The sequence below is a fragment of the Lissotriton helveticus genome, chromosome 1_2 (assembly GCF_964261635.1).
Source record: "Lissotriton helveticus chromosome 1_2, aLisHel1.1, whole genome shotgun sequence".
Classification (NCBI taxonomy): Eukaryota; Metazoa; Chordata; class Amphibia; order Caudata; family Salamandridae; genus Lissotriton; species Lissotriton helveticus.
Window position 1 is genome coordinate 405922577 of NC_136058.1, and position 144179 is coordinate 406066755.

Genomic DNA, 144179 nt, shown 5'->3' on the forward strand with positions numbered 1-144179 from the left:
AGGATCAGTAATGAAGGTCAAAGAGCTACAGCTGTGTGACAGACATACCGAGTACTTCACCCCCGAAGAGTGCAGGATCAATAATGAAGGCCACAGAGCTGCAGCTGTGTGATCGCCAGGCCGAGCACACTTCAGAAGAGTGCAGGATCAATAATGAAGGCCACAGAGCTGCAGCTGTGTGATCGCCAGGCCGAGCACACTTCAGAGGAGTGCAGGATCAATAATGAAGGTCTCAGAGCTGCAGCTGTGTGACAGCCAGGCCAAGCACAAGGGTTCACTTCAGAAGAGTGCAGGATCAATAATGAAGGCCACAGAGCTGCAGCTGTGTGATCGCCAGGCCGAGCACACTTCAGGAGAGTGCAGGATCAATAATGAAGGTCACAGAGCTGCAGCTGTGAGATAGCCAGGCCGAGCACACTTCAGAAGAGTGCAGGATCAATAATGAAGGCCACAGAGCTGCAGCTGTGTGATCGCCAGGCCGAGCACACTTCAGAGGAGTGCAGGATCAATAATGAAGGTCTCAGAGCTGCAGCTGTGTGACAGCCAGGCCAAGCACAAGGGTTCACTTCAGAAGAGTGCAGGATCAATAATGAAGGCCACAGAGCTGCAGCTGTGTGATCGCCAGGCCGAGCACACTTCAGAAGAGTGCAGGATCAATAATGAAGGTCGCAGAGCTGCAGCTGTGTGATTGCCTGGCCGAGCACAAGGCTTCACTTAAGAAGAGTGCAGGATCAATAATGAAGGTCACAGAGCTGCAGCTGTGTGATAGCCAGGCTGAGTACTTCACTTCAGAAGAGTGCAAGATCAATAATGAAGGTCGCAGAGCTGCAGCTGTGTGACAGCCAGGCCGAGCACACTTAAGAAGAGAGCAGGATCAATAATGAAGGTCACAGAGCTCCAGCTGTGTGATAGCCAGGCCGAGCACACTTCAGAAGAGTGCAGGATCAATAATGAAGGTCGCAGAGCTGCAGCTGTGTGACAGCCAGGCCGAGCACACTTAAGAAGAGTGCAGGATCAATAATGAAGGTCACAGAGCTCCAGCTGTGTGATAGCCAGGCCGAGCACACTTCAGAAGAGTGCAGGATCAATAATGAAGGTCACAGAGCTGCAGCTGTGTGATAGCCAGGCCGAGAACACTTCAGAAGAGTGCAGGATCAATAATGAAGGTCGCAGAGCTGCAGCTGTGTGATAGCCAGGCCGAGCACACTTCAGAAGAGTGCAGGATCAATAATGAAGGTCACAGAGCTGCAGCTGTGTGATAGCCAGGCCGAGAACACTTCAGAAGAGTGCAGGATCAATAATGAAGGTCGCAGAGCTGCTGCTGTGTGATAGCCAGGCCGAGCACACTTCAGAAGAGTGCAGGATCAATAATGAAGGTCACAGAGCTGCAGCTGTGAAACAGCCAGGCCGAGCACAAGGTTCCACTTCAGAAGAGAGCAGGATCAATAATGAAGGTCACAGAGCTGCTGCAGCTGTGTGATAGCCAGGCAGACTTCTGTTCACCATAGATGAATTATTAACGAAGTCTTCGACCCACATGCTGTGTGATTGCCGGGCTGAGCACAGGGCTTCTCTGCAGAAGAGTGACGGATCATTAACAAAAGTCACAGAGCCTCCCAATGTCTGATAGCAAGGCCGAGCACAAAGTGAACAAAATCACCATTGTACATTCGTGGGAAACAGTTGTAGATGGCAGATGGCTGATGGAGCTGCATTTTGAAATTATTGTTCTAAAAGGAAATTAAAAGAAGCATTGGCATAGCCAATAGATCTCGCCCTTGGGACCTTATAAGTGTTTAGCCATGCAACAGTTGATGTTGTTGCACCAAGGATATTGTGCTGCATACCTAAATACTTATAAGGTCCCAAAGGTGATACCTATTGGCTATGCGATTGGATGCAATTAATTGATTACTGAAACTCACGGATTAATAAGTATTATAAACATCCATTTTACATAAATGCACATCCTGGACAGAAATGCGACAGCGAACATGATATGTCAGTGCTGTGCTTGCCAGAGGCTGGAGTTTGGGTGTGCTGGGGTCCATGCACAGCTTCGTGGTACGGACACATTGCACCTGACATTATCTGTTTACTTGTGTTCACAATAGTTGTACTTCAGAGAGCCAGCCTGCCTTCAGGCTTCTGTCATGCCTACATAGTCAAATGTTTCATTCACGGCCAAACTCCCCTCATAAAGCACAGCACACTTCAACAAGTGCGTTTTTAGAAGAGGAAATCACAAAATCCCACGTGTATAATGAGTTCGGGAAAATCTAAAATGTTGCTAGCAATTGTTCCCCCTTGACAAAAAATAAAGAAAAAGAATGCTAAAATCCATCACCCACATTAAAGATAATCGCAAGGCTGCATTGCTGGTAGTGATATTTTAAACACACTATGGCCAGCCAGCGTCTTTCCGGTTCCTACTTATAGAAAGTAGATTTATTTCAAGAAAAAACTTCCAAGCTGTGTTTATCGGAAGCATTGCTAAGTGGTTCTATTCGTTTAGAGTATTTTCAAGCTGTGAACAGGCCCCAGACGTGAAGAGAGAGTGAGAAAGTGTGAACCGGAGGAGGCACAAGAGATGGCGGTGGAGAGAGAGGGAAGGGATTGCAATAGAGGAGAAGGGAAGTGGAAGACAGGATGAGAGGGAGAGTGTGGATGAGTGACATTTGGGCACACACCTAGCGCCTCGAAGCCAGCAGCAGCGCAGTGCTTGGTGATGGCTGCACTCCCACAAGTGCTCAGCTGATACAGTGTGCTGTACGTGTGCTGCCTCTAGGCACTATATCTAGTGAGTGTTGCAGCTTCCATTGCAAACTGTGGTAATAAGGCTTTGTGCAGCGCCGAGAGAGCAGCTGTTATTACTGCAAGGCGCTGCCCAAACCTCAGTGGGGTCTGTGAGAGGGTGCCACGAAGACTGCCTTCCATGCACTGCACGACTGTAACCGATGCCAGCATAGTGAGCTCTGCTGCAGCCTTTGTGCACGTGAACACACATGACCTCCACTGACCCTCTTCACAGGTCGCCCGCTGTTCTTTAACTCCAAAGACAGCGTAGATACATTCTCACACACAGCAAGAGTTAGAAAGAGCGCACCGACTCAGCCCTCGCAGCGCTACAGGCTGGCAGCCTGATTCCGAGTTTGCTGGAGGCGGGTCATGTGCCAAGCAGCAGTGACTGGGCCTTTGGGCGCTATACATAGAGCAGACAGGACGTCCGCTGCCGTTTGGCAGACGCCCAGGTCCCTGCTTTCTGCAGTCTCCGCCTAGAAGACAGACCAGCGCTTTCTAAAGTTTATACCAGAGAGGAAATTGGAACAGCCCGACGCTCAGTGTTCTGCTGTATCCAGAGAGACATTAAAAAAATGGAGAAGAGAACAATGAAGGAGCAGGGAGAGATTTACACAAGGAGAACTAGGAAGAGGAAGAATAAATGGTAGATGGAAAAAGCAATAGCCGCGTGGCCGTGAAAGTGACACGGCCGTGCGGCGTGAAAGGGAAATGAAGAGCTGACAAGGAGGGAGAGGGAGGGGGTTGGCAGCAGCGCGGCGTAAAAGTGAAAGGGAAATGAAGAGCTGACAAAGAGGGAGTGTGAAGGGGAGGGGTTAGGCGGCCGAGCGAAAGTGAAAGGGAAATGAAGAGCTGATGAGGAGGGGAGTAGGGGAGGGGAATCACGCAGGCGCTGTAAGGCTTAATGAGCCATTACAGAAAGCCACATGGCAGCTGTGCACGCCGCAAGCTGGTGGCTGGCAAAAGTAGCACTTTTAAAAGCCAGCTTCTAAATATCTCGCTGACAGCGCATGTGCACTGGCTCTGCGAGACCTAAAAAGAGATTTATTGCACCATACTATTATATAGTTGGAATTAATCATGACACTATAGAATGTACATAATAATTACTAGATTTTACATGGTAACAAAATTGTATGTTTTTGGATATGTAATAAAACAAAAAATAATTTGGATTTATAGTATTTGACTGCTGATTTTAAAGAATGAGATTGCTCCCCTACACTATCAAGATACTTTGTGCTGTCTGCAGGGAGTCTGCAGAAGACACACAAATGATGGAGGGAATGCAGAACAAATCAAACATTCATCCACAGTCAGGAGATCTGATTCAAATCCATTGTTCCTTTGCTCATCATGCCATCCCAGTTTAGATCCAGCCATATGCAAATCTGTCTTGATCCTGCTCCTCATTGGGAACAGTCCAGCCCGAACTGCCAAACCAGGTCCTCCCTGGACCAGAAACGAGCATCCTGAGAACGATTTCAGCGTATCCCCACTCATCAGCCAGGTCATGTTCAATTCAGTGGTACAGTGAGCCCGGGACTCATGTCTGACCATACCAGGAGCACTTAGGGCAAGAAAGCTACAAACACACGAATGATGGACGGAATGAGGAACAAATCAAACATTCACCCCCAGTCAAGAGATCTGGGTTCAATCCATCCTTCTTTAGCTCACCATGCTATCCAAGATTAGACCCAGCCATATGCATAGTAGTCTTGACCCTGCTCCTCATGGGAACAGTCCATGTTGAACCGCCAAGCAAGGTCGGTCCTCCCTGGACTAGAAATAAACATTCTAGGACCAGTTTTGGGGTAATATCCGCCATGTTATGTTATGTTATGTTAAACTAATTTATTAGGCGCACAAATGCTCCAGCGAAGGAGCGTCCTGGCGCCCGCCAGGTAGCAACACAACACAACAAGGCAAGGAAGAAAGAACATGGGGGCTAAGGAAACAGAAAAGTTTTTATATCTCGCCGGAAAGAGAGCAAATCCCCGAGTGCACGAATCTCAAAGGGAAGGGAATTCCATAACGCGGCGGCACGCACTCGAAAGGAACGGCCGCCGGCCCGGCAACGCTTAAACCGGGGGACAACAGCAAGTTCCAGGTCGGAGGATCTAAGGGCACGGCCTGGGATATAACGGGACAGGAGGTTGACAAGAATCAAGGCAGGTGATCCCTTAATAATCTTGTAAGCAACACAAAGGACCTTAAACTGGATCCTACGAGCGATCGGAAGCCAGTGCAACGTGCGCAGGGTGTTGGTTGTAGAGCAGAATCTAGGCAAGCCCACGACCGCTCTTGCTGCTGCGTTCTGTACACTCTGCAGGCGTGTGAGTTCCGCTTGATTTAAGCCCAATAGTAGGGCGTTGGCATAATCAAGACGTGACATCACGGTGGCCTGGATGACGAGTTGCCTGGTGTTCGCATCGAAAAATTTTAGTACGGGTCGTAGACCCCGCAAGATGCCAAAACAACAGGCCGCCGTGCGCTTAGTGTGGCATTCAAAAGAGAGAGATGGATCGAGCCACACCCCAAGATTTTTTAGCTGAGCGACCGGGATAGGTGTAGGGCCCAGGTCCAATGGCCACCACCTGTCGCCCCAGAGTTCCGTCTGCTTGCCAAAGATCATAACCTCCGTCTTACCTGCGTTCAGCTGGAGACAGTTGGAAGTCATCCAGCTGGCGACCGCCCGAAGTCCCTCCTGGAATCTGGGGGCATCCACATCCGCATCCCCGCTGATTGTAACCGCTAGCTGGGTGTTATCGGCATAGGACACCATAGTCATGCCCCAATGCCTGACAACCTCAGCCAGCGGTCTCACATATAGGTTGAATAATGTGGGACTCAGCGAGGAGCCCTGGGGGACCCCCAGTTCCAGAGGATGGAATTTGGACTGGTAGGGCGGAACGGCCACGCAGAAGGAACGGTTGGCAAGAAAAGATCGGAACCACTGGAGCGCAAGACCGGTGACACCCGCTTCCTCCAAGCGCTGCAGAAGGATCGGGTGGGCTAATAGCACCAGCGCCGCCGTTTGACCCGCGTCAAGCACGGAGCGCAAATGCTCCACCATATAAAGTAGAGCCGTCTCCGTGCTATGCCCTGCCCGAAAACCATTCTGCGTCCTGTCCAAGATGTTAGCTTGTAGAAGGTGATCAGAGAGGACAGAGTTGACATGCGCCTCCGCAACTTTGGCAGGCCAAGGGAGAAGGGAAATAGGGCGGTAATCAACCAGGCTACATTGAAACAGTGGCACAGTGAGCCCGGGACCCAAATCTGGGCATACCCGGCGCACCTAGAGCGAGAAACCGTGGAGTGGTGTGGCTCACTGGTTAGAGGTGGCAGACCCGGAAGTAGAGGACGGCCCGGGACCAGGGTTAAATTCCCGACGTGGCAGGGTCGTGGACCAGGGTCAGCGGACTCGATAATTCCCGCTTCGGTGCCTACTCTAACCAGGGATCACACTCGGCAACTCTGGGCATTAGCTTGCCTCATCTCCACAACGGCCCCCCACATACACCGAGAATGCCTGGTTTCACCTTGGAGATACCCAGCAGGGATCATCTCACAGGGAAAGCCAGGATGGGTTCCCCAGTGGTCTACAGCGCTGGGACGCCCCATTGCTGGGGTAGCCATGCGCTTTACAAGACAACATAACATAACATAACATAACAAAGCAAAAGACACACAATTGCTGGATGGAATGAGGAAAAAATCAAATATTGACCCCCAGTCAAGAGATATGGGTTTAATCCGTTGTTCTTTTGCTCACCATGCCACCCCAATTTAGAGCCAGCCATATGCAAATCAGTCTTGACCCTGCTCCTCATTGGAAGCAATCCAGCCCTAGCTGCCAAGGAAGGTTCTCACTGGACTAGAAACAAGCATCCTAAGATCAGTTTCGAGGTATCACTCCTCATCAGCCAGGCTAGCTTGAATACTGTGGCACAGTGAGCCTAAGACCAATATCTCTGCATACTCGGCATAATTAGGGCGAGTCTGGCACAGATGGTAGTTGAAGAAGGGGGTCCAACTTGACAGTGTGTCCCTGGACTGACAAGGTTTCTTTGGTTGGGATGGTACTAGCTCTCCTGTGTTGCTGGAAAGAGAAGTGCTACTGGTAATTCAGAGATCTGTACTACACTACTTTTAATTCAGTCATTGTTACCCAACCAATGCATTACTTTTTAGGAACGCTAAAAATATGCCTTTCGACTGGCACTCCCTTTGTTAATAATCCATATAAATACTACAAATTGTTCAGTACTTGAATGTATTTTGCTACAAGAGGGATGTAAACATACATTTGTCATATTCAAAAAATAACTTTTTTTTAAGTTTATCATTTAGTGCAGCTTTATATACTGGGTGTTCGATCGTGATACAGCTATACCAACGGTATCTGTGATGGTTGTGGAATGAAGGAGCCGAGTACAAAGAGTTTCTCTGAAAGCTATGAGCACCTTGGAAGGGTGAACAGTTATAAAGCTACGGTTATTTAAGGATTGGGTTTCATATCTACAATGTTGGTCTACCCATGTCCCAGACTAACCGGGCATTTTAAACTTTTTTCATGGTAGGTAAGGCTGTTTTTTTAAGCCCTTGTGAGAACATACAGTGCTAAAAGTCTAGCAAAAGCATTCTATGGCGCCCTCCACTGGTGTTTCTGAGTCAGACCTGATTGAGCTTCTGTTGTATAGAAAGTTCTGGGGGTTGCTCTAGGGGATAATAATTCCATAGTAGTATGGGAGCTTAACTTTAAATGTTTACTGACTAGAAAGGAACTGAAAGCCCTCCTGCACTGGGCCAAGATATGGGTATGTAAGTAGTTCATACTGAAGTATGTATTTGTTATTGACGAGATCTGCTGAATTTTCAAGGAGAAAGTTCACGGAATCATTTTGATGATCTTGTTGTCACTGAATGTATGATTAGAACATGGATCACTGTCATCACACTGTTTATTCGGGTCAAATATGTGTATGGAATTGTGTTAAAATGTCCTCATTTCCTGTGCATTTTCACACCAATACTTCTGAAGTCAGGGGACCATATCTATAAATGAATGCAGTTGAATACAATTACTAGAATGAGGCTGAGCCATTTGGTAATTTTAGAGAGCCAAAACATTTGCCACCAATAATTGTGAAATTAAAATGATTATATTTGTTTTTTTTAATGGGCAAACCGTTTTCTGCCCCTGGTTCTCTTTTAAACAGATGCCAGCCGATATGCCTATAAAGCTGGTTTGATTTACAGCCGAGCACACGAGGCCAATGTCTGGAAGCCTAGGACGAGGTCACTTTCAGAACTTGGAATTGAAACATTTAGCTGGTGTTAAATGCTAGAAAGAGCATAGCTCTCCCATGGAGCCAGAGGTCCGTCCACCATGGCACGTTTGGTATGGAAGGCTTTGTGAACCAATGACATTCAAGTAAAGAAATACGACTTCCTATCGACTTGGCTGCTTGTCCTGTATGACATGGTGGGTGTTCATAGAGAACTGGCTTCTCAAGCTAGGCGGAGGGCACTGGGGATGTTACAACTAATTTAAGAGATAGTTTGGTTGATAAACAAGACATCTGTCCCTAGTCTTCATTGCAGTAAACAGAATTAAGAGGTCGTCAATTTCTGAAACACCTAGTAGCTGACATCGAGGCGACAGATACAATTATAACAGAGCAGAAATTTGCCAACAGTTATGTGTTTAGATCATTTTCACTGTATTAGGGCCCTTAAATTGAAAACAACATTTTTTAAGAAAGCTAGTGTGAGTGTAACTTCCCTCAGATGATCTGGACGTTCTGTAGTCATTAGCCAAAAGTATGAAACAACGTGAAACTAGAGAGTTTTAGGTCAAAAAGTGACTGAATTAGCCTAAGAATTCCCATAGATTGGAGGATGCTGCTGGTAACATATCTCCGCAGGTTTCATTTAGCTATCAGTGGATTTATTTATTTTAGTTAGTCTGTTTGTGTATCTTTAAATGTTTAATCAAACGTATAATCATTTTCAGACCTGGATGTGTGTAATCCTTTTGACACACCAGTTCCTTGTTCCCTACCACTGTTTATAAATTGATTAGTTGATGTTAAAATACATTTTAGTCTTTGATGTTTTCTTCTGCACTATTGTTGTATCAATTTCATGGAATATTCATTAATTCCTAAATAAATATGGTTTGATTCATTCACTATAGATCAACAATAAGGAGAGAAAGGGTATTCGCCAGTGAAGGCAGGAGAGGGACTCCCTGTCCCCTTTGATATATCAGTAAACAACAATAAGGGAGTTTACACCTTGAGGATACACCCAGCCTCAATGGAGGTGAGTTTGTGTGTTAACCACAATCCAGGAAAAGGACGTCCTTTGTCCTTTAGAAGACCCCTCACTCACCAACCTAGTTGGTGACATGCTTCATCATCGGGGTCCCACCCGGATAGCCGAATGCCATCCAGGTGTGCTGCGACACCTGATTACAGTGGAGCTGGATTTTATTTCTTTTATATGTGCAAAGGAGAGAACTAGGTGTAATTAAAAGTATCCGGTACTGCCCACTTACGTGATTTATTCTGGGGTGTAACGGATATTAATAAAACAAGGAAGGCACCTGTTGCCCAATTAGGAGAGCTGTCGGCGAAAAAAACTATACAGGGTGTGGGTTAAAAAAGGTCTACATGTTTCTACCTATGTGTAAATTTAACAGGTATTCATCAGGACCATGGGGTACCTTCGGGAAGGTGTACGCACGCTAAGGCGCACCCTATCCTCGTAGGTAGCAGGAGGAGAAACTAAAAATGAATCTCCAAAAAGCTGTTTTCTTCTTTTGTTTGTAGAAAAAAGCCTGTGGAAAAAATGAGGGAGAAGGGTTGTGGATAACGGACATACATATATATTACATACATAAGACACAATCAGTGAATCGTGATGTAAATCTTCATTCATCAAAGTCTTGATGTGAGGGGCGTGTGAGATAAGTCCCAATATCGCGGCAACCTGCGAAATTACATACCACGTGGTAGCACACCCAATGTATCATTGATACTGAAATCACTTGGTGTCAGTGCTAGCCTTGAAAAGGGGCACTTAACACGTAATGGCGAAGTCCTGGGTGTTTATGTCTCAATTGCTGAGAAAAAGCGTCGTCGTCGTGGAAGTGAAAACGACTTCGCGTGATTTAAAACTGCATTCAGTGAGAACGTAAGTAGTGAGTGAGTTAAAAAACCAAGTCTGGATGTGCTACATCAACCACACATTAACAAGAGAGCGAAGGTGCCTGGTATTGGGAGCATGCACAAAATTAGTGAGATTAAATGGAAGCTGAACATCTTACTAGGAGCGTTACTATTCAATGCTCCATGAGCCACCCCGGGACTGGCAGTTTCCTCGTTACGATCTGGCAGAAAGTAACATACAGGGTTTTAGCGATATGCCGATATGAAAACCAAAAGGCTATAGGCGTCCCCTCAGAGGAACAATCTTAGTTGTAAGAGGATGAGAGGGCGCCGTTTGCACTGAAACCGTCACCACGAGTGCTCCGTGTGTAACTGGGCAGAAACGCCGACGTGGTAATTGAGTGTACGGTTTCCGGGTTGGGCGTGGTTGGCTCTAGCATGTCATCGGTAAACTAGCCAATGGGGTGGCGGGCGTGTGGGGGTGTGGATTACTGCATGTCACTGTTAACGTCGCCAATCAGAGCGGGGGCGTTAGAGGGTCGGATCATGTTTACTTCGTTACCTCGTAATATTTTCTCTTTCATTCGAGTACAAATCAGAATATTGTAGGTGGCTTAGTGGGTGTTATCATCATCTTAAGAAAACAAGTAAGGACGTGTTAACAAGATATTACACAGGGATATTTTTAGAAGGATGGTCTTGCGCAGTTGCATTGCAAAAAGCAGTCTAAAGGGTCATACAGCGTACGAAGATCAAAGGTTTACAAATGACTGCCACAGTTTAATAGCGAAAGGCTAGTTATGCACTTAGTTCCAAGGGATATTATCATTCAGGCCGGTCTTATGTGTGGCCAGCCTATAGACCCAAGGCTGTTCCTTTTCAAAGAGGTTGGACTCTTTCTCAACTTGTTCAATGATGGTCCATTTAATGTCATTCGGGCCATGTTTCAAAGACAAGAAATGTTCTGTAAGTTTTGTCATTGTTTTTTGGCAGCGGATCGTGCTCCGGTGCTCGCATATGCGTTGCTTGATCTTCCTACTGGTCATGCCCACATACCGTAAGTTACAGGGACAAGTAATTAGGTACACCACATGTAAGCTATTACAATTGGTATGTGATCTGATTGTCCAGATCTTACCTTCTTCCAAAATTAATGTCTTCGTGTTCTCTGTAGGAGGACAGACACTGCAATTCCCACATTTGTAGTGTCCCATAACCTTGGGTAGGCCAGATGCGTTAAGTACTGTTGGTTCTTCTTCAGTTTTTATCTTTGGCCTGGTATTGACTAAACTGTCGCGTATACTCCTTGCTCTTTTGTAGGCAAATAAGGGTCTATCCCATTTCAAATTGCCTGTGTTGATTATCTTCCAATGTTTATTAATGGATTTCGACATTAGGTTTGACGCGGTGCAGAAAGTGGTCACACAGGTCAGTGGTATGACAGCTTGTTCTCTGGTATTATCCTCTAGTAGTGCCTCTCGTGGCTGATTCCTGGCACGTTTTTGGCATTTGTTCAGGATATTGTCTGGATAACCCCTTGCTTGGAGTTTGGTGGTTAAGTCTCCTGCTTGTTTGCGGTAGTCACTGAGTTTACTGCAGTTCCTCCTGATTCTTAAATATTGTCCGTAGGGAAGGTTTTCTTTCAGGGGTCTAGGGTGGAAACTCTCGAATCTCAGGAGATTGTTCTTAGCAGTAGGTTTAAAATGGGTTCTGGTTTCCAAGTGTCCTCCCTCTTTAGTGATCGTTAAATCAAGAAAAGTCAGAGTCGTGGGGTCTTTTGTGTATGTGAATTTCCCGGGGTGGCTCATGGAGCATTGAATAGTAACGCTCCTAGTAAGATGTTCAGCTTCCATTTAATCTCACTAATTTTGTGCATGCTCCCAATACCAGGCACCTTCGCTCTCTTGTTAATGTGTGGTTGATGTAGCAAGTCCAGACTTGGTTTTTTAACTCAATCACTACTTGCGTTCTCACTGAATGCAGTTTTAAATCACGCGAAGTCGTTTTCACTTCCACGACGACGACGCTTTTTCTCAGCAATTGAGACATAAACACCCAGGACTTCGCCATTACGTGTTAAGTTCCCCTTTTCAAGGCTAGCACTGACACCAAGTGATTTCAGTATCAATGATACATTGGGTGTGCTACCACGTGGTATGTAATTTCGCAGGTTGCCGCGATATTGGGACTTATCTCACACGCCCCTCACATCAAGACTTTGATGAATGAAGATTTACATCACGATTCACTGATTGTGTCTTATGTATGTAATATATATGTATGTCCGTTATCCACAACCCTTCTCCCTCATTTTTTCCACAGGCTTTTTTCTACAAACAAAAGAAGAAAACAGCTTTTTGGAGATTCATTTTTAGTTTCTCCTCCTGCTACCTACGAGGATAGGGTGCGCCTTAGCATGCGTACACCTTCCCGAAGGTACCCCATGGTCCTGATGAATACCTGTTAAATTTACACATAGGTAGAAACATGTAGACCTTTTTTAACCCACACCCTGTATAGTTTTTTTCGCCGACAGCTCTCCTAATTGGGCAACAGGTGCCTTCCTTGTTTTATTAATATCCGTTACACCCCAGAATAAATCACGTAAGTGGGCAGTACCGGATACTTTTAATTACACCTAGTTCTCTCCTTTGCACATATAAAAGAAATAAAATCCAGCTCCACTGTAATCAGGTGTCGCAGCACACCTGGATGGCATTCGGCTATCCGGGTGGGACCCCGATGATGAAGCATGTCACCAACTAGGTTGGTGAGTGAGGGGTCTTCTAAAGGACAAAGGACGTCCTTTTCCTGGATTGTGGTTAACACACAAACTCGCCTCCATTGAGGCTGGGTGTATCCTCAAGGTGTAAACTCCCTTATTGTTGTTTATTGATTCATTCACTTACATTCTGTCAGCTCTTCTGTGATTTTTTTATTTAGGAACATTGAATGCTAGAAATGTATGTCTAGGGTGGAGGTGTTCAAACTGGCGGTGTGCCCCTTAGCGGGGCCTCAGGTGATCCCAGATGGGGCGCCAGGCTCTGGCCAAAAAAACATTATACTGATAACAGTGCTTTATTTTAGCTGAAAATAATGAGCGGCAGTAAGCTGCTCTCCAATGGGCCATCACTAACATGTTTTGTCGTTTATATCCTAACTGGGAGTATGTGTCAAAAGGGACGGGACAGCAAATGTTCTTCAAAACACTCACCAACACTTCAAATAAAGTCACTGTGGGTACTGTGAGAAGTTAGCCTGGCATATGATGTTCACTAGTTCTAGTGGGCACCTTGCACCAGTCTAATCGACCCTTATTGATGGTGGTTGTAAAGTCAACCCTATAGAAAGCAATCCTAGTGGTAGCAAGGACCAGCAGTCATTAGGCTAAGACTTCTGTAGGCGAGTTAAGCTAGTTGTTTTACCATTTATAATCTCTTGAGTACCAAATTAAAGTTCACCACACAAAGTATATATCAAATATATATGTATTTATTCTAAACACAATCCCTCTGCACTCTTTATGAGGTCAGAGGTCAAAGCACATTACAAGAATCTTAATTAGCATATGATAAGTTGCACAAATACAGTTATGCCCTAGGGGCCTCCCAAACCATATACTAAAATAGTGGTATAAGAACCATGTGAGAGTTAGAAAGCAGGCCTGGGACCTGTGTAATCGCTGGGGCTACACTAAACAACCAAATGTTAGGAAGTAGGAGGCCCACGGGAGAAGCGTGCAGTGTCCAAACACAACCGCGGGTTACCACTGTCATCCTGGTGTTCCATCATTTCCCATATTAAGTAATTACACTATTGCTAAAACCTTTCTTGGCTTGCATAGCTTTGCCAAATTTTTTATATCCCTTATTAATCAAACCAGGTTTAAGGACCTTCATCCAATCACCAACTTTGAAATCGTGCACTCTAGTTTTCCATTTGTTGTCATACCATTTTTTTGTTTTATGTTGTTTCACCTCTACCCTCTTAGCAGTATCATGTACCCATTCCTTCTCGTGCACAATTTTCTTGCATTTTTCCCTGAACCACCATGGACATACGCTGGATGCAGGATCTCTCCCTTTAAGTAATTTGAAGGGACTAACTTCGGTGGTGGAGTGTGGGGTGATCCGATATATCCACAACCATTCCCTTAACGCACTCAACTAATTGCTACCTTGTTTGAGTGAATCAGAAACAAACAATTTTAGAACTCTATTGAAGCGCTCAACTTGTCCATTCTCACGTGGTTCATAAGTAAACTTATGCTTAATACTACAATTCTTGAGAAAAACACCAATCTCAGCTGATGTAAGTTGCACACCATTGTCAGAAATTAATGTAGAGGGACATACTTCACCTGCAAAAACTTCTTTGAAAAAAACAAATAACAGCACTAGTGGTAGCCTTAGGGACAAACTTCTCTTCAGGCGATTTAGAGTGATAGTCAATAATGACTAAAGCAAAACGAGAATTCTCAGGCAACATATTAAAGGGTCCAGATATGTCAAAAGCAACTTTTTGCCAAGGCTCCTCAGGCCATTTAACAATTTGTAGGGGAGGAATGTGTACCCTTAACATCTTTTCACTAGAAACACACTCATTACATTTTATGACTACCCGGTCAATGAACCTAGCCATACCCGGCCACCAAATATGAATTCTGATTAGTTATTTCATAGCAGAAATACCTGGATGTGTCTTGTGGGATATCCTTAGAATGACCTCTTGTACTCCTCTTGAAGGAACACATTTCCCAGATTTGAGGATTAAATTGCCTTCAATTTCTAACTGCTCTGAAACATTGTAAAAAGGTAAAAATTCTGACCTCACGTTAGTTTTCTTTGGCCATCCTGCCAAAACAAATTTTTTGAGGTCACTCCACCTGTCATCATTCACTTTCCACCCAGAACTGCTCCGTGATTTCTTTGTACTTTGAAGGGACAACGTCATTAATGCTTAAATCAAAATCAACTTCCTTAACTGAATTAACATCATCATGACTACAAGGTAAGCGTGAAAAAAAGTCAGCAGTGACATTTTTCTTCCCTGGAACATAATTTGTTTTAAAATGATACTCTCGAACCTAACCTTGAAGTTCTAGCTGTGGATTTCCACTCTTTTCCTGTGGATAGTATATTAACTAACGGTTTGTGGTCCGTCCTGAGGATGAACTTGCTACCCCAAACATAAATCCTGTAACGTTCCACAACCCATACACAGGCAAGAAGCTCTCTCTAAATCACCACACACTTGCTTTCTGTTTCATTGAGAGTCCTGGAAGCAAATGCAACATTCCACTCATCCATACCTTCCCTTTGTGATAAAACACTTCCAAGGCCATATAAACTGGCATCAACTGTTATAATACATTCTTTCTTCATGTGAAAGGGTTTCAAGGTGGGTGCATTGACAACATCTTTTTTTTATGCTCTCAAACGCCTTTTGCTGTTCTTCTTCTCAATCATACCCAGCATTATGCCTTATTAATTTTCTTAGAGGTTCTATTTTAGTGGCAACATTTTCTAAAAATTTGCTATAGTACTCACACATGCCAGCAAATAATAACAGCTGTTCCTTGTTGTTGGGGGTAGGGGCATTGATTATGGCATCAACATTTGATTTTTTAGGTACTACACAGACAATGTGTGTCCTAAGTATTCAATAGAGCGTCTGAATAATTTACACTTGTGAGCTTTAAAAGTGAGGCCATGGCCATCTAATCTTCTGCATACTTCGTTCCAATGCATTTCATGTTCTTCTTGATTTTCTGAAAATATTGATATGTCATCCTGGAAGCATTTAACATAAAAATTAATGTCTCTAAAAATCTGAAACATCGCTCTCTGAAATACTGACACACCTGAAGTCAGGCCGAAAGGCATCCTAGTATACTGAAAAAACCCTTGTGGAGTAATAAAGGCTGTGTATTTTTTAGATTCTTCTGTGAGCTCTATCTGGTGGTAAGCAGATCTCAAATCTAACGTTGAAAATACTTTAGTACCTTCCAACATAGAAACTACTTCATTGATATTAGGTAGTGGGTGACAATCTATTACAATGTTCAATCAATCAGGGGCTTATAAAGTTCGCTACTCACCCGTGAGGGTCTCAAGGTGCTGGGGGGAGGGGGGAGCAGCTACAGATCAGTCGAAGAGCCAGGTCTTGAGGTCCTTCCTGAACTTGTGCAGGGTCGGGGAGCATCTGATGTTCACAGAGAGATCATTCCAGGTCTTGGCCGTGATGTAGGAGAAGGCTCTCCCGCCGGTTCTATTTCTGTGGATGCGGGAGACCTCTGTCAGGGCAAGGTCGGCGGAGCAGGGGTTCCTCTTGGGTACGTGGAAGGAAACTCGCTTGTTGAGGTATTTGAGCCCGATGTTGTTGAGGGATTTGTAGGCATGGGTGAGGAGTTTGAAGGTGATCCGCTTCTCCACGGGGAGCCAGTGGAGGTCTCGTAGGTGCTGGGTCAGGTGTTCGTGACGCGGAGTCCTGAGGATGAGTCTTGCTGCGGAATTGTTGAAATGAAATGCCCTTAAGTCCACACACACTCTAAGTTTTTGATCAGGTTTCCATACTAAAACCCACTCAGAAGACTCGATGCTTTCAATAATGACCTCATCTGAAAAATCTTTTAACATATCTCTTAGTTCATCGCTTATGTTTATAGCTACCACCCTTAACTTTTGTTTAACAGGGCATGCGTTTTCTTTCAAGACAATTTTATATGTAAAATCCTCAATTTACCCAATTTGTCACAAAATACATTGTTATATTTATTAATGAGTTTTGTTTCCTTATCAAAACAATGATCAGTAAGATTAATATCTGCAATCCTCTCCATTAGTTCTTCACTCAAGGACACAGGTTCTTTGGACCGTGGGTTAAGAATTATTCCTAATTTTCACTGATCTTCACCAACCTAGTACATTCACTCCTCTCACAGAAATACATAACTTAATCTGCACACATCTTCCTTTGAAACATAACTGTACTTGAAAAAACCTATATCAATTCTTGACCCATCAAAGCTTTCAGCACATATATCTGATTGCTGTAAATGATCATAATTACACACGTTGAGTAATGTTTCCTTAAAATATTGCGTAGTTATAATTGTCCAAGGTGACCCAGAATCGGCCATCAGTTCTAAATCAGTACCCATAACTTGGAAGATTCATTTAGGAGATCTTTAGTCTTTATCAGGTTCTCTGTTTAAGATGGAAATAACAAATCCCTTGTTGGATTGTGGTATTTCTTGGACACAAGTAACTTTGTTTCCTTCAGAAGTACTAGAAGTGTTAATCCGCAACAGGTTGGGATGACGCTTATTGGTCCTGCATACACTTCCAAAATGTCCCACTCTACCACAATATCTATATTCTTTGTTAATTGCAGGGCATCCTGGAAAAGACGCTATGTGGAATTTGCTTCCACACCTGTAACATGAGTGGTGGTTATTGAAAGTGTCATTCCTCCTGTATGCATGACTGTTATTAAATTTTTGAATAAACTTCCCTTTCAAGGTATCGTTTTTGGATTCATTCTTGACTTTGACAACACACATTTCTTCCTCATTTGCAGTTTTACTGGACTTTTGTTTGACTACCTCCATCCATTTTTCTGACAGTTCATAGCTTTCGCTGTAGCAATTGCTTCTGCTAACTTAGGGGCTCCCATGACCCATATTTTTTCTTGCATCTTCTTGTTTTTTACATGTACGATAATTTGATCACGTATCATTTCATCAGGAATGCGACCAAAATTGCAATGTAAACTCAAAGGGCCCGATTCACAGAATGAACTTAAGACTCAATCCTAAACTGACTACTATTTTGGTATTCACAGAATGAACTTACTACTTTTCGTATTCACAGAAGTTAGGATTTTGTCTTAAGTTTGTCTTAAGACAGACTTAAGACAGACTTAAGACAAAATCCTAACTTCTGTGAATACCAAAAGTAGTAAGTGCATTCTGTGAATACCAAAATAGTAGTAAGTTTAGGATTGAGTCTTAAGTTAGTTCTGTGAATCGGGCCCAAAGATCTTAGAGCAGTTAAAAAATCATTGAATGATTCTTCCTCCTTCTGCGCCCTAGTGTAGAATTTAAATCTATTTAAGCAATATTAGCATCGGGCTTGAATCTCCTTTCAATCCTGGTTAATGCCTCAACATATACATTCATGTTGTCTCCTCCTTCACCTGTATCACTTTGTGTAAACATTTGAGGAAGTGTTCTAAAAAGGTCCTGTCCCTCTGAACCTAAACAATGTAGAAATCTACTTTTTTTTCTTTCAGCACCAAGCGTCCACCATCCATTGCTTTCATATAAGTAATGAATTCTTCTTTCCATTTTGACCATGGCATGAGTGGGTCACCTTTGTTTTGTAAGAACTGGCAGGAGGTTCAAACTGCATTATGTTGTATAATTTATGTGACATAAGTCAAAGGAAATGGCAGGAAAAATGTATATAGTTAAATAAAACGATATATCAATGTAAGTGTGCCCATAGAAAGTCTGCTGGTATGAAATGTCTACTTTTGTAGTAATTTGCGATAAAAATAATATGGAAAATGCAAATAACTCACTCTCAGTAAAGGTGAACGATAAAGTTCTTCACAAGTGATGATCTCCGATGACACGATGTGCAGAAAGTGCACCTCAGCATGTTTAATGAGTACTAAATGCTTTAGTTGAAACGCGGTGAAGCGTTGTCTAGGCAACCACAAAATGGCTGACACATACATTGCACGCACAGGCAGCATGACGACAAGGGAACGCTCGCCTGGATGCGTGTTCTTACGGAGGAGCAGAGGAGAATGTAGAATCTCCTGAGCTCGAATGGCCATAACGACGTCTTGTGAAAGGTAGGGATCTGTTGACTTAGTTATTCTTTTTTAAACACTTACTGCGCCCGGGATATCAGAATGTAGAAATATCGATGAAACACTGATCCACACAAAATTTCCAAATGAGCAAATCTCCAAATGCGCCGTATGCATAGTGTACAAGAGAGTTTCACCAGTTATCAAAGCCGATGTATAAGAATAATTCCAGTGTAATCCATAAAAATAATTCCCAAAAATTGGCGGATTCGAGAGACACTCTGTTCCTGTGCTGCAGTGTAGACTGCAGTGAATCTGTGATCCCATCCTCATTGCCATTGTTAAGATGCAAAAACATCCAAATAGTAGAACAGGTGATTTATTGGCAGCACGGCTAATACATCTTCCCAGGTTGATCTCCAGAGGAAACTGAAGCCAACAGTGTGGAACACAGATGACAACACTCCGTTTGTAATGTGGAAACCCACATAAAGATATACAGAACTCATGCTATGAAAACATACAGCATGAAAAAGAGAACAATCAATACATCAAAGCTTTATTACAACAATTAAGTCTTAAAGCACATGCATATAATAGCTAAAACAATACATATATATTATACATGCTGGGGTACAATGCATGAACACAGAATGTAACATGGTACTATCCACAAAGTCTACTCAGTCCTGTGCATGTGCTTTCTGGTGTCTCTGAACTTAATCCTGTATTGTTCAGTGGTTAAGCCAAACCCATCAATGAAAGCACTCGTCAAGACTGAGTAATTATCAGCATCCTCTTCTCTAACAGTGAGGAGCTTATCTCTACCTTTGTCAGCAAAGGAGAGCCACAAGATTGTTGCCCACTGCTCCTGAGGGACCCCTGTACTTTACAGGCCCTCTCTAGTGCAGTTATCCATTTGTGGATGTCATCCCCACTCTGGTATGGAGGAACTATCTTGTTCAGGTTCCTATGATCATGAGTCTACTCTCTAGTTCTAGACACTGTTGCTGACACCATGGGACTCTAGTCACAGTTTCTTCCTTGCTCTCTGAACTTCCAGGGGCTCGCTGTCAAGGGTAAACTGCTCTTGTCTGAGCCTAAGCCGAGATTTCTCAAGCTCAAGACGCTGTTACTCCCTATCCAAAGAGTTCCCCCTCTTATTAGAAATGGAGGTCCCTGTTGAATGTCCCGAGGCATTAGATTCTGTAGAGAAGGATCTAGACCACCTTGGTGTACTCTGTACCTTCTCAGGAGGATCCAAGGGCCATTCTTTCAAGCCCCCTGTATTCTCCTCTGGGAGGTCTGACTTGTCCATGTGGGAGTCATCAGGCTCCACCTGGTTAGGGTTAGATTCTAGGGCAAAGAGGGACTCCCCTCTTGTCCTATCCTCATGCCCTGCCCCACCCACTCTTTCCTGTTCATCTGACCCACTAGTTTTTCTGAGGTCATCCAACAGTAACACCTCTAAGAGGCGTTGAGCGTTGGCTCCTTTTCCTGTCTTCAACTTTCTAGAGGCAAACAGAGCTTTCATTTTCTTGAAACGAAAATTCACTGTATCTAGTAATCAGAGAGCCGCTGGTGTCTCCTTTGGAGGACATACAGGGGCCGATTAGGATGGCGGTTTTTCTGCATCCTCCGGGCCGGCGGAAGTGTCCGCCGGCCTGGAGGATGCGGAAAAACCGCGGCGGAGACTCCAAAGACCCACCGCCAAATTAGGATGGCTGGTGGGTCTGGAATTCCGTCCGCCGCTTTTCCGCCGCGGTCGGCTTCCGACCGCGGCGGAAAAGCTATAACATGGCAGGCGGTGTCTATGAGACACCGTCCGCCATATTATGATGTTTGTGTAAATATGCTTTTCCACGGCGGCTTTGCCGCCATGGAAAAGCATACGGACCTTCACTTCGGGGGCCCGTTGCGGGCCCCCTGGGTGAAGGGGTGGTGGTGGGTGCACATGGGGGGTACCTATGGTACCTCCCTGCATTTGCGTGCACAATGCAGCAGGCACCGCGCGGTGCCTGCCGCTTTGTGCACGCAAATGCTGTGCATGCATTTTTTTACATTGGGGCGGGTGCAGCTTGAAGCTGCACCCGCCGCAATGTTAGAGATAGAGGATGTGACCGCCACCCTGGCGGTCACATCCTAATCAGATCGGAGGGAACGCCGCAGCCCATGCGGACGTTCCCTCCTCCTCAGGGGTCGCAGACGGACTCAAGTCCGTCCGCGATCCTAATCGACCCCACAGTGTGGTGAGGTGTTGCACCTACCTAACCTAGTGGGAACTAAACTCTCTGAGGTTGGAGAATGGGTGTGCCCTTGACTTACCTAACCCTAACCCAGTAGAATGTACTTATTGAAATCTTTTATTATATGTGCCTAGTATTAGTGATGGTTTTACAATTAATCAACACAAGTATTTATCTGGTAAAACAATGCAGGAGACTTGGAAGATGAATGCCCTCAGATGTTAGGTGTTGCAGGATGGATGACAATGACCTTGACTCTGCAGCTGTGAGGACCAGGCAATGCTGAGGAAGACCAGGAGATATGCACAAGCTTTCCAACGAAGGATGTCTAGTGCTGAGGGGTCAGTGTCCAGCGGGAGCTACAACAAGCCTTGGCAACGGCAAGCAACGCAGGAATCAAAGAAGGAGCAACATCGGGACCAGCATGGTCCAGGGGACTCACCAAAGGCAGGAGAGTCTGGGCAGGCCCCAAGCAATCAGGGAGGGGCCCAGAAGAAATGAGTGTGACCCTCAAGTGGACTGACAGGCTGGAGGCACTGGAGTTGTGAGAGGACCTCAAGCAGCTCACCAAAAGATGCAGGCCATGAGGCACACAATGCGGTGTGGCTGAAGATTCTGGTCACTGGAGGTGCTTGAGGTTGGAACCATTTCGAGCTCAAAGATCTTCTTGGAAAGAAGCCAACATGCCTTCCAAACTGCATGTTGGACGCGGTGCACAGGGGTTCAGTTATTGCAACCCCCACGAGGGATACTGGTCTCGAACTTAGTGAGAGGGCAGGGCAAGCCTCGGAAGCTGTGGAAAACCATGACCTGTGTTGCAGAGCACACAGCATCCGAAAAAGCTCAGGAACTGCAGAAAGGTCGACTTAGTTGCGGTGCCTGCAAATGCAGGAGAGAGACTCCTTCACTCCAATGGACATTTCTTCAAGTGTCTTTGATGCGTCACCATCCTTGGAAGGTTCCTGTATGATGCACAGGCACAGAGAATGCAGCAGACTGAAAGTCAGGTCCATACGAAGTCCAGCGAAGTTCAGAGGGCCCAGACGGTAGAAGTAGAAGTGGTGTCTGATCTGAATCTTATCCCATGACGAATCTAGGGACCTACACCCAGGAAGCCCTTAAGGACCCCAGGGACTGGGTTGGGAAGATTATGGGGACCCTCCCAGTGGAGGGTCTGGACAGGGGGAGGTTAATCCCATGTCCTTTATCCAGTTTCGTGCCAGAGCGGGAGCCAATGGCTCCCAGGACTGGTTTGATCTGGACTATGTATGGGGACTCCAAATGTGCACCTGATGCAGACTAAATGGCGCTGGTAAGCACACACACCCAATCCCAATCCACTAAATCCTGCCTGAGAGGTGGTCACATGTCTCTGTGACAGGATGCCTTTTGTTCTGCCTTCCCCTGCGCAAGCTTGGCTCAGCAGCAGGAGGGCAGAATCGTGTCCCTGGAAGGCAGCAACCATTTTGTGTTGTCCGTGTCTAGAAGGCTGGTACTGGGAACACTGGGAGCCTAACGGAGGGCTCTTCCAGTGCTTGGAATTATACCTCCCACGCTGTTTATGGTGTGGGAGGTATTATTCCAACTTGTTTGATACCAAACATGATAGGATTCGTTGCAGCCGCTTTTGAGATGGTCATTGCGTAATTATGTGGTGCCCCTCTAACAGTATATGGCTGCTTCCTGACAACCCAGGAGAATGGACTCCGTAGGCTGCCAGGGTGTCCTGCTCATGCTCCAAAAAAGGAGATTGGGCGCTGCCGGAAAACTATTGCTTAATAACACTACAGGACACCGATGCAAAACTATTTGCAGCCCATCTGCTAACAATCTTATCCGGCTGGGTAAAAAGGAATAGCATTCTTCCGCTAAACCAAACTGGCTTTATTAAAGGACTTGGTACATCTTCCAATATCCTGGCACTATCCATGTTAATGGAAAAAGCACTTGCAAACAAAGAATCACTATTCTTATGTTTTGTTGATTTTAAATCAGCTTTTGATTGTATCGAGAGAGATCTGTTATGGAAAAAGTTGCATGTACAAGGGATTCCCCCCCCCCCTTTAATATAGCTGATTAGTCTCCTGGATACAAAAACTTGAGCCAGAGTTCGTATTGGGAACGGCAGATCATTAACTGAGGAAATACCAACGCTAGGGGAGTGAAGCAAGGCTGTGTATTGGCACCTTTATTATTTAATCTGTTTTTAACTGATCTAACTGGAGCCTTGAACAAGATAAATGCACACCCACCCAAGCTTGCAGATAAACACATATCAAATCTGCTATATGCAGACCATGTCATCCTTTTAAGTAGAACTAAGGTGGGTTTGCAAAGGTTGATGACATGCATACAGGAGTACGCAATAGAAAACAAAATGGTAATAAATGAATCAAAATCCAAAGTTATGGTTGTTTCAAAAAACGTGAGAAGGAAGTACAACACAAAATGGTTTTTAGGAAAGGAAAAACTGGAACAAATTAAGACCTATAGATATCTGGGAGTGGTCTTTGATGATAATGGTAACTTTAAACCCCAGAAATTGGATATCGCAAGGAAAGCGAACTCCCTAACAGGTGCATTTGGGATTATAAAAAAATCCACCAGTAATTTATCCTACCAACCTCTACTTAAAGTTATATCTGAAACATTACTACCTTCCCTAACCTACGGAAGTGAGGCGTTAAACGGAAAAGATGCACTAACAATAAACAAAGAAATCTCAAACACTTTCCGATCCCTTTTTTTGTCTACCTAAAAATGCTTCACAATCCGAAATTAGACTGGAATTCGGCTTGAATAACCAACTAAATGCTTGAATGGGTAATGTAATTAAAGTATGGAACAGAGTAAAAAATGACAAGGAGAATCTAATTTCACAGCTTTTATGGAAAGAAATAGAGGGCAATATCAAATCATCGGTTTGGAAATATCTTGAGAAGGCTTTGGATGAATTTGGGCTCAAGGGGATTTGGACGACTACTATTCCTCATGAATCTTTTTACAAAATTGTGAATAAAACAACTGATCTTTTATCATTGATAAATGACAAAGAGTCCCTGGTTAACAGGAAGCACACTTGGTCCATAATATATGCAAGAATACTTGAATGCAGCTTGGACTTGGAAATATAAATATATATTCATGAAAGCACGTTTCGGAATACTACCCGGAGAATCTCATGCACTACCATGGAAAAAACTCAAAAATAACATATCATGTTGGTTGTGTAACACAGGAGAAGAAAACATTATACACCTACTGTGCCTCTGTCCGGAATTAAAAAACGAAAGACTAACGCTGTTAAAAAGTTTATTCAATGAAAGATCAACAAGGACTTGTAGACAAGCACTGATCCAGTGTCTTTGCCCAGACGACATACCGATTAACTCTGCCTTCTGAAAATTCTTAGCATTTGCATGGAAAAAACTTGAACTTTTATAATATTAACTGTCATACCATTCATATTTCCCTCTTCTATACTTTTAAACATATGAATTTACAAATTTAAAACAGTTTTATAATTCATGTGTACTATTTTAAAAAGTTTTATGCTTCATTTTTAAAATTATTTTCTTTTTATTGTATTATCATAATTGAAATGTTTATACTGTGCAATCATTCTTTGTAAAGATTTTAAATAATCAATCACTAAACATCATCATTACTGAGTTAAACATGCAGGAGCACCCTGTCACTTAGAACCTAGCACACTGTCTTCAGGATTGCAAAGGCCTGCTATTGGGGTGACTTATAGGTTTTAAGTGCAGTGACCCTAGATATAGGACTTTTATTTCTTTAGTAAGTGATGCAAGCACCAGCTTACACAGGCTGCAATGGCAGGCCTGTAACTCCATTTTGAATGGTCTCTCATGGGTGGCACAATAAATGCTTCAGCCCATGGGAGACCTCTGGGGTACCTTATCCCTGGGTACATGGGTACCATATACTAGGGACTTACAAGGGTACCCCAGTATCCAATCTAAGTACTGAACACAACAGTTTAGGGAGAAAGCAGAGAGACTGGGGTCCCGATTAGTAGGATCCCAGTCAGACTAGTTAAAACCAGCTTAGCATCAAGGAAAAAGTGGCGGTAACCATAGAAGCAGATCCTACTTTCCTCCGCCCAGCATAAGAATGTAGTGTGCTCCCATCCGAAGTATTATTTCACTGTGCAGAGAGCACTGCCTCAAACAACAGCAGATGCTGATTTGGCGGGATCTGTCACCTCCGAGCAGACCACAGCCTCCCGAGCAATGGTCTGAGTGGCAGTTAACGTAAGACATGCTCTCCTCCAAGTAAATGTGCATCTGTCACGTCGTGTTCTGTCGTGAAAATATCCAAATGGAAATGTTTCATTAAAAAAGCTGTGTTTTTCCCCACAGTTGTAAGACCCTACATCTTCAGAAACTTCTGCTGTGAAAAGATAAAAGTTTCTTCTTTGCCACTACATTTGTTTTTTTTCTAAAAGATACTCTGGATAAGAAACATGCAACAGAAAACATCCTTCCCGATTGTAAGAGATCAGGCATCCCACTGACTACTATGAAAGAGAAAATGGAAAATAATCATAGATTTGAAGTGCTGTCAACTTAACCCCCTACAAAAGGCTTCATTCCCCAGCCCCATAATCGTAGCTTCCACGGGTCACATACAAGACCCAGTTTCTTTATTTTTTTACAATTGTATCTTTAACAAAAGGCAGCCAGTGCTATAAGTGTTGAGAACAGCAATAAGGGTGGGTACACTTTACTGAAAAGCTTGTGTTGAGCATGAATGTTTGTTGTTTTGCAGCTGTTTTGTAAGGTTGTGTGTGGTTGTAAGTAACACCGTGTGGGAGACGTGGCAGTGCTCTGTCTGTGACATTATTAGGCAGGGGTTGTGTCCAACCTAAAGAGTGCAGGGCAACAATTTCATCTTTTTTTCTAAATCTATTGCATTACATGCAGATATCTGGGATAAAGTGTCACTCAAACTGCACCCACTTATTGAAATGTCACAAATGCACACACTGAAATGATGAAAATGTCACTCATCTGCAAACTGAAAACTTGGCAGCTTTGAATTAAATGAAACTATTTGAAACAAACCCGTTCCCTTCCGCCTACCAACAGTACAAACGCATGCCAGGGTCGTTAATATTCATGCGTCTTTTCGTATATTCGGACATTAGCACGTTACCCATCAATATATAAACAATTGTTTGATTTCTGTGATGCCTTACACCTAAGAATAGTGCTGGCGGCAACAACCCAGTCAAATACATACATGGAAGGGCAATATGGGTCAACAAAAGAAACAAAAAAGTCGCTAACCTATACACAAGAAAATATGTGGATCATATGTTGAAAAACAGGCTATAAAGTACCATAGACAACAAATTTAAAAATGCAGTGGATATCAATTAAAAACAAAAGATAGAAAGATATATAAAAACAATATTCAAACTTATATGTCAGCATCAACATTTTATAAAACTTAGACAATACAATTGCATATAGATTTTAAAACATCTCATTTTTGAAGTACATTATTATTAATTCTTATTGCTACAATTTATACATCACAAGAAAACTACAAAAAGGTTGACGCGGCGTTTCAGTGAGATGTAACTCCTTCACCTTCTTCAGGACAGAGTTTTCTAAATAGAATTTCAATGTATCGAGGGTTTTATGTTACTTGATAGGAACGGAAGGAGGACTCTCATCTGTTTGGTTTAGAAAAATCAATAACCTTCATATTGGTAAATAATTCGTAGGAGCCACCGATGAAAAAGACGTGAATCGTATTAAAATTGAGACCACTTACAAACTGGTCAGTACTTAGCATAACCAGTGCGCTGTGATTTTGGCTGTGTTCATTTTCTTTCCACCCTCTGAGGCGGAAGCCGGAGGTTCTCTCGCCTTGTCTTTTACCTACATTGCTAGCAGACTTACGCTTGATGGAAAAAAGCATTTTAGAATTGTTATAACAGTGACTTTTGTAATTACTTTGCACTTGATTTTAAAAAGCGTTTGAACTAGGATTCGACTCCTCCTACCTCCCTCTACCGCCTGGGCCACTCTCAGCTGAGTGTTGACGCTGAGAGTTGGTCCCGGGGAGGCGAGGGTGTTACAGCGGCCATATTGGGTGTGGGTCCGCCCTGACGCGCTCTAGCTGCCTACAAAAGGGGGCTTGTTGCTCGCGCGCTGAATTTTCTTTTCACCCTCTGAGGCGGAACCCGGAGGTTCTCTCGCCTTGTCTTTTACCTACATTGCTAGCAGACTTACGCTTGATGGAAAAAAGCATTTTAGAATTGTTATAACAGTGACTTTTGTAATTACTTGCGCTTGATTTTAAAAAGCGTTTGAACTAGGATTCGACTCCTCCTACCTCCCTCTACCGCCTGGGCCACTCTCAGCTGAGTGTTGACGCTGAGAGTTGGTCCCGGGGAGGCAAGGGTGTTACAGCGGCCATATTGGGTGTGGGTCCGCCCTGACGCGCTCTAGCTGCCTACAAAAAGGGACGGGCTTCTCCGCGTAGCGGACGCGGATGCGCCGGATGCCCGCCGGAGTCACGCCAGAGTCCAGCCCGTCTGCGCCCGTCCGCGCTGAGGACGGGCTGCAGGCCGGGATGGATTCAGCTGATACTCCTTCCCCTTCTGACGAGATAACCAGGCTATACTCCAGGTCGGAAATCCTCGCTCTAAGACCTGCATCCCAGCCTTGTCTTCACCGCTATTCTCCTGAAGGGATCTTGCACTCTTATAGATGTTGGGCTTGTACGGTCTCCTTTAAATTCTCATCTAATGGTGTTGTAAGATCACATCTCCCGCCTAAACAGCCTGTTGCGCCCCGGAGATCTGGCTTCTTAATTAACGCTCGTTCGCTTATTAGGCATAACGTCGCCTTCCACGATTTCGTGGATGACCGACAGCCGGATTGGGTGTTCATTACGGAGACCTGGGCCTCAGATACCTCAGGACATGATCTGACCATGGCCATTCCTGATGGCTACTCTCTTTATAGTAGTAAACAAAACAAGAGTATTCTATGGTGATGATAGAGACCATCAAAAAGGAGCAGGGAAACGACTTCACTTAAGGCGTTTTTTTTTTTTTTGGAAAGAAAGCCCTCACTCACCACCTAGTGATGACATGCTTCATCATCGGGCCCCACAGAGAGGACCTAGCATCCCCTCTGTGTGCTGCGACGCCAGATCTACTGCGGAGCGGGTTGGTGGGTAAGGACAGTGCTGTGCAAAGAATATTAAGTGGGTGTTGTGAAGTTTAAAAAGGTCTGTAGTGTATCAAAATTAATTTATTAGGATCACTAAGGACTTAGAGATAAAATGATGTGTAGGAAATACGTCCACAGTTAATTCAGTGGTAGTTTCCTAAGTCAGTCGACATGTTTCAGCCACGAAACGGTGTAAATTTACCTGGCATTCTTCAGGACTTGGTGTAACTAAACCCTGGCGGTATGGACTCGCTAAGGTCCACCCTAACCTAGGGACGTGAAAGTGAAAATTTAATGTGAAAAAGTGCAAAAATTAGAAAGAAAAACTGTCTTTCTAATAACTCCTGGTTTAGGAGGCTTCCAATTTTCGGTTTCTGCACCTGTTAGGAAATAAAGTGACGAGGACAAACAAAAAGACAAAACAAACAATCAGTTGTATTGATGATTGCCTAATAGCGGTCCAGTGTGCTCCAGTTGGTGGTATCAGAGACATCCTGTGGTTAGATAACAGTATAGTTAACACCACCTTGGTCCCCAGCGAAAAGAGCGTTATAAGTAACTAGTGCTAAGTGCTATATGTGCTATGTACAACGCGTGCTATTTACAAGGGGTTGTGAGTTAAAAAACGCTATCAACCTAAAATGTCGGCGCGATAAGCAATCGTGCTGATAGTTAAAATAAGGGTAATTTCTCGCTTTAATAGTGTGTAAGTTTCACACCATGGGTCACAGGAGGGGGGTGGAGGCGTAATTGGCACACCCTGCAGTCGTTAGAAATGAAATAAAATAAGATCAGGCAATTGTGCGACTCAGATCGGTACTTAGCTCAAAGGAATGCGGAACATTTTCGGCTTGATGTACTCACGCCCTCGACGCTCGGCACCCGTGGTATACCTATAGCGACCCTCTGCTGGACCCCGAAGACGTCCGCTCGAGGAGGCGAGGCAGTTAAGTAAACACCACGGTATCCTGCTTCCGGGTGGGAGCGGTCGGTCTGCGTCAACGCGTGAGGGAGGACCAATCGATGCACACTGGCGTCATGTGTATTCCGCCAATAGGCATCGATGGCGTCGTTGGCAATGGCAACACGCGAGTAAGGCTGTGTTGTGTAGAAATTGCGGAAGTCCGCAACTGTTTTGCGTACAGCCATGGCAGTAATTACAATTTTGGTGGTAATGTAGTGATAATGGAGTCTGACATCGGTACATTGAATGGGAATACATAAGACGATGTCAGACACACTACAGGGTTTTCAAATGCTCGAGGTGTGTCGGCCATTGCTAGATTGCCTAAGATGGTGTGAAGGGATGGAATGTTAGCAATTACAATCCAGACATGATCTATAATGCTGAGCCATCGTTCAGGATTAATTCAAGACAGAGTTCCATGGGATATCATCATTCAACCCCTGGAGATGGGTCCCCAATCTATAGACCCATCTTTGTTCTTTCTCGAATAGTCGGCGGTTGATGTTATTGCCACTGTCAATGTGCTCTATTATTGTCCAGTGTAAATCATTGGTAGTATGATTCTTTTCCAGGAAATGTCTACTCATTTTTGTGGTGGACTTTTTACATCTAATATTTGAGCGATGTTCACATATTCTCTGTTTCACCTTCCTTCCCGTCATGCCCACGTATCGCAAATCACAGGGACACGTGATGAGATAGACCACATTGGTTGTATTACAATTCGTGTGTTCTCGTTGAGTCCAGGTTCTGCCTGGTTCAAGTTCCAAAGTATTTGTGTGTGTGGTCAGGTGGCAGACACTACAATTGGAGCATGGGTAATGCCCCACCACTTTCGGGAGTAGGCAGGATAGACCCTTGCGCAGAGGAGGAGGCATCGCCATTCTTCTTAAATCCTCCTTTCCTTGTTCGATCAAATCATTATCGACGCCTCCAGATCGCTTTGAATCGTTATACTTCTGTATTACTCTCTCTCCATCGGTCTCCTTTACTGGGATTTTGGTATATAGGCCCCCCCGTCCTAGGGCCAGTTTCCCTTCAGAATTATTGACAATCCTGGAACCCTATTTCGGAAAAGCGGCCTTCACCATTTTGGGTGATTTTAATTTTCATCTGGATGAGGTCAATTCTAAGGACACAATATCATTGGTCGAATCGCTAGGAGCATGTGACTTCGCCCAGCTTGTGAACAGTCCCACCCACAAGGCTGGGCATATACTTGACGGGGTATTTTCTAATGACACCAGGCTCCCTACTGGCCCCCCGCTACTGTTGGTCTGGACAGATCACTGGGCCGTGCCATTGGAACTCTCCGTGCCTGCCTTTTGCTCTACTAACTTGGTAACCTCGCCATTCACCCTTAGGAGAAACTTTAGGAATATCTCGGATAAGGCTCTTGTCCCTCTTGTTTCCACCCCGGAATCTTTATCTTCAAAAGACGCAGCCGAGGCAGCTCAAGTTTTGACGGACTCCATTTCTAATGCAGTGGAACAACTTGCCCCCTCATCTCTGCGCTATGTAGCTCGCCGAAAGCCTACGGCACCTTGGTTTTCCGATCAGTTGAGACTCCTGAGACAGGGATGTAGGAGCAGTGAAAGAAACTGGAGGAAATCTTGGGACTCTAATGATCGAGAGGCTCACAAGTCTGCACTGCGGGAATACAAACGGAGAGTGGTTATTGAGAAGCAGGAGTACTTCTCCAATCTCACCAGCTCTCTCTCCTCTTCTAGGGAGCTCTTTAAAATCGCTGATACCTTATGCTCCCTGCAACTCCCAGACCCCGTAGTTAGCTCACAAGAACTTTGCAATAATATTTCTGACTTCTTTCATAATAAAATTCTTGACATACATGTCTCTTTGGAAGCCCATTCCCATGCTCTGGATCAAAGCATCCCGCCTGTCATATCTAGTTTCGATTCTTTAGGTAAAGATCCTTCCCGTTTACTCTTGGAATTTCCAGCTTTATCCCTGGAAGGACTGAACCTGTTACTTGACAGGATCAAATCTGCTTCCCCCCTGGATCCTCTACCCCTGAAAAAACTGAAAGAGTGTAGAAAGAGCCTTCTTCCTCCTATGCTTGAGGTTATGAATAAGGCCATTGCCCAGGGTTCTTTTCCTCCTGTATGGAAGAAGGCGATTGTGAAACCTCTTCTTAAGAAGCCGTCCCTCGATCCGGCCCTTTTGAAAAATTTTAGGCCGATCTCCCTTCTTCCTGCTCCCGCTAAGATGCTCGAGGCGCATCTGAATCTTCATTTGTCCTCCTTTCTTGATTTATCTGAATACCTTGATAACACGCAACATGGTTTCAGAAAACACCACAGCACTGAGTCTGCTCTTACTTGTGTGGTCGATAACATCCGACGCAAAGTGGACTCTGGCCATACTACGGTTTTGGTTTTGTTGGACCTCACGGCCGCGTTCGACACCCTGTCCCCTGCCATTCTTACATCTCGGCTTAGGGAAGCTGGTGTTATGGGACCGGCCTTGAGCCTCCTCAATTCCTTTCTGTTGGAAAGGGAGCAGAGAGTGATGCTTGGGAACCACCTCTCCCCTGCTAAGTCATTGCAGTGTGGGGTGCCACAAGGGTCGGCCTTAAGTCCGACCCTGTTTAACATCTATGTGGCTCCCCTGGCAAGACTAGTTAGATCGCAGGGGATGGAGGTGGTGTCCTTCTCAGATGACACCCAGATTATGGTGTCACTGGCTCACTCCTCTGTCGGGACATCTGCCGCCAGTTTCAGGGTATGCATGCAGTATGTGGCAGACTGGATGACTATAAACTCCCTCAAACTGAACGGCGAAAAGACGGAGGTGTTGATTTTTGGGAAGGACCAAGATGTTTGGTCGAGTGAGTGGTGGCCACCTTCTCTTGGCATCTGCCCCACTCCCTCCCAATCTGCCAGAAATCTTGGTGTAATATTTGACACCTCGCTTTCTCTGTCCCTACAAGTCAACAGGACCGTGGCCACTTGCTGGGGTGTGATCAGGATACTTAACAGAATCCGCGGGTATCTTTTCCCTCAGGTGCGCAAACAGGTTGCAGTCGCCCTGGTGGGTTCGAGGTTAGATTATTGTAACTCTCTTTATATGGAAGCCAACAAAAGCCTTATACACCGACTGCAGATTGTGCAGAATGCTGCAGCGCGCTTTGTTCTGGCTCTTCCGAAAACCTCTTCCGCCACTGTGGCCAGGAAAGACCTTCACTGGCTTCCTGTCCAGCACAGAATCTCTTTTAAAATTCTGTGTCTGGCCTACAGAGCACTGACAGAAGGTCCCTCAAGTGCTTTGGGCTCTCTTCTCACGCGTTATGTCCCTACAAGAGGCCTTCGCTCTGCGGGACTCTGTCAACTTGTTGTGCCCCGTTTCAAACTTGCTAGATTGGGAGCCAGAGCTTTCTCCGTGGTTGCCCCTCAGCTTTGGAATTCCATCCCAATTGAAATAAAAACTCTTCCTTCAATAGAGTCATTTAAAAAGGCTCTTAAAACTTGCTTCTTTAAGAAGGCCTACTAATGAGATAAGGCTGCAGAGGGGGGGTCTTAGCTTCCATATTTGATTTAGGCGCCTTGACGCCCATTGGGTTAAGTTTGCGCAATATAAGAACTGTTTCATTCATTCATTCATTCATTTAAAAATGGTTGTTTTCAATAATTGAGGATGCTGGTTAGGTTGCTTGGCAATAATAAGACATTGAGGGTAAAATCCGATGTGAGATCTACAGCCTCCCTGCTCCATATGAACGTCTCCCGGGTCAGCCAAAATCACGGCACGCTATTATACAGAAGTCACAACTCCTCACTTTGCCTACCAGGCCTGAAGTCTGTTTCTGTCTGTTTACACAGAAAATCTCTACAGTGATTGCATTCATCAATTGCTGTTCTATAAAGTAAACATTTCCCATTTCCCAGAATGCATATCCAATCAATTTCTTTAATTGGAACGATTCATCATCATATGCGTGCATATTTTGTATGTAGTTGACTAAAAAAGAAAACAAATAAAATAGATTTAGAATATTTTTCCTTGTTTCTGTTCTGCTGTGAGACATAGGGTGCATTTATGCATTACGGTATCCGCAGCCTCGAATTTCACTACATATTTTTGACTGTCTTTAGTGCAGGGCATATTTCATGGAATGCTAAGAGCTTGGCCCTTGTACATGCCAAAAGCTGAAAGTTGCGTAACATCGTTCCTGGTAATTACAACATTAATACTGTTTATTTTGTGTGTGAAATAAGTAACCCTGGATTTTTTTTTGCATCTCAATCTAAAAAATAAATTAGGAGAAACATGCCTGTCTCCGAGTCCCCATATGCGGCAGACTGTAACAAGGCAAAATGGACGTGTTAGTAATTTAAATATAGCCTACATTTGAATTGATGAAAGATAAAGCTAGATTAATTTTAGCCAGTGCTTTAAACGGGGGGAAATAGTGCCGGTGCTCATTTAAATGTGGTGAGTGGGTGGGTCTTGGGGGCGGGGCTTAGGTGAAGACATGCCAATACTTCCTGACTTCTATACTACTTGCAGCACCCACCAAAACACATGAGAAATGTCTAACAATAAACAAACAAGGTTTGTTTACTCATTACACAACTAAAGCCAAACGAGGTGATATTTTAACATTTTCTTGTTTTGTAATATTTGCAACATCAATTCTGTTAATTGCTGTTGCGTGGCACAATGCTATATATTCTCGAGCGACACAGAAAAAAACTAGCAGACGTGCACACACAAGCATACCCTACAGTTCCTTTAATATATTTTCCAAGAGTGTCTCTCTTCGCTCCCCCTTTCTCTCATATTTCTGTCACACAAAAATAGTCACAGGCAAGCAGACAAACATAAGCAGACGCTTACACAAAAGAGTCAGGTGGAATTAAAGCCATTTGAGCCTTGTTACATCCCATGGCTTTCTTAATAGCACTGTCACCGGTCTGCCTCGATTTGTGTTTGCAACACAGCATGATGGCGAACACCTGGACGGTATGCGAATGAGCCCAAGCTGAATAGTTCAGCGGGGGCTCGACTCAGGTCTACAGAAGTGCCTTGGCTGTCAGCGAGGCCGCCAGCACCAGCGTTTCATGAGTACCAGTACTCTCCTCGGCAGTAGAGACGGGCCGGTAGTCAGAGTGATAAAACTAAGAAGTGCCGGTACTCAGTACCTGTGAGCACCGGCCCATTTAAAGCAGTGATTTTAGCTTGAATGAATTGGGAGTGTCCCATGTAAATTGAAAGTGTTCGATTCTCTATAGGGTGTGCTCCTGCAGAATCCACGATAATACATGGGATACCTACACACCATGCACATACGTTGTACTCTTAAGCAGCTTCATCTTGGGACTTGCTGAGCGACGTATTTGATCCCTTCTTTACTCTCAGCAGATGCAGAAAATGATGCTCTTGTCTAGTTCAAGAATAACAACAGGAGTGCGGCCCCCTGGGGCTGTTCAGCTGTAGAATTTAAAATATCCTGTCTGCAGTGAGGCAAAGATCCCTGTCCTCAGAACACACGCGGGTGAATCTGTTTTGATTTCAGATTCCACTGGGACGGACCCTAGCGGGCATGAATGAATGAATGAATGAACACGTGAAAAGCGCATGGGTACCAAAGGCCTCACACCGCTAGAGAGCGCATGGGGGTCTGTCTGCCAGTGCTGGGAGCTGCTCAGGCGTGGGGCTGCAGGATTACTTTCATGAAACCATCCTGCCTGCAAGCAGAAACTCCTTGCCACACTTCAGCCTGACCCATGACCTTCTCAATGCTGGTGGTCACCAGTGCAGCACATGGACTTTACTGTACCACTCTGACTGGGGCGAGCACGGCAAGTTACCAGAAAGCTACCGCCTGTTAGTGGTCAATCTGATCCCGCAAGGCAACAGCTGGGTGGACGCCCTCTAGTAAAACAACAACAGGGAAGGCGCGGGCTCCCTGATCCAAGGGGGTGCTGGCTGCAGGACCTGGAATTGTTTATGACACAGACGCATTCAAGCTCAGCTAGAATCATTGATTCGCCTGCAGGCACCATCATTCCTTTGTGAGGCCCTGCAGAGTAAACAGTCACTTGCAAGCGAGGCAGCAGGCTGTTGACCCAGCGCAGGCCAGGATGAGCAGGCAATACTGTGCAGATGAGCGAATAGAGAGCGCCTCGTGCCGGGGTCAAGAGCACGATACAGGCAGACTGATGCATGTTAGTGCAGTGGGGCAGTCACCAGCGTGAACATGCGTGAGTCTAACGCCGGATGCGTGACCTTGGCAGGGCTGCCCCTGCGCTCAGTCCAAACACTCCCGATTACCCAAGGTCCCAAGCGGCCACTTCACAATATTGTGGGCCTGGAGGCTCGAGGAAGAAGAGACGAGCAGACTCAGATGCATCTGGACCCGCTTCCAGCCTCTGTCATTCCCACAGCTGTGCTGACCACATCACAACAGCTGCATCTTCCACGGGGCGCGAGACGCTCCTGTAAAGCGCTCGAGCACCGCTGGGTGACGCTCGCGCTGGGTACATATACAATAAATACAAATACAAAGATGGCATAGACGGGCACGGTACAACTGTGCAATAGTGTCCCCGGCTCCACGCATGCGCACAGGTGATTCATGTGTCTCTGAGGTCTGAGCATGCGCAGAACAACAGGAAGCACGAGGTCTCTAAGAACGGGCGGAACGGCAGAGAGAAGCATGCGCAGGCCTGCGAGACAAGAGCATGCGCAGAAGTGCCAGGCCTTTGAGTTGTGGGCATGCGCAGTACAACGCTTCCAGGTCTGTGAGATAACGGCATGCGCAGAAGAATCTGCCCTGCCTCAGAGATGTGGGCATGCGTACGAACCGTGATTGTATAGTATTCCATGTAAGGCACATGCGCAGTGCAATCATGCATGATTAGTATAACATTGTGGAGTTTGATAGTATACCTGCGCTGGACATGCGCAATCCCTTCCGCGCAGTGCGCATGCGCAGTACGTCCATCAGTGATTAGTATTCCCGCTTTGATCCTGTGCCAAGAAGTCTTGAGGCATTAGTGTACCAAGCTGAGCGCATGCGCAGTATATTACTACCTGACCCCGCTCATGCCCGTCGGGAGGTTAATGTCGCCCGGAGCCCCCGCGGTCTCCTCCGCGCTCGGGATCAACTCGGACTCGGAGCTTTCCCCGCCGGAGATCATGAGAGACCGAGGAGGTGAGTCTGAGGGAGACCAGAGCCTCTCACTGACCCCGACTGACGTCACTAATGACCCCCAAGACCTGCTGACGTCACTACTGACCTCACCAGCCCTGCTGACGTCACTACTGACCCCCTCCCTGCTGACGTCACTACTGACCCCCCACCAGCCCTGCTGACGTCACTACTGACCCCCACCAGTCCTGCTGACGTCACTATTGACCCCACCAGCCCTGCTGACGTCACTACTGACCCCCACCAACCCTGCTGACGTCACTACTGACCCCCTCCCTGCTGACGTCACTACCGACCCCCCGTCCCCCTGCTGACCCCATTACTGACTGACCCCCACCAGCCCTGCTGACGTCACTACTGACCCCCACCAGCCCTGCTGACGTCATTACTGATCCCCACCAGCCCTGCTGACCCCATTACTGACCCCCCACCAGCCCTGCTGACGTCACTACTGACCCCCACCAGCCCTGCTGACGTCACTACTGACCCCCACCAGCCCTGCTGATGTCACTACTGACCCCTACCAGCCCTGCTGACGTCACTACTGACCCCCACCAGCCCTGCTGACGTCACTACTGACCCCCACCAACCCTGCTGACGTCACTACTGACCCCCTCCCTGCTGACGTCACTACCGACCCCCCGTCCCCCTGCTGACCCCATTACTGACTGACCCCCACCAGCCCTGCTGACGTCACTACTGACCCCCACCAGCCCTGCTGACGTCACTACTGACCCCCACCAGCCCTGCTGACGTCATTACTGACCCCCACCAGCCCTGCTGATGTCACTACTGACCCCCACCAGCCCTGCTGCCCCCATTACTGACCCCCCACCAGCCCTGCTGACGTCACTACTGACCCCCACCAGCCCTACTGACGTCACTACTGACCCCCACCAGCCCTGCTAACGTCACTACTGACCCCCACCAGCCCCACTAACGTCACTACTGACCCAGCCCTGCTTACCCCATTACTGACCCCCAACAGCCCTGCTGACCCCACTACTGACCCTCACCATCCCTGCTGACCCCACTACTGACCCCCACCAGCCCTGCTGACCCCATTACTGACCCCCCACCAGCCCTGCTGACGTCACTACTGACCCCCACCAGCCCTGGTGACGTCACTACAGACCCCCACCAGCCCTGCTGACATCACTACTGACCCCCTCCCTGCTGACGTCACTACTGACCCCCCAGTCCACCTGCTGACCCCATTACTGACCCCCACCAGCCCTGCTGACGTCACTACTGACCCCCACCAGCCCTGCTGACGTCACTACTAACCCCCACCAGCCATGCTGACGTCACTACTGACCCCCACCAGCCCTACTGACGTCACTACTGACCCTCACCAGCACTGCTTACCCCATTACTGACCCCCATCAGCCCTGCTGACCCCACTACTGACCCTCACCATCCCTGCTGACCCCCACCAGCCCTGCTGACGTCACTACTGACCCCCACCAGCCCGACTGACATCACTACTGACCCCCACCAGCCCTGCTGACCCCACTACTGACCCCCACCAGCCCTGCTGACGTCACTACTGACCCCCACCAGCCCTGCTAACGTCACTACTGACCCCCACCAGCCCTGCTTACCCCACTACTGACCCCCATCAGCCCTGCTGACCCCACTACTGACCCTCACCATCCCTGCTGACCCCACTACTGACCCTCACCATCCCTGCTGACCCCACTACTGACCCCCACCAGCCCTACTGACCCCATTACTGACCCCCCACCAGCCCTGCTGACGTCACTACTGACCCCCACCAGCCCTGCTGACGTCACTACTGACGCCCACCAGCCCGACTGACGTCACTACTGACCCCCCACCAGCCCTGCTGACGTCACTACTAACCCCCACCAGCCCTGCTGACCCCACTACTGACCCTCACCATCCCTGCTGACCCCACTACTGACCCCCACCAGCCCTGCTGACCCCATTACTGACCCCCACCAGCCCTGCTGACGTCACTACTGACCCCCACAAGCCCTGCTGACGTCACTACTGACCCCCACCAGCCCTGCTTACCCCACTACTGACCCCCATCAGCCCTGCTGACCCCACTACTGACCCTCACCATCCCTGCTGACCCCACTACTGACCCCCACCAGCCCTGCTGACCCCATTACTGACCCCCCACCAGCCCTGCTGACGTCACTACTGACCCCCACCAGCCCTGCTGACGTCACTACTGACCCCCACCAGCCCGAATGACGTCACTACTGACCCCCACCAGCCCTGCTTACCCCACTACTGACCCCCATCATCCCTGCTGACCCCACTACTGACCCTCACCATCCCTGCTGACCCCACTACTGACCCCCACCAGCCCTGCTGACCCCATTACTGACCCCCCACCAGCCCTGCTGACGTCACTACTGACCCCCACCAGCCCTGCTGACGTCACTACTGACCCCCACCAGCCCTGCTGACGTCACTACTGACCCCCACCAGCCCTGCTGACGTCACTACTGACCCACCAGCCCTGCTGACGTCACTACTGACCCCCACCAACCCTGCTGACGTCACTACTGACCCCCACCAGCCCTGCTGACGTCACTACTAACCCCCACCAGTCCCCCTGCTGACCCCATTACTGACTGACCCCCACCAGCCCTGCTGACGTCACTACTGACCCCCACCAGCCCTGCTGACGTCACTACTAACCCCCACCAGCCCTGCTGACGTCACTACTGACCCCCACCAGCCCTCCTGACGTCACTACTGACCCCCACCAGCCCTGCTGACGTCACTACTGACCCCCAGTCCCCCTGCTGACCCCATTACTGACCCCCACCAGCCCTGCTGACGTCACTACTGACCCCCACCAGCCCTGCTGACATCACTACTGATCCCCACGAGCCCTGCTGATATAAATACTGACCCCCAACCCTGCTGACGTCACTACTGACCCCCACCAGCCCTGCTGAACCCTCTACTGACCCCGACCAGCCCTGCTGACCCCATCACTGACCCCCGACCAGCCCTGCTGCCCCCATTACTGACCCCCGACCAGCCCTGCTGACGTCACTACTGACCCCCGACCAGCCCTGCTGACCCCACTACTGACCCCCACCAGCCCTGCTGACCCCATTACTGACCCCCCACCAGCCCTGCTGACCCCATTACTGACCCCCCACCAGCCCTGCTGACGTCACTACTGACCCCCACCAGCCCTGCTGACGTCACTACTGACCCCCACCAGCCCGACTGACGTCACTACTGACCCCCACCAGCCCTGCTGACCCCACTACTGACCCCCACCAGCCCTGCTGACGTCACTACTGACCCCCACCAGCCCTGCTAACGTCACTACTGACCCCCACCAGCCCTGCTTACCCCACTACTGACCCCCATCAGGCCTGCTGACCCCACTACTGACCCTCACCATCCCTGCTGACCCCCTACTGACCCACACCAGCCCTGCTGACCCCATTACTGACCCCCCACCAGCCCTGCTGACGTCACTACTGACCCCCACCAGCCCTGCTGACGTCACTACTGACCCCCACCAGCCCGACTGACGTCACTACTGACCCCCCACCAGCCCTGCTTACCCCACTACTGACCCCCATCAGCCCTGCTGACCCCACTACTGACCCTCACCATCCCTGCTGACCCCACTACTGACCCCCACTAGCCCTGCTGACCCCATTACTGACCCCCCACCAGCCCTGCTGACGTCACTACTGACCCCCACCAGCCCTGCTGACGTCACTACTGACACCCACCAGCCCGACTGACGTCACTACTGACCCCCACCAGCCCTGCTGACCCCACTACTGACCCCCACCATCCCTGCTGACGTCACTACTGACCCCCACCAGCCCTGCTAACGTCACTACTGACCCCCACCAGCCCTGCTTACCCCACTACTGACCCCCATCAGCCCTGCTGACCCCACTACTGACCCTCACCATCCCTGCTGACCCCACTACTGACCCCCACCAGCCCTGCTGACGTCACTACTGACCCCCACCAGCCCTGCTGACGTCACTACTGACCCCCACCAGCCCGACTGACGTCACTACTGACCCCCACCAGCCCTGCTTACCCCACTACTGACCCCCATCATCCCTGCTGACCCCACTACTGACCCTCACCATCCCTGCTGACCCCACTACTGACCCCCACCAGCCCTGCCGACCCCATTACTGACCTCCCACCAGCCCTGCTGACGTCACTACTGACCCCCACCAGCCCTGCTGACGTCACTACTGACCCCCACCAGCCCTGCTGACGTCACTACTGACCCCCACCAGCCCTGCTGACGTCACTACTGACCCACCAGCCCTGCTGACGTCACTACTGACCCCCACCAACCCTGCTGACGTCACTACTGACCCCCTCCCTGCTGACGTCACTACTGACCCCCCAGTCCTCCTGCTGACCCCATTACTGACTGACCCCCACCAGCCCTGCTGACGTCACTACTGACCCCCACCAGCCCTGCTGACGTCACTACTAACCCCCACCAGCCCTGCTGACGTCACTACTGACCCCCACCAGCCCTCCTGACGTCACTACTGACCCCCACCAGCCCTGGTGACGTCACTACAGACCCCCACCAGCCCTGCTGACATCACTACTGACCCCCTCCCTGCTGACGTCACTACTGACCCCCCAGTCCACCTGCTGACCCCATTACTGACCCCCACCAGCCCTGCTGACGTCACTACTGACCCCCACCAGCCCTGCTGACGTCACTACTGACCCCCACCAGCCCTGCTGACGTCACTACTAACCCCCACCAGCCCTGCTGACGTCACTACTGACCCCCACCAGCCCTCCTGACGTCACTACTGACCCCCACCAGCCCTGGTGACGTCACTACAGACCCCCACCAGCCCTGCTGACATCACTACTGACCCCCTCCCTGCTGACGTCACTACTGACCCCCCAGTCCACCTGCTGACCCCATTACTGACCCCCACCAGCCCTGCTGACGTCACTACTGACCCCCACCAGCCCTACTGACGTCACTACTGACCCTCACCAGCCCTGCTTACCCCATTACTGACCCCCATCAGCCCTGCTGACCCCACTACTGACCCTCACCATCCCTGCTGACCCCACTACTGACCCCCACCAGCACTGCTGACCCCATTACTGACCCCCACCAGCCCTGCTGACCCCATTACTGACCCCCCACCAGCCCTGCTGACCCCATTACTGACCCCCCACCAGCCCTGCTGACGTCACTACTGACCCCCACCAGCCCTGCTGACGTCACTACTGACCCCCACCAGCCCTGCTGACCCCACTACTGACCCCCACCAGCCCTGCTGACGTCACTACTGACCCCCACCAGCCCTGCTAACGTCACTACTGACCCCCACCAGCCCTGCTTACCCCACTACTGACCCCCATCAGCCCTGCTGACCCCACTACTGACCCTCACCATCCCTGCTGACCCCACTACTGACCCTCACCATCCCTGCTGACCCCACTACTGACCCCCACCAGCCCTACTGACCCCCCACCAGCCCTGCTGACGTCACTACTGACCCCCACCAGCCCTGCTGACGTCACTACTGACGCCCACCAGCCCGACTGACGTCACTACTGACCCCCCACCAGCCCTGCTTACCCCACTACTGACCCCCATCAGCCCTACTGACCCTCACCATCCCTGCTGACCCCACTACTGACCCCCACCAGCCCTGCTGACCCCATTACTGACCCCCACCAGCCCTGCTGACGTCACTACTGACCCCCACCAGCCCCACTAACGTCACTACTGACCCCCACCAGCCCTGCTTACCCCATTACTTACCCCCATCAGCCCTGCTGACCCCACTACTGACCCTCACCAGCCCTGCTGACCCCACTACTGACCCCCACCAGCCCTGCTGAGCCCATTACTGACCCCCCACCAGCCCTGCTGACGTCACTACTGACCCCCACCAGCCCTGCTGACGTCACTACTGACCCCCACCAGCCCGACTGTAGTCACTACTGACCCCCACCAGCCCTGCTGACCCCACTACTGACCCCCACCAGCCCTGCTGACGTCACTACTGACCCCCACCAGCCCTGCTAACGTCACTACTGACCCCCACCAGCCCTGCTTACCCCACTACTGACCCCCATCAGCCCTGCTGACCCCACTACTGACCCCCACCATCCCTGCTGACCCCACTACTGACCCCCACCAGCCCTGCTGACCCCATTACTGACCCCCCACCAGCCCTGCTGACGTCACTACTGACCCCCACCAGCCCTGCTGACGTCACTACTGACCCCCACCAGCCCGACTGACGTCACTACTGACCCCCACCAGCCCTGCTTACCCCACTACTGACCCCCATCATCCCTGCTGACCCCACTACTGACCCTCACCATCCCTGCTGACCCCACTACTGACCCCCACCAGCCCTGCTGACCCCATTACTGACCCCCCACCAGCCCTGCTGACGTCACTACTGACCCCACCAGCCCTGCTGACCCATTACTGACCCCGTACCAGCCCTGTTGACCCCATTACTGACCCCCGACCAGTCCTGCTGACCCCATTACTGACCCCCACCAGCCCTGCTGACGTCACTACTGACCCCCTCCCTGCTGACGTCACTACTGACCCCCAGCCCTGCTGACCCCACTACTGACCCCCCAGCCCTTCTGACCCCACTACTGACCCCCACCAGCCCTGCTGCCCCCATTACTGACCCCGACCAGCCCGGCTGACCCCATTACTGACCCCCGACCAGCCCTGCCGACCCCATTACTGACCCGACCAGCACTGCTGACCCCATTACTGACCCCCCACCAGCCCTGCTGCCCCATTACTGACCACCCACCAGCCCTGCTGCCCCCATTTCTGACCCCCCACCAGCCCTGCTGATCCCATTACTGACCCCAACCCACCCTGCTGACCCCATTACTGACCCCCACCAACCCTGCTGCCCCCATTACTAACCAGCCCTGCTGCCCCATTACTGACCCCCCACCAGCCCTGCTGACGTCACTAGTGACCCCACCAGCCCTGCTGACCCATTACTGACCCCCCACCAGCCCGACTTACCCCATTACTGACCCCCCACCAGCCCTGCCTCCCCATTACTGACCCCCCACCAGCCCTGCTGCCCCCATTCCTGACCCCCACCAGCCCTGCTGCCCCCATTACTGACCCCGACCAGCCATGCTGCCCCCGTCACTGACCCCCGACCAGCCCTGCTGCCCCATTACTGACCCCTACCAGCCCTGCTGCCCCCATTACTGACCCCCCACCAGCCCTGCTGCCCCCATTACTGACCCAGACCAGCCCTCCTGCTTAAATGTACAATGATTTCTGTGAAGACTATCAAAGAGGGTACCCCGATGCTGTTCATAACATCATCAATCCTTATCGCTATGTTGGGCCTCAATGTGATTGGTTGTTGTAGATGGAATTCCAAAACTGATGGCTTCTCTGTCATTCTATATGCCAATCTGTTGAAGTAGTGAAAAGCATAATATGTGTATGTGTAAAGTGCACAGTGTTAGACCTGGCATCTTTTGGTGTGTTTCCCCTGTTTTTTTGCATTGACCGCCTGTTTTTTTCTCTGTTTTTGCTGGTTTGGTATCTCTTTGCACTTTCTCACTGCTGTCCAGTGTTAAAGTGCAAGTGCTCCTATTGTAAATTGTGTTATGGATTGGTGTTTCCATGATTGTCATATTTGATTTACTAGTAAGTCCGTAGTACAGTACACTGTGTGTGCCCAGGGCCTGTAAATCAAATGATGAGGGTGGGCCTGCAGCACTGATTGTGCCACCCACACCAGCAGCCTTTTAAAGGTGCCGCTGACGTGCCACTGCTGTGTATGCGCTCAGTTGTGACTGCCAGATTGACTTGGCTAGGGCACCCACTTGCCAAGCCCTAACCTTCCCTTTTATTGCATGTAAGGCACCCCTAAGGTAGGCCCAAGGTACCCCTCTGGGCAGGATACAGTGTATTTGAAAAGTAGTTCATGTCCTGGTGTGTGTGACATGTCCTGATGGTGAACTACAGGGTCATTCGTTTTGAGGTCTCGCTGGCGTCGCAGCGCGAAGCGGTCGTCGCAGCGCGAAGCGCTGTCGCCAGCGATACTTATTGTCGCTGTGTAAGTAACAAAGTGGGACAGTTGAGGTGCACAAGCTTAATAAACCCATTGCAGACTATGGCTGTGACCGCGCGCTTTATGAGACACGTGCTGTGAACACACGCGCTTAAGGAGACACATGCTGTAAACGCGCGCGTCTCTTCTCGCGCTCTCCCACACTTTCACTTTCACAGCTCGTGTCTCCTGCAGCACGCGGTCACATCCTTTGTCTGCAATGGCTTTAGTAAGCTCGTCAGCAATGCGTCCCCGGACTCAGATAACACCCCCTAACACTGCCCAAACTACTCAGCGGCAGAACTTGTTCTATATTGTGAGTATGAGGAAGTATACAGGTGTGATACACACGCTATACCAGCTCGGTTTACGTAAGCTAAGGAAAGCTTGCAATGCTGTTGCTTGTTTTTAAAATACATTTGAAACATTGCCATGGCTAAGACAATGCACAGCATCAAGGTAAGATTGCCGAATTAAATGGGACTCAAATTATTGTCATCGGAAGGATGAGAAGTCGAGATTGCCATCTCAGACATAATCTTGTGTCTTGCAAGTCGCGACAGATTGCAATAGGGAGTGCTTAACTCGCACGGCCTTAAGCAGATGTACTTCCACAACAAAGACCCATCAAGCGTTGCGGGGGAGCAAGAACACACTGTAAAATAATTAAACAAAACGGGCCCACTGTTTTCAATACAGAACGTGACGCAAGCACATGAATCTTGGTAGATGCTAAGTTTGCTCTTATGCTTCACCACTTGTCTCTTCGGAAGTGACGATGTTTGGAAACAGACTCACTCTTTGTAATCTCGAGGATGCTTCCTTGTTCAATCAATCTTCGATGAAATAATTACTAGCTTTATGTTGGGAGCATTTAAGAACACACAAATTCAGCCCCTACAATACTGTTCATCTCCTGAGGTTTGTGTTGACCAGTATCACACGTAGCGCTTGTAAACAAAAGGTTACCCCTTCCCGTTGAGTCCAGTTTGCACCAGACATGGAATATTGACTCAAAAGGGAACTGCGTCACAAGGTCACACCTGCTCCTGGTAAAGTGGTATAACAAAGCTAAATCTTCTACACGTACCCCGTCTGAATGGGTCTGTTATGTTTGACATGCAGTGTGAAATCTCAGCTTGAGACTGATTTTGGAGAAGTCAGCACTAATGTTCATTAGACAGCGTCGTTGTTTAATTTGTACATCATTTTTTTTCAAGTGCTGAGGCAAAAAGTTTTTTTTCTTTTTTTAAGAGGCCGCCCTCGGTGCTGCCAAATGCCCAGTACGCCGAATACTGGGCCTGCCTAGTCCCGATTCGACGTCATGCCTCTTTCTTCCACCGCCTACACTTCCTTCATGTTTGTTTCACCTTGCATGTTCTTTTTCTTCCCTTTCTTGTCCCTTTGTCTCTCATTTGCTGCCTTTTCTATCTTTCTCTGGGAAACAGTCTAATGGTAAAATAGATATTACGCGCCCCGAAACTGAGAACCGGTGCCCAACACTTGCAACCACCGGCACCATTAAACCCTGACGCAGCATCCTTTGAGTACTGCACCATAAACAGCCATCCAGGCAATTCCTCGGCGTTTACATAAACCTGCGTTAGTCGGTACTGTGCATTTCACCGTTTTTTGCAATCAGACCGGATAGGACGGGCTCAATTGCACTCGAAATAAAAATGAAAGCCCATTGTTGGACCCGGCCTCGTGGCGTGGTCCTACCCCTCCCGCATGGCGGGCCCCGGGCGACATCGGCCCTCCATCGACCTGCTGTCGACCCCTCTGACACGAACCTTCACGAAACCTCGACGAGAGCAGCCCCCCTGGCAACCTACGGCTCTCCCCCTCCCTGGGACCCCGGCGGACCCTGCTCGCCAACCCTGCCAGTCCGGCGACCATGCCAGGCCACCATTTCCGGCCCGACTCCATCTTGGGCCCATCACGTCCCGAGCACGTGGCCGCAGCCGCCCTGGCCCCGGCCCCAGCAAAGCCCCGACATCGAGGCACCAAGATCCTCCCAGGTGGTAAAGTGGCCACTTGGCAGATCCCGGAGGAGGGGAGTTTCGATGGCCCTCCAGCCGTCCCCGGACGCCTGGTATCGATCGCCCTCCAGCCTCCCTGGGCGCTGGCTCCACCCCCCTGCTGGGTGTCTGGACACCTTCATCCCGGCCCCTCTGAACCCCAGGCGCGAGGGTCCGGACATCAAAGGCCTCCAGTCCTATATCTGGGCCAGCCCTGGATTAGGACTCTAGTTGTATCTTGGAGTCGAAGCCCTGCTGACCTCGTCGCGGCTGATCATGATCCGAACTCTTGCCCTGGAACCTTCGAGGCCCTGCTGACGCTGTCGCGGCCTGACCAAGCTGAACCACCTTCGAGGCCCTGCTGACGCTGTCGCGGCCTGACCGAGCTGAACAACCTTCGAGGCCCTGCTGACGCTGTCGCAGCCCGACCGAGCTGAACCACCTTCGAGGCCCTGCTGAAGCTGTCGCGGCCTGACCAAGCTGAACCACCTTCGAGGCCCTGCTGACGCTGTCGCGGCCTGACCGAGCTGAACCACCTTCGAGGCCCTGCTGATGCTGTCGCGGCCTGATCAACGCTGAACTATCCCGAGGCCCTGCTGACGCTGTCGCGGCCTGACCACCTGAACTATCCACGCACCAATTGGTACCAAGACTGTCCCGCTACCCCCTTTTTCCCAAAACCAAGACTTTACGGATCCCTCGATCCCTGTGTTATGCTACAACGAGAACGTGCCTTCATTTCTTATATAAAGATTCTTGAGAATATCCCTTCGTGTGGTGTCCGTCTGTGGTAGTGAGATTGCTCCGCTGATACGATTGTAGGAGAGGAGCCTCGCCAAGGAGGCCTCCCTACGGCGCTCGGCCTATTCCATACAAAGAGGTGGGTCTCGGGTTGGGCAGTCAGACACCTTCTGTCTCCCCTGGGATCGCCTTTCCAACATCCATCATCTCCAAGCACCGAGGCGACCTGCAGCAGACAAATGATTGTTCCAGCGCTATAATTAAGGCCCTGGGGAGATCAAGTTTGAGGCTCAAGACTAATGCCTCGATAAAGAACAGCAATAATCTTGCAATCAGGCACAGTGTTACTCATGCCCAAAACTGGACAGTGATGTCCAACTGTGAGGAGGGAACAGAACTCAGCACACCTCGCACTCTTCCTGTCTATACTCTGTAGCCAAATCATGTTACCTAAATTACCTTCTTTGCCTCTTTTTCTACCTAGCGCATATTGCATAAATATTTTTTTTCATAGTGGTGTATGTTCTTATTATAGTTATTTGGCAATTAGATAGCGTATAATTTGTCATTAGTGTGGTATTACAGCATTGTTCACTTTCTGGGCTGAGGTTCGTATCGCAGACCGGAGTATAACAGTCTGAATACGTTCCTGGAGATGTGCTGTCACTGTCAGCAGGGTAAGCGGCTCAGTTAGTCTAAGTTCCTCATAATCAGTGGCCAGGTAATGCTGACTGGGCCGGTAACAAGTGTTACCAGCCCTGTCAGAATTACAAGGTCCACTGCGCAGTGGAGCACTCTGGAGGGAAATGAAATGTACCTGATATTTCCAAATTTGCTGCTTATTGAACATTTCCAAGGAGACCTTCCGGGTCCACCTCGTTTATGTTAGCAGCGTCTATAGGAAGTTAGGTGTTTATATATACAACTATATGTCGCCTTTCTATTGTTTCTAAGCACTATAAATGACTTGGTTGGCTTAACTCATAATGGTATAGGAGCCGGATTTCTTTGGGATACACAAACCATTTAAAAGTATCTTTAAGACGTAGAGACTGATACGGTCTGTGTCGTACCAGAAATAAAAAAGCATTTGCAATGCAACAGGTCTCGCATTACTAAATGTTTCAGTCATTGGCGTTGCATTATTATCAGCAATGCTAATAGCTCAAACTTTTACTAATGCGAGACCTATTGCATTGCAAATGCTTGTTCACTTTTGAAAGGTTATCTGTCCCATAGGATAGAATGGGGAATACTCTGTAAGATTTTACGAGTATATCTTCCCATTGGGACAAAATAGAGAAAGGGAGTTTAGTATGCCTGCACTCAGATGAGTGAAGATTAGTAAAGATGAGTTTTATGATCCTGTGTGCCTCTGCTGAGTTTTTGGATTGACTATCTGGCTTTGGAGTGACAGGGGCTGGGGGTGTGCATTCTCTTCAGACAGCCACTGGGGGGGGGGGGGTCGAGGTGTGTCCTGCCTTCATTGGATGAGTCAGGGCTGGGCTGAATAGACCTGGGCTGTATTTAGTGTAGTGGGAGGAATTTCCCGGCACCTGAATGGGCCTGGTCTGCCTTGGACAATGCTGTCTCCACCTCCTGCCAGGAAGCCGGGCCAGGGAGAACAGAACTGGTATGGGCTGGGCACAGACACTCTCCACCCAAGGGAACAAAGAGGAACTGAGTATAAATATTAGGGCCCACACCCCAGAACTTTAGAATTCGCTGGAATCAAGGAACCTGCAAAGAAGAAGAGCTGGAAGAACTGCAGGTTGAGTACTGCCCCTTTGCTGGGTTGTTGCTTTGTTGGATTGGCCTGCAGTTGCTGCTTCTGCTTTGGGCAGTAATAGGACTGGACTGAGCTTTCTTAAACTTGTGCTGAGTATCTCCAAGAGCTTCAAACCAAACTTACCTGCTGTTCACGAAGTCTCCAGGACAGCAAAGACTTCACTTACCTCTGGGTACCACCTCTGGAATCGCAGTTTCAGTTGCCACAGAGGGGGAAAGCAGCAGACTTTGTCGCCGACTACATGTCCGGAAGGCACCGCAGAGGGCACAGCCGCATCTCGCACTGCAACTCTGGTCTTACCGACGACCATCGTCACCAAGCTGCTACCCGTACGAATCTTGAGGGCACCGCACGCTGCACAGCTACTCTTCACAACGCAACCACAACGGTTGCAATGACCGGCCTGCACCAACGTGATCGGCTGCAACTAAAAGGTACTGTTAACGAGTCTGCCGACCCCATGACCGATGCAGTCTGACGGAACTGTTGGATTCTGTTCTCAGCACCGCTGTAGCACCAAACAGAGCTACAGACTTCAAGGAACTGTATTTTAAGGTTATTCTGGAAAAGTTCATATTTTGAAGAACTGTATGTTGGATTTGTATTGTTTTTGTTTTGAATATATAAAGTATTGGACATTTTTCTAAAGTGGTGTGGTGTCCTTTTGTGGTGTTTTCACTTTGTTACTGTTGGTTATGTGCTAATGCTTTACACACAGCCTCTGATATAAGCCTGACTGCTCGTGCCAAGCTACCAAGGAAGTGAGCTGGGGTTATTTCAGTAGTGTACCCCCTTATCCTGAAGGGTTCCTTTTTGGACAAAGGTGCAAATCATTGCCAACTAGAGACCCCCATTTCTAACACACGGTCACCCAGAAGGGCCTCATTGTGCTGAATAACAGATTATATTGTTATCCAAGTCACTGGTACACATTTTATCGACTTCAGAAGGATGAAAGAGTGAGTGGACCTGCCAGGATTTGAATCTGTGACCATAAGGTTAAATACAGGCCCCTACAGTTAGCGCATTCATCCAATGAACCACCAGACCCAGCTGGAAAAGCATGAATGACAAACTGTGACCAGGGACCCTAAACCGAGTGAGATCCTCAAGGCCAGCAGCATCCTACCAACGTCCAGCAAGTGTAATCTGCTGACAGAAAGCATTAAAAAAAGCAATTCTTGAAATCTTTTTATTGTAAGATCTGCTGGGATGCCTGCACCAGATATACACAGCCTTTTCGCAAATCCCAAACTTCACACCCACCTCATCCCAGAGACTTGCCTTTTAGACTCCTGTGCCGTGTGCTGCAGCATCTCATGCTTCAGACATACTCCTTGAAACACACCAACAACACCATGGGGTTGTAGTAGCAGCAATACTCGGAGAAACCCTTTCCATGACCCACTTCACGCTAAAAAAAAACCCAAAATCAGGGAGATTGTGAAGATCAGAATCACGCTGTGCCCCAATGTCAGCCTCAGAATCCTCTCCTGCTACTGCCACTGGCAACTTCATGAACCATTAGTGGTACAAAAGGGGGTGGTAATGGACGGAGCATCTGAACCAATCAAACACTCACACCCAGTCAAAAGATCTGGGTTTAATCCATCACCGTTCTTTAGCCCACTCTGCCACCCCAGTTCAGACATGGCTATATGCAAATCAGTCTGACCCTGTGCCTCATGGGAACAGTCCAGCCCGAACTGCCAAGCCATGCCTTCCAACTTCATGAACCATTCCTCCACCCCGATGACAGACGAGTACCTCCACCCACTCCTGATTACAGAAGACTTTGCGTTCTGGCTGGAGAATAGCACCGCCCCCTCCTTTAAAGTATTCAGATAGCTGTGGGATCTTGCAACTGCAAATTGGGTCAACACTACCATCAGACAACAGGCAACACTGCCCAGATACTGTGCACACTCACCTCAGACCTCAGATAGCACCACCCAGACACTGTAAACAGTACCCTCAGACAACAGGCAACACTGCCCAGACACTGTAAACACTACCCACAGACGTCAGATAGCACCATCCAGACACTGTAAACACTATCAATCAATCAATCAATACATTTATAAAGCACACTACTCACCCATAAGGGTCTCAAGGCACTGAGTGGGGGTTGGAGGGGTGCCGCTACTGCTCGAAGAGCCAGGTCTTTAGGTGTTTCCTGAAGGTGAGATGGTCATGGGTCAGTCGTAGGTGTTTGGGGAGGGAGTTCCAAGTCTTTGCTGCCAGGTAGGAGAACGATCTTCCTCCGGTGGTGGTTCTACGAATCCGTGGGAGAGACTGGTGGAGCGGAGCTGGCGGGTAGGGGTGTAGAACGAGAGGCGGCTGCTGAGGTATTCGGGGCCCGTGTTGTGGAGCGCCTTATGTGCGTGGGTGAGCAGCCTGAACGTGATCCTTTTGTTGACGGGGAGCCAGTGGAGGTCTCTCAGGTGGGCGGATATGTGGCTGTGGCGAGGGATGTCGAGGATGAGTCGTGCGGAGGCGTTCTGTATGCGCTGGAGACTATTCTGAAGTGTGGCCGTGGTTCCTGCGTAAAGGGCGTTCCCGAAGTCCAGTCGGCTGGTAACGAGGGCCTGGGTGACTGTTCTTCTGGTTTCGGTGGGGATCCATCGGAAGATCTTCCGGAGCATCTGTAGCGTGTTGAAGCATGAGGATGAAACAGCGTTGACTTGCATGGTCATCGTGAGGGAGGAGTCCAGGATGAATCCCAGGTTGCGAGCGTTGTTCATGGGTGTCGGTGCGGTGCCCAGCGCCGTGGGCCACCAGGAGTCGTCCCAGGCTGATGGGGATTGTCCGAGGATGAGGACCTCCATCTTGTCTGAGTTGAGCTTCAGACGGCTGTGCTTCATCCAGTCCGCTACCTCTTTCATACCTTCCTGAAGGTTGGTTTTGGCGATGGCTGGGTCTTTGGTGAGGGAGAGTATCAGTTGGGTGTCATCGGCGCAGGAGATGATGTTGATGTTGTGTTTGCGTGCGATGGTGGCGAGGGGGCTCATGTAGATATTAAAGAGTGTTGGGCTGAGTGAGGATCCTTGGGGTACGCCGCAGATGATCTCAGTGACCTCGGAGTGGAATGAGGTGATCCATTCCAGGGCCTTTCCTTGGATTCCAGTGTTGTTGAGGCGGTCTATTAGGGTGCGGTGGCAGACGGTGTCAAAGGCTGCTGAGAGGTCTAGGAGGATGAGAGCGGCTGTTTCCCTGCTGTCCATCAGGGTTCTGATGTCGTCTGTCGCTGCGATGAGGGCGGTCTCGGTGCTGTGGTTGGCTCGGAATCCGGACTGGGAAGGGTCGAGCGAGTTGTTTGCCTCGAGGAATGTGGTCAGCTGTTTGTTGACGGTCTTCTCGATGACTTTAGCCGGGAAGGGGAGAAGAGAGATGGGGCGGATGTTTTTGAGGTCTTTGGGGTCCGCTGTGGGTTTCTTCAGAAGGGCGTTGATTTCTGCGTGTTTCCAGCTCTCAGGGAAGGTGGCTGATGCGAAGGAGCTGTTTACGACGTTCCGAAGGTGGGGTGCAATGATGGTGTCGGCTTTGTTGAAGCTGTGATGGGGGCATGGGTCGGAGGGAGAGCCGGAGTGGATGGAGTTCATGACGTGGATGGTGTCTTCACTGCTGATGGGGGTCCATACGCTGAGGGTGGTGGTGGGGGTAGCTGGTTTGGTGTCCAGAGATGGAGATTGGGGTCCGAAGCTGTCGTGTATATCTGCGATCTTGCGGTGTAAGAAGGTGGCGAGGGCGTTGCAGAGATCTTGTGACGAGGTGATGTCGTTGTTGCTGGCGTTGGGGTTGGAGAGCTCTTTGGCGATGCTGAAGAGCTCCTTGCTGTTGTGGGTGTTGTTGTCCAGTTGCTCTTTGATCGATGTCCTCTTGGTGGCCCGGATCTGCTGGTGGTATTCGCGGGTGGTGTTTTTGAGGGTTGTCATGTTTTCTGTTGTCCGTTCGTGGCGCCAGGTCTTTTCGAGTGTTTGGCAAGATTTCTTTGCGGCTTTGAGGGCATCTGTGAACCATGGGGGTTTTCTGTTGCCGGTCTTGCCTTGGGGGTTCTTCAGTGGAGCGAGGTTGTTGGCGCAGTTGGTGATCCACTGAGCGAGGTTGTGGGCTGCATTGTTGGTGTCGGGTAGATTGGTGTCGGCTGGTGGGTTCTGGCTCAGCGATGTGGTTAGCTGGTCTGTGGTGGTTTTGCTCCAGCATCTGCGGAGGATCCGATGCGCGAGGTGGTGAGATGTAGTCTTCTTGAAGATGAAGTGTACGCAGCTGTGGTCGGTTCAGTGGAGTCTTGTGGAGTGGTTGAAGATGACGTGGTTACTGGCGGAGAGGATGGCGTCGAGCGTGTGGCCGGCGAGGTGGGGGGGGTGTCCACCAGTTGCTTGAGTCCGAGGTTGGTGAGGTTGTCGAGCAGGGTGGAGGTGGCGTTGTCGTTGTTTTTTTCCAGGTGAAAATTCAGGTCTCTTAGGAGGATGTATTCTGGTGAGGCTAGGGTGTGCGGCTGATGAAGCCTGCGATGGTTTCGCTGAATTGTGTGCGTGGGCCTGGGGGTCTGTAGATGAGCGTTCCTCTGAGGGTGGTCTGGGGGTTGGTGTGGATTTGGAAGTGTAGGTGTTCGGCGGTGGGACGATGTCTTCGGCGTTGGTCGTGAGGTTGATGGTGTTCCTGTAGATGACGGCGACTCCTCCTCCTGTTTTGTTGGTTCGGTCCTTCCGGGTGATTTTGTAGCCGTCTGGGATGGCTATGGCGATGTCGGGGGCTGAGGAGGCGTTCATCCAGGTTTCCGTGAGGAAACCGACGTCTGGTGCTGATGTGTCGAGGAGGTCCCAGAGTTCGATGGCGTGCTTGTGAACGGGGCGGGTGTTGAGGAGGATGCACTTAAGGTGGTTGTTGTTGGTGTTTGGTTTGGCGGGCAGGGTGCGGGGTCGAAGGCATGTGAATTTTCAGGCTTGACAGGTGAAGGGTCCGTGGGTGCGCTTTGGGTTGGCTTGGTAGCAGGCGGTTGGTTGTCCGGTGTTGAGTGCGATGATGGCGGCGGTGTCGTATCTTAGTCGGGTGTCCTGGTGTCGGCGGGGTCCTGGGGTTCTGGCGCTGGGCGCGGTCCAGGCGCAGACGGGCTTGCCTTTGGCGCGTCCGCTGCGCTTCCGTGCGGCGTCCTCCATAAATGGCCAAGTGGGAGGGAGGAGCAGCTGGAAGGTGGGAGCGGGGTGGCCAATGGGCGACAGAGGGAGCGTGGCACAGAAGGAAAAGGGACGGGCCGCAGGGGAGCAGCGATGGGAAGCGGGGAGCAGGGGGGCACAGAAGCGGGAAAAACAGTCACGGAGAAACACAAAATATACTGACAACAGGCAATAAGCAGGGCACAATGCAAGTAAAACACTGGGTACAGTCAACAACAATACTCAGAAATACGGGTGCAGCGGCGAACTCGCGGCAGCAGCGGTGAAGGGCAGGAGTCCTGGTCACACACAGGGAGCCGTGCGGTGTGTGGAGCGACCGGCCCTGCGAGCAGGGTCAAGGGTCACCACCACTACCCTCAGACAACATGAAGCACTGCCCAGACACTACATACTCTACCCTCAGACAACAGGTAACAGTGCCCGGACACTGTGAACTCTACCCTCAGACAAGAGATACCACTGCCCAGGCAACATAAACACTACCATAAGACAACAGGTAACACTGTAAACACTAAAAACACAATAGATTGGACACTGTAATCACTCCCCCGACAACATGCAACACTTCATACACTGTACACACTACCCTAAGACAACAGAAACCCTGCCAAGACACTGTAAACACTACCCTCAGACAACATGAAACACTGCCTAGACACTACATACTCTACCCTCAGACAACAGGTTACACTGTAAACACTAAAAACACAATAGATTGGACACTGTAATCACTCCCCCCGACAACATGCAACACTTCATACACTGTACACACTACCCTAAGACAATAGAAACTCTGCCCAGACACTGTAAACAGCACCCTAAGACAGCAGTAAAACTGCTCAACACTGTAAACACTAAAAACAAACAAGGGATAGCACTGCCCAGACATTGTAAACTTACCCTCAGACAAGTAACACTGCCTGACACTGTAAACACTAAAAGCAGACAACAGGTAGTACTGCTCAGACATTGGAAACACTACCCTCAGAGGTAACACTGAACAGACACTGTAAACACTCCCGCCAGACAACAGATAGCACTTCCCAGACACTGTAAACACTCCCGCCAGACAACAGATAGCACTGCTCAAACACTGTAAACACTCTCGCCAGACAAAAGATAGCACTGCTCAGACACTGTAAACACTCCCGCCAGACAACAGATAGCACCCCTCAGACACTGTAAACACTCCCGCCAGACAACAGATAGCACTGCCCAGGCACTGTAAACACTCCTGCCAGACAACAGATATCACTGCTCAGACACTGTAAACACTCCCGCCAGACAACAGACAGTACTGCCCAGACACTGTAGACACTCCCGCCAGACAACAGATAGCACTGCCCAGACACTGTAAACACTCCCGCCAGACAACAGATAGCACTGCTCAGACACTGTAAACACTCCCGCCAGACAACAGATAGCACTGCTCAGATACTGTAAACAATCCCGCCAGACAACAGATAGCACTACCCAGACACTGTGAACACTCCCGCCAGACAACAGATAGCACTGCCCACACACTGTAAACACTTCGGCCAGACAACAGATAGCACTGCCCAGACACTGTAAACACTCCCGCCTGACAACAGATAGCACTGCTCAGACACTGTGAACACTCCCGCCTGACAACAGATAGCACTGCTCAGACACTGTGAACACTCCCGCCAGACAACAGATAGCACTGCCCAGACACTGTAAACACCACTCAAGGACAAGAGACAGCACTGCCCAGACACTATACACATTACACTCATGGGTAACACTACACAGACAATGTAAACTCTACTCTTAGACAAGTAACACTGCCCAACACTGCAAACACTGTTTTGCCTCATAAAAGTTAATTGGGGGCGTGGCCAAGATGGTGGACAGCTAGGGCGTGCTTTTAGATCACTCCGTGCCGCCGCCTAAATAAGCATATAATTCGAGCCCTTTGTTCCCCAGTAGGTGCCCCTGGGACTAAATGCAAGCTCCTGAGAGAAGGGGGTACAAGCGGATCCTTGCGGAAGCAGCATAGAACCCTTTGTGCGAAAGAATGAAAGGCTAAGAGGACCAGCGGTCTCTGGACCGGGACCTGCGGCCTATAGTATACGGATGTCCACCAAACGAGTGATGATCCTCCATGGGGTAGAGCTCCGTGGACCGCGGAGACAGGGGAGCTGATTGATCCCCTCTCCCCCCAGGGGCTGTGTGGACAACCTGGACTGGTGAGGCGAACAGAGCTTGCGGACTGCGCCACGACCCTGGACCACAGAGTGGGAGAACTCTGGAGCGTGCAGGTGTCCCGGTGAACAGTAGGGATCAAAAGCGTGCCTACTCCTGTGGCGTGCTCCTGTGGCATGTGATGAGCAGCCTGCCCAAGTTTTGGCCCATCTTTCGCTTTGCAGGGTCACATCGAATAATTGGCACAAAGATAGCTATTCCCCTCAGCCTCAAAGCCATGGCAGGGAACATGTTCGGAAAGGCAAAATACAACAAGAGAAAAGATACCTGCCATATAGATTTAATATAGAACTCACAAGGAGGTCCTTTGATACATTTAGAACCACCCAAATCAAAACAGATTAATTCAGCACATAATGAAAAATAGATACAAGTTTTATTACATAGAAAAACATTTTATTCAATACATTAATGACAAACCACATGGGGATTTTTCTAAAAAATTGATGATTTGACAAATATAGTCCCACATATCGACATCAAACAAAAAACTCTCATACCTTCATACATACCAGCATTTCAAACACTCTCATACCACAACCAGGCATCCAATACCAAGGTACATAATAGCCATGAGCTGATCTAATAATAATAGATGGAAAACAGTCATCAGGGGGATGGACAACAGATCAGCCAAGTAGACCCCAGATGACACAAAACGCCGACGCACGCTTAGGTGTAAGGCCCCCGGACGGGGCTACACCTTCTTCAGGGCGATGATGTACAGTTCTCAGTGGGACAAACAATCAATCTAAAAAGTAGACACATCAACTCTCACGGGGGATCCAGCAATGCAGAGGTCCTCAAATAAGGAACTTCAAGAAATGCTCATAGAGGTTGAAGGTCATTCTTGTGGGCGACTCCCAAGCTGGGTTCAGTCCAATAATGCCAAGTCCGGGAGATGAAGAAGAAAGAAGGATGCCAATAGTTAAGAGGGTAATCTCCGCATATGAGTAGGGTTCAGGATGACTCCTTCATTTTCTACGGAGACGATAGAGAACCAGTCATGCACAGTCTTCAAATCGACACAGGGGGGTTCAACCGCTTCTCGTAATACAAGGCGTCATGTTGGGAAAGTCAGGCAGTTCCAGGATGGAAGATAAGGCTAGAAGCCAAGGGCATGATGCTCGGCTAGACGCAGATGACTGAGAGGGTACGGTCACTAAGGCATTCCTTGAAACACTCTTCTCTTCACTACGTGCAGACCTGCAGATGATGAAAACCGAATTAGCATCGGAAATCCGATAGGTGACATGGAGGAGGCCGAGGTGGGCGAGAAAGTCGCCAAGCTTGAAGACAGGGAGCTAGGCCGGGAGGAGCAGTTCTTGTGGCTTCAAAAAGGGGAGCTACGGCTAAAAGAGCAGTAGCTGGCCCTTCAGGCTCGCAACGAGGACCTGCAGAACAGATCCAGGAGGAACAATATAAGAATTAGAGGTGTGCCATCCAAAGCAGGGGGCTCCAACCTACGCAAGTTTGTCACAGACCTCCTACGACATGTCTCCGGACTTCCTGAAACCTCTGCACTACAGCTAGACCGGGTTCGGTTCACAGAGTGGGATCTGAATGCCTGGAGAAAGGTCCCCCAGCCGATATACTGGTTTGCGTTAGCGATTTTCAGATCAAAGAGGACTTTCTTAGAAAAGCCAGAGACTCCCACCGGTCCACTTCAAAGGCTATTCCCTAACCTTTTACCAGGATCTCTCCAGGATCAACTTGCAGAAACGTAGGACGTTCCGCTCTGTAACAGAACACCTACGGAAGGCTAATATGGAGCCACCCCTTCCGCATCATCTTCAAGTATGAAGGATCTCTCTATCAGATCAGATCACTCAGGGAAGCCTGTGCCCTCCTGCACATCACCACGCAGGATGATTCTGAGGAGTAGCCCGCCTCTCCTAAGTGTATACGAACTGCATGGCAGAAGGTAACAAGCAACCACTGCGGGCCCAGCCCGACTTGGCCACCATTAGTAAAAAGAGACAGGCGGTGCTACAGGTCCTATCAGCGGAATCCACCCTTTCAACTGCATCATGAGCTGAAGACGAACCTGCTCCCGGGGGTACGGAGGGACTTGCGAGGCACTGAAGGAGGCAGTAGAGGGTCTGTTGGTAGGATGCTCCCAGTACTGTACAATCTGCGGGTCGCTCAGGGGTCCCACACAGAATCTCTTGGAGGGTGGTCCTCCAGAACAGTCCTCCCTTGGCTGTCGTCGCCTCATACTGACTCTTGGGTCTTGACAGACTTGGCTCCTGTTGATTTCTTCAGTATATCCTTTTGTTGGTTATGGGTACATTCTATCTTCTTTCACTTCTTCTCCTCCGCACCAGCCAAGTCTCCAGAAGGGCTACAAGAGTTCTACGAACATCATGGTATGGCGCACCATCGCTACCTCGCAGGCGCGACGAGGACGAAGTGAACAAGCTGCATAGGGGCTTCCTAAACTTGTGCAATGCATAATATACGTTTGGTGAGCCTCAATGTTCGAGGCCTCAATAGTCCAGTAAAATGCAAAGCGATTTTATCTTATCTAGAACACTCCGGGGAGACATATGCTTATTGCAGGAAACACACTTACTTGTCAGGGACACCCACCGCATGCGCTCACCCAGGTTTCCCAGACCATACTGGACCACTGACACAACTAAAAAAAATGGGGTTGCCATACTGCTTGCCCAGAGCTTCCAGGGAAAGGTCACTGATGTGATAGCTGAACACAAGGGCAGAGCATTAAGGATTAGGCTCCAGTGGGGTCATAAACGGTTCACAGTGGCATCTATTTATGCAATGAACGAACACCAGGAACGCTTCTTGATTACCTACCTTACACAAGTCTTAGCCTCGCAAGACCGGGAGGTGGTGATAGGGTGGGGGGCCTAACCTGGTAATGAATACAGACTTAGATCGCTCGGGGCATCTCGCTACACAAGCTGGGACCCTCACACAGACTGGACATCAATGGCGTATGAATTGCGTCCTTAATGATATATGGAGTCAGACACACCCCCCCGCCAAAGACTACACATACTTTTCTGCGGCCCATAGATCCTATGCCCCTATTGATCATTTTCTCATCACAGATGCACTATTGGGAATGCGTAGCTGAAGCAACAATTTAATCCCATTCCCTCTCTGATCATGCCCTGATAACGCTATCGCTGAACCTAGGTGCCTCTCAACCATGCCCGTCACGATGGCTTCTTCTTGACGCCATGCTTCACTCCGACCAGATAACTAAAGCTATTAGCAAGGCAATCAAAGACTATCTCACCACCAATGACCGAGACTAGGTTCGCCCGGCGTCCTTGTGGGAAGCGTTAAAACTAGTTGTACGAGGGGAATTAATAGCCACATCAGCAAGCTAAAACAAGCTACGGAAGGAACAGAGGAAGTAAATAGCGGCATCAGTAGCAGAACTAGAATTCATACACAAACTCACCGGTGCCCCCCGCTCCTGGAGGGAATTGAAGAAGAAACGCTTAATTCTCCACCGATTGGACCTAGATAGAGCGGAATATGCCTTAGTGCATCTCCGGCACAAATTCTTCCTTAACAGAAATCCTTCTGGCTGCATGCTAGTCCATAAGCTACGCCAAAGAGAGGTTACCGTAACAATACCGGCAATTAAAGACCCGTCCGGGACTCTAGTATACGCAAAATTGCAGAAGCTTTCTGAGCCTTCTACAGCAAACTTAGTGCGGAGGAAGACTCTACACATAGAGACATAGGTAGTTACCTCCATGGTGCGCAGCTGACTGCGCTGCCTACTGATACTGCAACTTACATTGATCGCTCTATCCAAGTTGACAAGGTAGTGACAGCAATAGCCAGTCTCAAAACCTCCAAGTCCCCGAGCCTGGATGGCTTAACCCTCCCCCCCCTCCCCGCCCCCCCTCGTTCTATAACAAATTCTGTCAGATACTAGCCCCTGTTCTGAAACAGCTTTTTAACTCATTTCTTGATACGGGAGCACTCCCTGATTCCCTCTCGGAAGCCTCCATCTCAGTAATCATAAAACCATCTGAAGATCCCCTTGAATGTGCCTCCTATCGTCCAGTCTCATTGCTCAACGTCAATGCCAAATATGAACATATAGCATTGAGGCTATCCAAAGCACACCGTATAAGTTTCTTTTCAGTCCTAGCTAAGTAATCGCTTTTTAAGGGATCTGTATACCCTCAATTGGACAATGAGACAGATTAAAACCAACATCAATTCCAAGAAAGAAGATCAAGGCAGTTCAGAGTCAATTGAATGTCAATCTTCTTGTGATTTCATCAATTCTTTATTAGTATTAAAGAAATCGTATAAGATCTCCCAGCACGCAGTTTGCCAACACGTTTTTTGTCTTGCACTAAGACTTTCTCAAGGCTGGAAATATCAAACAATACTAGTATAAATATGACATACAAAATTGCATACATTGACAAAAACAAATATATAAATACCATACAATTCACTAACATATATAGAGATTGACATATTTAAAAACACATAAAAAACAACATTTGTATATACATTTGAGAAACATAGATAAACCATATGTTATGTAAAACAAAACATGCTGTATACACTCCTTGACGTGTCTATACATCCAAAATTTAACAGAGTTTGTTGTAGACCTAAATACACATCTAAACAGTGTTAGTTTTAGACCTAAATACACATCTAAACAGTGTGACTCAAGAATCCAAGAGTATAACAAAGGTGGAATTGACTGCAGTGTAAGTAAAACAAGCACCAGCCATCACCAAGTGAAAAAAAGATAAGTTTAACAGGAATTCTTTTTATATGTACTAAGAATAGAGTGACAAGAAAGTGAGGGAAGTGAGAAAACAGGAGGAGAGATAATGAAGATAAGAAAAGAACACCGATTGAAGATCGGACCCACCATAAGTACTGGTGGAGAATATCCAAATATCAGCTTGAAGAAAAAAGAATCACAAATCTATCCAAGCGGGATATACCAAATTCAGAGGTTAGAGACAACCCGTTGATCTCCGGGGTCCGCCTGGGGGCTGACATAGATACTATAAGCCTCTACGCTTACGACGTGTTCCTGTCCTTGACAAATCCCGAGACCTCGCTCGTGGCCCTAGTTGCAAATTCTCGTGGTTCAGTGAAGTGGCTGGCTTCAAGGTAAACCTTCCCAAGTTACAAATACTGAATCTGTCTACTACCCCTGGCACAGTAGAGGCCCTGTCCAGGCATTTCCCATTCACTTGGACCAGCAATCACATACCATACCAGGGGATTTTCTTAGTATGAATCCCTAATAAGACACTAACGGCTAACTACGGGCCACTTCTAGAACAGACTACTGAAACCCTCTCCACATGGTCATGATCGGGTCTCTCTTGGGCGGGTCATGTTGCAGCAGTTTAAATGACGATAATGCCGCGCATGTTGTACATCTTTCAAACTAGCTCCCTTTCCCCAACTGCGGTTACATTGCGGAACCTACAGTGGGCCATCAACCACTTCATCTGGGGTGGGAAGCAACCGCGACTCAGCTTTGTGCAGATCACAAAACCCAAGTTAGGTGGGGGGCCCCTGTGTTGTCCAGGTATTTTCAAGCATCACAACTACCCTTCATTCTTGAGTGGAACCACCCACTTTCAGAGAAACATTGATCGTTTAGTAACCAAATAATTGCAGGAGCGAAGACTTGGGAAGAGATTTTGCTCCCGCGTAGGCATAACGCATGGAGGCTTTACCTCTCCCCGGTGATGACAACTACCCTAAAAGTATGGGACGCAACTGCAATCCGCCATGGCTTTACTTCATTCCCCTCCCCACTCCATTGGTGGACAACTCTGACTTCCCGCCTGGGTGCAAATCAAAAACATTCCAGCAGTGGCGTGAGAAGGGGTGTAATCAAGAGAGGGCCTTTCCCTTTGATCAGCTTCAGAAAGATTACGAAATCCCAGCCACTGACTAGTACGCCTATAATCAAGCGTGTCCCTGGGGGTAAACAGCGTTTACAACTAATTTTTTACCCCGCAGGTAATCACAACGCAGTCATTACAACGACTGCGTTGTGATTCCGCACACCATTACTCCGCAAGTCGGAACAACACTTTGCGGGGGGGCGGGGAGGTGTTGGATTTAAAATCCAACACCTTCCCTAGTGTCTGCACAGACTGGAGTTGGAATATACTATTCCAACTTCCAGCGCCCCTCCTCTGCAAGTCGTTGTTCTGATTTGCGGAGTAATGGTATGCGGAATCACAACACGCTCGTTGTAACGACGGCGTTGTGATTCCCTGCGGGGAAAAAGAATGGGGGATTTAAAGGTATATTCGTCACTGGGTAACCTACCCGGAGATGAGACCAGGAGCTTCTCGTCCATTAACCCAGTATGAAAAGTGGCTTATTAGTAAAAGCGACGGCAAGCGCCTTATATCAAAACTGTATTCTTTCCTCTCAGTAGACACCACACCAACGAACTCTAAGGACAGTTAAGGTGGGAGAAGGAAATAGGCAGATCCCTCACAGACAAGGAGTGGCAGGACATATTTTTTTAGAACACATCACACTGCACACAACATCCCGGGTACGGAAGCAGCTTATAAAGTTGCCTCATACTGGTACTTAACTGCGGCCCGACAGAAGCACTCGAACAAAGAACGACCCCGGCTTACTGCTGGCGTGGCTGCGGGCAGACAGGCTCATTAGTACATCTACTTTGGCATTGCCTCAAATTAGTAAGATACTGGGACCTGATACTCCAGGACATAAATGAAGCCTTCGAGACAGATATCCTGTGCTTCCCTGCCTATATTTTGCTGGGTCTCCCTAATCCACTAACATTTCCCTTGCGCTCTTTAAGAGGGAGGCAGATAGCCTTAGCCCTTAATGCGGCAAGTTTTATCACTGTTTTGGGTAATATGGGTGGTTATTTGGATTTCCTATTTGTATTAAATATTCACCTGGTATTCTTTTTTGCAGTCTGTTTCTGGACAACTGTCCTCCTAATACGGGTGTTCTTTTGAGGTGTCACTAGGTCTCTTCTCTTTGGTATCGAGGGCGCACAACTCAATCTTTCCTTTGGATGCATTGTCTTGTTTGTGGTTTCACGGTTCTTAACTATAATTTTAATCTCAAGAAAGAACATTTTGGAATGCGGTGTTACACAAAAGATCTTGCAGCAGGGATACCGTGGTTGATTACTACATAAGCATGAGACTATGTAGTTTATGTATGGTTTTCTGTTTATTTGTAGCCTGATGAAGTCGATGGTGGATATACCCTATTGACGAAACATATGTTGGCTGCAAAGGTTATCAATACTGCTGGATGCATGTAGAGATAGGAAATAAAGCACTGCTGATTAAATAGGACTATTGTACATGTAATAACTCTTAATTTTGTTGTTCAGGGGATCTTATATTTTAGAGTCGGAAGTGTTGGCCCCCTATTGGAGTGTATGGTGGCCACATCTTCTCCTTGGAGCACCTCTATGAATGAGGTCGTTCAGATAAATTAGGTCCACACATGTTTCCGCAATCTTATGACCTTTCCACCTGTCTGTCTTGCATTGTGTGATGTAACTTTAGTTTGTTGCTGCAGACATGATGATGTAACTTTAATTCGCTCATAGCTCTTTTAATGGTAGAAAACTATATTGATTACTTCTTGATGTTTTTAGGTCCATCAATTAATTCACTGTCATCCATGTGTGAGTGGTGGCTAAAATATCTGGTATTGTTCTCCTGCAGATTGGTACGCCTGATATTGGAAGTGTCCGCTAATATATACTTTCAGGATTCCAAGCAAGGTAAGTAGCATCTAATGGGGAAGTGGAAATGGCACAAAAAGAATCACTGAAATGATTTGGGTTTTCTTTTTTCACATATGTTCTACTATGTGAAGGATCGCTGACTCACAAGCCTTCAGATGCTAAGGATTGCTGACAAGCGCAAAAGAAGAGGCCGCCTACAGTTAAGATAAGGTTCCTTAAGGTAGGGAAAAATCAATCATTGTACAGATTTAAGGCAACCACTCAATAAACAATAATTAAATGCTAATCAATAGACAAAGGTCAGAAAGAACCAAAGAGCACAAATTATTTATCAAAAATACAAAATGAGCATTTATTAAGTGTTAAACAATTAGAAAAAAAATAATAATCATTCATCCACTTTCATGTCCATCATACAAACTCACAGACATACTGAAGACACATTTAAAACATTGTTGGTATGATGACATATTGCTCAACACTGATAGATTGACACAATATATAAAAAACAAGATCAATTGGAGACTGAGTGGCACAAATTCAAATGACTGGTGGAATTCTACGTCTGTGTCGGCGCAACAGGGGTGCCTTCGCCAGGAAGAGGGCCCCAGTACAAACAATTGATGAATCTGTGAAGTAAACATTATCTTTATGAATGAGGGAGGTTCTTTCACGAATACAATGAGCGATAAGTATACAAAGAAGACATTTGCATTGGATGAAATAAGGGAGAAGAATGAGAGTAAAAGTGAAAATGGAAAGATATGACTCAAGATAATTACTTTAGAAGTGAATAGTAAGGTTAATGGAATAAAATTAGATGTGAAAAAGGCAATATATAAAGATAGTGAAGGGAACCCTATGTGAATGATTAAAAAAGGGGGGGGGGAAGTAAGAAAGGAAAAGGCACCCAGAACATTTGTGTATGTATACGATGGTGACCCCTATTTGTATCAAAGTCACATGCTTAACTCATGGTGTCAGAAATAGTATACCTACTATTGATGGGGTTTGGAGAACCGTCGTGTTGAACGGTAAATGAAGACAGTGCGATACTTCATGTATAATCTAAACGATGAAGGTAGAAGACGCATATTGATAGTTGCTCACATTTAATAACGTTTTTGATTGACAGCGATTCTAGGTATCTAACTAATATTTACCTCAGTTGCCAAGGGCAAAAAGACGCCGTCAGTACATTGTAAGCGGATGAAATATGTAAGTCCTCGTGGTGTTTCAATAATGGTGTACTAAAAATTATTAAACATATGTAAATGGACAAATGTGATAGAGAATGGGTCCTTAATTACAAATCCGAAAACTATTTTCTATTTATACCTGTATGCCTGATGGGCAATAGAGAGAGGAATCAGGCGACGCCAGAAAAACAAGATAGCACAGTGATGTCTGATAGTTACTGGATGTCACTGCTATATTTTCAAAGCTAAAGAATAAAGATACACAGGATTGTCCTGGTTAGTTGAAACTTAAAGCATGTTATTATTCAGCGAAAATGAAATAGCAATGAGACCTACTGAAGATCGATAATAAATACCTAGTCAATACTAGTATTAGGGATTAATGTAGAACGGCACAGCACTCACTTTGATGCAATGCGGTGCAGATGAAAGGGTTCAGTACAATTCTGTTTTGTGATTTCAAGGATTACTGCAATATAAATTAAGTAACTATAAGGCGAAAATGAAATTATAGTACAGCTTATATAATATACTTCGAAATCAAGCCTTCGAAAGGCCTACAAAATGGAGGCTTAAACTTGCGGGGTAAGTTACACAGGCGTGTAATTTGTGGAGGAGAAAGAATGCACGATTGTACTTCACTCGTGCCTTTTACTATGACCGAGTAAAACTATAGGCAGAAGAATAATAAGAGTTACAAAATATCCACTTATGTTAAGTTAAATGTGTTTTATAATGTCACAAGATAACAATGCGCCAGCAAGAACTATGCGAACTTAATTAGGGTACCGGCAAAAGCTATGCGGACTTGTTTAAAGCTAGGGCGTGTCATGGAGTGTACTTACTTTTCAGCCAATTTGGAGCCTCCAGATATGGGGAGCCTTCTTTCTGCGAATATGCCCGGAAACTAAACCTGAAAAACAAGAAAGGGTTTGGCCCTTATTCAGTAAGGCCGGACCAATATACCAATAGCAACCCAAAAAAATGCCAATACTGATACCATTCAAACTCAAGCAATTATCCCACACGCCAGATGACCTAAACACGCTGGATGAAAAAAGTGGAATTTCCTTTTTCAAGTACTCTTTTTAGGTCTCGCGACCTGCGTTGCACTGCGCAGGTCGCGAAACCTTTAGTAAGTGAAAAAACGGTGAATGTGAGCTAACCTCACGGATGAGCATGTGCGTTTCCTTTTGAGCTCCCCCATTTGACTTTGCGTGCGTCTTATTCTAAAAGACTGCACACAATTGGTCCTAGGTGCACGCATAGCTCCACCCATGGCCTATTGGTGTCTATTACGTGCACCAAGCGCATGTTAGACACCAATAGGCCGTGGGAGGAGCTATGATTGTGCTCAGACACAGGCGTGCGCCACTTTACTTTTGGTATAATCGCGGCACCCGCGCTTTACTTATAACATTAAAAGTAAAGCGTGGATGCCGTGATTAAACCAAAGGTAAAGAAGTAGATTTTGTTTTCTATTTCTTTACTTTTGGTATAATTGTGGCACCCGCGCTTTACTTATAACATTTAAAGTAAAGTGTGGGTGCCGCTTTCATACCAAAGGTAAAGAAATAGATTTTTTTTTTCTATTTGTTTATTTTAAGTCAGTTAAAGGTCCGTTTTCTGCAACTGTCCTGTTTGGGAATGGGAAAGATGTGATTTTTGTTGTTCAATCAGTACATCAGCATATTGCCACAGTGTTTGTGGATGTTGTAGTGCTGCTTGAAAGGGAGGGGACGGTGTTCTGTCAGGATTTCTGCACTATAATGGAGTAGCCACTTACAGAACTGTACAAAAGGGGCAGTTTGTTCATTTAGAATTGAGTATTATTAGTTCAAATGAGTCTGAAGTGCACTCTGAGGTGGCATAAACCGGCTCTGAGTGCTAGTTGACCTGCTTCTGTACCCTGTTCTGTGCAAGAGTGGGTGGAAGCTGCCCTCCTCCTCTTTGGCATGCAGCATTGAGTAGGCCTTGTAGTAGTGTGTCTCCTAAAACACTCCTTGCCCTGCCTCATTGTTTTTTTAAAGCCTACCCATTGCATTTGGGCAAGGTGGAGGGTGTGTTTGAACGTTTGGAGAAAAATGCCTCCATGACTCTCACCGCCAACCCAACCTCCCACTCCCTTTCCTTGTTTGAGTGCAACGAGGGAAATTAACCCCCTCACCCTGGCGTCCGCAAGGAGGTGGCTTAAAGAGAGAAGAGTGGGTGTGCTGTCAGCTGCCTCCCTTTCCCACTAGTCCTGGGATGAAGGAGGGTTTTGTACAATGTCACTGGTCATGGACGAGGTGGCCAGCTGGAACCCACTTTGTAACCTTTTTCGAAACTGGGAATAGGCTGCAGGAGTGGGTGACTGATCACCCTCTTTTGTCTTTTGTTGTTCGCCCTTACCTTTCCCTTAGACAAGATGGGAGGGGGCTTGGGCCTAAACATTTGCTCCACCCTTCAGCAGGATGATGGTATTGACATTAGAGTCGCCTGCATACATCTTCCCAGGCAACTTGTGTGTTCATTGAAAAAGGAACTCCTCCCCACATTCACTTATATTTCATAGATGGGATTCTTAATCACAGTCTGCGTTTTCTTGTCTTTTAAATCCTTGGTTAACGGAGTAAAGCAACGTCTCGACCCACGGGATCACTTGAACCGGAAGTGATCCCGTGATCTATGAAATATAAGTGAAAGTGGGGAGGAGTTCCTTTTTCAACGAACACACAAATTTTTTATTGTCACATGGTTCACCGGCTGGTGAATAAGGAGACTGATATCCATTCAAGAAGAGATTGAGCTTGATGTTATACATCCTGAGGAGAACCCAACATTAATGTCCTAAGGGTTCGAAACACATTGACTGTTTTCATTTTGAGCCAAATAGGTGCCCACTTAGATGGGGAGACCACAGGGTGCTCACCTTTGATTAAGTGTATAAAAAGTTTGAAAGTATTGAGTGAGCCCAGTAGGTCCACCATTTGGAATTGTCCTCTGAATTATTGAGCAAAAAGGCTATGTAAATAATCAAAAGGTTTCAGAGGCACTGCTTGTTCTGAAACGTGAAAAAATCTGTTTAGAACAAGAGCTGAACAGATAATTTGTAGATTGTATATATATTGTTGTATTTTATTTGTATCACATTGTGTGTCTAGTGTTGGTGTGTCTTCAGTGTATGTCGAAGATTTTCTCTTGATTTGTATTGTTTACATTTATAAACAATGATTCATTAACAAAAAGATAACTAATAAGTAAAAAAACGTACTTGAAAAAGAAAATGAAAATTCTACTTTTTTCATCCAGAGTGTTTAGGTCATGTGGTGTGTGGGATAATTGCTTGAGTTTGAATGGTATCAGTATTGGCATTTTTTGGTTGCTATCGGAAACTAAACCTGGCGTGAGCCGGTTACAGCGGTTTGACCTGCAGCGGGATTATCACGTGGTAAAAGATGGCCAATCGTCTGTGTACGTTAACAAAACTTTATTGGAACGATGTAAAAAACATATATGTGGGGCACAATGCCGAACTTTACGCAATATTACCACCTTATACTGTCTGTGACACAGCTAAAATGAATCAATTTTCATAATATAAAGAGCAATGTCGCTCTTTATATGAAGCATATTTGTGCATTTGTTTGTTGAAACAGTATTGCTATCAGGAAAGTGATTAGCAATGTAGTCATAGCGTGCTACACATGTATTTATACAGTGTTGCCGACCTAATCCTAATTGACTAGGCGGTGTAGTGTTGCCAATGTAATCCAAATTGACATGGCGGTGTACTAACAGGGAACTCCGTGGCAAGCGATGATCAAGACAGTATATGATGATTAATTGTGACTTGCAGGTATGTAACTGCTACATATATATATAGCTAAGAAAAATAAATAAAGGAATAAAATATGAAGGATAATAGTAAGACTGAAGAAAATAAGGTGGAAGATGAAACTTGTGCCACTAATAGATGTATTTTGCTGTGGTGTATATAGGAAATGCAAAAAATAGAATTTGGAACAGAAGCAGATGGATTGTTTTATGGAATTTAACTGGTATTGTATCGTATGGCATATTCCCACGGAATTTCCTGGTTTAGACCATCATTGTGTCCCCAACCGTCGTCTACCCCGGCCTCCACCTCGACACGGACACGGAGCAGGACGGACACTGATACCGGCACCAACTGGTACTCTTGTACCCTTGTTCTACCCTGGTGTTCACTATCACCCTGAGTGGCAACCAGAGGAATTTAAGGAGGACTAGAAGCTGTCTGTGGACCCTCTAGCATACAGTTGGAAGAACCAGACTGGAGAGAGGAGTTTGGTGTGGCCAGTGGTCCGGACACTTCTCCAGACCTTGGTGTGCTTTCTCCCCCTACTGTGGCTACAGAGAAGGCTGCATCATACACAGTTGTGTTGCGTAGGGTGGCTAAGGCCTTAAACCTTGAGCTTCCTATGGTGGCAGTCAGTACTAACCTCCTGAACGAGGTGCTTCAACCATCAGCGGCCTCTTCGGAGCTCTTGCAGCCGTTCAATGAGGCCCTCACAGACATCCTTCTGGGCACTTGGTCCAAGCCCAGCACAGGGGCTCCTGTGGATAGGATGATTGCCCCACCCCACCGCCCGGCCCCAGGTGACCCCATTTTCCTCTCCCAACACCCTACCCCAGAGAGCTTGGTGGTCCAAGCCTCTACTTCCAAGGGTGCATTTCCTACTGCTCCACCAGATAGGGAATCCAAGAAGCTGGACCATCATGGGGTGATGTTTTCTTCCGCCAGCTTAGGACAGAGGTCTGTGAACACCGCATGTCTCTTGGGCCGTTATACCCACTATGTATGGGACACGGTCCCGCAGGTGCTGCCTCAGTGCCCGGAAGAGTCACAGGCTGTGCTCTCCCTTGCAGTTGCAGAAGGGAGAGGTGCAACATTGTTCACCATACGATGTGGGCTGGACACCGCCGACTCAATGGGCAGGACGATTTCAACGTCATTAGCCCTGAGACGCTTTGCCTGGTTAAGGTCCACTGGCTTTTCGGGCAATGTCCAATCAACTCTTTTGGACAGGTCCTTTGATGGCCGTCGTTTGTGTGGTGACAAAGCGGACAACACGCTCAAGCGCTTTAAGGATTCTAGGGCGAAGGCTAGATCCTTAGGCCTTGCTACTACCTCTCTCCCAGCGCAGTCTGCTTTTTAGCTCTTTTCGTGGCTACGGAAGGGGTGCCCCACCACATTCTGCCCAGAGCCACAGGCCTGCGCATACTGTTCAGCCTCTGCACAGCCGGGGACATGGGACGCAGCGTCGTAGTCAGGGGGCCAGTGGGCGGGCCAGTCCACCAGTGCCCCCTCTGCAGCAGCCTCTAAACCTTCCTAGTCCGACCCTCCAGGGCTAATGGGTAAATGGGCGGCAGGATTCGCCATCACCTCCCCCACTGGCAGAACATCCTGTCAAATTGGTAGTTTTTGCAGATAGTCCGAAGGGGCTACACCCTCCCCTTCAAGACTACTCCTCCATCAATGCCACTTACATTCCATTGCATGACGGAAGATAACTCGACCCTTCTCTGCCAGGAAGTTACTGCTCTCATAGCTAAAGGAGCCATCGAGCATGTTACTGTGCCAGAAGTAGGTTTCGAGCATGTTACTGTGCCAGAAGTAGGTTGTGGTTGCTACTCCCACTACTTTCTGGTACCCAAGAAGTAAAAAGGCCTGCGTCCTATCTTAGATCTCAAGGACGTTAACCGCTTCCTCCAGAAGGAGAAGTTCAAGATGTTGATATTGGCTCAAGTTCTGTCTGCTCCAGACCCTGCTGACTGGATGGTAGCGTTGGACTTGCAGGACGCCTATTTCCACATCCCCGTCTTGCCGGTCCACGGCATTACCTACTGTTCACGGTAGACCACAGCATTTTCAGTTTACTGTGCTCCCCTTCGGCCTTACCAGTGCCCCACGGGTGTTCACCAAAGTGATGGCGGTGGTCGCAGCTCTCCTGCGTAGATCAGGGGTTTCAGTCTTCTCCTATTTCGACGACTGGCTGTTGAAGGCGGGCTCACCCCAGGCTGTCGTCTCCCTCCTCCAGACTACAGCGGACCTCCTGCATTCGCTGTGGTTCACTATCAACGTGCTGAAGTCAATCCTGATTCCCTCTCAGAAGCTCCTTTTCATCGGAGCGGTTCTTGATACATACATTTGTGGTGCTTCTGCTGCAATTTTTAATTCACGCATTTCTTTGTGCTTTTTTGTTTATTTTACTCGTGCACTTACTGCGCATCACTCACTGTCGTGACTGCCCCCCAGGGATCTCTTACATCTGCACTGAGACGAGTTTGGGCTCGTGACATCCACCGGCCTTATTCCCCCCGGCGCAGACTTCGGGCGCCATCTTGCGGGAGGGCCAGGTCAGAGGTCTAGTGCTCAGATCGATTTGGGGCCTAGGCACTATAGAATGCACGTCACCTCCCGTCCACGCAGCGGGCGGGTGCGCCAGAGGCAAGCCCGTCTGAGCCCATCCGGGACGGTCCGGGCCTAGGGCCAGAAAACGTGGCCATTTCATCTGAGCTCAAGATACACATCTCGCGGGAAATGCTTCTTCAATTAAGACCCAGAACGTCCTCCTCAGAGCAACTGATATTCAGCTCAAATGACCCCCGCCCGAAAGGTAATCGTCCTGCTAAATCTATCTCAGACGAGAGTACCATCGAACAGACTAAGAGACACCTTAATTTGGCACTGCTAAGTTGCAGATCTGTAACGAAGCACTCTGTAGAAATTAACTTACTGATCCAGGACGTTAAACTGGACATATTGTTTCTAACAGAAAAATGGCTGTCCCCTAATTCAGAGGTAGATATTGTTAGTGCGCGGATTTCTTATGCAGTTCCACAACAGAACCCTTGGGAAGGGAGGCGGGCTAGCCATAGTGTATAGAGATAGGTTTGTTTGCAGAATACTGGAGGGTGGAATCGCTGACTGTGAAAGTGTTAATTTTAGTTTGCAGATCACTCCCAACAAATCTCTATCTGGCCTTCTCATATATCGCCCTCCTGGTAGCCCTGGGCAATTTGTGGGATCTCTATTAGAAACTACGATTGCTCTTACCTCTGTATCATCTAATTTTATGGTACTAGAGGATTTAAATTTCCATTTTGACGATTCATCCGATAAGGTGGCAACGGACCTCAAATGGGAGTTAAAATCATTTGAGCTCCTTCTGAAAAACAAGGAAGCAACGCATGTCATGGGGCATCTCCTTGATCCGATATTTTCGAACATTTTACATTTAGAATCGAGTTCCCCAAGTCCTCTACCCTGGTCTGACCATTTTCTGGTCCCATTTACCTGGCAAACTAATACTGACCAACCGCGGTCACAGGCGCCACAGACCTTAGAGAGAGTATGCTCTAAGCTCGCCCTTGATGACTGGACCCTCAGACTGGAGCAGACTGCTCCCCTTTCTGACCCGGATCCACGGGAGGCGGATAAAAACTTCCCCAACTGGTTGAATAGCTCTCTCGACTTTGTCCTACCTAAGAAAAAAATTGAAAAAAAGAGCAGGATTTTTAAATCACCATTGTACTCCCAAGAGCTTAGAAACCTAAGGAAAACTTGTAAACTTGTAAAAAATTGGAACGATCGTGGAGGAGAGAATGGGCCTCCCATAATAAAGCCGAATATAAAGCGGCCATGAGGACCTACAAATTACCCCGGAAAACGGCCCAGGCCACCTTTTTTGAGGAAAAAATTAGAATGTCCTCTAATTCATCCTCTAATTCATCCAGAGAGACATTCAAGATTGTGAAAGATCTCCTCAAAATCCCGAGTCCTCCGATGGTGCAGGAGGCATCGGAAGCCAAATGCAACCAATTGGCGGTATTCTTTGATAGCAAAATACAAAACATACTAAAATCCTTGCCAGAATGTGCTCAAACATTTGACTCTGCAGATTTCACTGCCTATACTTGTGGCCCTGTTTTAGACTCCTTAGCTCGGGTCTCAAGGGAAGACTTCCAAGCTGCCCTGTCCTCCATGAAAAGCGGATCTCCCAATGACCCTGTGCCTATGCGTATTTTGAAACGCGTGGCTCCCACCATCTCCCCCTTAGCCACGGACCTGATTAATGCCTCTTTCGCTCAGGGTTCTGTTCCCCCTAGTTGGATGCAGGCTATAGTAAAAGCGCTATTGAAAAAGCCAGAACTTGACCCTGCGGAGATGGCCAATTTTCGACCAATTTCATTGTTGCCAGGTCTCAGCAAGATTGCTAATCAGCAGCTCTCCTCCTTCTTGGAAAATAATAGACTACTCCGCAACTCCCAAACGGGTTTCCGCCCAGGTCAGGGCACTGAGTCCGCTATGATAGCAGTGGTCGAGGAGGCAAGGTGCATCTTGGATTCAGGAGGATCATGGTGGTGATCCTCCTGGATCTAAGTGCAGCCTTTGACACGATGGACCATAAGATCTTAATCCAACGCCTGTCTAATCTAGGAGTAGATGGTACAGCGCTGATGTGGTTCACTTCCTTCCTGAGAAATAAAACTTTTCAAGTCTGGGAAGGCTGTGCACGCTCCAAATGAATCCCCCCTCCAGTGTGGAGTCCCACAGGGCTCGTCTTTGAGCCCTACCTTGTTTAATGTGTACATGGCCCCACTGGAGGATGTGGTCACCCCTTTTGGGATTAAAGTTATCACTTATGCAGACGACACCCAACTTGTCGTCTCGCTCTCCCAAGAGAAAGTCTTCACAGAAAACTTGTATGGCTGCCTTTCGGAAATTCATTCCTGGATGAGCAGCTCGCGCCTTAAATTGAATGGCGCAAAAACAGAGCTTATGCTTCTAGGCCATCAGGCAACATCTCTTCCGGATTCAATTAGGCCCTCATGTTTGGGGGCTCCCCCATTCCTAAGAACGAACTTAAAAGCTTGGGAGTATGGCTTGAGCAAGACCTTTCTTTTAGGACACAAGCTAAAAAGACAGCTGGTATCTGCGTGTGCCTGCTCCGGTCAGCCCGTAAGATCCTCCCTTTATTACCAGCTCATTCTAGGAAGTTGCTTATTCAAGTGATAATTCTGTCTAGATTAGACTATAGCAATGCCCTGTTTTTGGCCGCCCCAGAATCGACCATTAACACTCTCCAACGCGTTCAGAACTCGGCGGCTAGGCTGCTTACTGGCACATCTCGTAGAGTATCGGCCAAACCTGCACTCAAAGCCCTCCACTGGCTGCCAATATGGGAAAGGATTAAATTCAAGTCCCTGTGCATTGCCCATAAAACTCTTCAGACCAAGGGGCCCCCTATTCTAGGGAGCTTGGTCCGTCCGTATAAGGCTATCAGGGCCTTGCGTTTGGACCATGGAAATTTGACTATAGTTCAAAGAGTCAAGAAGGTTCGGACTGGAGGGCGTCGATTCTCGGTCAATACGGCAACCCTGTGGAATGCCCTCCCGGTTAGACTGCGAACCGAACCAAGTTACTTGAAATTCCAAAAGCTCCTTAAAATGTTTCTTTTTCCTCAGGATGTGTACGACCTAGGACCTTTCTCAGTCGTCCTCTGTTCTATAGCGCTGGGACGCTCTCGGGCAGCAATGCGCTTTATAAATCAAATTTAATTTCATTTCATTTCATTTCAACGCAGTTTCTGGCTTATCTTTTCAAACAGCGAGTCCGGGGTATTCGGACTATGATTCCGATCTTTCAGCCTCTATCCTGGGTTTCAGTCAGAATGACCCTCATGGCCTCCTGCATCCTGCTGGTAGATTATGCCAGGTGGCATATGCGGGCTCTGCAGTCGGATCCGAAGTTCCAGTGGGCAAAGCATCAGGGGAATCTTTACGATTGTTTCCAGATCTCGGATGGCTCTGCACGCCAATTGCAGTGGTGGCTAACGAGCCACATTTGGGTCAACGGCATATCCCCCTCCCTTCCCCAACCAGAGTTCACAATGGTGACAGATGCATCACTTCTGGGGTGGGGTGGCTGCATGGGAGAGTTGGAGATCAGAGGCCTCTGGTCTCCAGCGGAGTCCGGGCTCCACGTCAACCTCTGGAGCTTCGGGCGATTTGTCTTGCACTGAAACGGGAGCCCGTTAATCTTTGTTTGCTTGCCTGCTTGCCTTCCACAAACCTGTGCCTAACAGGGGAGAGGAACTACGTCTCCCGGCACCACCAAGCATTGAGCGCGCTGCCCACGTTCCGCCCGGGAGGCGCTTTATCTTCTGACAGGGCCCCAGCTGCAGCTGAATGAGGCTGGGCTGGGCCAGGCCCTTTGATCCTCACTATCGGACCAAGCTACACTTAGTGCTCCTGCTCACGTCTCGAACACCATTGATAGTAGGCCAAAGAGAAGAGGTGGAAGCACCTATTTGCACCCCTGCAGCTGTTTTGACTCAGAACGGGAGCCCATTAATCTTTGTTTGCTTGCCTGCCACAAACCCATGCCTGACAGGGGAGAGGAACTACATCTCCCGGCATCACCAAGCATTGAGCGCGCTGCCCACGTTCTGCTCAAGAGGCACTTTATCATTGGCCAGGGCCCAAGCAGCAGCCGAATGAGGCTGGGCTGGGCCAGGCCCTTTGATCCTCGCTATCGGACCAAGCTACACTTAGTGCTCCTGCTCACGTCTCAAACACCATTGATAGTAGGCCAAAGGGAAGAGGAGGAAGCACCTATTGCACCCCTGCAGCTGTTTTGACTCTGGGTGAAGACTTGGGTTGCCCGCCCACCAAAAGGAAAAGAACTGGCGGCAAAGGAGCACTGAGGAAATCACCGCAGCCAAAAATCACCACACCTCCTGCTGATTGTAATATGGAACTGTTGTTGGACAATCTCGCAGTAAGGTTAGAGAGCCTGACCGAAGACTTGTTAGCACCCTTATTTTTAAAATTGGAAGAGATTGTGCTGAAAACGTATCCTTTCGTCTGCCTGCATAATATTTGCCCCTCTGGAAGTGACACAACAGCCAGGGGGAGGCGGGACTCCTGCCTGGGGTCTGGTGGTGTGACCAAGTTCCTCAGACGAGCAGCTCCCAAGAAGTGACAGCACTATCTTTAACTAGCAAGTCCAACACTAACTATATCAATTACACACCTGGGGAACCGACCATTGTACCCCTGATGGCCACACGGAAGGGCAGGAAAATTCTAACGAGGGCACACCATCTATATATCCTTTTTCAGTCCCTAATATGACCACAGCTAATAACCTTAGCATAATTGACCTCCGCCTCCCCAATTTGCGCCTTTAGTTGCCGTCTTAACAGGGTCCCCGTGCTTACACCTGGCACTAAGGAAACCTCTTTGGATCTCATCCATAAGACCACTCATTGGTGTAATAACAATGTGAATAACGGTCCTAAGATTACCTCCAACATCATCATGGCTAGAAGAGTGGGGTGGATAGGCCATGGGACCAGGAAAAACGTTGAGGGAGATTGTATTATTGTTAACTTCAAGAATCCTAGGAAGGATAGAGCATTGGCAGGTTGCCAGTTTAAGGACGGCATTAAGACCAGAATCAGAATAGTCGCCTTACAGTCCTTTTAAATGGCCCCTAGCCAATCCCCAATAGAAATTCCCGTTTAAGTTGGTTAAGTCTACTCAAGAAAGTAATGTGAATCCATGGTTTTCTTTGACTAATCGTTCTCTACCCCTAGCCTGTCCCCTCGGCCACGGCAAGATGTTCTCATTGAGCACCTCTACTAAGCTATGTGTATTGGCGCCTACACCACCATTGTTGGACAATCTCTCCAATTCTATCTCTACCTTTGCCAACCCTGTTGACCCCTTCGTAAAAGTATTGTCCTGGAACGTAGTCGGCCTTAGATCTAAGCGGGGTATCATTTTTTGGGAACAGTTTCTTGGTACACACCACATTATTGCATGAGAGCTCAACAATTGTTTTTATTTGGATGGTTTTATCACTTTTTGTAAACATGCTATCCCCTCGAACATAAGAAGAGCTGCAGGGGGTCTTCTTTTAAAGGTCTCACTTAAGCTCTCCTACAAAGCTAAACTGATTGATTGTCTATCACCCAATGTATGACCAGTGGAACTGTTATGTAAGAATCTCCCCACTCTGTTAGTGGTTAATTTTGATAACTCCTTCACCAGATCTAATGAGAAGGAACATTTATCAGCCTTACAGGATATCCTAGAAAGATTTGGGGAAGTCTATCATGACACACTAATCTTAGGGGATTCTAACATCCATTAGTGTTGTCTCAACTGTACCCCCATATTGGAGATCAAGCGCAACCGGGCCCAAGGCATTCTTGTGGCTCCAGATGGGGCACGAAGAGTCTGGTATCCAAAGCTCTTGAACATGGCCATCGATCCTCTGATCCGACTGCCTCTTTGGGAGGATCTTCTCTTTCAGCAGCAGAATGTGTCCTCCACCTGAACGTGTCCACCCGCCACCTCCTTGTGTTGAGATTGAGCGGCCGCAATTGACAGCTTTCGACCTGCTGCCTGAAGTCTATAACGTTATCTTGGGAGGCAGATTCCCTCCACCAAAACGATGTACGCCTGTAGATGGAACAAATTTGTGGTATACAGCAAAAGCTGTGGATCCCCTTTCTGTCCCTCTTTCAGAGGTTCTCCTCTTCATTCTTTCTTTGGCCCAGCAGGGCAGTGATCTGGGCACTCTTAAAGGCTATCTTTCAGCCAATTTCGTCTTTCTTCGCCTTCCTGTTCAGCCTTCTCTTTTCAAGTACCTACTGTAAAGCACTTCCTTAAGGGCATTACTCACCTGTTTCCTCCTATTCCTTTTGTAATGCCCCAGTGAGACTTGAACCTTGTTTAGACTTACCTTGTGTGCGCTCTTTTCAAGCTGCTACATAATTTTTCCTCTCAGACTTTTGATCCTCAAAACTGCCTAACACCTTTGCTATCACCTTTGCTCGCAGGGTGAGTGAGCTTCAGGCTCTTTCTTCTAAACCTCCTTTCCTGGCTGTTCATCCAGACAAGGTTGTCCTTCACAATAAGCTTTCCCATCTTCCCAAAGTGGTTATCTCTTTCCACAAAGGACAGACCATCACTTTTTCCACCTTCTTCCCGCATCCTTCCAAAGAGGAGGAGAGGCTCCACCGTCTCGATCCAAAACATGCGCTTTCCTTTTATCTGGATCGCTCAAGACTATTCCGGGTGGAGGATCAGCTCTATGTTGGCTATGTGGGTGCCAAGAAAGGTCTGGCCATACAAAAGCGGATCATCTCTCGATTTGCTTGGTGAAAAAGGAACCTCTGATAGGGATGCGCGGCCATTCCACCAGCGCAATGGCAGCCACTATAGCTTTGGGAATTGGAGTTCCCCTTCATGACATCTGCCAGGCAGCCACGTCGGCTTCATTGCACACCTTAACTAAATACTACTGTCTGGATAGCCAAGTCCGAAGAGACGGCTTCTTTGGCCGTACAGTTCTCCAGAACTTTCTGGTGTGAACTCAGTTCTCAGACCCATCTCCGGGGATGGTATTGCTGGGGTATCTATACTAAGGTAAGGCATCCATTACTAATAATCACGTAAGATATCTTAAAATACAATTCAAAGTGACTTTCAAGCATATTACAACTGTCGAAACTGCTAGTGCAGACAACAGCTGCAGAGCCTAATAAGAGCAAAGTGCAAGGTGCAGTATATAAAGAAACAACAGCCTTTCATCAACAGGAGACGGACACGAGAGCCTAATTAATGCCCGCACCTAGGGCACGCGCCTAGTTTACATTTTGCCTTTGGCGATAATGCTGGGGCAGACAACTGCTCCAGTGACATTTTTATGTCGGTTTGTGTATGGTTAGTTAAAAGCGTTACAACTATTTAAAACATACAAGGGGTTTGACATCTCAAGTCAAATAGAAGTGCACTCACCGATAAGGACATCGCAAAATGAAAAAACAGGCGTTTTGTTATAACAAAGTGCACTTTGAAAAATCCGCATTGACAGTGACAGTGCTGGTGCAAAGGGTAATAGCAGCACAAAGTACATTTAAAAGTGCCGTCCTGCAATATTGTCTAAAGTCACTGTCACAAATTGAGAAGCACTTCTTGTTTCAAGGATTTGACAATGGTAAAATCTCAAGTCAGTTTGAAATACACTCACGGGTAAGTGCATCGGAATGAACTGAGCTAACGTTCAGTTGTAACAAAGTGCCAATGCAGGCACCCAAATTGAGCGATAAGGTGCTACTGCAATAGATAATAGCTGCAAGCCATGTCCTTTAAGCAGAGAATCATCGAAGGTCAATCCCTAAGGATGTGAAGCCAGTGAAGAGATTTTTTGGCCGGTGAAATGTGGTCATGTGCCGGTAGCTTTTGTGTAGCTACTGTGTTTTAACCACTTTGTAATATTATTGGTAGGGAGGGTGAAGCTCCGTAGTTGAGTCTGTTCACAAAATCAGATGTGATAGGATGATACGTGGTCACCGGGAGCTTCTCTGGAAATCCTAGCTGAGGGTAGATTAGCATTATGGTTCAAAAATGATAAAACGTGCTTCTCATCATTTGGTTTACTCTCAGAGCCTGGGAAATCCATGAGCACTCCAATGTTCCTTACTTCTGTTGATCGTTTAGTAGGGTCTGAGTAATGTAGAGGATGGTAGTTCTCCCAGTGTCTGCATGTGAGGATCTCAATTGTAGACGAGTTGAGTTTAACTTCACTAGTCACATCCATTGGTCGATGCCTTGAACATAGTCATCTAGACTTGAGCTATTCAGAATGCTCAGAGTCCCCAGTTTCAGAGGGATTGGTGTGTCATCTGCCTGGCTGCAGCACATCAGGGGCCGTATTACATAAAGTGCCCCAGGGGTGCAACATGCATTTGCACCCGCTCTGCGTGCCCTCTGGGCTCTTTGGTATTACAGAGGGGGCTGCAGACACTTGTGTGCCCCCTTCTGTAATACCAATAGCACTGGTGCACATAAAGTGCCAGTGCTGTATACAGGGGGCATTCCCTCATTTGCATGCAAATGAAGGAATCCTTTGCCTCTGGGCCCATGCCAAATTACAAGCGCGGGAGCAGAGGCAAAGATGTCCTCATGAGGCTCACTGAGAGTGCGCCTTCTAAAAGGTGGCACACTGTCAGTGCGCCCCCGCCCGATGGAAACCCTCTGGAGGGGGATAGGGAGTCCCATGGACCCCCAGGCATCCCCTTGCAGGCGGATGTAGTCACTCACTGTACCCGCCTACAAGGGGATCTCAAATCCCCTTCAAACGTGCAGCCTGGTTGCCGCCTGCACTGTGAAAACACCGAACGGCTGTAAATCACCCGCTCTCTTTTTCACAGGAATGCGCTGTCCCCAGGCAGCACCAGTTGGCAGCTGCACTGGGGGTAGTGCATTCATGGTAATGGGGCACATTTTCACTGTTTGCGCCCGGCGCATCTTTTAAAAGGTGGCCTGGCGCAAATAATGAAAAAGCGCATTTACCATAAAACGGCCCCTGGTTGTAATGTTTGAAGTCTGTTCGAGTAAATCAGCAACTTCTTAGCAAATTCAAACATACACGTTCCATGAATTACAACTCGCCTACATCACTATGTAAAAACCCAACAGTTTGTATGATATTTTGAGCGTACTAAATGTCTCTGGAAGCTTGTGTTATTTATTTACAAGGTATGTATAGTTTTAGTTTCTTCATACAAAACCATCAACTTTAGGAGTAATCGTTTGTAAAACATGTGTTTGAGCGTCCTTAAGCTCCTTATCTTTACTTTGATGCAAAGTCCTTACAGCCAAACCAGTCATTCAACTCAGAGTCATTCAGAGTCGTACTTCTCTTCTCACGTCTCAAAAGGCTACCATTTTGCATTGAATAAGCTCATAAGTATTGTGTATTTTTGCTCATTTACAATCAGTAACAAACTCCTATTTTCATTCTGCAGGTCACTGAAGCATGGATAAAAAAGGAAAATTGTAATTTAATAACACGCAGCACAAATCACCACACTGAAGTGGTTTATGTTGAAGAGGTGACCATGTCTCAGAGCCCCAATAAGTAAACAGTACCAAGAAGCCGAGGAGGAAACAGAAGTAGAGAACCCTACTGAATGTGAAATTGATATCGCTAATTAGTTATATTCACTATACATTGCTGAGTAACTAAATACAATTATCACAAACATTTTAAAAAATGGGTTATTAGTGTTATACAACTTCGGAAATATAAAGGAGTAAATTAGTATCCAGACAGTGCACCTGAAAATAACCTCTTTTGTAAATTTTGTCTACATAAGGAAAGCCTTGGAGAAAATCCACACCATACCTGTGCACAGAACATGAGAATTTTTGTCAGAAAGACCTATCACCTCAACGGTAGTGAACACACTTTAGTTGCAAGACTCATCTGCTGAAGTGGTAAACAGCACACCTGGAACAAAAGAAAGTCATTGTAAAACGTCCTTTCCAGTTTTTAGCAAAAAACACTGGAGTTTACCAAAGTTTGTTTCATTTATGCTGAATGCTGAAATGTGACACCCCCAGTGCTTAGGTGTTAGCCACAGCTCTGGAGACCATACCCTGGGCATTGAAGAGAAACAATATTCTGCTACTGATAAATGTGTAATATACTATTCCTGCCTTTGCACATGTGTAGCCTACAATACATCAAGACAATAACTGTGTCAGTCTTTTATAACCTGATGAATAAATGTTAGTAAAGCTTCAGTCACAAAGTGAACCTAACTCTGCCGGACAGACTTCATATAGACATAACATGGAAACCATAACTCCATGAGAGACATTTGGAAAGGGTCAGTGGAATAGCTTAAATTGCTTGAAGAGGTCACAACACTACAAGTTCAGACAGAATTTTTAATATGCTCAATGCTAGTGTTAAGAATAACACGTGAAGCCCCTTTGAGAGGTTAGTGCTGAAAATGATTTAAACACGTCCGGACTTTGGAATCAGGAAAAGTCGTAATCTGCTGTGTACACAAGAAAAAACACACCTGGAGACAATAACTCAAGAAAGAAATCTTTTTCGTGCCCAAAATATGAGTACAGCATTAGTTATCAATTCCATCTCACTAAGATAATGTACACTGACGAAAAACCTTACAACTACTCAAAATGTCAGAAACTCTTTCGACAGAAATCTGATCTCACTAATGCGAATAAAGACTTGCTAAAACTCTTTAAGTAATCTGAATGTCAAAAAAGCTTTATTTGTAAAAATATTTCTTAACATCCAACAACACAAATAGGGTGAAACCTTTTCAGTGCTCAGATTACCAGAAAAGTTTTCATCATGAATTCTCTCACTCAGCATAATAGAACACATAAGGGGCAAAAACCTTACCAGTGTTCTGAATGCAAGAAATATTTCAAGTATAAATACTGTCTCACTAAACACGAGAGAACGCACACTAAGGAAAAACCTTATAAGTGCTCTGAATGCCAGAAAACCTTCAGTCAGAAAGCCAGTCTAATAATCCATGAGAGAACCCACACAGGGGAAAAACCTTATAAGTGCTCTGAATGCCAGAAAAGCTTCAGTACGAAAGCCAGTCAAATAAACCATGAGAGAACTCACACAGAGGAAAAACCTTATCTGTGCCCTGAATGCCCCAAAAGATTCATTAATAAAATATATCTCACACACCATGAGAGAACCCACACCGGGAGGAAACCCTATTGGTGCTCTGAATGCCACAAAAGCTTTAGTCATAGAGCCAGTCTCATTAACCATGTGAGAATACACACTGGGGAAAAACCTTTTAAGTGCTCTGATTGCCAGAAAAGCTTCAGTCAGAAAGGCACTCTCACTCGACATGAGAGACATCACAGTGTACAGAAACCTTATCAGTGCCCTGAATGCCAGAAAAGCTTCATACTTAAAGACCATCTCACTCGACATGAGAGAACTCACACTGGGGAAAACCCATACCAGTGCTCTGAATGCCAGAGAAGCTTTAATGTTAAAGCAAACCTTACTCGACATGAGAGAACTCACACCGAGGAAAAACCTTATAAGTGCTCTGAATGCCAGAAAACCTTTTGTCAGAAAGGCAATCTAACTCAACATAAGAGAAAACACACTGGACAGAAACCTTATCAGTGCTCTGAATGCCAGAAAAGCTTCCGGCTTAAAGCCAATCTCACTCTACATGAGAGAACTCACACTGGGGAAAAACCATACCAGTGCTCTGAATGCCACCTGAGTTTCAGTGTTAAAGGTACACTTGTTCAACATGAGAGAACTCACACTGGGGAAAAACCTTATAAGTGTTCTGAATGCCAGAAAAGCTTCAGCCAGAAAAGCCAGCTCACTGAACATGAGAGAAAACACACTGGGCAGAAACCTTATCTGTGCTCTGAATGCCAGAAAAGCTTCCGGCTTAAAGGCTATCTCACTCTACATGAGAGAACTCACACTGGGGAAAAACCATACCAGTGCTCTGAATGCCAGAGAAGCTTTAGTGTTAAAAATAGCCTTAATCGACATAAAAGAACTCACAGATGAAAAACGTTGTAAGTGCTTGGAATGCAAGAAAAGTTTCAGTCAGAAAGGCAATGTCACTCAACATGAGAGAAAACACACTGGGGAAAAACCTTGTCAATGCTCTGAATGCCCGATAAACGTCTGTTATCAATCCATTCTCACTTTGCATGAGAGAAGCCTTACTGGGCATACATCGTGCCACTGTTCTGATTGCCACAAATGTTTCAGTCAGAGAAAGAATCTGATTGTACATGAAAGAACCCATGTGAGGGAAGTATCTTATCAGTGCCATGAACACTGGAAATACTTCTGTGAAAAAGTTACCCTTTCATACTGTAAAGGACATACACTGGACAAAAGCCTAATCAGTGCTCTGAGTGCCTTGAAAGCTTTAGTGATAAATTCTACTCAACCACGACAAAACCCACACTGGAATCAAACCCTATTAGTTCCCCGACTCTCATTAATGTTCCAGTCCTGTATCCCATTTCAGAGAATACAAAATACCATATTAATGAAAAACCTTATCAGTCTGAATGTCAGAAATGCAGTAAACATTACAGAATAGTATAACAAATGTAACAAATTGTGAAGAGATCATTACCAGTGCATTACAAAATAAATAGTCTCACTGTTCCTGTTATGTTGTCTAGCTTTGTAATTTGAATGCAAAGAAGTTTAGGTAATCCCATTAGTTAACTTCTGTACTTGCAGAGGCATGTCAAAAAACGCAAAGGATGAAAAACTACCCTTCAATACAAGGAGAAAAAGAAGAAACGACACAGTAAAAGCAACGTGCAAGAAAACTGGACCAGAAGACAAACACCTGTAGAGAGCACAAGAATATAGTGGAAGGTACATCAAACTCTTGGAGCAATTTAGTAGCTACTCCGAGTGAAATTGAAAATTATAGCTCAGAGTAATAAAGTCTGCCCAATTTTGTTTTGTCTTGCAGCCTCATAGTCCGGACATAAGGAATTTATTGAAACTCAGCAAGTTAATTGAGAAAATAACTGTGCATTCCTATATTAAACATTCAGAGAGCAGGGACACTTGAAGAAATGAATCCCATGCTGACTGAGCGGCTCTGCAGAAAGCTGTTACATCTTGGAGAAGAGAGACTAATTATGGTTGTTCAAGATAGTGGTGTGAACATAAAATGGTTACTGTGCGCATAGAAAAAACAAGTAAATAAGAAACAAATGTTTTTTACGTTCCCAAAACAAAACTTCTCCAAGTACTAATGTGCTGACAACAGACAGTTTCATCTTGGTGTTCTGGGCTAGTGGCCAACTCTTAGGCCTGACGCTATTCCAAATGAGTGTTGCATGTGTGACAGTTATTTGTTCAGTGCTAATAGATTGATACTATTTTGAGTTCATTTGTTGAAGCAATAATTATTGTCCTTGCTAAACAGGATAAAGACCATAAACGTGCAAGTCATTTCTGACCTTATTGATTAATTATCCAATATTGACAAAATTCTTACCATATATAGGCCCATTGTACCAAACATGGGTGAAAATCCGGTAATCACAAAGTAACACAGTTTGCAAACACCAGTGTTATGTGCAACACTCTAAACCCATTTTGCGAGTTGGAATTGTTTTTCTGCCTCTCAAAATAGGTTTTGCGATCCATTCGGAATCAAACTGATATATATCATAGTTTATGACTGCCATTTTTAGTTGCAAGCCATTGAGCAGTTGCACAAACCTCAATGGAGGTGATCAAAGATTCACTAAATTGTGCCCCTTGTGCCCCAGTGTATTCCCACAGAGAAAAGTTATCTTTACATGCAAAATCAGAAATGGGTTGCAAAATGTTGGTTTGCAACTTGCAACCTCTGTTTGTGACCTGTCTCTTAGTGCATTGGGCCCATACACTTTTAAAAGTGATTTAAGCCAGTTTTTCCTTATAATAAATTCTATAGTTGGAAAATAGATTATAATCCAGTAACACCAGTGCTTCCCAAACGTTTTTATACCACAAACGTTTGCGACCCACCTAGCTTTAATGGATTGTCTGTAAACGTCATGACCTTGACCACGCCCTTCATTATTGGACTGTCAATCAGGTGTTTGTTACGTTCGACTACTCACCCGTAAGGGTCTCGAGGCGCTGGGGGCCGGGGGGGTTGCAGGTTCCAGTCCATCAAGGAGGGGGTCTGTCAAAGAGCCAGGTTTTGAAGTTTCTTGCGAAGATGGGGAGCGAAGTTATCTGTCTGAGGTGGAGCGGAAGGTTGTTCCAGGCTCTGGCCACGCGGAAGGAGAAGGAGCGACCTCCCGATCTGGTCTTTCTGGTGCTTGGGACTACTGTGTAGGAGAGCTGGGCTGATCATAGGGTCCTTTGGGGTGCGTGGAATTTGAGTCGGCTGTTCAGGTATGCTGGTCCGTGTCATGGAGGACCTTGTGAGCGTTAGTTAGCATCTTGAAGGTGACTCTAGCTTCGATGGGGGGCTAGTGGAAGCCCGCCCACCCCCACAGTGGAGTGTGCGCAGGTCCTGGGAGATGTGGCAGTGTCTTGGCAGGTTGAGGACCAGTCTTGCAGAGGCGGTTTGGATGTTCTGTAGCTTGCAGTTGAGGTTTTTGTTTATTCTGGCATAGAGTGCGTAGCTGTAGTCGAGCCTGCTGGTGGCCAGGGCCTGAGTGACAGTCTTTCTGTGTTTGAGGGGATCAATTTCAAGGTCTTACGTAGAAAGCGGAGGGTGTGGAAGCAGGAGGACGAGACGGAGTTGATCTGGCGGGCCATTTTGAGCTCTGAGTCTAGGATGATTCCCAGGTTGTTTGCGTGGTCCCTGGGGGTGGGCGGGCTTCCGAGGGCGGGGGGACACCAGGTGTCATTCCAGGCATCGGGGTTTGGGCCCATGATGAGTACTTCCGTTTTGTTGGTGTTTAATTGTAGGCATCTGTTTTTCATCCATTTGGCAAACGCTTCCATACCTTCTCGAAAGTTTTGTCTGGCGGTGTTGGGTTCGATGGATAGAGAGAGGATGAGTTGGGTGTCATCTGCGTATGACACAATGTTGAGTCCGTAGGTTCTGACGATGGGGGCGAGCGGAGCCATGTGACGTTGAAGAGCGTAGGGCTGAGGGAGGATCCCCTGGGGGACTCCGCAGGTGGTAGGTGTAGGGTTTGAGAGGAAAGGGGGGGTGTCTGACCGGCTGCGTTCTGCTGGAGAGGAAGGAGTGGAGCCAGTCGAGGTCCTTGTCTTGGATCCCTGTGTCATGGAGTCTGCGTATTAGGGTGCGGTGAGAGACTGTGTCAAACGCCGCTGAGAGGTCGAGGAGGATGAGGGCTGCTGTTTCTCCTTTGTCCAGTAAGGTACGGATGTCGTCTTTTGCGGTGAGGAGGGCGGTTTCCGGGCTGTGGTTGGGCTGTGGCCAAGATAATGTGGGCAAGATAATGATTTGCCCATAGAAGTGGCAGATGCTGAACTGCACTGGAGTCTGAAGCTGGAACACCTGTACAAGGGGGATGTTGGCCTGTGGCTTCCATTCGCTAAAACAGCAAGTCTTCTGAAAAATCTTGATAATGATACAAATGCTTTTAGGAAATATGAGAAACTCCTTTGGCATCAGAGTATGTGGTAAGAACTTGTATTGATTTTGAGACTTAGTGATGCAGTTTGGACTCAGTATATTGTGTATATTGTGTATATTTTAGAGTTTTGTCTCATTTGAATACAACTCAAGGGCATTAGATCACTTTACACGAGCACCAGATTACATTATAGAAGGTCAGAGTGTTTTATGATAAGCACAGTAGATTTAGTAATAGTCCCAGAACCAAAGGTTGTTGAGCCAACACCAGGACTCAAACCTGGTTTCCCAGAACCAGAATTGGCAGTTCTGGTAGTTGGGCCACATATATATTGATCAATTTAAGTGTGAAAGTCATACACAAGTGGTATGGTTGTCTATCATGTATAGTGATCACATTCTCTGTTGAAATGGATTTGTGAAGTAAAAAAAAACTGCTACAATAAATACTGGAAGATTCACCCAGAGTTTTGGTTCGGAACACTTGTAAAGGTTTATTTAAAAAATTATCCGAGGAACATTGTACTGCCCTTTTGCATTAGTGCACAACCTGGGCTAATCATTTAAAATATGACTTATCTACTGAACAGAACTTTTGCAGCCCACCAAGAATCGGCTCCGACTCCGCAGCCCGAGCCACAGTTTGAGAATCGCTGTGCCAGACGCATTTGTCACATATAAGTCTAGATTGGTTCCTCTTCATCATCCATAAGTATTTTGCCACTGTTTGCAGAAAATGTTAATTATGCATTTTTATTTATAGCAATTTATTTCAGTTTGACACAGCTTTTCCGACTATTGTTAATGTTCCGTATTACACCTACAGCAAGAGAAATGGTTGGTGAGCTGGTGCTAAGTTTCTTCAGAGGTGCTAAGTTTTGTAGTCTATTGGCCCATTTTGCATCCTTACTAGCCGCTGAACTCTTCCCTTGTGGCATCCATAAATCTTATGTTAATTAAGACACAGTGATGGGTGTTATTGAATGAGATACTGGTAATTTTTTATTGCTCATTATTGATCTTATCACTGTAACTCAGAACGTCTTGGAACTCATTGCTTTGTGTGCCAGAGTTTCAGTTTGTGCCTTCACACTTAATAAATATTTGTTTTATCTGAATATGTATTTTACTACAAACATGTTACAGGGCATCGATTTAATACAGCATCCGTCTCAACTGAAATATTTAATTATTAACTCCCCAATACTATTAAATACACAATGAATCTCAATTGTATTGCCATATATACAAAATATTGATTAATGACCTTCCTTGTTTCTACACTGGTGGAGTACAGTTCAAAAGATAAATTGTTATTGTACCACAACCACTATGCCTATTATCAATGTTACAATTGCAATTTCCATCCTCCTTTTATGAAAACATGGTTGGAATTTTATCTCTAAATTTATTTGGAGCACTTAATTTTTAAGGATTGGTCATAAAAAATAAAGGGCCTTATTTAGAGTTTAGCCAACCCGTCAAATTTGGTTTCTACAGTATGACAAGTACTATAGACAACAATGGACTTGTAATACAGGGGACGGGACATCAGCCACGTCTGTGAGTATCCTGTTCACCAAACTCAAACTAGGGCCCTATGTACTAATACATTTAATGATGCTATAGGTCTACCTGATTTTACCCGACTCTGTTTGGTACAGAGGTGGCACTCACTTAGAAAACTTCAGTGTGCCTATGATAACTGAAGGACGTGGCACGGTCCCTTGATACCTAAAGACCCTGCTCGCACTTTAAGAAAGGATTTGGAAGGAACTGCATCACACCCGTACTGTTTGAGATGATGTGGGGAGGAGGGAAAGTTTTTTCATACTGTGTGTGAATGTCCAAGGATCGCTGAATATTGGGCGAAGATCATGAGGACTATATCACAGACGGTGGAAATTTCATTGACGCCTGAGCCCAGACGATGCTTACTGAATGTGTGGGAACTGAATGATTTAACACGCCCGGTGAAACGTGGGCCACACTGGGAATCATGATAGGGAAGCGGAATATAGCACAAACGTAGGGTGCGGGAGAGTCACCAACACTCACAGCATGGTGTGGGAATCTAGACACGTCAATGGTGGCCGTGAAAGCAGCCTTCATTAATCGAGGATGTCCTCAGAAGTGGAGCAAGATATGGGGGTCATGAAACAAATTCAGGGGATACATTGGTGAGCCGCCAAGGACAGAGACGGACAATGAGTCGGAAGAGGACAAGGATGGGGAGGTGGGAAGTTCATGAGGGGAACACTGCACTCAACTATTATGTATAAACCACAGTTGCGCACTTTGCCATATTGCCGATTATGTCAGAATTATTTGTCTGTATGAACTACTCGACCAATTTGTACCTTGATTATAATTACAATATAAAGAGTTTACAAATAAAAAAAAAAGGATTGGGTTAAGGATTACCAGAGAACCATCACTGCTTGCAAGCTAGTGTCTATGCCAGTGCCAGCCCTTATACCCAAGAGACACAGTGCGAATCAAGAGACTAATTGCACAGGAGGCCAAACATAGACTGTTTGAGCTGTGTGAGGGCTGTTGTTCGTGACTTGACCCTGACCATAAATTAGAATCGAGACCGCAAGCTTACTGCCCGGGATGTGGGTCACAAGGATTACTGGTACAAGCGACTCAGCATAACTGTGGCTCCTCTGTGGACTGACAGAGAAGGTCTGCAAGAGAATGAAAACAACCAGAATGTACTACCTAGCTAAAAATGTCTGATGCAGAACTCAGGTAGGGTTAGGAAGTTCAGGGCATGGCAGAACCTGCAGCAGCAAGCAACTATGTTGTTTCTCTTCTCCATACCATAAAGAGAAAGTCCTTATCCTGAGACAGTAAGTTCTGAAGTAAAAAGATATTGTAAAACCAAGAACTGTTGGTGCTAAACAACGATGTGCATGTGTGCTGTTAAATTAAATTTCAACCTGTCCTTTGATTAAAATAATATGCATAACACCATGAACATTCAACAAAGAAGTTTTACTTCACTTCAGTTTACAGGCAGCAAACACACATCAACAGTGACAAAACACACATTCGCAATGACAAAAGATCGTCACCAAATATCTGGTCTTAAAGTAATTATAGCTCATGCCCCACTATGCACATTGTTATCATCAGTGCTTTCATTTCAGATGCTGCAGTAGTTTTTTTTATCAATGATGTAATCCCACATGTCATGAGTGATGTAATGGCGAGGGTGTAAGTTATAGTTACTTTAGGGCACACAAGTTATGGTTATTTGAGATAACTATAACTGGTGAATTTCAGTGGTTTTGCTTGTTTAAAACGATATGTTTTAACTGATATTTTCCCCTAACTATAACGGCCCTTTAACCTTTGTTTCTTTCAGGGAATTTCTAGGGTTTTTCTAATGTAAAGTAAGATATAACTTTAACGTCAATTTATCTTATAACGTCACTTTAACCTTTGATTTTTCGTGAATATATATATTTTATGTATAATATATGTTTAATATAGTTTAATTATTGAATTCCCATCGCTGAGTCCTAAAAATATCTTACTACGTCCATACACTAACCGTTAAAGCCCTCCAAACTCCTCCCCGCTCCTATACACTCATCATCCCTGAACCTTAAAAATCCCTCACTATTTATATATATATTACCTGCTAGCAGTCACTAGTAGGTAGGTGTAGTTAATACAAAAGTTTCCATATGAAAAGCATTTTCTGTTTTGTCAATAACTTTGGTGCCTCTTGACAAATTTTCAAAAAAACTTTTATTTTTTGTTCAGCCACTGTGTTGAATGTTTCTGGGTGATCAGTCAGACGGGCACCGAGAAAAAAAGGGTGCCGCAAAACGCGACAGCCCAAACCTCTGAACGGAATTACACCAAATTTAGCAGAAAGCTTGATGTTGGTCCAGTTGGTGTAAATACGTTTAGTAGTTACAGAGATATTTAAGCTTAAAAAATATAGATATCTGGGAGCTCAACAGTCTACTTAACCCTTTGAATGCGGGCTGAATTCCCCCGCGTTGCGGCAACATTTTACGCATGCGCAGATCGGATGGCTACCGGCCGTCCGACAAAATCACCCACGTGACGTTGGACGGCCCCCGGCCATCCGATGCATCCAAAGGGTTAAACCCAACTGACATTTGATTGGTTGTCACATTTCAACAAAGATGTGTTGGCAGCCATCTTGGGACTCGGTTGAACCGAGTCCCCCAAACCATTTTTTTCAAAAGGGTATAGGGTAGAAACACCCTGACACCCCAGGGCACTTGGGGGTTCTCACTAGGACCCCCCATCCTCGCCCCCTATTCCCCCCCCCCAGGCCCCAACACCTTTTTTTAAAGGTTTTGGCAAGATCTGCGGATCCGGCATAATTTCTTTTTTCTTTTTAAATGAAGTGCAATCCCACACACTTTGTTAATAATTGGTCCAAGGTTGGACAAGGTCCTGGGGACAGTGTACAAATAAAGGAGGGAGGGCACACACGCCTCCCCTCCTGGGGCTTATTATGCCCCAGGGACCACCACCTCTCCTTGGCTTCATTTAAATAACAGTGCTGGGGCTGCCCTCGCGGCAACCCAGTTTCTTGGGTAACGCCACCTCCCTAGGACAAAATGTTAATTTTAATGTGGGGTGCCACACCCCCCCCCCCCCCCCAGAGTCCCTGGAACTACCATCCCCCTAGAGCAAAAGAAAACATGAATGCAGTGGTGGTGCATGCCCCTCACCCAGCAGCCCCAAGGACCACCTCCTACCTGGGTCTTTGTTAACACAATAGTGCGGGGTTGTCCTCGCGGCAACCGCATGGGACCAACACTGCCCCAGGGCAAAATGTTACACACTCATAGTCACTCATATACCCCATCACTCACCTATCCTGCCTTTCACATACCTAGTTACTCACCCACATACCACAGACATCCACTCACTCACCCACACAGCCATACACACACTCACCCATATAGCCCCTCACACACACTCCCTAACCCATACAGCCACTGACTCACCCACTCACTCATCCATACAGGCAGTCACAGACACCTCACCCACCCACGCAGACACTCATACAGGAACTCATACAACCAATCAATCATGCATACAGCCTCTCACATATCCACTCAGACACCCATACAGCCACTGCCACACTGATGAAAATAGTCACACAACCAGTCACTCACCCATACATTCACTGAGACACCTAATCACTCACCTATACAGTCACGTGCCCACTGAAACATCCATACAAACACTCGTACACCCACTGATTCACCAATACACCTTGGTAAATATATTTAACGTTCATAAACTTTAAAAAACACTCACAGTCACTGGATGATGTCATCAGTGATTTCATTTGAGGTGTCATCACTGATGTCACTGACCATGTCATGAGCATTCTCATATGTCAGGTCATAAGCAATACATTGTGGGGGCATGAGTTATAGTTTGCTCAGCTAACTATAACTGTTGAATTTCACTAGTTTAGTATTCGTGAAACCTGAGCTGAACTATAACGTCCCTGTACCCTTTGTTTTTTTCAGTGAATATTTATATTCACCAACAAATTAGTCCCATAGTAGTGCGCTCTTTGCATAGCTGGTGCCAGCGTCAAGGGTGGACCAACCCTTGAATAATATATCTTCCACAAAAGTGTAAAAATGCTGCACTCCAGGAAAGTAGTATATCCAACAAGGGTTTATTCACAAAGTACAATTATCACCATCTCCCCCACCAACGTGTATCAACCAGAAAGGTCTTGATCATGGTAAATGAGTCCCTTGTCTCTTTCTATTTATGGTCTCTCCAATTTATACCCATTAGGAGGTGTTATGGGAGTTGTAGTTTATACATTCCAAAAAATTAAAACAATTCAAAGACTTTATTGTAATTAATTTTGTCTCTTTTTCCCTCGTTAATCATAATGTACTGTACTTCCATATAATCTCTAGTACAATGTATTGTACAAGTATAGGCTTGTTTCTATTTCTATCTTGCCTCAGCTTAGTGCATGGCATGGATACCAAATGAGATCACTATTTTCTCTCCGCAGTAACAGGAGCCTTAACTCTCAGGCTTTTTCTTGTTCTTCACACAATGTGGCCTATGTTTAAAGGGATAATCTTCACTAAGGGGTGGAGGAAGAGGATGTGTCTGAGGAAGAAGGAGAGGCCAGCAATCAGGCCCAAGCAGGGAAGAAAGACGCAAAGAGGCTCAGAAGAAAATAAAGGGATATCCACTACGCAACCATCAGAAGAAGTAGTCAGCTGGTCAAATATCAGTTAATTTATGAAAATATAGTCTGAATAAATATGAAGTTAGTGTGCTACACAAAGGCCTAACCTTCTGCCCGGAACAACACCATGACCACGTACATACACAAATTGATCTATATAAATATGTATGTATGCTGAAACTGCCTAAATTCTTCCCTGTATCAGACAGTGTGAGACAACGGGAGACATCACACTCAGGCCCCATAATAAACATAAATATTGCGGGGATACCAGACTTGAAAACATCTTATGATTTAATGCAAAATCTTAATGATTCTGGGCAAATCACTTAATCTCCCCATGCCTAATAAAAATGAATGTGTGTCCTCATGTAACGTAACTGGTGCTATGTAAAGCGGTCTGATACCTGGTTCGGTTCGGGTCTAGTTCGCGCTATATAAAACTGCAAAAAAAATAAAAATGATGACGATACAACGGAATCACAAATATTGGAAGAACTGGATATTGTTACTGACAATCACACAGGTACAGAATTCAGAACCAAGTCCAAATTCTTTCCTTCCCTGAATCCAGTATACAGGATTGATACCTTTCATGACCTTGTGATAGCAAAATTGGAGCAAATGGAAAAAGTACAAAACAGCAACATAAAAGAAAACACAAGATGAACGGGGAGCCCTGGATGGATTAATGCAAAATGAAGATCTAGACATCAACCAGCAGACAGCGGTGGAAATGTGGTCATACAGGACAAACAGGAATACATTCTTGAAGCCATGCGACAGTTGAATGGGAGGAAGAACTGCAAAAAATTAACAACTAACCCTATAAACGATATCACTACAGAGTTAGATGCGAAAGTAAATGAATGGCATAAGGAAGTCCTATTGGATGATGAACTGTGTCTTAGAAACAATATCTTCCTTTTCAATCATCAGATATACTCCCAGGTCTGTGGGACAACCGTGGGAGTTTCCTTCTCTCCAAGCTATGCCTACCTAACAATGGGTTGGTAGGAAAAAACCATAGCTTCGAGAGAGGAATATGAGAGCTACACAGCAAAAATAGCATGGCTGAGATTTATAGATGATCTATTAGTGATATAGAATGAAAGGAAAGAAGAATTCCTTGAATATTTTGAGATATTGAACAATAACGAAGTTGTCCTTGAATTTACTTGTAATACAAGTACAGAGGAGATACAATTCTTGGATGAAACAGTATACAAAGAGAATAGCCAGATATAAACCATGGTATACAAAAAACCGACATCAGCTAATAGTATTCTCCATGGCTCCAGCTTCCATCCGCAGTCACTAAAGAAGAGTATCCTGTATGGGGAGTTCTTAAAAATGGGACAAAATTGCTCAAATTATGCTGTAATGGAGGAAAAGTTTACAGAAACTGAAATGAGATTTCTACAAATACGCTATAAATATAGACATCAAAAAAAGAAAAGGACAAGCAAGATCCTTAACATGTGTTCAAACTTTAATCAACAAAGAGAGAAAAAGCATAAGCAAAAATGAAACTACCATCAGAATGATACTTACTTATAGTAAGGAAAATCATAACATCTTAAAAATCCTGAATACATTTTGGAGTTTGACGAAAAAGGACCCGGACATTGGAGACAAAATTGGTCCTAGGACCAATGTGACATCAGAAGGTGCCCTCAGTGAGAGATAAACTAGTGAGGAGTTACATTACCATGAATAAATCTAGTAACTAGTTACAAAAGCGACAAGTATGCTTTAATCATTGTGTAAAATTGGGAATTATATGAGGAAGCTACACCATTTCAAAGCAAAGACATCTACCATCAATGAAAGAATCACCTGTGAATCTATGTATGTAGTATACATCACTGAGTGTTTTTGCAGACTTAGATACATAGGGAGTATGATCTGCCCCTTAAATAAATTAATCTTAGAGCACATAAGGGCAGTTGAAAATGGATACATGAACTAGGCTATGGCTAAACACATGAGTACCCATCCAAACAAGAGCTGGCAGAATATGAAATACTTTGGAATAACAATTGTTCCAAGGAATGAGAGAGGAGGGAAGAAAACTTTGAAAATGAGGCGCTTGGAGTCAAGATTAATTATAATGTTCAAAGCGAAGAATCCCCAAGGTTTGAATTGGGTCGAAGAATTATACATTCATCTATGAACTGAGGAACTGCAAAACAGGGTTAGGAATGTAAAAGATGGTAGCAGTTGGGAAATTGTAGATTTAAAATGTCATGGAAAAATGAACCATGTGATTTGAGAATGCCAGTCAATATGAACAGGCGCTAACTGTGAATATTTTGTGTATAAAGGGGTAAATTACAGAAAATGATATAAAATAGTGCATTACATCTAGAGAAGGGCAGTAGAAGGGATTTGCAGTAACATGGGAAAAGAACATACATATGGCCAAGTTAGGGAATCTTAGGTGCGATCACCCTCCAATTTAGCCGTAGGCTACATGATATTAAGTGATCATTAAAACTCCACAATATAAGTGGTAGGATAAAATGGGAGCCGCTTGGGTAATGAGACATATATAGATAAGGGCAGGATGGGTAGATGGGACACTGAGCCATGTACGCATGTAGTGAAGAGTATGCCTTTAAACATAGGCCACATTGTGTGTAGAACAAGAATAAGCCCAAGAGTTAAGGCTCCTGTTACTGTAGAGAGAAACAAGTGAGCCAAGATGCCAATAGAAACAATCCATAGTAATCCATAACAAGGGCCTGGTACCCTGATAAAGATAAGTGACAACACATAATTGGTAGCCCTGTATAAAAGATTTAGGAATATCACTAAAAATAATATAATGAGAATAATACTATGAAACACCCTATACTTGTACAATACATTGAAATTGAGATTATATGGTATTATAATAGATTATGATTAATGAGGGAACTGTTGCAAGGATCCTGCTCGTACACAGAACTGTGCACAGAGACCTAGGACATCATTGAATTGTGGTGTACCAGAAACTCACCTCAGTACCTAGAAAAACCCCAACTAGCTAGCATCAGTGTCACATTAGCTCTTCGTCCTATAGCAAAGTAACCAATGATTAGACAACCTAGAACATGCGATTTAGGACCAATCTCAGGAATGGTGGGAAGTGAGAACACCCTTTCGTTATACTCTCATACCAGTCCACAACAGAAGTAAATAAGAAACACAGTAAGGTTAAAATATTTATTTTAACAACGTGATCCCAGGTGCAGTAACTTAGCCAACATAAGCAAACATATGATCAGAAATAATATGGTCAGTGTTAGAAATGGGATTTCCGGTTGGCTAAGGCTTGCGCCAAAGTCAGGCAGAAATCACCATTCCTACGTCAGGGCAAGGGAGTTACACGCCAAAGATAACCCCTTCTCACCCTCTAGGCAACATGGCGCGAGCAGTAAGGCTGATCCCGGAGGCAATGTGAGTTAAGTGGTTGCGCACGCACCCCCAGCAATAACACCCAAGGCCCACCACAAAGGAAACTCCACACAAGGTCATATGTAAAAATAGCCTTTGTATTGTACAAAACACATTAGATAATAATTACACACTTTACAATGTGCCATAGGCACGGGCAGAATTTACAGGGGATAAGGTACATGGGACAGGGCCACGGGTGCCACTGTCACAAATAAACACTTTTAGAACTAGCACTTGGTAGAATTAGCACATTGTAGGGATAACCCTTAGCACATAGAACAATTGTAGAACAAAATAGAAAATAAAGCACACAACCAGTAACCACTGGTAAGAGGTAAGTACCACCTACGCAACCCTAACCATCTCAGGAGAATATTACGCAGGGAACCTGGACCTCACTAGCAACCCCTGTACTAGGAAAAACAACCACCTAAGTATCACAATACATTTAGGGGTATAGGCATGAACACATTACACATGATGCATCACAACATTCAGAGGTGTAGGGAAGAAAACACATGATGCATAAACATACATTCAGCGGTGTAGGGAAAAACATATAACGTATTAAAAACACATTCAGAGATGCAGCAAAGAACAATTGCGCAGAAATTACATAGGTCAAAACATATAGCTGTCCCCAGGCCAACTGGCCTCTCTGAGGCTAGGACGCCCTGCGTCCCAAAGTCAGAGCAGGATGCGCAGGCAGCCAAAGAAGATTTGCACCAGGTCTAAACGTAGCAGCTGCCCACTAAGTGCTGGGGAGCTGTAGAACTCCTCTGGGCTCCTAACATGAACAGTAGCGCCAAAAACGACGTGGGAGCCTCGCAGGCTCTAAGCCAACCAACTGTGCCCCCAGGAGCCTCGTGCGCTCTAAATGATCACTGGGGCCTCAGGAGCCTCACAGGCTCTAAATAAACAAATGCCACTGTCGTTGGTTGGGCCTCGGGGCTCTCCACCCAACTGTGCTTCTCAGGCTCTTGACAAAATGCCCCCTGTGGAGCCTCTCGGGCTCTAAAGAAATGCCCCCCTTTGATGGCGGAGTCCCTCTCGGGGGACTCAAAGTTGGCTGAGTTGGCCCTCGTGGGCCAACTCAGCCACGCACCTGTCGGTGGAGTCCCGCTCGGGGGACTCTAACTCATGATATGACCCCTGAGCACCTCGTGGGTTAGAGCAGAAGGCTGCCCAACTCCGTTGGAGTCTCGCTCGGGGGACTCGAAATGCCGAAATGCCCCCAAGAGCCTCGGGGCTCAAAATCACCTATGCCCCCTCACGACGATAGCACACGGGGGGGCGGGCACCGGCAAAGTGCCCCGACGCCCCCCTCTACCTCAAACAACACCGGGCCTCACTCACCGGGACAGTAGCGGGGACTCCTTTGTGTGGAGGCGGGGGCAGGCACGGCAATGTGCCTCACGCCCCTGCCTCCCGGTAAACAGGCTGCAGGCTCCTCTGTGTGGAGGCGGGGGCAGGCACGGCAGGCGGCTTCCTCAGCACAGGAGTGCGGGACTTCCTGTCTCCAACAAAGAGATTTTCGGCTGTCCCGGGCTGCGGTGGTGATGCGGGGCAGATGAGGGGTAGGCTCCCTCTTTAATTGAAATATCAAGCGGGCTGGCTACCCGCTAGGCCACAAATATCGGCACAGCGTCCAGGGACCTCAAAAGGCGGCAAATAAGAGGGGTGGGCACCCGCGCCGAGGATCGAAGTTTAGGGGGGATCCCCACGCCGGGGGAATCCCTCAGCCCTGAAATTGCAGCTCCGGGCTGCTGGTCACCATGGGAAGCCCTATTCAGGAAAGCCAGGCGCTCACCCTGAAAAGGGGAGATAAAGCGATCCTCCAGGACTGGAATCCAGTGCTTCCCAGGCGCTGTAAGCAAAGGTTTAGCACAAAATCTTTAGGAAGGTTGGCAGGGGGGCAAGGCTGGGCCCAGGATCCAGCTCACAGGGCCCTTCAGGTAGGGAGGCAGTCCCCAGTGGCGGTATCCTCCTGGTGCCCATCAGCAGCAGCCCCCCTCTTCAGGTCAGGAACAGAGAGAACATTTTGCAAGGGGACACAGCCCCTTTTTATACAGATAAATCCCTTTGTCTCAGGGTGCAGGGTGGGGGGAAAAACCAGTCGCAGCTGGTTTTGGAGCACTTTGTTTTCCTCAGCCACCCTTTCCATTCACTAGGCAGGCTAGGGTCATTAGACGCACCACAGGGGGCAGAGACAGTATTGTGTGGGGAAAGCCCAGCCCTATTGAGGTCCCAGGTGTACTCCTCCCTCACATCACTCATGCTAATCTCAACACTCACCACCGGGGCAGACCCATCATGACTAGACAGAATCACGCCGCATACATCATTACGCAGCATTTAATTACACGAGTCCGCACACCCCCCACGCATAAGGAACTACCAGGGACACATACATTCCCCAAGCATTCCTATGGGAGGGCAGGCCAACCTCACAACACGCATGCACTTTACCCTGGGACACAGTGGTAAAGTGCGCAGAAACCAAAAATCACTACCACCAGGTCACCATTAAAAAGCAAAAAGTTCAGGGGTGAGCCTGCCAGAAGGGCCAAGTCCAACAGTCAGCATTGTTACAATTCCATAAAATACAAAAGGAGAAATCATATTACAATGATGGTGAAAACAGGTCCTTTAGCGCCTAGTTTTAACACGCTCCTTATATAGGAACTACGATTATAAACTAAAGAAGGTCTCTTAGACTTGCTTAGGGGACCCCATTACCTTTCCGCTCAGTAAGAGTAAATCACATGAGGATCAGTAAGTAGCTCTCTGCATCCCTGGAAACGAAAATCTTCCAAGTGTGTGAAATCATGGCAAGTGTACAATAATAAAGACGCCAGAATCTCAGTTGGCTCACAGCTGCCAAATTGTTGCGTCTAAGAGTGTTACTCGAACATGTCGAACAACAGCTTTTCTGTTATGATAACCTTGACGGCTTCAGCACTCAGTGTGCAGACTAGGGGCACGATGTAACTCTAGAGATGTCGAAACAAACCTTTTCTCATGTGTAGACCTTCACGAAGCCTAACTTGCAAAAACAGCTACATGCAGTGTCGTGTGCAAAAGCGGCAAAAGGTAAAATGGCGTTTAAACTTCTAACAAGCCTTGCTAACATAACATGCATTCAACGCAGGCCTTAGGCCACACTACAGAACTTGAGACAAAAACATGACAATGAATTCTTTAAGTTGTTTGAAATTTTTAATTTTGTGGAATGTATAAACTACAACTTCCATAATGCCTCCTAATGGGTGTAAATGGGAGGGACTATAAATAGCAGAAAGAGACAAGGGACTCACTTTACCGTGAGCAAGACCTTTCTGGTTGAAACGCGTTGGTGGTGGTGATGGTGATAATTGTACTTGGTGAATAAACCCCTTTGGAAATGCCTGTTTGTACTTTAGGTGTCGTGCATTAAAAAGATTTGACCAAGAGCCCGAGAGTGCCTGTCATTTCCATTATCCGATGTAAAAAAAATATAGCAACGTGAGTCCACCCTCCCTGATGGCGCACCCATTTCTTAAGGATCGGCAGCTTAGGTGGCGGGACCGCATCACTAAAGTCCTTGGATTTGCCCGGCTAAGAGATATAAGTACAACTTGATTTCTTTCATTCAGACCAATCTGGCAAGATTGCATCTTACCTGTGCTTCGATGTCTGCTATGCGGAGAAGAATGCATGTTGGACGTCTGTCTTACACTACCATCAGCAGTACCAATGGATATAGATACTTTGCTAGGTCCGGTAACGACTCATGCATCGTGTTGTCCCCAGCGGTTACCAATTCTGATGACGGCATTCGTTGAGACTTCACCACTACGAGTAGGTGGCGGTGAAGTACGAGAGGAAAGCAGCACCAAACAGGTACAACCTTCAGTGAGCATTGCTGATCCTAACATCGATGATAGCAATCATTCTCACATATGCACAATTTCAGCATTTTCGAACTTGGTCGAACTTTCACCTGATGTTGTAGACCAATTTTTTGCAAGCCTTTCTGAAATGATGTTCTCCCCGGAACAAAAAGAATAACTTTTTAAAACAACGAGCACACAGCGTTTCCTGAACTCTGAATTCGGCCTTCAGTTTTGATAAACACAGCTATTGAAAACAATTGGAACTATTTTTCCCTTGAGAGTGAAATAATTTTTTTCCACTTCCAAACTATTTACCCTTTTTTTGGCACAAAGTACTCTGCTTAAAGTAGGACTATTCTTAGAGAACAGAGCTTCTATTTTAGGAACTCTAGAGACAATATTTGACCTCAGCCTCTAGCACATGTACAGCATTTGTATAAATATGTGATGGAATGGTCTCGACCTTCTTTTCTGTATTCAAAGCCATTTCATGTGTAATTTTCGCAATTCATTCAGCTGAGATATATATGCATTTACCAGAATGATACCACTGCTTAAAAAGCATACAGTACCAATACTCATTTTCCTGTATTTACCATATACCATTTCAAATGCGAAATTTGTATTTTGGGGTGGGTTGTTACACACATGCATCGTTATGTTTAATATTGCTTAGTTTTTAGTAATGATGGACATTAATTCGTGGAGTGGGTGTTGTCTTTCTATCTAGGACCCTAATTCGATATTCCCGATTTATGCCCTTATATGGCTATAATAAATAATATCCTTATAAAGGCATAAGAATCATATCCATATTTAGTAATAGCCCATGCAGTCCAAATACGGCATGACTACTCCCCTAGACTCCTAGAAAGTACAACGCGTTCTTTGAACAAACCAAGCCTCCAGCAGCCCGGGAAATCTCCCTGCTCTTGTTTTGATTTGCACAAGAACTCCTAGAGTCAGAAAGAACTGTTAGTTCTTGGTGACGTCTTTTGTCCAACCTTACGTCAAACCCGGCACCTTTCAGGTATAAATATACCAACGTTGCCTTAAGCAAACACACGGTGGTTTGGAGCAGAGCAGCTATCTACTTACCCAGAAGCCCAGCTGATGCGAGGAGCCGAAGGAAGCCGCCCCTCCCTTTTGACGCACTAAGAGAGACGCTGTCTTTTTCCCCAGCCGAGAAAATCCAGCTCCGGTGTTTCCAGTCACCCTTGCGGGTTGCTGGGATATCGAGTCCTGAGAGAGAGATACAAGACCTCCTTCATTCTAAGAACCAAGGTACGGAGCTGACTAAACCCTTAAGAGAATTATTGATTCAGATCCTTGGCAAAACCAACTTAACTTAAACTGCAATTTACTTACTTCTTCCCACGTATTAGGCTTAGGTCACGTACACCGGGGTCGACGTAGATTAGAAGCACCAGTTGAGGACGTTAGCCAATGTTTTTATGTATGTATATATTTTATCCATTTTAAAGTATCATATGGCTAAGAAACCATATCAATGCTTTTACAGAATTATTTCATAATACACCTTTTACTGTATGCACTTTACTTTATGATAAGTATTGCAATTGTGGCAATTCATTTCTCTTGCATGAGAAAGAAGACTGCTCAATAAATAACACCTTTTATTGAAAACGCCCGTCTCTCTATTTCTCTGCACTCTGGTGAAACTAAGTATGCACGCTTGACTGAGTGAAATAATTGTCTATTGTTTTCACACGACTCTAGAGATACACACTTTATTCTGAGGGAGCAAAGTTGTTATGTTATATGGTTGTCAGAAGCTAATCCCTTCTTGTCTAAATCAGGAGAGTTATCTCTTTCCTGAACATTCTAGAAAGTTTCTAGTGACCTCTGAGCTAACTGGCAAAACTAATTAAGTCTAATATAGTCAGTAGAGACCTAGTCGACCTCAGTCCTACGTCTACACTGCTGTTTATATTATTCCAATGCGCAGAGCCTATTGGGAATATCGGAACCACACTACACTATCTAACACTAACTCTTACACTAACTATCTAACGCTAACTGTTTTGGAATGCTGATATGGTATGCAATACAATTACCTCTTAATTCCATTTGAATACCTCAATACAGTATTATCTTGCCAAACTAATCATGAACAGAACATAGGGCAGGGCGCAGTGTATTTACATAGTTGGAGATGTACTTTAAAGTTTTACATTTCCTGGTAGTAGAAAACCCACAAATTCATTTTTTCACCACAGTGAGGCCTACCTCTCACAAAGGATAAGATTGGATAACCTTTTTACCTTTAATAAGAGATAAGGTTTGTTTGGGAGCGGGTAGTAATGGCATGTTTGGCGTGTGAATAATTGTGTTTTAAAACCCTCTGTAGTGGTAAAGTCAGATTATAAAACACAATTCTAGAAATGCCACTTTTAAAAAGTGGCCAGGCAACAACAATTGGTTCTTTAGGGAAGAGAACAATTTATTTCAAGCTAGAGCATTCTGGTCCTGATTAACTAGGACATACCAAATAATGGTGTGACAGAAAAATGATTTTTAAACACAGCAAATTAAATTAATAAGCACCACAGACTTAGAAAAACGTATTATCCCAATAAATCTGACCTCATGCGATTTCTTCTTCAATGGTTCCTTTTTAGAACCCTTACAGAACTTGGACACACTTGATCCTTTGTCCACCTCTTCACTAAGTGGAGGGATACTTCCCAGTTTATACTTTGATGAGAACCTCAAGCAACACAATGTTCGTACTTTGACCGGGCTGTATTAATGTTTTCTAGTCCTGAGGATGACCAGTTGTGATGTTTATGAACAAACCTATTTCAGGTGGTCAAAACGTCAATGATACAAATAGGTGTTCCATACCAAAACCTTACATATGTACTGCCAAGAAATTAGGATGTTTGAACAGACTAAAGAGTTCTAAATGGACACCGCATTAAGTGATTTTTGTTCTTGTATACTGTTAATTGTTTGTTATGTGGTATTACTTTTTATGTGACCACATTTTTCATATGGTACTGATTTATGTTTATTATTATTATTATTTTTTCTGAAAAACAGTCCTGTGTCTGTGATGTGTAGCACTTTGCATTTCTGCATTATGTGAATGTTATGCGAAAGAATCATTTTTTTCTTTGTCTGTGATGCTTATTAACTTAATTTATGCTTTCAAATCCTGCATATGCCATGCCATTCATTGGCACATCCTAGTTAATCAAGACCCAACTGCTCTAGCTTAAAAGAAATTGTTCTCTTCACTACAGAACCAATTGCTGTTGCATAGCACTACTCTCCCAGGTTAAGCAGGATACTGGGTGTACCCATTAGAATTCATGGACTTTCAGAAAGTTGCCATTTTGTTGTCTCTTCTGGGTCACTAGACTAGGTGTTATTGGCAGTTGGCCTTTGTGTATTCCTCTCAGACAGCGATACAACAGAGGGCCTGGGTGTTGGCAGGTTGGGCCACCCAAGGCAGGATGGGGAGGTGGAGCTGTGAACAGCCCTAATTACACTTCAAAGACACTGCCTCAGCTCAAAAGCAAGGAACTTTGCACTAGCCTATGTTGCCTGCAGACAGGCTGGGGCCATGGCAAGGGGCAATAACTTCCAGACACCATCCAGTGGGGAAGGCTCCAGAAGTTTCTCCCACTTTTAAGTGGACCCAGGTATAATCAGGGACCTTCAAATCCACTCTTCAGTGCACTCCTTGACCTGTAAATACTACAGAAGAAGGACTGCTTGAGGCCTGCTCTGCTCTCTGGGAATGAAGACTGGACCTGCCTCCTTCATCCCAGTCTACCTTAGTGACTCTAAGGGCGAGTTAGTTGGCAGCCTGTAGTGAGCTACAGGAACACAACAAGCTCCAGTGGTCTCCCTACAACTGCCCACCTGTCCTGTTGCGCTGAACCTGTGTACCCTGCTGGCCTCTGTTCGAGTGAGTTCCTTATCCCAAGAGGTGCCTCCCAGGTCCTGGCCCGTTGGCATGGCATCAGTTGAGGTCTTTCTAGTAGAAAAGGAGAAATACTGAAGTTTTGGGCTCTTTCAGACCAAGATCGTGCTAACCACCAACATGAAGCTCCGGTGAACCAGACTCTTCACGCTACAGCGACCGCCATAGATGACTGGGTACGTGAGAGCTGCACTTCGGCTATAGCATCGACAGCCCACAGTGACCACCAACGTGAAGATACAACAACTACCATCTGTGACGTCCAACTGCTACAGTGTCACCCGGACTGCTTGTTTTTGCCTACAGTCACGACTGCGGAATGCTGTCCCTTGTCCCTGTGGCCTTTACCATCATGAGCAGGACTCTTAATGCTTAACTTTAGAAGATAACCTTTCCAGTAGGTCTAATCTGTTCCCTCTATCCCGCCTGTGCTCCAACATGGTTGGCCTGAATTTGTGACTTTCCCTCGGTCTCGCACGACCAGATACCCACGAGTGGCAGTTTGTGCTTTGAGGCGCTGTACCTACCTTAAATCTTTGAAATTGCATATCTCCAGTTTTTCCAGTTGGATTATTATCATTTTGGTGTTAAATCAATAGAAATATATTACTCCATTTTGTTCTAAATTCAGGTAGGAGTTTTCTTGTGTTTTTACTTTATTACTGTGTGAGTGCTGTGTTGGACATGGCTCTGTTTGCAGGGTCATCCCAGAACATTTTGCCTTCCTCCTGTATGTATTTACTGACCTGTTGTTGGTGGTTTTATGATTCTGGACACTTTATCTCTGCTGATCAGTGCTAAAGTGCATGTGCTCTTTCTTGTAAACTTGGTAAGATTGGTCTACGCCTGTTGGGCATATTTAATTTACCTGTAAGTCACTTGCACAGTGGTATCCCATATACCCAGGGCCTGTAAATTAAATGCTATTGGTGGGCTTGCAGCGCTGCTTGCGCCACTTACCGAAGTAGTCTTTCAAACCTGTCTCAGGCCTCTGTGACTGCAGGGCCTGTGTGCGCAGTTTACAGCCGCCGTGACGTGGCACGTAAAAGGGTTGCCACATCTGCAACTTCCCTTTTACTACTTGTAAGTCACCCCTAGTGTAGGCCTTAGCTAGCCCTAAAGAAGGGTGCTGTGTAAGTAAAAGGTAGGACATGTGCTTTAACTGTGTGGAATGTCCTGGTAGTGAATCACAGCCTATTTGTTTTCCCACTACTGTGGGGTTGCCCTCTCATAGGGATACATTGGGGATTCCCTGATATGTGCTTCAATGGTAATTTCTGATCTGAGAGGGGTAGCATGGCCATGTCTGGGATGTTTGGAACAGTAGAGATAAATCCTGCTTATTGGCAAAAGCAAATTTATTATTACTATTTTAGAAATGGCACTTTTAGAAGTAGGAAGTTCTGTGTGCTAGGTGTGTTTGTGCCCTGTCTGGGTGTATTGACCGTCTGGTTCTCAGTGACATGAGACAGGGGATGTACATTCACTCCAGCTAGTACCTGGTGGGTTGAGGTGTGTCCTGCCCTGCCTGGGTGACACAGCTGTAGGCTGAATAGACGTTGGCTGAATTCAGAGTAGCAGGAGGAGTTTTCCCTTGCACCCTGAATTTGCCTGGTCTGCATTTGGAGTGGTGGGAGGAGTTGTAGCTGCACCTGAATAGGGTCGGGCCTGTCTTCCATAATGCTGGCTCGACCTTCTGTGGTGTGTCTGGGGCTGGGGCTGCAATTGTGAAAGGGGGTGTTGCGCACTTCAATATTGTTTGAAGTGCCCCCAGAACAAACACATTGCACTATAAGTACAGGGGTTGAGATGCCATGATGAGAGAGAAGACACTGCGTTGACTGCTGCGCGCCAAAAGGAACCGCTGTTTGAGACTAAGCTCCTGCCCTCTGGGAGGCTAAAGGAACTGCCGTCTGCTAAGGGACACCATGTGCCGGCCTGCCTGTGCCCTGTCCTCCGTGCCGCACCCGAAGGAAGTTACCTTCAAGCACTGAAACCCGGAAGGAGCCTGCATGACTCGAGGCGGGCTTGTGAGTGACGCGCCACAGTTCTTGTCCGGACCTGAGGAGGCTGCTACGGGGGCACCCATCATTGCTGCATTGGGTTCCTGTTTCGTTTTTTGTAGTAGCTTTGTGTGTTGGAGGCAGCTGCTCCTGGGCATTTCCCATGAGGGGGGGACGAGTGACATCTCCCCGCAGCAGTGGAAAGTGGGTGTGCCCCCTCCGGCCTCTTGGTCGCTTGAGGACGGCACTTGTCCTGGTGTTAACCTTACAGTGAGAGCCCTGGACGAAGGCCTCAGTTTACCGGCGAAGGAAGGCCCCGAGTATGACATTACTGCATTCCCTGTGGTAGGTGGGTAGGTAGCCCAAGACCCTATGCAGGTAAAGGCAATGCTGCAGTACCGGTAGCAGGAGCTCAGGTGCCGCTCTTAGTTGTGGTAACCCATTGTCAGGGTTGCACCCTACGTACAGTACAAGGATGGCGATTTGTAGCAATGGTGGTATGCCGAAGGTGGGCATGATGTGGTTATGATAAGTGCACTGTACAAGTGGCTGCTATAGTGCACTGCTGATGATGTTTATGCCTAATGCTTTACGAGAAGCGTAATCCTGCCAGTAGTTACTGGGTATCCTAACTGTAATGTTTATGATGGTGCCTGACTGGCCAAAGGATTGATGTAATTCCTGTGAAGTCATGACAAGTGGCACAGTAATATATGTGATTGTGATCTAATGTGTTTTTATAATACAAAGAATATTTTTATATAAGAGTAAGTCCTGCAGGCGTTCGGAGGCTTGGTCCTCTGTTACTGTTTTTTTAAATTGTACTTCATTTTAAACATTTGTGCTGCCACTCTTTGCGTTGTTGCACATTGGGAGGGGGGCTAATATTGCTGTTCGTATTTTTATTGCTGCTTCATCTTAATAACCACTCACCGGGATGGTCACGATCTTGCCCCAGTCCGCCGCAGCTGTATGCTGTTTCTGCAGAGGGCATTTTGATCGCGAAGTCAGTTCCCGCGGACAGAGCCGGGTCAGGACACCCTACTTCCGGTGGTGCGCGGTCTAGCTCTCTGCCATCACCATATTTAAATCACACATGGTAAGGACGCGCAGCGGGCACGCCAAAGGCAAGCCCGTCTGCGCCCGTCTGCACCTGGACCGGGCCCAGGGCATTACCCCCTGGCCATTTGGGCACCGGTGTCCTGCAATACTCTAGTTCAGAGTTGTACAATCTTAACGAACATGAGCTTAACCGAAGCTGTACCAGGTGTGGGTTGGATAAGGATGCTAGGCCCTATCAATTCACCTGTCTTTGTGGTTTCTCTTTTTCTGGCCTCTATCAGACCAAGTTCAGTTTGATAGCTGCCCCAAAACCTAATCCTACACAGACCCTTAGACAAACAGAGAGTCACTGTGGTATGATCAATGTGAGGTCTCTTGCGAAACACAGAGTGGAAATTGCGGACACCATCTTCCAATATAATTTGGGTATGCTGTTTCTCACTGAAACTTGGACAGATCCATCATCTGACCCCGACCTTTTGCCCTGTGCCTCAGGGCTTTGTTGTATCAAGACTCGACAGACCCTTAAAACGAGGGGGCGGTCTTGCCATCATTTATCGCGAACACTTTAAAGCCACTTTTTCCTCAGTGGTTAATCCTTTTTGCGAAGGATTGAATTTCGCGATAGAACTAAACTGTAAAAATACCTTTAAAGGAACCTTACTGTACCGCCCTCCGGGATCAAGGACTAATTTCGGGACGAATCTGGATACATTGCTGGAATCCCATTTTACGACAAAGGGGTTTACTATTTTGGGGGACTTTAATGTACATCTTGACCTGACGTTAGATAAAGGTAAAGTGATGCTCACTGAATTCATGGACACGATGGGGCTCACCCAGTTGGTTCAAAACCCACACTTCAGGCAGGGCATACCCTGGATGGTATTTTTACCTCAATCACTGGAGTGATAGTAAAAAACATAGGGGCATATTACCAACAACTAGCGAAAATTTTCGCTAAATGCGCTTAGCGACTTTTTTTTAACCGCTGGCTATCGCTGGATATTTTAGCGGAGAAAACATGCTATTAGCAACGTTTTTTAATCCATAGCGCTAAAATATCCAGCGATAGCGGCGTAATGCGAGAATATCGCTGAGCATACAGCGATATTCTTGCATTAGCGACAAAATGCTCTTAGACATGTTATCCACCTCCCATTGGATAACATGGCTAAGAACTGGTCTGAGCTGGCGATAGTTTTAGGCGATAGTGGGTATTTTTCCATTGCTACGCCAGCCTTGTGAATAGGCGATAGCGACGTTTTCGACTGCTTTCAGTCGCTAACGCGTTGGGTACGCCCACTTTGCATGTCATTAGCGATAAATATTGCTAACATGCAAAGCGGGCCCCAAAACGCTCGCTATCGCCTTCAAGCTGTCGCTAAATGCTGTTAGCAACAGCTTGATATTAGGGCGATAGATTTTTTGCCGCTAAACTGGCGAAAAGTGCCTATCGCCCCCATTGGTAATATGCCCCATAGTCCCTATGGCCTGGTCACATCATTCTCTGATTCTATTTGACTACCATGCCCAAATTATTAAATTACACTTGTATAGCGCTATCTACCCGGAGGCCCCGTAGCGCTTATGACTGAAACTTTATTAGCGCGGGCTCAGGGCAGATCAGCATGATTTCACATACAAGTGTGTTTTCAGGGCTTTCCTGAAGGAGAGATGATTAGTAGTTTCCCGGAGGGGTAAAGGGAGGGTATTCCAGAGCTTGGCCGCGGTGTATGAAAAAGAGCAGCAACCCCAGCGGGATTTCCTGACTCTGATGGGGGTGGCCAACTGGAGGGAACCAGAGCGGAGGGAGCGCGAAGGGACATAGGGAGTGACCAAGGTCTGTAGAATTGCGGGGCCAGTATGATGAAAGGCCTTGTGTAGAGTACACATAGCCTTGAACTGTACTCTCGCTACAATAGGGAGCCAGTGGAGTTCTCTTAAGGCGTTCCTAGCTGACTGCCAGCGAGGAAGATTGTAGAGTAAACGAGCCGCACTGTTTTGGGTGACTTGGAGCTTTTGGATGACAAAGGCGGGTGCTCCCATAAAAAGAGCGTTCCCATAGTCCAGGCGCGATAATATAAGGGCCTGGACCAGGATCCTCCTGGCCTGAAATGGAAGCAGAGGGAGCACCTTCCGCAGCATCCTCATCAACCCAAAACAGGTGGCTGCAATCTTAGTGGCCTGTACCGAAAAGTTCAAGGCTGAGTCGAACCAAATCCCCAGGCTTTTTATCTGGGGCTTGGGAGTGGGAGGCGCACCTAGACATGGTGGCCAGATGGATGCAAAAGCGAGGGGGGAGGAATTACCCAACAGGATGACATCAGTCTTCTCCCCATTAAGTTTTAAACAAGAAGATTGCATCCATCTGGCGACCGCCTCCAGACAGGGGCCTAAGGTGTGGGACGATCCCTCCGCATGGTCTAAGGAGACCACCAGTTGGGTATCGTCCGCGTAGGTGACAATACGCACACCGAAGGGTTGGACTATCCTGTCTAGAGGCTCCATGTAGGCATTAAACAGGGTGGGGCTCAGGGAGGAGCCCTGAGGGACCCCACACCTGAGTGGATGTTTAAGGGATACTGCCTCACCCTCAAAAACCTGGAAGAACCGGTCGGCCAGGAAGGACGTCAGCCATTCCAAGGCCGCGCCCGACACGCCCATGTCCGTCAATCGTTGCAACAACGTGACATGGTTGACCGTGTCGAACGCGGCACTCAGGTCCAACAGGATAATGGCGACTTTCCCTCCCTGATCCAACAATGCCCTTGCTTCTTCCGTGACCGCTAGAAGAGCAGTTTCCGTCCCATGTAGCGGACGGAACCCTGTCTGAGAGGCACGCAGGAGACTATTTGACTCCAGGTAGTTCGTCAAGGTGTTATTTACGTGCCTCTCAAGCAGTTTGCTCAACCAGGGGAGCAAGGAGATAGGACGATAGTTCGCGAGGTTGTTTTGGTCAAGATTGGGCTTTTTCAACAGCGCCCTCACCATCGCGCACTTCCATGATGGGGGGACGGAGTTAGAGGAGATGGAAGTGTTAAGAACGTTCAGTATGATGGGGCGGATCATGTCCATAGCCAGTTTGAGGGTTTGTGGGGGTGCTGGATCGTTGGGCGATCCAGAGATAACTTTAGCAGTCAATTTATCTAGTGTCGGGACATCCAAGAGTGGAATTATGTCTAGCCTACAAGAAACCAAGGCGTCAGAGGTTGGTGAGGTACAGGGTTCCAAATCATTATTGGCATCCCTAAATGAGGAGTATATAGTTAGAATTTTTTGAGAGAAAAAATTGGCCAAGTCGTCGCAACGGTTTTGAGCACCCTCAATATTGGGGCATTCGGCAGGAGGGGAGATAAGGGATTTCACAATTTTAAAAATTTCCCTGGGGCATTAGCGGCTGCATGAATTTTACTGCCGTAGAAGGAGGCTTGTGCCGTCTTTATCTCTTGTTTGTAGAGCCTGATATTGGCTCTGTATTCATCCTTCCTAATTTGGGAATAATCCTGTCTCCATGCTCTCTCATATTTACGGCAGGCTAATTTCATGGTCTTAAGTGCAGGTGTGTACCATGGGGCAGCTTTTGGTTGTTTTATAAAATTATTATTTTGAACAGGAAGGACCACGTCAAGTGAAGAGGTGATCCAGCCATCAAAATTGTTGGCTGCTGTATTGGCGTGCAACACCTTTCTGGGGGGGTCTCTAGCCAAGGCAGCTTCCCATGCAGGGAGGGAGAGAGAGGACCATTTCCTAACTTGGTGTTTGGCGAGGCAATGGGCGGAGGGGAGGGTGTTTGTACGCCAAATAAAAGGTATCACAAAATGATCCGTCCAAGGTAAAGGGATGGAGGGCTCCACTGTAATGTCGCTAATATTACTAAAAACATGGTCAAGAAGATGACCTCTGTTATGTGTTGCGTGAAAGCCCTTTTGATAGAGGTCCAACGCTTGAGGATTAGCACGAAGAGAGTTTGCTGCAGTATCGAGAGGATCATCAAGGTGCAAGTTGAGATCCCCCAACAGGGTAAAATTAGGTGAGGATAAAACGATACTTGCAGCAAGCTCAGTAATTTTAGTAATAAAATTGTTAAGAGCGCCGGGAGGGCGATAAATAAGAATGCCGGAAAAGGTGGTAGTGGGGGAGAGTTCTAGCGAAAATTGAAAACTTTCGCAGGTCGGTGATGTGGTGGGGGTGATTCGGCACTTGTAACTGTCCCGATAAACAATAGCCAATCCCCCACCTCTCCCAGTCTGGCGATCCAATCTCTTAAGCGTAAATCCCTGTGGGATGGCACCAACAATGGCAGGATCATTGTCTGCCTGGAGCCATGTTTCCGTTAGGAAGAGGGCATGGGGATTAAGCTCTTCAATCAGTAAGTGTAATTCGGTATGATGTTTGCTAAGAGACCTACAATTCAGGAGAAACATTCTCCATTCCTGAACGGAGAGTGATCGGCAATCAGTGCTAAGTGAGGGACTCCAATTACAATTTTTACAGGAAAAATCACTGATAGTAGGAAGGGACGTGTGATCGCATACCGAACTAGTGGCAGGGCGAAGGGCATGGAGTGAAGAGCAGTCATAAACCAGCGGGGGAACAGTCATGATAAACAGATCTAACCCCAGGTAGCGGGAAGCGTCTGGACGCGGACTGGCGCAGACTGGCTTCTCTCTGGCGCCTCTCCGGCGCGTCTACGGCGCTACCGCTGCGCGTCACCGCTGCGCGGGTGAAAGAGGGGCTAAGTAGGTTAGGCGGAGTGGGAGACTAGCGCGTCAACCCACCAAGTATGGCCGCCTCCGATGGAGCAACCAGGAAGTAGTGCCGCTTGCCTCCCTCCACAACAAACAGCACTGGTAGCTGCGGTGGACCGGGGAGTGAGCGAGCACACAACAGGTAAATTATTTACACAGTGAACAATGTTTAGAAAACGGTCTAAAAAGCAATTATTTAGCAGGAATACAAGAACACGCTTGTAGCAGTCCTACTTGCTACCAAGCGCCAGCGCCATAAAATTCGTAAATCAAATCAAATCAAATGATAGCGGAAGCCTGTTTTAATAAAGATCAGGGAAAAACTTTCAAAGCATGGAATAAAATATATACTAATCTACTTGAACTCCAACTTAATCAGACATGCCCAAAGATGAGTCAACAGGTAGATCAAGCATTTGATAATTATAACGACTGGCTGAATAAAGCCTTTGCGACGACAGTCTCAAATGGAAAAAGCACGGAAGCTCTACGTTTAGAGAAACAAAGATGCCGTAGACTGGAAAGGCGCTGGAGAGAGAATTACAAAGACAAGGAAAAAGAGAGTTATAAATGTGCACTAGCTAATTACAAAAACCTGCTAACTATGGAGAAGAAGACCTACTTCACTAAACAAATAGAGTCATCTAAAATTTCAGCAAAAAAACTGTTCCAGGTTGTGAAGAAGCTTACAACTCCTCTCAACAGCCCACTTTCCGAGAATAGCCAATCGCTCTGTGACAGTATAGCTAACGCTTTTAGGAATAAAGGCAACGATATATACAGCATCTTCACAAATATCTCCAATAAGGTAGCTGAGCTGCATCCCGCTGTAGGGTCCCACAGAAAAAACGAGCTGTGCACATTTACACAGGTTTCTAATGAGCTAGTGGAAAAACTCATTCAGGTTATCAAATCTGGATCACCACTGGATCCTGTCCCCCGGCAGTTCTGAAAAGCATTGCAGGGGAGGTAAGCCCAATTTTAACTAACATTTTTAACAATATCTTTTTATCGGGAATTTTCCAGCCGTCTGGAAGGATGCAATCATTCTTCCTTTGCTAAAAAAAAGCTAATCTAGATCCGTCCACAACTAGCAAAAATCGCCCGATTGCAAGGCTTCCTTTTCCCGCCAAGATGGTTCAGAAAATTATGAACAGCCAACTCACACAATTCATCCAGGAGAATGAATTACTCGACCATTCCCAGTTCGGTTTCCGCTCTGGATATAGTACGGAGACCGCTCTCATCAAGGCCACTGAGGAGATCAGGGCAGTGATGGATAAGGGTGGTGCCGCTGTCCTGCTTCTCCTCGATCAATCAGCGGCCTTTGATACCGTGCATCACGACATCTTACTTGCGCTCCATGAATATCTGGGGATCAGGGACCCTGCCCTCTCATTACTGTCATCCTTTTTGAAGAATAGAAAGCAGAGAGTTTCCCTCGATCACTATCAAGCAACCCTGTATGTACTTCCTTGCGGGGTCCCCCAGGGCTCATCGTTGAGCCCCATGTTGTTCAACGTCTATGTCTCTGAACTCTAACCTCTAATACAGCAGTTTGGCTTCAAACTGACATCTTATGCCAACTGGTGTAGTGTGGCTCACTGGTGTGGTGTAGTGTGGCTCACTGGTTAGAGGCGGCAGACCTGGGAGCAGAAGTCGGCCCGGGACCAGGGTTCAATTCCCGACGCGGCAGAGTCGTGGGCTTGGGTCAGCGGACTCGATAATTCTCGCTTCGGTGCTTACTCTAATCAGAGGGTTCCACTCGGCAACTCTGGGCATTAGCTTGCCTAATCTCCACAATGGCCCCATCAATTCCGGGGATGCCTGGCTCCACCTTGGGGACTCCCAGCAGGGACCATCCCACAGGGAAAGCCAGGACGGGTTCCCCAGAGTTATACAGCGCCAGGAAACCTACGGACGGGTAGCAGTGCGCTTTACAAGCTCAAATACATTTACATTTACATTTACATCATCGTTGCGGTTTATAAAAATACTTTATCCCCAGCAGTACAGTTTCAATGCTGCATGAGAGAAATCAGTCTCTGGATGGGAACACACTGTTTAGAGCTCAATTCGGATAAGACCGAAGTGGTTACCTTCGGTTACTTATAGCCAAAATGGGATGTGCTATGGTTGTCGGCTGAAATGGGACAAGCTCCTGAACCAGTGGTGAAGGCTAAAAATCTTGGAGTTCTGATAGATAAAGGTCTCACTTACGCACATCAAATTAACGCCACATTTTGAGCTTCTTTCTACCTGCTGAAGAAACTTAAAAAGGTCTTACCATTTATTCCTCAGGGTCTTAGGAAAACAGTGGTGACTATCTTGGTGTTGCCCAAGCTGGACTACTGTAACGGTTTATATATTGGGTTACAGAAACAACATCTTAAGAAGCTCCAGATGGTACAGAATGCTGCAGCCAGGCTACTATTGAAAATCCCTAAGTATCAATCGATTAAAGGAGAGATACGGAATCTCCACTGGCTGCCTGTGGTGCAACGTTCCAAATTTAAAGCACTCTGCCTTGCCCATAAATCCTTGCATGGGGCAGGCCAGGTACCTTTGAAACATCTTATCTCATGGTACCACCCAGGTAGGCAGTTAAGATCAACAAATGCCAGATTAATGCTGGTACCTAAAATCCGTACTGCTAGCTGGGGAGGCCGGAGTACGGCCTATTGTGTAGCAAAACTCTGGCACGCTCTCCCTGCATCTTTGAGAGGGATGAACTCCCTCCCCTCCTTTAGGAAACTATTAAAAACCTGGCTTTTTTCAAACTAATCGCACTGCTCTCGGTGGTCTCAGGTTCTACTCTAGTTTAGCGCCAAGACACAACCGGGTATTCGCGCACTCTATAAATCTCACTAACATTAACATTAACATGCCCTTCTCATCTGATCAAAAGAGACAGCAGCGATCAGGACGATGAAACAACAGCAGCTTCAGCAAAAGGACCTCATCGAGTTTGTAAAGGATCCCCTTCTTCTCTTTTCCCACTACAGTGTCCAGGTCTCCCCCCTAGACATTTAACATTTTCAGGCATGTGAGCAAGACACTTCCACTTTCTGGGATAAAAACATCCCCTCCATCTTCTGAAGGCCACAGCTTCCTGGAAAGACCCAAGGCCTCCATTGCTGCTCCAGACTCAAGGGGGGTGTTTGAGATGCTCCTGCAGGCCATTAAAGATGTTAAATCAACACTGGTGCCCAAACTAGATGCACCAACGATCGAGTTGAGTCTCTTGATCACAGGAAGCTGGTTGGCTGTGTTGACAGCACGGAATCCGCCCTGGTGACTATGTGACTGACCGTAACAGATATGCAAACTCAAATACAAGAGCGGAGTAAAATTGTGACTTTCCTGGAAGCAAAAGTGGATGATGCGGAAGGCCGCTTCAGGGGCATCATGTGCCTGTCGTAGGGAGTGTAAGGACCCAGCATGAAGCTGTACCTTGAAAACGTGTTAGCGAACATGTGTTTGGGGGGGCAAGGGGAACGGGGGAGAAGTTGCATTTTTTCCTTGTTGGAGCAGGCAAATAGAGGCCCTACCAGACAACACTTGCCCGGGGCAGTTGAACTAACATGACAGGGACCACTTCATACAAGTCTTGAGAAGTAGAGGCCCTTGGCAGGTGGACAATGGTACTGTGCATATATTCCTGGATTTCACGAAGGAGGTTCAGAAACACTGCGAGTCCTTCCATGGACAATAAGTGAAAACTATGCCACCTTGGCATAAAATACTCCCTTATGTTCCCAGCTAAACTGTGGGTGCTGGATTCAGAGAAAACTGTCTTCTTTACATCACTATCAGTGACATGTGATTGGCTGGAGAGAGCAAAAGGGGTGAAAGTGGACAACCGCCCGCAAAACACGATGGCTGAGAGTGGCATAAGGCATGGCACAGAGCAAATACGGTTGCAAGAGGTAAGCCCTCAAAAGTGCAAGCAGCTAAAGACAGCCACGGTGGTGGCGTAACTTGAACTGCAAGGCTGCGTTAATATAACTCCACTCCAGACTATAGGATACCCCAATGCATGTCGCTGACAACCTGACAAAGGAGGTCACGCAGGAGCTGCAACTGGACCAGACATTACCCTGATGCCTTCCAAACGCATCATTTAATTAAATTGTTGATTTCCTTTGCATATTGAGCATAGTGTGGTTAACTTATGCACAGGGGCAGCAGAAAGGGGAGGGGAGCAAATAAACTATGGTACTCCGACGGTGGGGAGACATGGTGAACACGGACTATCGCAGGTCACAGTGGGAGCTGCGAGTTGATACGATTAGGTCTACCACACAAGATTGGGATAGACTGACTGAAAACTTACTTTGGATGGGAGTTGTATTGATCGACTTGCCATTGTGAGCTGGGCCTGGGGAAGGTATAGCAATACCTCCTATGGTGTAAAACACATGTTAATGGGTGTATTTGATGTGTTGGAGTGTCGAATCAGGGCAGGTGAAGTTGGGGGTGGAGACGGGAGAAAACACACTGAACTGCGCCGAGAGTACAGGTCTATGACGAATCAGCTTGGGTGGATAGACTACAGGGAGTATGAAGCCTGACATCACCATGCAACAAGTTGCCCAGCTCTGTCACCTGCGGCGTGCTAACTGTTCTGCTCAAGCTGGATTGTGATCCCTTAGATATGTGATCATACTGGTCTATCTCGCTTTTCAATACCGATTGCAAGATATCAGACAAGGCGCTAGCAAATAGGCTGACCCCGGTGATGCGTACACTTGAACACCAAATTTAAATGGGTTTATCCTGGGGAGCAATGCATTCCGCAATTTACGGTGGCTATTTTTCGATCATGGATAGGACATCGGGAGATGATGCAGCACCAATGGGGATGTCTTTGGACATTGAGAAAATATTCGATACAGTGGGGTGGCCAGACTCGAAGTCAGTGCTTGAGCGCATGAGGTTTGGCCCGGGAATCAGTAGTTTGCAATGGCTAGGGTATGCACAGGCAGAGAAATTTCCATAGGCTTCCCTATAGGTCCAGCTACCAGACAGGGGTGCCATTGGCACCTTTAATATTTGTACCACTTGTAGCACTCTTAACAGACAAGAGCCCACGTTGGGGAATACCAACCAATGGTGCCTGGGACATTTTAACCGATTTCTGGATGATGCACTTCTCTATCTCCAGGATACACAACAAGCTCTCCCCACCGTACTGACCATGATGGAGGAATTTGGGGAGGTGTCTGTGCTTAAACTTAAGTCTAAAACATGTTTGTCCGCACTTAGGAACCTGAGTGACTTCGAGAGGGAAGGATATTTGGACATAGCGTTAGAATTGAGAGATAACAGTTTAAGTTCCCGTGGGGATGTACACACGGACTGGGACCTAATGCAAGGGAACATGGCCAGATGGTAATTGGCACTGGACAGTTCTACAGTTTTGCATTCATGAAATGTACAATTCATTCAGTGCAACAAGGTCGTGTTGGCGAGCTGTGCGAGTGACCATGTTTTGGGACTAACCAGCCAGCTCATAGTCCGGAAGAGCCCAAAACATCAATTCACGTCCACTGAGGCCACCCCAAGGGTCCAGGGCCTGTAGGGCACCACTGGCACCTCAGGGGCTGGCTCCAGCTGGATTTGGGTGCTGGTTCAGTTGGTTGGAAGCCTGTTATGTCCCTGTGGTTTTGAACAGGATGCCAGCAGACTAGTTCTTGGAGTCACTCTGGGAGTCCTGGGTTCAGATTTAGGTCCAATCAGTCTGACTCACACAGGAGGGCAGCTGGGCAATAGGGCAGAGATCCAACAAGACAGCAGTCGGGCAAGGAAGTAGTCCTGCAGGGAAGCAGGGGTGTGTAGCTCTTTGTGTGGAGCTGGTCACAGCATATTCAAGTGGGCTGTGCCCAGCTTCATCCTCCCATCCTGCCAGTGATGGCCCATCCAGGCACACCTAAGATTTTTATTATGTGTGGAGGAATACACAAAGCCCAACTGTCAGCTACACCCAGTCATGTGACCCAGAGACAGGCTGCACAAACTAAATGGTTAAGGCAGGAAAATGCCAACTTTCTAAAAGTGCCATTTTGAAAATTGTAATTTAAAATCTGACCTTAACGTAAGAGAGGATTTTTCATTACAATTTCAAAGATGCAACACATAAACGGGATACCTGTTTCCATTTTTCCATCCCTACTGGACAATGGAGACACAGTCGCCCTCATCCTCCTTGACCTCTCCGCAGCCTTCGACACAGTCTGTCATAACACCCTCCTACAACGCCTCAAAAACATTGGAATCCAAGGAAAAGCATTGGATTGGTTCAGCTCGTTCCTTACCTGAAGAACTCAGAGAGTCCGCCTTCCACCATTCAAGTAAGAAGCCACTGAAGTCATTTGCGGCGTGCCACAAGGATCTTCACTCAGCCCCACTCTCTTCAACGTATACATGAGCCCCCTCGCGACCATCGCACGCCAACACAACCTCAACATCATCTCCTACGCTGATGACACTCAACTGATCCTCTCACTCACCAACGACCCGAACACCGCCAAAACCAACCTACATGAAGGAATGAAAGAAGTAGCCGAGTGGATGAGACACAGCCGTCTGAAACTGAACTCAGACAAAACAGAAGTCCTTATCTTAGGCACCTCCCCTTCCGCCTGGGATGACTCTTGGTGGCCAGAGGCCCTTGGAAAAGCACCCACCCCGACGGACCACGCACGGAACCTGGGCATCATCCTGGACTCCTCACTCTCGATGAACAGACAAGTGAACGCCGTCTCATCATCGTGCTTCAACATTCTTCGCATGCTCAAAAAAACATTTCGCTGGATCCCCACCGAAACTAGAAAAACGGTCACCCACGCACTGGTCACGAGCCGCCTGGACTACAGTAACACCCTATACGCCGGAACCACCGCAATACTTCAGAAAAACTCCAACGCATCCAGAACGCTTCAGCCAGACTCATACTAGACATCCCGCGTAAAGACCACATTTCTAGTCACCTGAAAAACCTCCACTGGCTCCCCGTCAATAAGAGAATAACATTCCGCCTCTTAACCCACGCACACAAAGCACTTTACGAACTCGGACCCGAATGCCTCAACTCACGACTCTCCTTCTACACCCCCTCCCGCCAGCTACGCTCCTCCAACCAAGCCCTTGCTGCCGTACCCCGTATCAACAAAACCACCATGGGAGGTAGATCCTTCTCCTACCTGGCAGCTAAAACCTGGAACTCACTCCCCATTCACCTTCGCCTCACTCAGAACCACCTATCATTCAGAAAGCAACTTAAAACTTGGATATTCGACAAGTAATTCCCCACCCTTCCTCAAGCGCCTTGAGACCCTCTGGGTATGTAGCGCGCTATATAAATTTTTTGACTTGACTTGACTTGACTTTTGAATTTATGTAAATGTAAATGTAGAGTATTTATATAGCGCACTTCTACCCGGAGGCCTCGTAGCGCTGTATTCATACCACTGTGGAACCCATCCTGGCTTTCCTGTGAAATGTCGACTCATGGGCACCCCCAAGTTGAAACCAGGCATCCACAGCGCTGCTGGGGCCGTTGTGGAGATTAAGCAAGCTATTGCCCAGAGTCACAGAGTGGGACCCATGATTAGACTAGGCACCGAGGCGAGAATTATCAGGTCCGGGGAAATTGAGTCCAAGAGCCGCCGAGGCGGGAATTGAACCCTGGTCCCGGGCCGGACCTCTGCATCAGGGTCTGCCGCTCTAACCATTGAGCCACACTTCTCCAAGTTACAGATAATTAAATGTAATAAGGTAATACCAATGTTTTCCCATGGGAGAGGTAGGCCTTGCACCGCCGAAAAATGAATTTAAGAGTTTTTTACTGCCAGGACAAGCAACATTTAAAAGTACATGCCCAATTTTGAAGTATACTTAACCTTGCTCTCTGAGCTCTCCAGGGCCTATCCTAATGGTGACTTATGGGCCCAATTCACAGAATGAACTTAAGACTCAATCCTAAATGTCCTACTATTTTGGTATTCACAGAATGCACTTACTACTTTTGCCATTCACAGAATGAACTTACTACTTTTGGTATTCACAGAAGTTAGGATTTTGTCTTAAGTTTGTCTTAAGACAAACTTAAGACAGACTTAAGACAGACTTAAGACAAAATCCTAACTTCTGTGAATACCAAAAGTAGTAAGTTCATTCTGTGAATGCCAAAATAGTAGTAAGTTTAGGGTTGAGTCTTAAGTTCATTCTGTGAATCGGGCCCATATGTATTGAGAAGGAAGGTTTGGGCCTGGCAAGCAGTTTATTTTACCAGGTCGAAATGGCAGTTTAAAACTGCTCAGACAGCTGTAATTGCAGGCCTGAGACAGGTTTGAAGGACCACTCAAGTGTACCTGGATACCTGTAATATCACTTTACTAGGGAATTATAAGTAAATTAAATATGCCAATTGGGTGGGTATAAGCCAGTCTTACCATGTTCTAGGGAGAGCACAAGCACTTTAGCACAGGTTAGCAGTGCAAAGTTTACAGAATCCTGAGGCCAGCAAAACACGATCAACAAAATGGAGACGGAAGGCAAAAGGTTTGGGAGTGATACTGCTGATGGGGCCAGTTCCAACACTTTGGGCCCGAATCACAGAACTAACTTAAGACAAAATCCTAAACTTACTACTTTTGGTATTCACAGAAGGCATCTAGTAGTAGTAAAGTTAGGATTTTATCTTAAGTCTGTCTTAAGTCTGTCCTAAGTTTGTCTTAAGTGTGTCTTAAGTCTGTCTTAAGTCTGTCCTATGTTTGTCTTAAGGCTGTCTTAAGTCTGTCCTACTACTTTTGGTATTCACAGAAGGCATTTAGTAGTAGTAAAGTTCGGATTTTGTCTTAAGTTTGACTTAAGACAGACTAAAGACAGACTTAAGACAGACGTAATACAGTGTTAAGACAGATGTAAGACAGACGTAAGACAGACTTAAGAGAGACTTAAGAGAGACTTAAGAGAGGCTTAAGACAGACTTAGGACAGACTTAAGACAGACTTAGGACAGACTTAAGACAGACTTAAGGCAAACTTAGGACAGACTTAAGACAAAATCCTAACTTTACTACTACTAAATGCCTTCTGTGAATACCAAAAGTAGTAAGTTTAGGATTTTGTCTTAAGTTAGTTCTGTGAATCGGGCCCTTTGTCTTGCCATGTTTTTCTCTGCCCCATCCATGTTGTTTCTGCCCCCTTGTTGCTTCCCCTGTCTCCATGTCAGTCTATCTCTCTATGAGCTTCTGTGCTTCCTCAGTGTCTGTGTTGCTCTGTCTTCCCGTGTGCTTCAGTGCTCCCCTCAATGTTCCCTGGTCTCATCATGTGCTTCTCTGCCCCTTCCATGTTGTTTCCGTCCCCCAGGTTGCTTTCCCCTGCCCTCGTCCCCAATTTCACTTCTGCATTGGGTCCCCTGTTTGCTTCTGCACCCTCACTCTACCCCCTGGGCTTTTTTATTTCTTTTTAGTTACTGATACAACTCTGTAAATATCTAAAAAATCTTTTTGAGGTATGCACACCTTCAACATGACGTGGCTATCCACATCCAAAAAATGCTTACATTTTAATTTCTTTCTTTATTTCATCTGTAAAGTGCATCCACGGGGGCGTGGCCAAGATGGCGGCGGAGTAGGACGTGCTTTACGGTCCCTCCGGCGCCTGCCTAACTTTAGCTTTGTAAATCTTCCCTGAAAGTGCCCATCCGAGCAAGTGGGGGCAAGCGGGGATGCTCCCTGCCTGCACCAGAGTAGCTGAGTGGCTCCTTTGTGTACGAAGGGGCTCGGGAGCGCTGCAGCCCGGCACAGCCTTCCTGACTCGGAGCTGGGCGGACCACGAGGCAGGCCGGAGAACAGTGGGCCTTTCCCTGACAATCGGGAGTGCAGACAGACGGCGGAGTTGGGGTCGCCCAGCCCCAGGTGCAGTCCGGCCCGGGAGAGATTTCAGCGCTGCGGCAGGGCCTGAGACGGAGGCGGCGACGACGGACGGAGCAGCAGAGCCTGGGCCGGGGGCGGTGAGGGTTGCGATCTGACGGCCCGGTGCGGCCGCGGTGGTAGAGATGCCCGCATCGCGGGTGAGTGCTCCCACGCAGTGCCGCGAAGCAGACAGCGGCGATAGAGGTGAGAAGAGCGGGGGCGGTCCCCGGGAAAACACAGCATTTGGGTCCGCGATACGGCGGACGGTGAGGCCTGGCAGCGGGAGTGGGAGCCTTCGGGGCCTTGAGGTGCTGCGCGACTTTGTCAGGTTTCAAGGTCAACTTCACCAAATCGCATATCCTCAATCTGTCCGTACCTGAGGAGGATGTCCTGGATCTGAAGCAGGACTTTGAATTCCAGTGGGCACCATCTGATATTCAGTATCTGGGTGTCCACCTGGCATCTTCTATCCCTAAAACAGTGTCCCTGAACTATAAGATGCTGGTTGAGCAGGTCACCAAGGCTCTCTCGGACTGGTCCCGGCTCAAGCTGGCCTGGTATGGAAGGCTGGCAGCTCTGAAAATGACTGTTCTCCCCTGAAATATTGTACTTGTTTCAAATGCTGCCGCTGACCCCGCCACAGGGCATCCTGCGGAAACAGCAGGGGCTCCTTAATAGATTTCTGTGGGACAACAAGCGGCCGCGACAGGCATTGTCTGTGGCGGTTGCGCCGAAGGCGGCTGGGGGACTGGGTTTTCCCCAACTGTCAGCCTACGTCCAAGCGTCCACCCTGCATTACATAGTGGAATGGAACAGGCCCATGTCCAGTAAACACTGGGGGCCTCATTTATGAAAAGTGACTGTTAGAATTGGGGGTCTCTGGTTGGCGCAAGTATTCACTTGTGACAAGCAGGGACCCTCTCCTCTAAGTCAGGGCGAAGGATGACCCCTTAGAATGACCTTGCTCAACCTCTAGGTGCGTGGCGTGAGCAGCCAAGGCTATTCTCCAGGTGTTTCTGAGTTAAGCATTTGTAATAACACAAACAGTAAATGTACCAATCCCCCCACAAATAGACACCAGGCTGTAGATATGTAAAAATCCGTTCTCTTTATATGAAAATATATATATGCAGGTAAGACTTATCACAAGACCAATATAACGATTTAGTTTGGGCCACAAGATTGTAATTAGGCAAGCGTTTCTTAGTTACAGTTCAAAAATGGTTCTTTTAGTTCTTTAGAAGAAGCTCTTAGTCCCTGGAGACCTCTCTGGGGCTCACGGGACGCTTTGTAGCGCTTCACGCGTTTTCCCGGGTAAATTGTGCCAGACCCTACCGCGACCCACGCATCTAGCGTGAGTAGCGTACTCAGCGGTCCGTTTACTTCAAAGAGATACGAGGAATACAGTAAGGCAGTTCAGATGCGGCGCGTGCAGTTTCTATGGTGAGATACAGGACGCCCAGGTACTTGCAGTCAGGACCGCACAATCACTTGTTGGTAATATGCAAAGCACACTCACTTACAGGCAATGCGACGCGCACAGGCGCTGATCTCACGTTGGAGTACGGGGAAATAAAACGTGGCGGACCCCGATCCCGGTGAAGATGTCTTGGCACAGTTCAGTTTATCCGGGGAAGCAGAGACGGCCCGCACTCCTTCAGTGCGAGGCGGGGGGGAACCTTCGGACTCTCAGTGGCGGCGTCTCTCGTGAGGCAGGTGCGGCCCAGGTCCTCCAGTACGGTCCGTACTGGGGGCGCTTCAGGGGGCGGCACGGCCTCTTTCTTGGTCAGTGGGCGAAGCGGGCGGACGGGTACGCTTGAGACGTACGGCGGCTGCCCGGGGCATAGATCACGCTCGACAAGGAAATTCCAGCGGGAGGGGCGAGCGAGGGCACACAGCACGCTCCAGTGACAGGCAGGCGACAGGGGAGCAGGCGGCCCGGTCCACGGGAAAGAGAGCGACTCTGCACGAGCTGGGCTCCCACAGGACACGGGCGGCCAGGCTCCTGGGTGTCACGGCCCTAGGAGGGGGCGAAGGGGGCACAAAGTCTCAGCTCCAGCAGGAGAAAGCTCACGGATTAGATGAGAGCGAGCGAAGGCACCAAGAACCCACTAGTCCTGGGGTTCAGATCAGGGGGCAAGCTCAAACAAGCCGTTGGAGAAAGTCAGCAAAGTCTTTTCATAAAGTCTTCTCCACTCCTTCCTCAGCAAGGCAGACAGCAGGCCAGTCCTTCCAGCTTTTTCTTCTCCTTCTAGTTGGGCAGAGGTTCGTTGTGGGAAACAGGATTCTGATTTACAAGGAGAAGGGCTCCTACTTTTATACAGCATTTTCTTTGTTCTTGCAGGCCAGGGGGGCCTCTGCATAACTTCTTTCAGTCTCTGAGCACTTTGTTGGGTGCATTCTGCTCTCTTCTTTCAGTGTGAGGGGCAGGCACATCAGACGCTCCACAGGAGGTGGAGCCAGCATTGTGTGGACAGGGGCAGCCAGGAGTACCTTGTTGACAGTGCTTCTCCCTTCCTGGGCCAGGTGTCTGCTGAGTCATCAGTCGCTCCCCAGGGGGCGGAGCCAGCATTGTGGTGGTAGAGCACAGTCCTATTCAGAGTCCAGGGGCACTCCCACCTCCCACTAAGGTGTAATCCTTGCATTCACCACCTGTCATCCCCCAGCCCTGTCACTTACATAACACAGACAGTCAGATACACATCCTAGCAGAGGTGGGCTGAAATGGTTAGGCAAGCACATGCTAGCTTTCTAAAAGTAGCATTTGCAAACACAGGATATTAAAATAAACTTTACTAAAAGAAGTATTTTATTATTCTGAGTTCAGGCATACTAAACTTTACTTTCTACCCTGTTCCCTGAGCCTGCTGGGATTATAGAGTGTAATAATTCCAGCAGCCCATCTTGGCCTAAGAGAACAGGTAACCTTACAATAGTGAAAAACGAATTTGGCTGTAATTCACTATTAGGACATGCCACATACATCAGAGCATGTCCTACCTTACACTTACAATGCACCCTGCCCTTGGGCCTACCATAGGTGTGACTAATATGAAGTTAAGGGAAGGTTTAGAGGCTGGCAAGTGTGTGCACTTGCCCAGCCAGCATGACAGTACCAGACTGCAGGCAGGTTCTGCAATGGCAGACCCTAGACACATTTTAAAAGGCTGCTTCTGTGGGTGGCGCAACCAGCGCTGCAGGCCCACTAGCAGTATTGGCATTTACAAGCCCTGGCACTCCTGGTGCACTTTACTGAGGACTGACAGTAAATCCAATGAGCCAAATCATGGAAATCAATCACATATACATTTTGCACAGGGAGAGCATATGCACCTTAGCATTGGTCAGCAGTGGTAAAGTGCCCAGAGTCATTAAACCTACAAAAACAGGTCAGAGAGAATATTGGAGGAAGGCAAAAAGTTAAGCGATGACCCTGCCAAGAGGACCAAGTCCAACAGTGACGCATCGCTGTGTGAAAACAGCGATGCGTCACTTTTCATTGCGCCCTCCTTGCGACACCAATGATGCGTCATATTTACAGTATGACGCATCATTGCGCTAGGAGTTACAGATACGTCAGTATTTCTGACTTATCTGTATGGCGCAAAAGTGACGCATTTCTGGAGTGTGTCACAAAAGTGACGCAACTCCAGCAATGTGTTCTTTCACATGGGGCAAGCCCCATGTGAAAGGGCCTGCGTCAATCTTACGCCTGCTGTGAGGCAGGCGTAAGAAATTTAGGCATTTGCGTCCTAGAGGTGGCGCAGTGAAATCTTTTAGATTTCACTTCGTCACTTCTATGACCCTTTCTTGCGTCAGAACGCCCCCCTGCATACATTATACCTGGCGCAGGTATAATGTGGTGCAGGGGTTTACAAAGTGACGCATCTGCCTAGATGCGTCACTTTGTAAATATGGTGCAATAAGGTAAATTTTTTATGCTGCTGGTGTGTCACAAAAAGTGACGCACCAGCGGCGTAAAAGTGATGCATAGCTTCATAAATGAGGCCCTGGAACTTTATGGACCAGACGGTGGTGGGTTGCAATATCTGACGGGAGCTGTGGCTGCCCCGCAAGAATAGAGCCTAGGGCCTCTACTCTTCCCCGGTGATGGGACCAGCTGGTGCAAGGAAAGGGTGGACCACGTTTCCCTCTCCGATGCCTCCTATTGTTGACAATCCGGACTTCCCGCCAGGCCACGCGTACCCAGTCTTCCATCGCTGGCGAGAGGAGGGCTGTAAGAGGGTGGGTTCCCTTTTTGACTTGGATGGATTGGTTCCGTTTCCCCGGCTGCGAACGGAGTTCTTCCAGTTTCAGCTGGCGGACGCTTTTTCTTACTCGCAAGTGGCGGATTGGGTTACCCAACCCACTAATGTAGCTGACATGTCTCGCCCGCTGACGAAGTTTGAAAAATGGTTGGTCTATAAGAAAGATGACTGGAGGCTCATCTCGGAGTTGTATGCTATGATTCTCAGCCATCCCAAGAGACAACGCACCCCTGCGCAGGTCCGCTGGGAGACGGAGCTGGGACGCCCACTATCGAAAAAAGAATTGGAGCACCCGCAACAGGCTCCTCGCAGGAGCTGGAACAAGATCACCGCCGAGCAGCTCACCACCTCCCTCAGCCATAACCCACCCGCCAGCACAAAGGACACCAACGAAGCAGCCCGCAACTTCACACATTGGCTGACCAACTGCGCCGACGACCTCGCGCCACTTAAGAACCCGCCCAGCAGACCCAGAAGTAAGAAAGCCTCCTGGTTCACCGACGAACTCAAGAATTCCAAGAAGAATTGCCGCACCCTTGAGAAAGCCTGGCTCCGCGACCAGACCACAGACAACAGGACCGCCCTCAAAGAGGCCACCCGCAAGCACCACCAACTCATCCGCACCACCAAGAAGAAATCACTGAAAGAACGACTGGACAACAACGCCCACGACAGCAAGGAACTCTTCAACATCGTCAAGGAGTTCTCCAATCCCAGCACCAGCAACAACGACATCACTCCTTCACAAGATCTCTGCGACTCTCTCTCCTCGTACTTCCACCGCAAGATCGCCGACATCCACAACAGCTTTGGCGCACCTTCCACGCACCCAATCGTCGAACCAACGCCCCCACCGCCACCCTCCGCACCAGGACAACGGTGACCACCGAAGACACAGCCCGCACGATGAACACCATCCACTCCGGATCCCCAACCGACCCCTGCCCCCACCACGTCTTCAACAAGACCGACTCCATCATCGCACCCCAACTCCGGGACGTCATCAACTCATCCTTCCACACCGCCACCTTCCCGGAGAGCTGGAAGCATGCCGAGCTCAGCGCCCTACTGAAGAAACCAACAGTGGACCCCACCGACCTCAAGAACTTCCGCCCCATCTCGCTCCTCCCTTTTCCTGCCAAAGTCATCGAAAAGACCGTCAACAGACAGCTTGCAGCCTTCCTCGAGACGAACGGATTCCTCGACCCCTCGCAGTCCGGTTTCCGAGCCAACCACAGCACCGAGACTGCCCTCATCGCAGCCACCGACGACATCCGAGCCCTGCTCGACAACGGGGAAACAGCGGCCCTCATCCTCCTGGACCTCTCTGCAGCGTTCGACACCATCTGCCACCGCACCCTTGAGCAACGCCTCAGAAACATCGGGATTCAAGAAAAGGCACTGGAGTGGATCATCTCATTCCTCGCCGGAAGAACACAAAGAGTCCGCTTCCCCCCGTTCCGTTCCAAGGCCACCAAAGTCATCTGCGGCGTACCCCAAGGATCTTCGCTCAGCCCAACCCTCTTCAACGTCTACATGAGACCTCTTGCAACCATCGCACGCCAACACAACCTCAACCTCAACATCATCTCCTATGCCGATGACACACAGCTGATCCTCTCTCTCACCCGAGACCCCGACACCGCCAGAACGAGCCTACACGAAGGGATGAAAGACGTCGCCGAATGGATGAAGAACAGCCGCCTGAAACTGAACTCAGACAAGACGGAAGTCCTCATCCTGGGACCATCGCCCTCCGCCTGGTACGACTCCTGGTGGCCTCCCGCCCTGGGCACCGCTCCCAAGCCAACAGACCACGCTCGCAACCTGGACTCCTCCCTCTCGATGACCAGACAAGTCAACGCCGTCTCCTCATCGTGCTTCAACACCCTGCGTATGCTCCGTAAGATCTTCCGATGTATCCCCACCGAGACCAGGAAGACCGTCACCCAAGCACTCGTCACCAGCCGACTGGACTACGGGAACACCCTCTACGCGGGAACCACAGCCAAACAACAGAAAACACTCCAGTGAATACAGAACGCCTCCGCCGACTCATCTTGGACATCCCCCGACGCAGCCACATCTCCGGACACCTGAGGGACCTGCACTGGCTCCCCGTCAGCAAAAGGATCACGTTCAGGCTTCTCACCCACACACACAAGTCTCTCCACGACCTGGGCCCCAAGTACCTCAACGACCGCCTGACCTTCTACACACCCACCCGCCAGCTACGCTCTACAAGCCTCGCCCTCGCCGCCGTACCACGCATCCGAAGAGCCACCGCCGGAGGAAGATCCTTCTCCTACCTGGCAGCCAAGACATGGAACTCCCTCCCCATCCACCTCCGGCTGACACAGGACCACCTCGCCTTCAGGAAACTACTCAAGACCTGGCTATTTGAGCAGTAGCATCCCCCTCCCCCTAGCGCCTTGAGACCCTTCCGGGTGAGTATCGCGCAATACAAATGCCATGATTGATTGATTAATTCATTGATTGTTTTACCGCACGCAGCACACGGCCTCCAATACCGCGGGTGCCGAATCAGGGTATAAGGTAGAGGCCTACTGGTACTACACTCCGGCGCGCCTCATTGCTTGAGATGTCACTAAGTCAGGTCCCTGCTGGAGGGGGTGTGGGTTAACAGGGACATTGGCATACTTGTTATGGCACTGCCCAAAGTTGGGGAGGTACTGGTCCACGATCTTAGATGAGCTGAATGAGGCGTTTCAGATTACATTTCCCCGGCTTCCAGAGCATACTCCGCTGGGGCTTCCCCATTCTAAGTTCTTCCCTCTGCGCTCACTGAAGGGTAGGCAGATCGCGCTGGCGCTATTGGCCGCGAGGCAGGAATTGGGGCTCCCCGGCGGTACCGGATCCCCGAGATTGGTTCCAACGGCTCTGGCACATATTAGCAATGGAAAGGCTCTTGATGGGTATGGATGGGAAAGGCTCGGAGTATGCTAAATTGTGGGGCCCGTTCTTGCATCTCCTGTCCAAGGACCAACGAGAAGTAACTTGCCCGAAATGCCTTCAGATCCTACAACTCTTTCCCTTAGAGTCGGACAGGGCTAACCCGGGGGGTTGAACCTTCCCTTGGTGCATTGCTGGATTTTGTAGTACTTGTATAGCTAAAGCTGATGCGGAGTGCGGGTGGGATAGGGAGGGGGGCGGGTGTGTGTGTGTGTGTGTCTGGGGGGGAGGGTGGGAGTTGGGAGAGGGTGTTTACGTTCTCATTAGTTCATTTCCTGAAAAGGCGGTGGCCTCAGCACAGGCGGGGTGGTCACTTCGGTTCATAGCATTTCACGGGGCCGTCCTCCGGGATGTAGGTCCAGACGCCGTGTTGATGCGCTGTGTTTTCGCCCCGCTTCTGTAAGTTGATGTAGGCAGCTGGGGTGTGTACCATATGTCTTTCTGCATAATAAAAATGATTGACTCTAAAGTGCATCCACATATTAAACTTAAATACCATGACAATCAATCATAAATAAATACAGTGAATTGAAAATACATGTAACTAAAACAATACAAAACTTGATTACAGCAAGCAAAATACATTGTAGTGAATACAAATAGGTCAATTTATATTAAGAAAGCACCCAAAAACCTAATTAAATGATAACAAATATTCACAGAGGAAGGGTTTAAAAAAAAGTTAAGTGCTTGTTTGCGTGTTACTACAGAATACCTTAATATCACAGGATAAAAAAAATATTCTGCAGATAAAAAAGATCAGGACAGAATAAAAAGCACATTATTCAAATGATGTTTAACAACTCCACAATATTGATAGCATGGATGTGGGGAGACCCCATCCCTCTAGATCCACACATTCTCACCCCACAGCATGTGGTTACCTGAATATCATGAAACATCCACGCCCAAGGGGACAAATGATGGACTTTAAATACAATTGCATCTCACCACTTCGTGCAAACATACAGCCCAGCTGTCATCTTCTCATTTCTAGACAATGTTCCAAGTCAAGCTGGAAACTTTCATTTCTAGCACGCTTTTTTAAGTGACACTTTAAGGCGCTACTATGTAGACACAATAACACCCCATCATGATTTAAGGCAAACTTTGGTATACAATAGGAGTAAACAGACCCAAAAGTTTACATCTTTTTATTATCCCATATAAGTTCCCACCAAGTTACATTTTTCAATGCATTTTTAGGACTTCTGAATAATTATTGAAAATATTAAATTATATGGCAGTGGGCACGGAAGGTAATACCCATCAAGCCCAGCTCAAGACAGATCATGTCAACAGAGCTGGAGGAGCTTACACCAAGGTAGCTCTTCCATGAAACTGATTCAATATTGGAGATAAACGAAGAAAGCTTCTATTCCATATAAAGCATCAGGAACCACGCTAGCAATATACACCTTTAACAGTAAAAAAGATGTCCCTCCTTCTTTGTACATTAAAAAACACGTAAAAGGCCAATTCTCGTAGACTTTGCAGCCTGAGAGGTATTATATGGGACTCAAGAAACATTATTTGAGATGTTTGCACCTACATATGTGTTCAGTTTTACCACCTTCCATTTTTTTCAATTCCCAAATTGGATATAACGGAAGAAGAAGATGTGTACAGAGCACAAAAGTGAGCTTATAAAAGATTTTCGTCAATAGGAGTTGGAGTTTTGAAGATGAGCTCTACCCAAACTTTTGGTTATTATGAGTCAGAATGTACGCATATCCCGAGAAGAAACCGCAGACTGAAGATCAGATCATAACTTTGCGTCTTTGGTTGATTTATTAATTTTCCTTTCTAACTTAGAACATTTGGTAGCTCTAGATCTCTGAGAGATATCCAGAGGCCTAGGAGTCCTGGTATACATTTTTTGTTTCATTACAAAGGTATCCTGGAGCCAGCACAGGAATGCCTCAAATTTAGTGACATCCAAAGACGTATAGGGATATTACTTGATCGCCACCTTAACTATAAGCCATATTTGGTATCAAGGCAATTAAAAGCAAACCAGCTGCCATTTGCATTCAAAATCTTACAAAAAACTCAGAGACTGTTCAACAAATAATTTGCTGAAGGTCGTAGCAGCTAAATTCTTGCCCTCAATCTTGTACAGATCCGAACTGTTTAAAACTCATGATGCATCAGGTTTGAACAGCACTCAATCTAGCTTTTTCAAGAAATTATTTTTGATCCCACGATGCACATGACAAGCTCACATCAGGCTGGAGTTCGGATTAAAAATCCAGATTCACGCTAGACAAGGCGCCTTGATAAAATTTTTACTGGAGAGTGAGGGAAGAAGAGGAAAACTCCCTCGCCCATCATTGTTGACTGGAGATCAAACAACAATCTATACAAAGGAACTCAGCTCACTTTGTTCTACTGCAATCACTTTCCTCTCTAAAGTTAGAAGAGGCTCGGCACACAGGATGGGCCTACTCCGAGTTCAAACAAACTACTAACAAAGCCATCAGGCTGCAATAACCTCTAATAGACAAAGCAACTTTGATGAACAAAAACTATGCGTGGGTGGCGATGCCAACATATAAAACTCTAAAACCTCAACTGTACTTCCTGGACCACTTCTCAAGATCAAAAGAAGTGCAACCTGATATTAATGAGGCCAATCAGCAACCCTATAGCCACTGAATAGAAAAAGAAATGCAGAGAGGTGCTCTGTTCACACAGCCAACATCAAACCTGAACAAACCTAATGCGCAATTAGAGAACTTGCACAGGGACGCAAGCAACCAAATGTAAATGTAAATGTAGTTGAGCTTATATAGCGCACAGCTACCCGCAGTGGGTTTCCCGGCGCTTGCTTAGGGAACCCTTCCTGGTATTCCCCTGTGAGATAGCAGGGTATCCACAAGGTGAAAGTCAGGCATCCCGCCGCTAGGGGCCGTTGTGGAGATTAAGCAAGCTATTGCCCAGAGTCGCAGAGTGTGAACCCGTGAGACGAGGAGGCACCAGGGCGAGAATTATCGAGTCCGTGGAATTTTTAGCCCAAGACCCGCCGAGGCGGGGAATTGAACCCTGGTCCAGGACTGATCTCAGCTTCCGGCACATAGGCACCCCAATGAATTCTTAGAAACCAGACCCGTAGGCTCTTGGGAGTTCTCCTAGCACAGGATTATTGATTTCTCCAAGAACTCATTTATTATGCATGAACCGCTATTCCTTACAGGTTCATTCCTGACGTCTTCCTGTGCACGGCTTTACGTCAATGTTAACATTTCAAGGCACCTACCAGGTATAAACATACCTTCCCTTGCCCAAGCAAGTGGGAGGAAACCTCAACTTTAGAGGACCCTGTGTGCTGGCTTGACGCACTGACAAGAGGCGCTGTCATACCTGCTCGCAGAGAATCCGGCTTCCAGTGTTCTGCCTCCCTCCGCGGGGTGTTAGAGTTCGAGACCCGGAAAGAGATTCCCACCTCTCTCATTCTAAGGTATGGAGCTGACTAGAACCTAGAGGGGCTCTTGGCATGCCATACTATAGGCTACCATACTATATCATACCATACTATAGCATACCAAACTATAGCTTACCATGCTATAGAATACCAAACTATAGCATACCTTACTATAGCATACCAAACTATAGCTTACCATGCTATAGAATACAGCACCTACTTCTTACCTTGTACTACACTTAGGTTAGGTACACCGGGGTAGAACTAGTTAGAGAAGCAAGTTATGAGCACTCACATTTTAGCTTATGTTATTTATGTATATGAATATGTGTTATAGCTAAAAGATAATGCTAGCGCAGTATTATTTCTTTCTACTGCTTACGCTGTACATAATATATCTCGCATACTGTCTTACGATTGTAACAGCTCATATCTCTTACACGAGAAACAAGACTGTTCAGTAAATCCTTTTATTGAAACACCCGTCTATCTTTTCTGTGTAACTCTGCCGAAACTAAGCATGCGCGATTAGCTGAGTGAAACAGTTATCTGTTGTTTCCACGATTCTGTGAGTATTCCGATTCTAAAGGGAAACAAAGTTGTCATGTTTATACGGTTGCCAGAAACTACTCCCTTCTTGTTTACAAGGAGTTTCTAGTGGCCTCTGAGTTAGCTGGCACACAAAGTAATTAAGTTTAATATACTCGATAGGGGCATACTGACCTCAGTCCTATGCCCAAACTATAGGGTATATTATTCCAATACGCAGAGCCTATTAGGGAAATAGGAACTACACTACAATGTCAAGGCTCAGCTCTTTGGATTAAAGGACTCAAGAGAACCACGTGACTTCTCCATCTAAGACTATTGCATCCTGCACATCGCAAGCAGACTGGGTTTCTGTGGTGAAATCAGACAGGTTGCACGGGTGCACTTTTGTTCCGGTGTTCCCCTATCACTTGGATTGTAGTACTGGTGTTGACGTTTTCACCAAGTCATTCACCATAGCATATGTAGAAACCTACATTTAATACTCTTTTTTTTTTATTTTATTGAGATGGATCAGAATATAAAAAGAAAATATAAACATTTACAAATATCAGCTGGATAAGAACATGATAAAATCAGACATTAGAATTAAAAATATGCAGATATATATATACATCTTCTACATCTTCCGGCTCTTAGCAAACATCCAAAGAACTTTAACAAAAGATTAGCCTTGTGAGAAGAATTTACATTCCAAAACAGTAGAGGTGACTCAGAGTCTATTCAAATTGTTCATCTCATTTTCCTCCAATTACTAAGAGGAGCCCAGATCTTTTTGCCGTACTCTTTCCTCTTTTTGCCTTTAAAGCTGTAAAGACATTCCTCGATGTTATGAGTCCCGAGCAGTCTCGTAAGCCACATCTGAAAAGTGGGAGCTGTCGGATCTTTCCAGGCCGCCGCAATTAAAATTCTAAAAACAGCAACACACAGAAAAATAAAAGCTTCGGCTTCCTGTCCGATTATAAGGTTTTCATCCCTGCCAATCAAAACAGTAGGAGGGGATAGAGGAATTTGACACTCTAGCAGCCCCGATAAAAACTTTTCCATTTCTGTTAAAACTGGCTTAAGGTTCTGACAAGAATAAAACATATGCAATAGATCCGCAGGGCCCTGATTACACCTTGGACATCTATCAGTATCTCTTTTACCCCATTGAAACAACTTAGCGGGGGTATAGTAAAGGTTAAACACCATCTTATAATGTTGCGCTTTTAAGTTGATTGCTCTTAGTACTTTTCTATTCAATGCCAGAGCATAGTCTACGTCTATGTCTGGGTCCCCAATTCTTTGAGCCCAGGCAGTTTCTATTTGTCCAATGTCCTCTCCCAAACCCTGTAGAAGATGTCTATACCTTATTTTGATCTTCTTGCCCCCATTCATTATGTATTTCACAATTGGATTTAATTCCTGAATAGAAATCCTAGGTCTTAGTGAATTCAGTGTTTGTTCTAGTTGTTTATATAAAAACCAGTGGTTCGTAGGGATACCATATTTTTGTTGCAAAACCTCGAACCCTAAAAGATCATCCTTACACATAACATCCCCCAAACATCTGATGCCTAGACTCTTCCATAAGCCGCTATTCCTGTTCTGTCCAAGATGCTTGAATGGGCTTGAGTTCCAGAGATCTATTATAACATTGATCTTAAGGATCTTGAGAAATTTCAGTATCGCATTCCATGTACCCCACGCACTTAACATCACTTTGCTTTTACTTCTTTTAAAATACAAGACATTGATTTCACGTGTTAAAATCCCCCTAGCCCTTTCCCCAATTAATAATTCATATATTGTGGGGATTCTGTGGGAACCGGGCGGCATCTCGGGAACATCATAATACAATAGATGATTCATATGCAGCATTAAACAGACCCAGTGATAAAGCCTTAAATTAGGTGCAGATAATCCTCCACCCTCTAATGGTGTAGAGAGTCGGGCTAGTGATCTCCGAATTTTACCATATTGCCATAGAAATTGTGAAAACACTGCTTCCATTTTTTTCATCAGACCTTCATCAACTAGTAACGGTATAGCACGGAATAAATACAGTAATTTTGGGAACATTGACATTTTCAAAACATTAACCCTTCCGATCAGGGACAGATGTAATACATCGATTCTTCTCAACTCTTTGTCTATTAATGTAAGTAAGGGCACATAATTTTCCTGAATAATTTTACCTACATTTGCATTAATTTTTACTCCTAGATAGACCGCGGAGTTCACATACCTTTGATCCCTTTTATGAATGTTATTTGTGCAGATTATTATCGTTTTTTCCGTGTTGAGCTTATAACCAGAATACTTCCCGAACTCCTGAGCCAATTGGTTTAATTCCTGTATTGCCGTTTGCGGATTAGTGGTAACAATTGCCAGGTCATCCGCGTACGCCAATAACTTGGTGGTATGCCCGTGGGATATAACAGGAGATATTTTATCAGAAGCGAGAATCTTCCTAATTAACGGGTCTATATAGAGTGAAAAGAGTATAGGAGAGCAGGGGCATCCTTGACGGGTGCCTCTTCTAATCACCACCTCGTCCGATTGGAGTCCCATTGTGGTGATTCTGGCTACAGGATCCATATACATTGCTTTAATTGCTTTCCTGCATTTCTCCCCAAAGCCCCTTCTGGCCAATACCTCCCACATAAAATCCCAGACCACTCGGTCGAAAGCCTTCTCGGCGTCTAAAAGGATCATGGCCATATCTCCACCCGCAGCAGCCATAGCATCAAATAATGAGATTGCCCGCGCTGTGTGTTCCGTGGTACCTCTCCCTGGGACAAACCCATGCTGCCAGGGTGAGACTAGTTGACCAATAATCCTTCCTAACCTTTTCGCCCATACTTTGGAATATAGTTTGGCGTCCGCATTTATCAGCGAAATCGGCCGATATGAGCCGGGGTTCTCCTCCGGTTTTCCCTTCTTATGGAATATTACAATATTGGTCTGTTTCCAGGTATCCGGGACATTACCTGAGCAGATTATTCCATTAAATAGATCTTCAAGCAAAGGAAGGATTTCATCCCCTAAAACCCTGTAAACCTCTATTGGTAAACCGTCTGGGCCTGCCGCTTTACCCAATGCCAGTTCGTTCAAAGCGATCTTTATCTCCTCTACTGTTATATCCTGTTCCAATTGGACCCTATCCTCCTCCTCCACCCTTGGGATTGGGGGACCCTGATCTTGCACGGGTGGTACCACCCCTGGCTCTTGGTCGTAAAGTTTCTGGTAGAATTTCTGAAATACATCCATTATTGATTTTGGATCTGTATATTCTACCCCGTTATGCTTAATCTTACCAATTTTGTTACGATTTGTTTCTTGCCTGATGTGCAACGCTAGTGCTCTTCCAGCTTGTTCACCAGTCTCGTACCTCCTTGCTCTATGTGTTTGATATTCACATATCTCCTTCTGTGTGATTATTTTTAGAATCTCGCCCTTGATCCGAGCCATGTTTCTAACAGTCTCCCCACTATCTTTACCTAAAACTATTTCCTCTATATGACATCTCTCTACCTCTGCTAAGTCTGATATGAGTTTTTCAGCCTTACTTTTATCCTCTTTCCTTAATTTTGCTGCACAACTAATCGTCTCCCCCCTTAATGCAGCCTTAAAGGATTCCCAAACTCCATTTCTGGAAGCGCTATATCTATTACACTCAAAAAATTCCTTCGCCCAATTTTTAATATGGCCTACGAACCTTTCATCATTTAATAGTTTCCTTTCAAAGGTCCATCTTGATGTTTTCCTCTGTATATTGGGAACCTTATACGACAAAATCAAGGGGTTGTAATCGGAGACTATTCTCGGTAGTTTGGCTATATTAACCTTGCCGATCTCCCCCACTGTGACAAAAAAATAATCCAATTTGGAATATTTCTGTGCCGGGTGGGAAAAATATTTATAACCTCGATCTCCGGGCACTTTTTCACCCCATACCTCCACCAAACCATGAGACTGAATCAAGGAACCTAAAGCTCTATTTACTTTACGTTTACGACCTATATAATTACTTCCCTGTTGCCAGTCTGCTGAAATATTCATATCGCCACATACCATCATCGGGGTGGACCAATTAGCCAACTCTTCTTCCAATTTATCATAAACCATTGGGTCATCTTCATTAGGACCATATATCACGCATAATGTGAATCCCAGGTTCAGTTCCACTAATACCCATCTACCAGACCCATCTGTTTTACTGCGTTTCACCCCGCCCAGATTACTTTTTGCTAAAATAGCCACACCTCTGATCATAGATGATTGCGATGAACAACCAATCAAGGTATACCCATACATCTCCAACAGTTTAACCTACATTTAATACTCATTGCTCAGTCCAAACCCCAGAGAACAAATGCACCAGCGCAAGCCAAGATCCCAGAGAACAAATGCACCAGCGCAATCCAAGATCCCAGAGCTCTTTGTGTTAATTTGCATAGTTCGTGATACGATTGCAAAGAATTGGCGCAAAATTACCCAGGCGCACAACCAGTCTAGTTACACCAACCCCTTTGCACCTTCAGTACACTTTTTGGGATATTACCAAATGTACTGGTACCCAGAAGATGCAAGGCAGAGCTTCCCATGGTGAGAGTCCAATCTGTGAGCTGCACGTGTGTTTACCTCAGCAGCAGGCACTCCAACAATTCGGCTATGTTTACATAAGTATTGATAATGCGAGCTTTCACCCCTTGGACATCTTGGCATTGAATAACAGACTTTTATTGATTCATTACTTAATCTTATTCATTGCATTGACCTTGGAAGGATGAAAATCTGAGTTGACCTTCCAGGTCCACAAGGCCAAAGGTATCTGGGTGGACGTATTCCTTAATTGAGTAACCGGGCCCGGGTGTACCAGGTTTTTGGATGCCGTGCTGCTCAGCACAGGGGCTGTTGATACACGACCAAGCCTAGTTTTCACATTTGCCCATGGTGGTCTCACTAGCGAGGGGGTGCCCTGTCTGCCCCAGTCATGTGGTAAATAAATAAATAATACCCTATTTTTGGATGAATGAATGAATAACAGATAGCTCAATAAATAAGAGTCAAGATTCGAGGTAGTAGGAGTTTCTGCAGGTTTATTACAGCATAAGGACAGGATCAGGACAACCTGCATAGGAAGGGGCCCAGCAGCTGCTGGGGCTAGGTCTGGGATGAGCGCGCTGCATTTAATAATAAAACATTGACTTATATACATAGCGCAAACACATAGCATTACATTGCAGTAGGCGTAACAGTAGGTGGAGTAGAAGGCGTGACGTGTAGCAGTCGCGAGAGATAACAGTAAAAGTGGGTGTAACGGGGAGTTCACTTAGACATGTGATGCAAAACGTAACAGAATATGTCATGAATGGGCGGAAACATTGGAGGGGGCTACCTAAGGAGCCGGGACCTCTAACCTAATGGTGCGCGAAAACTAGCAATGACGTGTTACTAGGAGAAGCTGGGGGCTACGAACTCTGTGCTAGGAGCAGAGACTAGAGTCTGGAGGGTCGGAGCGACATGTACCTAAACCCTATCTGGTATCTAATGTTTAGGGAACGTGTTGATATAAACTAGGAGTCATGAGGGGAGAGGCTAACCTGACTCTAAAACTGGACCATGCATTATTCTACATGTAGTGCGTGAAGAATATTAAATGACTATTAAATACAGTATTTCTCTAACGTGGAGACGAGAAGGCTAGACAATGACGGAAACTATTGATGCAGTTCAGTAGCTTAGGAATGCAGAGGAGGAGGACTGAACTGATAGCAGGAACTATAACATACTTTTGGCAGACTCAGAGGCAGAGCCGGGGTGCACCGGGCACTGCGAGACAGGAAGTAAGTGAAGGGTCGAGGATACAGGTGGGGGCTGTATCGCTCCTCAGCGAGGCTTTCAGGAGACAGGAGCTGAATCTGTGGTCCGGGCCCTTTTGAGGCCTGGAAACGGGGACTTTATAATTGAATAACGTGCACACTGAGAAACGTGGCAACATTACTTACATAGGCCTGATATTCGTAGTATTCACGAGGACTGGAAACTAACATACTAGAGGTGGACACAACTGTAATTGCGTCTTTAATCAGAAATGGGGAATAACATATGCATATTGATCATGCATACATAACATATGATGGATGAGGCGTAGGGACACAGAACATGGCAAAATTTACTTTTCCACATTCCCTCCTTGTCACTACGTTTCCATCAGGAAACATCAATATTCATGATACCATCTATCATTTCATACAGTACCATTTGCTCGTCTCGAATTGTCTTGGAACGGGATTTAGAACGGGGCTTGGGACTGGGAATACAAGAGGTAGCACACATGCTGCAAATCGCAGGGCCACATTGTATACAGAGGCAGCAGCTAAATATGATCGCTACTGCAATACCTAAAAAGGACAGGACTTTCCATCCCCATGCGGAAATTATATTCCAGAACCAACCGGACCATGTCCAGGTGCCTGGATCTTGGTGTAACAGATGGGCAATTTTATGGAGTCTGGTTATAGCTGAATAAACAGACGGCGCGTTATTTGGAATGAAAATGCAACAACTGGATCCGAGAATTCTACAGGCCCCACCCCTATCCGCCAGTATGACGTCAAGGACGAGACGATTTTGCAAAACGACAAATCTCATAGCAGATTGCTCTTCGGTTAAGTTACCTAGGGCAGAGGCAGTCTCATTTACTACAGCTTCAAGAGTTCTTGTTAATCTACGGATTAGCTTACTATTCTGGACAGGGCCTATAAAGAAGAAGAAACCTCTATTGAAATCTGTATACTGTTCTAGAGCAGTTTCAGTATAATCGACAATTGGGGACTCGATCTCCCTTTTATGTCTAATGTGTACTAGGAAAGAATTCCTATGATAGTCAGGTGGGGCTAGAAAAACAGGTGGTAGTAGGAAAGCAATGTAACAGGTTCCCTCCCAATCGAGGGGCAGACGGACATATGCAGTTTGACCACAAACAAAATAAGAATGACGTGAAGCTTTAAAAACAGATTTCCTACTGTCACTATACTGGATAACAGTATTACATTCACTATGACCAATATGTACAGAACCATAACTACGGACACATAATTCGCCTTTGACTGGTAGTACTGAAATAGCAGGTAAGTCTGGAGTAGTATCAGACTGAACATTCAGAACCATGAAATTCGACGAATAATTTCCTAAATTATATACTTCATTTTCTAAATCTAAACCTGTTCTATGGGGGAAACCTTGCTTGTCTGGGAAACATGTACTGTTAAGAAAAGACATATCTGTTGAGGATGACGTTAGCGTGGACCATGCTCCACACGAACCATTGTGTGAGAATGGATAAGGAAAGAGTGGCAGAACTCCCTTCGATGTCTGGAAAGGGGGAAGTCGACCACACACCCAACAATTTGTGGCATTGCTGGTCTGGTGTGAATAATGTAACATACGGATGAATGTGTTATTACGCATGGCGAGGCGGTATGCATATTCGTGAGGAGGCAGATCACTAAACGTGTGCTCTACTGTAGCATGAGCAGACATATTTACATGAGGAACTGAAAAACACAGATAGAAAGCATAACTAGTGCAGGAAATCATTATGCTGAGAAACAATATGAAACTTAGAAAAACGATGCAGTTGATTGAGCTTTGACTGACTCTCTCACTATGGGGGTCTATTTTATACATGTCAGAAACAGTCTAACCGTTTCACCTAGGGGAGGACTTATACAATCAAACTGGCTGACTTATTAGACCTGAGCTTTAACTTATACTCCTGTTGCGGAGTTTTCTCTAACAAGGGAGGGGTTGTAATAAAGTCTGGTGCGGGACAGTCCTTTAAAACAATGTTCTGGCAATCCTTCGAATCCTGGGAAATGTTCTTGGAAATGTTTTTGAAAGCTGGTGTCGATCCTTTGAAAAGTTTTACGTGAGAAAGGTGAACCCACCCCTTCCTGCCTTCCAACTTGACGGCAGTTCGGGTGGTCAAGAGGACCTGACGTGGCTCCTTCCAACGTGGTTCCAGCGGACTTGATCTGTCAAAATTTCTGATCATCACCAAGGAGCCTGGAACGATCTCGTGCGGTGCCACCTCGGTATTGTCTGGAAATGCGGCGGCAACCTGTGAACGACATGAGTTGAGGGCAGACATCAAGGAAGCTAGGTAATCTGTCAGCATATTACATGAAACATCGGTAATACTTCGGGGTCTAGGAGTACCCCACATGTTAGGGGGGCGGCCGAAAACGACCTCATACGGGGACAAACCTGATCTGGAATGTGCGACCATACGCATGTAAAACAGAGCGACTGGCAAAGCTACTAACCAGTCCACACCCTTGTCTTTGCAGATTTTTGCTATACGGATTTTCAGAGTCTGATTATGCCTTTCGACTAGTCCAGCTGCTTCTGGATGGCGTACACAATGGAACTTCCACTGGTACCCTAACAAAAGGGAAACGTGTTTCATGAGTTCGGATGAGAATGGCTGGCCGTTATCAGAATATACGACTCTAGGGAGTCCATATCTAGGGAAGAACTCACGAACCAACTGCTTGGCAGTGGTCGCGGCTGTGTAATCTGGGACTGGATATGCTTCTGTCCACCTGGACAAAGCGCATACAACTACAAGGACATACTTGAAACCTCGACATCGCTCCATTTGAATATAATCCATCTGGAGGACCTCAAAAGGGTGGTCAGGGGGCTGGAAACCACCTTGTTCCACCGGGACACTTTTACCTGGATTAAACTGACAACATATCATACAGGTACGGACTTTCTGTTTGGCTGCAGCTCGTAAATGCTTGTTGAACCAAATGTTCTGGATACTGTCTAACATAGCTTTTTCTCCTAAATGTGCTGGACTATGAGCGGTATTGAGAATGACTTGAACCATAGAATCGGGGAGAAACCATGTGGCTCTACCCTTCGTTAACCATCCTTGATCTGTCTGGACCCCTCCTTGTACAGACCATTTCTTGATTTCCTCGGGAGTAGCATGTGACTGGATATCTAGGACATCTTGTGTAGGGTCCTTAACTGTCATGCATGTAGTCAGATCTGGAATATGTGTCTGATTACCTGGAATGTCTGGAGTCTGTGCTGTAAGCTTGGCTGTGCGGTCTGCTAAATCATTACCTTGGGAAATAATGTCTGTGACTTTCGTATGTGCTTTGCACTTCATGATAGCAATAGATGTCGGTAAATGTATGGCATCTAACAGGGCTTGAATAAGGAGACCATGCTGAATCTTAGTTCCATGAGAAGTCATAAATCCTCTCTCCTGCCAGAGCACTCCGAAGTCGTGTACAACTCCGAATGCGTAGCGTGAATCTGTGTAAACATTAACCTTCAGGTTCTTGGCATGTATACAGGCTTGTGTCAGAGCGACTAGCTCTGCTGCTTGAGCGGACAGGGTGTCAATACGGTGTGTTTCAATAACTTCAGTGTCAGTAGTCACTGCATACGCGGCGACTAGTTCTCCTGTACTAGTTCTCATACATGAACCATCCACATAAAGTGTCAGGTCAGGATCTGGTAACGGAATATCTGTCAGGTCTTGTCTTGGCTTTGTCGTGATGTTAACTACTTCCACACAATCATGTGTGTCTGGATGTGAACTAACTGATGGTAACAGTGTAGCAGGATTCAGGACATTGCAGCGTCTAATTTCTATGTGTGGCTGGAACAGTGTCAATTCATAACCCGTTAAACGTGCAATTGTCAAGTGCTGAGTTTGTGTTCGGTTTAAAAGAACTTCTACTGAATGTGGGACCTGTACTGTCAGGGAATGTCCTAAAACTATGGAATCACTTTGTCTGATAGCTAGTGCTGTGGCTGCAACTGACTTGAGGCACGCAGGCAACGCCTGGGCGACTGGATCTAATGTGCTCGAAAAATAAGCACAGGGCTTGTATTGACCTGCTTGATCTTGTGTGAGAACAGATAATGCTGTACCTTCGCGTTCTGTAACGAAAAGTGTAAAAGACTTACTGTAGTTCGGTGTAGCTAGAACTGGAGCTTGACATAGGGCTTTCTTTAACTCGTTGAAACTAAGTGTATGTTCAGATGTCCAAGGGAGGACAGTCGATACGGCTGCCTCCTGTGTCGTTAACTGTATCAATGGCTTGGCTAGGAATGCATAATGGGGAATCCATTGTCTACAATAAGAAGTAAGGCCGATAAAAGCACGTACCTCCTTCTGGGTTCTGGGCTGGGGAAGACTCGCTATTAACTGGATACGGTCGGGTGTCAACTGCCTACCCCTCTTGGACAGCAAGTGTCCTAAGTATACCACTTGCTGGACACAGAATTGAAGCTTCGAAGGTGACACCTTGTGTCCCATCTCGGCTAGAAAATACAGAACTGTAAGTGATGCACGCCCGCAGT

At 46.8% G+C, this 144179-nt stretch overlaps 1 protein-coding gene across 4 annotated transcripts; it reads left to right on the forward strand.

The window, feature by feature from the left end:
- Positions 1 to 36225: 36225 nt before the first annotated feature.
- Positions 36226 to 88456, forward strand: LOC144806623 (uncharacterized). 4 transcript variants are annotated; one of them, XM_078672952.1, is made up of 4 exons: positions 36226 to 36410; positions 64167 to 64225; positions 64321 to 64409; positions 81240 to 88456. In XM_078672952.1, exon 4 carries the CDS (start codon positions 82604 to 82606, stop codon positions 83816 to 83818), a length of 1215 nt encoding a protein of 404 aa, XP_078529078.1. In that variant the 5' UTR covers positions 36226 to 36410; positions 64167 to 64225; positions 64321 to 64409; positions 81240 to 82603; the 3' UTR covers positions 83819 to 88456. The 4 variants fall into 4 exon arrangements, 3 of the variants coding, with proteins under 3 accessions (XP_078529078.1, XP_078529084.1, XP_078529074.1); XM_078672958.1 differs by lacking the exon at positions 64321 to 64409; XR_013605862.1 differs by lacking the exons at positions 36226 to 36410; positions 64167 to 64225 and having other exon boundaries at positions 64266 to 64409; positions 81240 to 84652; positions 84753 to 88456.
- Positions 88457 to 144179: the final 55723 nt, after the last annotated feature.

Excerpts from the sequence above, each read along its gene's own strand:
- LOC144806623 (XM_078672952.1), top strand. The coding sequence starts at position 82,604 with ATGAATTCTCTCACTCAGCATAATAGAACACATAAGGGGCAAAAACCT.